The 107,396-nt window shown below is 46.0% G+C and overlaps 1 protein-coding gene across 7 annotated transcripts; it reads left to right on the plus strand.

Annotated features, from left to right (window-relative positions):
- The first annotated feature begins 31,362 nt into the window (after positions 1 to 31,362).
- On the plus strand, positions 31,363 to 96,233 carry LOC125162181 (xanthine dehydrogenase/oxidase-like). Of its 7 annotated transcripts, none has more exons than XM_047852873.1 (36): positions 31,363 to 31,497; positions 37,858 to 37,915; positions 39,736 to 39,832; positions 41,251 to 41,359; positions 44,583 to 44,709; positions 45,650 to 45,711; positions 48,786 to 48,854; positions 49,200 to 49,289; positions 50,420 to 50,561; positions 52,858 to 52,950; positions 53,555 to 53,706; positions 54,757 to 54,850; positions 56,204 to 56,313; positions 58,635 to 58,819; positions 60,640 to 60,814; positions 62,548 to 62,631; positions 64,084 to 64,253; positions 73,125 to 73,248; positions 76,242 to 76,361; positions 76,829 to 76,925; positions 77,909 to 78,033; positions 78,818 to 78,951; positions 79,370 to 79,457; positions 80,573 to 80,659; positions 84,024 to 84,215; positions 84,384 to 84,529; positions 85,324 to 85,405; positions 85,958 to 86,053; positions 87,337 to 87,465; positions 88,132 to 88,206; positions 89,708 to 89,760; positions 91,460 to 91,574; positions 92,592 to 92,657; positions 92,921 to 93,109; positions 94,402 to 94,578; positions 96,168 to 96,233. In XM_047852873.1, the coding sequence occupies exons 1-36, from the start codon at positions 31,456 to 31,458 to the stop codon at positions 96,216 to 96,218; spliced, it is 4,005 nt and encodes a 1,334-aa protein (XP_047708829.1). In that variant the 5' UTR covers positions 31,363 to 31,455; the 3' UTR covers positions 96,219 to 96,233. The 7 variants fall into 7 exon arrangements, with proteins under 7 accessions (XP_047708829.1, XP_047708830.1, XP_047708827.1 ...); XM_047852874.1 differs by having other exon boundaries at positions 49,203 to 49,289; XM_047852871.1 differs by lacking the exon at positions 96,168 to 96,233 and adding an exon at positions 94,836 to 96,105.
- Positions 96,234 to 107,396: the final 11,163 nt, after the last annotated feature.

Below are 107,396 nucleotides of genomic sequence, written 5' to 3' on the forward strand. Positions count from 1 at the left end.
GAACATTTCCAGACTTTCGGCAAGATGGCGGCTTAGGAGGACGCTGGGCTCACCGCACGTCCTGCTGATCACTTGGATTCCATCTACACCTGCCTAAATAACCCAGAAAACAACAGAGGATTAGCAGAACGGAGTCGCCGGAGCCAAACGCAGACGAGAGGCCTGCGGAAGAGGGTAGGAAGGGCGGCGAGGCGGTGCGCGCTCCAAGGACTGGCGGGAGGGAGCCGGGGTGGAGGGGCGGCTCGCCGGCCAAGCAGAGCCCCCGAGTCTGGCTTGCAAAAGCGGAGGGGCCTGACGGACTGTGTTCCCACAACAAGCGCGACTTAGCGTCTGGGAGGTCATAAGTTAACAGCTCTGCTCGGAAAGCGGGAAGGCTGGAGGACAAAGGGAGGGAGAGCTGCTGAGCCCCCTGACAACAGAGCTCAGTTTGGTGGGGAACAAAGGCGCTCGCCAGCGCCATCTCCCCCGCCCATCCCCCAGCCAAAATCCCAAAGAGAACCAGTTCCTTCCAGGGAACTTGCTCGCTCAGCGCAAACACCCAACTCTGCGCTTCTGCGGAGCCAAACCGCCAAACCTCCGGCAGCGGATCTGACTCCCTCCCGCTGCCACAGGGCCCCTCCTGAAGTGGATCACCTAAGGAGAAGCGAGCTAAGCCTGCCCCTCCTGCCCCCGTGCACCTTGCCTACCCACCCCAGCTAATACGCCAGATCCCCAGCATCACAAGCCTGGCAGGGTGCAAGTAGCCCAGACGAGCCACACCACCCCACAGTGAATCCCGCCCCTAGGAGAGGGGAAGAGAAGGCACACACCAGTCTGACTGTGGCCCCAGCGGTGGGCTGGGGGCAGACATCAGGTCTGACTGCGGCCCCGCCCACCAACTCCAGTTATACACCACAGCACAGGGGAAGTGCCCTGCAGGTCCTCACCACGCCAGGGACTATCCAAAATGACCAAGCGGAAGAATTCCCCTCAGAAGAATATCCAGGAAATAACAACAGCTAATGAGCTGATCAAAAAGGACTTAAATAACATAACAGAAAGTGAATTTAGAATAATTGTCATAAAATTAATCGCTGGGCTTGAAAACAGTATACAGGACAGCAGAGAATCTCTTGCTACAGAGATCAAGGGACTAAGGAACAGTCACGAGGAGCTGAAAAACGCTTTAAACGAAATGCATAACAAAATGGAAACCACCACAGCTCGGCTTGGAGAGGCAGAGGAGAGAATAGGTGAACTAGAAGATAAAGTTATGGAAAAAGAGGAAACTGAGAAAAAGAGAGATAAAAAAATCCAGGAGTATGAGGGGAAAATTAGAGAACTAAGTGATGCACTAAAGAGAAATAATATACGCATAATTGGTATCCCAGAGGAGGAAGAGAGAGGGAAAGGTGCTGAAGGGGTACTTGAAGAAATAATAGCTGAGAACTTCCCTGAACTGGGGAAGGAAAAAGGCATTGAAATCCAAGAGGCACAGAGAACTCCCTTCAGACGTAACTTGAATCGATCTTCTGCACGACATATCATAGTGAAACTGGCAAAATACAAGGATAAAGAGAAAATTCTGAAAGCAGCAAGGGGTAAACGTGCCCTCACATATAAAGGGAGACCTATAAGACTCGTGACTGATCTCTCTTTTGAAACTTGGCAGGCCAGAAAGAATTGGCACGAGATTTTCAGGGTGCTAGACAGAAAAAATATGCAGCCAAGAATCCTTTATCCAGCAAGTCTGTCATTTAGAATAGAAGGAGAGATAAAGGTCTTCCCGAACAAACAAAAACTGAAGGAATTTGTCACCACTAAACCAGCCCTACAAGAGATCCTAAGGGGGACCCTGTGAGACAAAGTCCCAGAGACATCACTACAAGCATAAAACATACAGACATCACAATGACTCTAAACCCGTATCTTTCTATAATAACACTGAATGTAAATGGATTAAATGCGCCAACCAAAAGACATAGGGTATCAGAATGGATAAAAAAACAAGACCCATCTATTTGCTGTCTACAAGAGACTCATTTTAGACCTGAGGACACCTTTAGATTGAGAGTGAGGGGATGGAGAACTATTTATCATGCTACTGGAAGCCAAAAAAAAGCTGGAGTAGCCATACTTATATCAGACAAACTAGACTTTAAATTAAAGGCTGTAACAAGAGATGAAGAAGGGCATTATATAATAGTTACAGGGTCTATCCATCAGGAAGAGGTAACAATTATAAATGTCTATGTGCCAAACACCGGAGCCCCCAAATATATAAAACAATTACTCATAAACATAAGCAACCTTATTGATAAGAATGTGGTAATTGCAGGGGACTTTAACACCCCACTTACAGAAATGGATAGATCATCTAGACACACGGTCAATAAAGAAACAAGGGCCCTGAATGACACATTGGATCAGATGGACTTGACAGATATATTTAGAACTCTGCATCCCAAAGCAACAGAATATACTTTCTTCTCGAGTGCACATGGAACATTCTCCAAGATAGATCATATACTGGGTCACAAAACAGCCCTTCATAAGTTTACAAGAATTGAAATTATACCATGCTTACTTTCAGACCACAATGCTATGAAGCTTGAAATCAACCACAGAAAAAAGTCTGGAAAACCTCCAAAAGCATGGAGGTTAAAGAACACCCTACTAACGAATGAGTGGGTCAACCAGGCAATTAGAGAAGAAATTAAAAAATATATGGAAACAAACGAAAACGAAAATACAACAATCCAAACGCTTTGGGACGCAGCAAAGGCAGTCCTGAGAGGAAAATACATTGCCATCCAGTCCTATCTCAAGAAACAAGAAAAATCCCAAATACAAACTCTAACAGCACACCTAAAGGAACTAGAAGCAGAACAGCAAAGGCAGCCTAAACCTAGCAGAAGAAGAGAAATAATAAAGATCAGAGCAGAAATAAACAATATAGAATCTAAAAAAACTGTAGAGCAGATCAACGAAACCAAGAGTTGGTTTTTTGAAAAAATAAACAAAATTGACAAACCTCTAGCCAGGCTTCTCAAAAAGAAAAGGGAGATGACCCAAATAGATAAAATCATGAATGAAAATGGAACTATTACAACCAATCCCTCAGAGATACAAACAATTATCAGGGAATACTATGAAAACTTATATGCCAACAAATTGGACAACCTGGAAGAAATGGACGAATTCCTGAACACCCACACGCTTCCAAAACTCAATCAGGAGGAAATAGAAAGCTTGAACAGACCCATAACCAGCGAAGAAATTGAATCGGTTATCAAAAATCTCCCAACAAATAAGAGTCCAGGACCAGATGGCTTCCCAGGGGAGTTCTACCAGACGTTTAAAGCAGAGATAATACCTATCCTTCTCAAGCTATTCCAAGAAATAGAAAGGGAAGGAAAACTTCCAGACTCATTCTATGAAGCCAGTATTACTTTGATTCCTAAACCAGACAGAGACCCAGTAAAAAAAGAGAACTACAGGCCAATATCCCTGATGAATATGGATGCAAAAATTCTCAATAAGATACTAGCAAATCGAATTCAACGGCATATAAAAACAATTATTCACCATGATCAAGTGGGATTCATTCCTGGGATGCAGGGCTGGTTCAACATTCGCAAATCAATCAACGTGATACATCACATTAACAAAAAAAGAGAGAAGAACCATATGATCCTGTCAATCGATGCAGAAAAGGCCTTCGACAAAATCCAGCACCCTTTCTTAATAAAAACCCTTGAGAAAGTCGGGATAGAAGGAACATACTTAAAGATCATAAAAGCCATCTATGAAAAGCCCACAGCTAACATCATCCTCAACGGGGAAAAATTGAGAGCTTTTTCCCTGAGATCAGGAACACGACAAGGATGCCCACTCTCACCGCTGCTGTTTACCATAGTGCTGGAAGTTCTAGCATCAGCAATCAGACAACAAAAGGAAATCAAAGGCATCAAAATTGGCAAAGATGAAGTCAAGCTTTCGCTTTTTGCAGATGACATGATATTATACATGGAAAATCCGATAGACTCCACCAAAAGTCTGCTAGAACTGATACAGGAATTCAGCAAAGTTGCAGGATACAAAATCAATGTACAGAAATCAATTGCATTCTTATACACTAACAATGAAGCAACAGAAAGACAAATAAAGAAACTGATCCCATTCACAATTGCACCAAGAAGCATAAAATACCTAGGAATAAATCTAACCAAAGATGTAAAGGATCTGTATGCTGAAAATTATAGAAAGCTTATGAAGGAAATTGAAGAAGATTTAAAGAAATGGAAAGACATTCCCTGCTCATGGATTGGAAAAATAAGTATTGTCAAAATGTCAATACTAGCCAAAGCTATCTACACATTCAATGCAATCCCAATCAAAATTGCACGAGCATTCTTCTCGAAACTAGAACAAGCAATCCTAAAATTCATATGGAACCACAAAAGGCCCCGAATAGCCAAAGGAATTTTGAAGAAGAAGACCAAAGCAGGAGGCATCACAATCCCAGACTTTAGCCTCTACTACAAAGCTGTCATCATCAAGACAGCATGGTATTGGCACCAAAACAGACACATAGACCAATGGAATAGAATAGAAACCCCAGAACTAGACCCACAAACGTATGGCCAACTCATCTTTGACAAAGCAGGAAAGAACATCCAATGGAAAAAAGACAGCCTCTTTAACAAATGGTGCTGGGAGAACTGGACAGCAACATGCAGAAGGTTGAAACTAGACCACTTTCTCACACCATTCACAAAAATAAACTCAAAGTGGATAAAGGACCTAAATGTGAGACAGGACACCATCAAAACCTTAGAGGAGAAAGCAGGAAAAGACCTCTCTGACCTCAGCCGTAGCAATCTCTTACTCGACACATCCCCAAAGGCAAGGTAATTAAAAGCAAAAGTGAATTACTGGGACCTTATGAAGATAAAAAGCTTCTGCACAGCAAAGGAAACAACCAACAAAACTAAAAGGCAACCAACGGAATGGGAAAAGATATTCGCAAATGACATATCGGACAAAGGGCTAGTATCCAAAATCTATAAAGAGCTCACCAAACTCCACACCCAAAAAACAAATAACCCAGTGAAGAAATGGGCAGAAAACATGAATAGACACTTCTCTAAAGAAGACATCCGGATGGCCAACAGGCACATGAAAAGATGTTCAGCGTCGCTCCTTATCAGGGAAATACAAATCAAAACCACACTCAGGTATCACCTCACGCCAGTCAGAGTGGCCAAAATGAACAAATCAGGAGACTATAGATGCTGGAGAGGATGTGGAGAAACGGGAACCCTCTTGCACTGTTGGTGGGAATGCAAATTGGTGCAGCCGCTCTGGAAAGCAGTGTGGAGGTTCCTCAGAAAATTAAAAATAGACCTACCCTATGACCCAGCAATAGCACTGCTAGGAATTTATCCAAGGGATACAGGAGTACTGATGCATAGGGCCACTTGTACCCCAATGTTCATAGCAGCACTCTCAACAATAGCCAAATTATGGAAAGAGCCTAAATGTCCATCAACTGATGAATGGATAAAGAAACTGTGGTTTATATACACAATGGAATATTACGTGGCAATGAGAAAAAATGAAATATGGCCTTTTGTAGCAACGTGGATGGAACTGGAGAGTGTGATGCTAAGTGAAATAAGCCATACAGAGAAAGACAGATACCATATGGTTTCACTCTTATGTGGATCCTGAGAAACTTACCAGGAACCCATGGGGGAGGGGAAGGAAAAAAAAAAAAAAGAGGTTAGAGTGGGAGAGAGCCAAAGCATAAGAGACTGTTAAAAACCGAGAACTGAGGGTTGATGGAGGGTGGGAGGGAGGGGAGGGTGGGAGGGAGGGGAGGGTGGGTGATGGGTACTGAGGAGGGCACCTTTTGGGATGAGCACTGGGTGTTGTATGGAAACCAAGTTGTCAATAAATTTCATAAAAAAATAAAAAATAAAAAATAAAAAAGTGAGGAACATTTTGTTTTATTTTATTTTATTTTATTTTATTTTATATGTAATTTCTTGTCAAATTGGTTTCCATACAACAATCAGTGCTCATCCCAACAGGTACCCTCCTCAATGCCCATCACCCATTTTCCCCTCACCCCCCCCACCAACCCTCAGTTTGTTCTCAGTATTTAAGAGTCTCTTATAGTTTGCCTCCTTCCCTCTCTGTAACTCCCCCCCCCCATTCTCCTCCCCCTGGTCTTCTGTGGAGTTTCTCAGGATCCACATATGAGTGAAAACATATGGTATCTGTCTTTCTTTCCTGACTTATTTCACTCAGCATAACACTCTCCGGTTCCATCCACATTGCTACAAATGGCCAGATTTCATTCTTTAAAAGTGAGGAACAGTTTAAGTTGAACTACTAGTTCCATGGAGATCCATGCAGGTCCGTTTCATTGACTATCTGGAATGTTCTAGAACATTAGGACAGTAGCCCAAGATGGAGATGTGTCAGCTGTTATTAGCCAGGCTGTAAGCACTGGATAATGACTGTGAATTCTCTCCTGAGCTTAGCAACAGAGGCAAGGCAGGGTGGTTAAGAAAATCAAACAAGCGAGCGCTCTGTGCGCTGTACATCACTATTATGCCGAGGTGGTGTTCTCAGACACCTGGCCTTGCCCTGCTGTCCTAACCTGTAAACCTTCTGGAGTCTGTGAGGCAGGGTGCCTGGTGTTCCTGCCAACAGCGCCTGCAGTATCGCACCGCGACCTGCAGAGGGCGGAAGGCGACCGGACACGAGACCAAAGCCTCCAGGGGCACCACCTCTGGGATCAGTTACCAGGGAACTGACTGAGCATCTCGGAGTGGACCGAGTGTCTTCAAAGGCCCCTCCAGGAGTTGGACCTAAAGCCGACTTAGGGCTTCAGAATGGCAAAATCTCCGCCAAAGAGCCCGTGGCAGTGAGCTTTTGATGCGGGACTAGTATGGGGAAGGGAAAGAAAAGTCTTCTTTCCTGAGCATCTACAACTTGTCAGATGCCACATTTCGTGCTTTACCTGCAGGGTTTCCTTGAACCTTCCCAGGGGCCTTAAGAAAGTGTTCACTGAATCTCTGAAGGAGAAGCCCTACCCGCAACTCCACAGAGGACTTTCCAGTCGGGGGTGTTACTGCTGGGGAAACACCACAGGTGTGCCCTCGGCGAGCCTGCTGTAGACTGGGAGTCGTTGAGCCTGACAGCGCGGACTCGGGCTCAGCAGGCTGGCAGAGGCTGCCAGAGGCCCCTGGATGCTATCTCTTCCCCCGGAGGCGGTGTTGGGTTGTAACGCTGGCGTGGCCAAGCTGCTGAACTGTTGTCCAAAGGCAGCTGAGGAACGTGGCCCTACTCCAGAGCTGGGGTGGCTGGAGGGCCAGCATGGGGACGACGGGATGCATGGAGATCACAGGAGGAACCCCAGGCAAAGGCTGGGAACAGAAAGGGGCCTAGCCTATCGGTTTAGGACTGGGAACATCCCTGAGCCTTGGTTATTTTTATCTCTAGCCGAGGGGGAGCCTGGAAACCATTTGCTGCCTATTTTAGGTCCTGGGATAAGGCTATTTGGAACATGTAGCTTCCTGGACCTGCTGAAGCTTGACATCACCCTGCGGCCCCTGGGACCGGGGGCCTGCCCTTTCGTTTTGTCTCTATCCTGAATTGGAAGAGTATGCGTTCCCAAGGCAGGAGACAGATCTTGTGACAATCTTGTCACCTGCAACACAGCAGCCCATGGGTGGAAGGGGAAATATGAGGCTTTGCCCTTGAACTGGCCCAGCCCTGGTCTTGCACCATCCCCCAGACCAACTCAGTGCTCTAGAGTGTGTGTACCATCAAGGTCAAGCTCTTTGCTTCAGACCTGAGAAACCTAAGCCCAGAGAGGGTAATTGACTTGTTTGGGGTCCCACAGCCCTTCAGCGTGAGACACGGGCTTACGACAAGGGTGCCAGATTCCTGGTCCAGACTCTCTAAATCACACCTCTGCTCATCAAGTGGGCCTTCTCTTATGCAAATGGGTCAGATTTCTGGGGGGTCAGATAGAAATCCAGTTATGCTGGTTGGGAAGAAGATATGGAAGGCTTGGGGCCCAAGACAAACACTGTGGCAAGGGGGGCAGGATGCTAAAATGGGATTCTTTCTTAAGCCCCACGGATTGGAATAAAACAGTAAGTGGAAAACATCCCCCTCATTCCAGAGTGAGATGCTCAGTCACCTACCCAAGACTTGTAGAGGGGGTGGCTGGAAATGGAGTCATTTAGCTCATCCCCTACCTGCAGGAAACAAAGGGTTGAAATGGAATTTGAGAGATTGGAGAAAGAGGATTTCTCTGAAGATAGCAAGCTGTACATCCTCCCTGCCAAAGAGGAGAGAGAGGGGTGGGGTGGGAGGGGGAGAGAGACAGTGTGTGTGTATTATAGGGGGAAGGTCTCCCCAACCAGGCCATTGGAGGGGGAGTTTCCAGTGGACCACTCAAGGACCCAAACCGTGACCTTTGCTTGAGAAGCTGTGGTTGGATGAGCCAGAAGCAGCAGGAAGGGAGTGTGAGCGAGCCACGCATTCTCCAGTGTCTAGGCAAGGGTACCAGTGTGACCACAGGGGAAGTCGAAGGTTACTCTGCATCTTGTTTACACTTGGCTTTTCCATCTTTAAAAATTTTTTTTTACATTTAATTTTTGAGAGAGAGAGAGAACAAGAAAGAGTGAGAGAGAGGGAGAGAGAGAGCCCGAGTAGGGGGGGGCAGAGAAAGAGAGAGACACACAGAATCAGAAGCAGGTTCCAGCTCTGAGCTGTCAGCACAGAGCCTGATGCGGGGTTCAAACTCACGGACTGTGAGATCATGACCCGAGCTGAAGTGGGACGCTTACCTGACTGAGCCACCCAGGCACCCCAATAGTTTCTCAACTTTTATTTTTTATTTTTTTTATTTTTTAATAATTTGAAATCCTTTTTTATTATTTATTTTTTTCATAGGAAATTGATTGTCAAATTGGTTTCCATATAACAACCAGTGCTTATCCCAACAGGTGCCCTCCTCAATGCCCATCACCCACTTTCCCCTCCCTCCCACCCCCATCAACCCTCAGTTTAGTCTCAGTTTTTAAGAGTCTCTTATGGTTTGCCTCCCTCCCTCTCTGTAACTTTTCTTTTTCCTTTCCCTCCCCCATGGTCTTCTGTTAAGTTTCTCAGGATCCACATAAGAGTGGAAACCTATGGTATCTTTCTCTGTATGACTTATTTCACTTAGGATAACACTGTCCAATTCCATCCATGTTGCTACAAAAGGCCATATTTCATTCTTTCTCATTGCCACGTAGTATTCCATTGTGCATATAAACCACAATTTCTGTATCCATTCATCAGTTGATGGACATTTAGGCTCTTTCCACAATTTGGCTATTGTTGAGAGTGCTGCTATAAACATTAGGGTACAAGTGCTCCTATGCATCAGCACTCCTATATCCCTGGGGTAAATTCCTAGCAGAGCTACTGCTGGGTCATAGGGTAGATCTTTTTCTAATGTTTTGAGGAAGCTCCACACTGTTTTCCAGAGAGGCTGCAACAGTTTGCACTCCCAACAGTGCAAGAGGGTTCTCGTTTCTCCACATCCTTGCCAGCATCTATGGTCTCCTGATTTGTTCATTTTAGCCACTCTGACTGGCATGAGGTTATCTCAGTGTGGTTTTGATTTGTATTTCCCTGATGAGGAGTGATGTTGAGCATCTGTAATGTGCCTGTTGGCCACATGGATGTCTTCTTTAGAGAAGCGTCTATTCATGCCTTCTGCCCATTTCTTCATTGGATTATTTGTTTTCTTGGGTGTGGAGTTTGGTGAGTTCTTTATAGATTTTGGATACTAGCCCTTTGTCCGATACGTCGTTTGCAAATATCTTTTCCCATTCTGTCAGTTGCCTTTTTGTTTTGTTGATTGTTTCCTTTGCAGTGCAGAAGCTTTTTATCTTCATGAGGTCCCAATAGTTCATTTTTGCTTTTAATTCCCTTGCCTTTGGGGATGTGTCAAGTAAGAAATTGCTGCGGCTGAGGTCAGAGAGGTTTTTTCCTGCTTTCACTTCTAGGGTTTTGATGGTTTCCTGTCTCACATTCAGGTCCTTTATGCATTTTGAGTTTGTTTTTGTGAATGGTGTAAGAAAGTCGTCTAGTTTCATTCTTCTGCATGTTGCTGTCTAGTTCTCCCAGCACCATTTGTTAAAGAGACTGTCTTTTTTCCATTGGATATTCTTTCCTGCTTTGTCAAAGATTAGTTGGCCATACTTTTATGGGTCCAATTCTGGAGTCTCTCTTCTATTCCATTGGTCTATGTGTCTGTTTTTGTGCCAATACCATACTGTCTTGAGGATTAGAGCTTTGTGGTAGAGGCTAAAGTCTGGGATTATGGTGCCTCCCGCTTTGGTCTTCTTCAATATTACTTTGGCTATTTGGGGTCTTTTGTGGTTCCATAGAAATTTTAGGATCGCTTGTTCCAGCTTCGAGAAGAATGCAGGTGCAATTTTGATTGGGATTGCATTGAATGTGTAGATTGTGTTGGGTAGTATTGATAGTTTAACAATATTCTTCCAATCCGTGAGCATGGAATGTTTTTCCATTTCTTTATATCTTCTTTAATTTCTTCATAAGCTTTCTATAGTTTTCAGCATACAGATCTTTTATATCTTTGGTTAGGTTTATTCCTAGGTATTTTATGCTTCTTGGTGCAACTGTGAATGGGATCAGTTTCTTTATGTGTCTTTCTGTTGTTTCATCATTAGTGTAGAAGAATGCAACTGATTTCTGTACATTAATTTTGTATCCTGTGACTTTGCTGAATTCATGTATCAGTTCTAGCATTCTTTTGGTGGAGTCTTTTGGGTTTTCCAGTTTTTCATCTGTTAAATGTTAGCTCTTCTAGTGGTGGATGGATATGATTTTACAACACACTCATGCACAAGTACGGTACATTGCATCTGGATATACACATAGAAAATATACAAACATGAATGGGAAGGATGGACACCGACCTCAGGACACTGACTACCTCCAGGCTGAGAGGAAAGCCTGAGGGTAGAAGATACAACAGAAGGCTTTGCGATACTCACAACATTAATTTTTAAACACGGCAAAGAAACATTTTTAGAACTGGGTGGGAAGTGTATGTGTGTCTTTGATTTTTCTCCGTGATACTTAGGTTTGATTTATACTGTAATTAATCTTTTTCATTTAAGGAAAAAAGCTCTTAAAAGAAAAACGACACCCTTCATATGGAAGCAAACAAAGTCACAGTGTATCTGGTTATAAAATACACCACTTGAACCTTGGCTAATAGATCAGACATTCCCCTCCTGGGTATAACTGTGTGAATATATAGAAATGTTTTAAGAAACTGTAGTACAGAATAAATAATAGGACTGGAAGCAAATATTAAAGGTGGACATCTTCATAATACATGTATATATTGCAAAGAGGGTAATTCCTCATGCTTGGTGATACCTCTCGAGTGTCCATTTAGAAAAAGACTGGGAGATCATGACCTGAGCCGAAGTCGGGTGAGCGACCCAGCCGCTCAGGTAATTGTGACAGTTTTAACTTGCCCTCTGTCTTTAGCAAAGGAAACATTTATTTACTATTCATACGCTGTCAGCACACAGAGAAGAACCTTGAATGCATCCACTGGGATCTTTGTCTCCCACCACGCCGTCATCACTGAGTGCCGCCCTTTCCCCTGCTTGGAACAGTCATGGTGGTGTTATTCCTGAAGAGTCCAATATTTACCTGTACTCATGTTTAGCTTTGGTTTTTTCATCCCGGCTTTCATAACCCACTCCTTCCTTCTGCCTTCACTTTCCTTCTTTCAGAAACACATCCTTTAGCAGTTTTTTCAGACATTATAAATGGTCAACTCAGTCTTTTGTAAAAATGTCTTTATTTTTTCCTTCCTTCTCAAATAATGCTTTTGCTGGGCACTGCATTGCAGGTGGTAGTGATTTCTCCCAATCTATGGACCATGTTTTTCTGATGGCAGCCTAAGGGTCTTTCCTTGGCAGGTAAAATATCTTCTCTCTCACTAGCTGCTTTTCTTCTGTTAAGATATTTTATTTTAGGGTGTTCCATTATCTAGGTGTAGGGAGAAACTTTTTATTTATTTTTTAAAAAATGTTTATTTATTTTGGGGGCAGGACAGAGAGAGAGAGTGAGAGAGAGAATCCCAAGCAGGCTCCGATGTCAGCACAGAGCCCAATGCAGGGCTCAAACTCACAAGGCGTGAGATCATGACCTGACCAAAGTCAGATGCTTAACCCACTGAGCCACCCAGGTGTCCTGGTATGGAGAAACTTTTAATTTATTATACTAGGGATTTAGTTTCTTCATTCCCATGTCAACATCAAAGGATGTTGATGGGGGTCCACTTTACATAGTCACCCAGAGACCAAGGATAACACAGCCCCCCCCCCCCCATCTGGTAGTTGCACCAACTGGGTTAGGAATCTGTTTTTGGAGCTCTTGCTCTCGACATTCTGACTTTGAGTTCCCTCTTCCTTTACAGAACCTGGGGGTTTCCCTTTCTCTCTTTTGAGCTCAGCTGGGTGCTAAATGATTTTACATTTTCTACAACATTTATATCCATTTGAAGCAGCAGAACATTCATTTAATTAAAACTTCACATTGTCAGAAGTTGAATTTTTTTCCTGTTGTTTATAAACCATCCAATTTCTGGTATTCTTTTAATTTTTAAAAAATTTTTGCTTCCCTTCCCTTATGTTCATCTGTTCTGTGTCTTAACATCCTCATATGAGTGAAGTCATATGATTTTTGTCTTTCTCTGAGTGACTAATTTCACTTAGCATAATACTCTCTAGTTCCATCCACGTAGTTGAAAATGGCAAGATTTCATTCTTTTTGATTGCTGAGCAATACTCTATTGTGTATGTATATATATATATATATATACACACACATATGTATATGTATATATACACATATGTATGTATATATATATATATATATATATATATATATATACTACATCTTCTTTATCCATTCATCCACCGATGGACATTTGGGCTCTTTCCATACTTTGGCTATTGTTGATAGTGCTGCTATAAACATGGGGGTGCATGTGCTCCTTTGAAGCAGCATACCTGCATCCCTTGGATAAATACCTAGTAGTGCAATTGCTGGGTCATAGGGTAGTTCTATTTTTAATTTTTTGAGGAACCTCCATACCATTTTCCAGAGTGGCTGCACCAGTTTGCATTCCCACCAACAGTGCAAAAGAGATCTTCTTTCTCTGAATCCTCACGAACATCTGTTGTTGTCTGAGTTGTTAATGTTAGCCATTCTGACAGGCGTGAGGTGGCATCTCATTGTGGTTTTGATTTGTATTTCTCTGATGATGAGTGATGTTGAGCATTTTTCATGTGTCGGTTGGCCATCTGGATATGTTCTTTGGAGAAGTGTATATTCATGTCTTTTTCCCACTTCTTCACTGGATTATTTGTTTCTTGGGTGTTGAGTTTGAGAAGTTCTTTATAGATTTTGGATACTCACCCTTTATCTCATATGTCGTTTGCAAATATTTTCCCCATTCTGTCAGTTGCCTTTCAGTTTTGCTGATTGTTTCTTTCAATGTGCAGAAGCTTTTTATTTTGATGGGGTCCCAGTAGTTCATTTTTGCTTTTGTTTCCCTTGCCTCCCGAGACGTGTTGAGTAAGAAATTGCTGCAGGCAAGATCAAAGAGATTTTTGCTTGCTTTCTCCTCGAGGATTGTGATGGCTTTCTGTCTTACATTGAGGTCTTTCATCCATTTTGGGTTTATTTTTCTGTATGGTGTAAGAAAGTGGTCCAGGTTCATTCTTCTTCATTTCATGGACCGGTTTTCCCGGCACCACTTGCTGAAGAGACTGTCTTTATTCCATTTGATATTCTTTCCTACTTTGACAAAGATTAGTCGGTCATACGTTTGTGGGTCCATTTCTGCGTTCTCTATTCTGTTCCATTGATCTGAGGGTCTGTTCTTGTGCCAATACCAAACTGTCTTGATGATTATAGCTTTGTAGTATAGCTTGAAGTCTGGGATTGTGATGCCTCCTGCTTTGGTTTTCTTTTTCAAGATTGCTTTTTCTATTCGGGGTCTTTTCTGGTTCCATACAAATTTTAGGATTGTTTGTTCCAGCTCTGAGAAGAATGCTGATGTTCTTCACCAGGGATTGCATTGAATATGTAGATTGCTTTGGGTAGTATCAGCATTTTAACAATATTTGTTCTTCCTATCCAGGAGCATGGAATCTTTTTCCATTTTTTTGTGTCTTCTTCAATTTCTTTCATAAGCTTTCTACAGTTTTCATTGTATAGATTTTTCACCTCTTTGATTAGATTTATTCCTGCCCATTTTATGGATTTTGGTGCAACTGTAAATGGGATTGAATTCTTGATTTCTCTTTCTGTTGCTTCATTGTAGGTGTATAGGAATGCAACCGACTTCTGGGCATTGATTTTATAACCTGCAACTTTGCTGAATTCATGAATCAGTTCTAACAGATTTTTGGTGGAATCTTTTGGGTTTTCCATGTAGATATCATGTCATCTGCGAAGAGTGAAAGTTTGACCTCCTCCTAGCTGATTTGGATGCCTTTTATTTCTTTGTGTTGTCTGATTGCAGAGGCTAAGACTTCCAATACTGTGTTGAATAACAGTGGCGAGAGTGGACATCCCTGTCTTGCTCCTGACCTCAGGGGGAAAGCTCTCAGTTTTTCCCCATCAAGGATGTTATTAGCTTTGGGACATTCATATATGGCTTTTATGATCTTGAAGTATGATCCTTCTATGCCTACTTTCTTGAGGGTTTTTATCAAGAAAGGAGGCTGTATTTTGTCAAATGCTTTCTGTGCATCTAGTGAGAGGATCATATGGTTCTTGTCCTTTCTTTTATTGATGTGATGAGTCACATTGATTGTTTTGCGGATATTGAACCAGCCCTGCATCCCAGGTATAAATCCCGCTTGGTCGTGGTGAATAATTTTTTTAAAGTATTGTTAGATTTGGTTGGCTAATATCTTGTTGAGGATTTTTGCATCCATGTTCATCAGGGAAATTGGTCTATAGTTCTCCTCTTTAGTGGGGTCTGTGTCTGGTTTTAGAATCACGGTAATGCTGGCTTCATAGAAAGAGTTTGGAAATTTTCCTTCCGTTTCTATTTTTTGGAACAGTTTCAAGAGAATAGGTGTGAACTCTTCCTTCAATGTTTGGTAGAATTCCCCTGGAAAGCCATCTGGCCCTGGACTCTTGTGTTTTGCAGATTTTTGATGACTAATTCGATTTCCTTCCTGGTTATGGGTCTTTCAAATTTTCTATTTCTTCCTGTTTCAGTTTTGGTTGTGTATATATTTCTAGGAATTTGTCCATTTCTTCCAGATTGCCCATTTTATTGGCATATAATTGCTCATAATTTTCTCTTATTATTGCTTGTATTTCTGTTGTGTTGGTTGTGATCTCTCGTCTTTCATTCTTGATTTCATTTATTTGGGTCCTTTCCTTTTTCTTCATGATCAGGCTGGTTAGTGGTTTATCAGTTTTGTTAATTCTTTCCAAGAACCAGCTTCTGGTTTCATTGATCTGTTCTACTGGTTTTTTTTTTTTTTTTATTTGATAGCATTAATTTCTGCTCTCATCTTTATTAGTTCCTGTCTTCTGCTGGTTTTGGGTTTTATTTGCTGTTCTTTTTCCAGCTCCTTAAGGCATAAGGTTAGGTTGTATATCTGAGATCTTTCTTCCTTCTTTGGGAAAGCCTGGATTCCTATACACTTTCCTCTTATGACCACCTTTGCTGCCTCCCAGAGGTTTTGGGTTGTGGTTTTATCATTTTCATTGACTTCCATATACTTTTTAATTTCTCTTTTACTGCTTGGTTAGCCCATTCATTCCTTAGTAGGATGTTCTTTAGTCTCCAAGGATTTGTTACCTTTCCAAATTTTTCTTGTGGTTGATTTCGAGTTTCATAGTGTTGTGTTCTGAAAATATGCACAGTATGATCTCAATCTTTTTGTACTTACTTAGCGCTGATTTGTGTCCCACTGTATGGTGTATTCTGGAGAACATTCCATGTGCACTGGAGAAGAATGTATATTGTGCTGCTTTAGGATAAAATATCCTGAATATATCTGTTAAGTCCATCTGGTCCAGTGTGTCATTCAAAGCCATTGTTTCCTTGTTGATTTTTTGATTAGATGATCTGTCCATTTCGGTGAGTAGGGTGTTGAAGTCTCCTACTATTATGGTATTACTATCGATGAGTTTCTTGATGTTTGTGATTAATTGATTTATATATTGGTGTACTTCCACATTTGGTGCATAGATGTTTACAATTGCTAGGTCTTCTTGGTGGATAGACCCCTTGATTATGATATAATACCTTTCTGCATCTCTTGATACAGTCTTTATTTTAAAGTCTAGATTGTCTGATATGAGTATGGCTACTCCGGCTTTCTTTTGTTGACCATTAGCATGATAGATGGTTCTCCATCCCCTTACTTTCAATCTGAAGGTGTCTTTAGGTCTAAAGTGGGTCTCTTCTAAGTAGTATATAGATGGATCTTGTTTTCTTATCCATTCTGTTAACCTATGTCTTTTTTTTTTTAATTTTTTTTTTCAACATTTATTTATTTTTGGGACAGAGAGAGACAGAGCATGAACGGGGGAGGGGCAGAGAGAGAGGGAGACAGAGAATCGGAAACAGGCTCCAGGCTCTGAGCCATCAGCCCAGAGCCCGACGCGGGGCTCGAACTCACGGACCGCGAGATTGTGACCCTGCTGAAGTCGGATGCTTAACCGACTACGCCACCCAGGCGCACAACCTATGTCTTTTGATTGGAGCATTGAGTAAATTGACATTTAGAGTGAGTACTGAAAGATAAGAATTTATTGCCATTATGTCGCTTGTAGATTTGGAGTTTCTGGTGGCGTTCTCTGGTACTTTCTAATCTTTTCTTGCCTTTGGTATATATATATATATATATATATATATATATATAATATTCAATATATGAAATTTATTGTCAAATTGGTTTCCATACAGCACCCAGTGCTCATCCCAAAAGGTGCTCTCCTCAATACCCATCACCCACCTTCCCCTCCCTTCCACCCCCAATCAACCCTCAGTTTAGTCTCAGTTTTTAAGAGTCTCTTATGCTTTGGCTCTCTCCCACTCTAACCTCTTTTTTTTTTCCTTCCTCTCCCCCATGGGTTTCTGTTAACTTTCTAAGGATCCACATAAGAGTGAAAACATATGGTATCTGTCTTTCTCTGTATGGCTTATTTCACTTAGCATAACGCTCTCCAGTTCCAACCACATTGCTACAAAAGGCCATATTTCATTCTTTCTCATTGCCACGTAGTACTCCATTGTGTATATAAACCACGATTTCTTTATCCATTCGTCAGTCGATGGACATTTAGGCTCTTTCCATAATTGGGCTATTGTTGACAGTGCTGCTATAAACATTGGAGTACAAGTGCCCCTATGCATCCTTACTCCTGTATCCCTTGGGTAAATTCCTAGCAGTGCTATTGCTGGGTCATAGGGTAGGTCTTTTTTAATTTTTTGAGGAACCTCCACACTGTTTTCCAGAGTGGCTGCACCAATTTGCATTCCCACCAACAGTGCAAGAGGGTTTCCGTTTCTCCACATCCTCTCCAGCATCTATAGTCTCCTGATTTGTTCATTTTGGCCACTCTGACTGGCGTGAGGTGATATCTGAGTGTGGTTTTGATTTGTATTTCCCTGATGAGGGGCAACGTTGAGCATCTTTTCATGTGCCTGTTGGCCATCAGGATGTCTTCTTTTTTTTTTTTTTTCAACGTTTATTTATTTTTGGGATAGAGAGAGACAGAGCATGAACGGAGGAGGGGCAGAGAGAGAGGGAGACACAGAATTGGAAACAGGCTCCAGGCTCCGAGCCATCAGCCCAGAGCCTGACGCGGGGCTCGAACTCCCGGACTGCGAGATCGTGACCTGGCTGAAGTCGGACGCTTAACTGACTGCGCCACCCAGGCGCCCCAGATGTCTTCTTTAGAGAAGTGTCTATTCATGTTTTCTGCCCATTTCTTCACTGGGTTATTTGTTTTTCGGGTGTGGAGTTTGGTGAGCTCTTTATAGATTTTGGATACTAGCCTTTTGTCCAATGTGTCATTTGCAAATATCTTTTCCCATTCCGGTGGTTGCCTTTTAGTTTTGTTGGTTGTTTCCTTTGCTGTGCAGAAGCTTTTTATCTTCATGAGGTCCCAATAGTTCATTTTTGCTTTTAATTCCCTTGCCTTTGGGGATGTGTCAAGCAAGAAATTGCTACGACTGAGGTCAGAGAGGTCTTTTCCTGTGTTCTCCTCTAGGGTTTTGATGGTTTCCTGTCTCACATTCAGGTCCATTATCCATTTTCAGTTTATTTTTGTGAATGGTGTGAGAAAGTGGTCTAGTTTCAACCTTCTGCATGTTGCTGTCCAGTTCTCCCAGCACCATTTGTTAAAGAGACTGTCTCTTTTCCATAGGATGTTCTTTCCTGCTTTGTCAAAAATTAGTTGGCCATACGTTTGTGGGTCTAGTTCTGGGGTTTCTATTCTATTCCATTGGTTTATGTGTCTGTTTTTGTGCGAATACCATGCTGTCTTGATGATTACAGCTTTCTAGTAGAGGCTAAAGTCTGGGATTGTGATGCCTCCTGCTTTGGTCTTCTTCTTCAAAATTACTTTGGCTATTTGGGGCCTTTTGTGGTTCCCTATAAATTTTAGGATTGCTTGTTGTAGCTTCTAGAAGAATGCTGGTGCAATTTTGATTGGGATTGCATTGAATGTGTAGATTGCATTATGTAGTATTGACATTTTGACAATATTTGTTCTTCCAATCCGTGAGCACGGAATGTTTTTCCATTTCTTTATATCTTCTTCAATTTTCTTCATAAGCTTTCTATAGTTTTCAGCATACAGATATTTTACATCTTTGGTTAGATTTATGCCTAGGTATTTTATGCTTCTTGGTGCAATTGTGAGTGGGACAAGTTTCTTTATTTGTCTTTCTGTTGCTTCATTGTTAGTATATAAGAATGCAACTGATTTCTGTACATTGATTTTGCATGCTACAACTTTGCTGAATTCATGTATCAGTTCTAGCAGACTTTTGGTGGAGTCTATCAGATTTTCCATGTATAATATCATGTCATCTGCAAAAAGTGAAAGCTTTGCCCATTTTGATGCCTTTGAGTTCCTTTTGTTGTCTGATTGCTGATGCTAGAACTTCCAACACTAGGTTAAACAACAGCGGCGAGAGTGGACATCCCTGTCGTGTTCCTGATCTCAGGGATAAAGCTCTCAGTTTTTCCCCATTGAGGATGATGTTACCTGTGGGCTTTTCATAAATGACTTTTATGATCTTTAAGTATGTTCCTTCTATCCCGACTTTCTCCAGGGTTTTTATTAAGAAACGTTGCAGGGCGCCTGGGTGGCGTAGTCAGTTAAGCGTCCGACTTCAGCCTGGTCACGATCTCGCGGTCTGTGAGTTCAAGCCCCGCGTCAGGCTCTGGGCTGATGGCTCAGAGCCTGGAGCCTGTTTCCGTTTCTGTGTCTCCCTCTCTCTCTGCCCCTCGCCCGTTCATGCTCTGTCTCTGTCCCAAAAATAAATAAACGTTGAAAGAAACGTTGCTGGATTTTGTCAAATGCCTTTTCTGCATCGATTGACAGGATCATATGGTTATCTTTTTTTTTTATTAATGTGATGTATCACGTTGATTGATTTGTGAATGTTGAACCAGCCCTGCATCCCAGGAATGAATCCCACTTGACCATGGTGAATAACTCCTTTTATATGCTGTTGAATTCGATTTGCTAGTATCTTTTTGAGAATTTTTGCATCCATATTCATCAGGGATATTGGCCTGTAGTTCTCTTTTTTTACTGGGTCTCTGTCTGGTTTAGGAATCAAAGTCATACTGGCTTCATAGAGTGAGTCTGGAAGTTTTCCTTCCCTTTCTATTTTTTGGAATAGCTTGAGAAGGATAGGTATTATCTCTGCTTTAAACGTCTGGTAGAACTCCCCTGGGAAGCCATCTGGTCCTGGACTCTTATTTGTTGGGAGATTTTTGATGACTGATTCAATTTCTTCCCTGGTTATGGGTGTATTCAAGCTTTCTATTTCCTCCTGATTGAGTGTTGGAAGCGTGTGGGTGTTTAGGAATTTGTCCATTTCTTCCAGGTTGTCCAATTTGTTGGCATATAAGTTTTCATAGTATTCCCTGATAATTGCTTGTATCTCTGAGGGATTGGTTGTAATAATTCCATTTTCATTCATGATTTTATCTATTTGGTCATCTCCCTTTTCTTTTTCAGAAGCATGGCTAGAGGTTTATCAATTTTGTTTATTTTTTCAAAAAAACAACCCTTGGTTTCATTGATCTGCTCTAGAGTGTTTTTAGATTCTATATTGTTTATTTCTGCTCTGATCTTTATTATTTCTCTTCTTCTGCTGGATTTAGGCTGTCTTTGCTGTTCTGCTTCTATTTTGATTAGGTGTGCTGTTAGATTTTGTATTTGGGATTTTTCTTGTTTCTTGAGATAGGCCTGGATTGCAATGTATTTTCCTCTCAGGACTGCCTTCACTGCATCCCAAAGCGTTTGGATTGTTGTATTTTCATTTTTGTTTGTTTCCATATATTTTTAAATGTCTTCTCTAATTGCCTAGTTGACCCATTCATTCTTGAGTAGGGTGTTCTTTAACCTCCATGCTTTTGGATGTTTTCCAGACTTTTTCCTGTCATTGATTTCAAGCTTCATAGCATTGTGGTCTGAAAGTATGCATGGTATGATCTCAATTCTTGTATACTTATGAAGGGTTGTTTTGTGACCCAGTATGTGATCTATCTTGGAGAATGTTCCATGTGCACTCGAGAAGAAAGTATATTCTGTTGCTTTGGGATGCAGAGTTCTAAATATATCTGTCAAGTCCATCTGATCCAATGTATCATTCAGGGCCCTTGTTTCTTTATTGACTGTGTGTCTAGATGATCTATCCATTTCTGTAAGTGGGGTGTTAAAGTCCCCTGCAATTACCACATTCTTATCAAAAAGGTTGCTTATGTTTGTGAGTAATTGTGTTATATATTTGGGGGCTCCCGTATTCTGCGCATAGACATTTATAATTGTTAGTTCTTCTTGATGGATAGACCCTGTAATTATTATATAATGCCCTTCTTGATCTCTTGTTATAGCCTTTAATTTAAAGTCTAGTTTGTCTGATATAAGTATGGCTACTCCAGCTTTCTTTTGACTTCCAGTAGCATGATAAATAGTTCCCCATCCCCTCACTTTTAATCTGAAGGTGTCCTCAGGTCTAAAATGAATCTCTTGTAGACAGCAAATAGATGGGTCTTGTTTCTTTATCCATTCTGATACCCTATGTCTTTTGGTTGGCACATTTAGTCCATTTATGTTCAGTGTTATTATAGAAAGATATGGGTTTAGAGTCATTGTGATGTCCGTAGGTTTCATGCTTGTAGCGATGTCTCTGGTACTTTGTCTCACAGGATCCCCCTTAGGATCTCTTGTAGGGTTGGTTTAGTGGTGATGAATTCCTTCAGTTTTTGTTTGTTTGGGAAGACCTTTATCTCTCCTTCTATTCTAAATGGCAGACTTGCTGGGCAAAGGATTCTCGGCTGCAAATTTTTTTTGTTCATCACATTGAAGATTTCCTGCCATTCCTTTCTGGCCTGCTGAGTTTCAGTAGAGAGATCGGTCACGAGTCTTATAGGTCTCCCTTTATATGTTAGAGCATGTTTATCCCTGGCTGCTTTCAGAAGTTTCTCTTTATCCTTGTATTTTGCCAGTTTCACTATGATATGTCGTGCAGAAGATCGATTCAAGTTACGTCTGAAGGGAGTTTTCTGTGCCTCTTGGATTTCAATGCCTTTTTCCTTCCCTAGATCTGGGAAGTTCTCAGCTATTATTTCTTCAAGTACACCTTCAGCACCTTTCCCTCTCTCTTCCTCCTCTGGAATACCAATTATGCGTAAATTATTTCTCTTTAGTGCATCACTTAGTTCTCTAATTTTCCCCTCATACTCCTCGATTTTTTTTTATCTCTCTTTTTCTCAGCTTCCTCTTTTTCCATAATTTTATCTTCTAGTTCACCTATTCTCTCCTCTGCCTCTTTAATTCGAGCCGTGGTCATCTCCATTTTATTTTGCAGTTCATTTATAGCATTTTTCACTGTTCCTTAGTCCCTTGATCTCTGTAGCAATAGATTCTCTGCTGTTCTCTATACTCTTTTCAAGCCCAGCGATTAATTTTATGACTATTATTCTAAATTCACTTTCTGTTATATTGTTTAAATCGTTTTTGATCAGTTCGTTAGCTGTTGTTATTTCCTGGAGATTCTTTTGAGGGGAATTCTTCTGTTTCATCATTTTGGACAGAACTGCAGGACACTTCCCCTGTGCTGTCTTGAATAACTTGCATTGGTGTGCGGGGCTGCAGTCAGACCTGATGTCTGCCCCCAGCCCACCGCTGGGGTCACAGTCAGACTGGTGTGTACCTTCTCTTCCCCTCTCCTAGGGGCAGGTTTCACTGTGGGGTGCCGTGGCCCATCTGGGCTACTTGCACACTGCCAGGCTTGTGGTGCTGGGATCTGGTGTATTAGCTGGGGTGGATCAGCAAGGTGCACAGGAGTGGAAGGGGCAGGCTCAGCTCGCTTCTCCTTAGGTGATCCGCTTTGGGAGGGGCCCTGCAGCAGCTGGAGGGAGTCAGACCTGCCGCAGGAGGGATGGATCCGCAGAAGCACAGCGTTGGGTGTTTGTGTGGTGCAAGCGAGTTCCCTGACAGGAACTGGTTCCCTTTGGGATTTTGGCTGGGGGATAGGCGAGGGAGGTGGCGCTGGCGAGCGCCTTTGTTCCCTACCAAGCTGAGCTCTTTCGTCCGGGGCTCAGCAACTCTCCCTCCCATTGTCCTCCAGCCTTCCTGCTCTCTGAGCAGAGCTGTTACCTTATAACCTTCCAGATGTTAAGTCCTGCTTGCTGTCAGAACACACTCCATCTGGCCACTCTGCATTAGCAAGCCAGACTCAGGGGCTCTGCTTGGCCGGCGGGCTGCCCCTCCACCCTGGCTCCCTCCCGCCAGTCCGTGTAGTGCGCACCGCCTCTCCGCCCTTCCTACCCTCTTCCGTGGGCCTCTCATCTGCGCTTGTCTCCAGAGAATCTGTTCTCTCTCTCTCTCTCTATATATATATATATATTTTTTTTTTCATCTTTTCTCCCCTCAGAGAGTCCCCCTTAAAATTTCTTGCAGGGCTGGTTTGGTGGTCACATGGTCGTTTAAGTTTGGTTTCTCTGGGAAACTTTTTATCTCTCCTTCTATTTTGAATGACAGCCTTGCTGGATAAAGAATTCTTGGCTGCATGTATCTCTGATTCAGCACACTGAATATATCCTGCTACTCCTTTCTGGCCAGCCAAGTTTCTTTGGATAGGACTGCTGCAAACCTGATCTGTCTTCCCTTGTAGGTTAGGGGCTTTTTTTCCCTTGATGCTTTCATGATTCTCTCCTTGCCTGAGTATTTTGTGAATTTGACTATGATATGCCTTTTGGCTGGTCGGTTTTTGTTGAATCTTATGGGGGTCCTCTGTGCTTCCTGGATTTCGATGTCTCTGTCTATCCCCAGGTTAGGAAAGTGTTTTGCTATGATTTGCTCACATAACCCTTCTACCTCTATTTCTCTCTCTTCCTCTTCTGGGACCCCTATGATTCTAATGTTGTTCCTTTTTAATGAGTCACTGATTTCTCCAATTCTTAAATAGTGCTCTTTTGCCTTAATCTCCCTCTTTTTTTCTGCTTCGTTATTCTCTATAAGTTTGTCCTCTCTATCGCTGATTCTCTGTTCTGTCTCATCCATCTTTGCCGCTTGCAATCTGTGATTGCAAGTCAGTTGTAGCATTTTTAATTTCATTCTGGCTATTTTTTACTTCTTTTATCTCTGCAGAAGGGATTTGAATCTATTTTCAACTCCAGCTAGTATTCTTATTATCGTGATTCTAAATTCTGGTTCAGACATCTTGCTTGCATCTGTGTTGGTTAAATCCCTGGCTGTCTTTTCTTTGTGCTTTTTCTTTTGGGGTGAATTCCTTAATTTTGTCATTTTGAAGGGAGAAAAGGAATTAATGAGGTAGAAAAATTGAAATTAAAAATATGAAAATTAAAAAAATATTAATATTAAAAATTAAACACACACACACACACAAAAGGAAGAGATGATGCTAGATCCTAGGTGTGCTTTGGTCTGTGTGTTGAAAGTGGTTTGACAGATTAGAGAAAAAAAAGAAAAAAAATGAGGGGTGGGGGAAAAAAAGGAAATCATTTGAGAATTTGAAAAAATGAATACACTGAAGTAGACTAAAATGAGATGATGGGGGTAAAATAGAATTTGAAAAAATATACACAAAAGTAAAGTATATAGTAGAAAAAAATAAAGGAAAATATTTTTGATAAAAATTAAAAAGAAATATGAATTTTTTCATTGTCTGTTTTTAAGAAAAAAGAAAAGAAACAAAAAAGAAAAAAGATAAGAAAAAAAGAAAAACTCATTTGAAAATTTGAAAAAGTGAATACACTGGAGTAGACAAAATAAAATTAGTAAGATAGAATTTAAAAAATTACATAAAAGCAAAAAATATAGTAAGAAAAATTAAATAAAAATATTTTTAAAAAGGATTGAAAGTAAAAATGAAGTTTTTCTCTTCCTGCATTCAAGAAAAAGAAAAGAATTTAAAAGAGAGAATGGAAAAAGAAAAAACAATTGAATAGATGAACCTGCTAACAGATTGAAGTAGGACTGAAATTGCTTCATTTCCCCTAGAGGTGAGTCCATGTAGCTCTTTATATTCCATAAATTAGCCAGTGGTGAGGCTTGTGTTCTTGAAGAGCCAAAGTGGCCCAGTGGGCGGGGCTCGGTGTAACAGCTCTGCTCTCCACTAGATGGCGCTGCTAGCCTACCGGGTGATTTGTTGCGGAGCTCATAGGTGCGTATGTGCATGCGCGGGCACAGCGACAATGGCGCCCTCCAGCTAGTCTGTTCTCCCGGATCAGCAATCGCGCACCATCCTCTGTCTTCAGCTCTCGTCACTCCCCGCTTTTTCACTCTCTGTAACCAGGCCCCAGGCAGTACCTCTCATCCAAGTTTTGTCTCAGAGGCGGCTCTTTTCCCCAGCCCTTTACTTCCGAAGGACTGCGGCTTTGACCCGTTCCCCGCTCTGTGGGAGGGTCTCACTGAACAATGGCCGAATGAGAAATGGCCCAATGCCGGCTGCACCCAGGAACCCGCTGGACCCTGATGTTGCCGGTGTCCTGAGACTGCGGCCAGGGGCCACCCACCCCAGAAAAGTTTCGCGAGATAGTATAGCAGCAGCGTTTCAAGGATTATGGAAAATCACAACGCACATCTGGCACCAGGTTTCACCCTTAATGACCTTGTTCCAGCACCAGCGAATGTGGCCGTTCTCTGGGGTCTTGCTGGGCCCAGGTTGTCTCACAGCCGCTACCAAATGTCCTTCCAGCCATGGAACTGCTCTTCCTCTTGTGCCCCAAGAACCTCCCACACCCCACTCTGCTCCTGGGGATTTGCCCTTCCCACCAGAGCACCACCAGGTATCAAGCTGCAAAGTTGCACTGTGAGCTCCCCTTGTTTACAGTCTTAATGGAATTTAATCCCTCTCCTTTCTCCTTTCTCCTTTCTCCTTTCTCCCTTTTTAGTTCAGTCCCTGCGGCTGTTGCCGAGTTTCCGCTTTCTCTCCAGCTGCTTTCAGGGGTGGGGGGAGGTGCTTTTCTTCTATTCTCCCTCCCCTGTCTCTGTTCTCTCCCTGCACAGAAAAGCACCTCCTACCCTCAGAGGTTTCTCTCTCCCCCAGTTCACCCCTCTGCGCCATATACCTCCTGAATTCTGTGGTTCGGGGTGTGCAGATTGTTGTGTTAATCCTCAGATCAGTTTTCTAGGTGTGCAGGATGGTTTAGTGTTGGTCTGGCCGTATATCATGGACACGAGACACACAAAAAACTTCCATGCTGTTTCGCCATCTTGGCTCCTCCTAGATTGATTTTTGTAAAGCACTTGGGCTAACTGGAAGTTCTGCCATTTTCAGTGTGTGACGTCCAAGGTCACCCTGGGCATTGACATTATTGATCAGACAGTGGGAGAGAGAGAGAGAGTGGGAGCCAGGATACTGTGAACACCACATTCAGCCATATTATATTCATGAGAACCCAGTCATAGGGCTGCCTCGCATATAAGGGGATGGGAAATGGTGAGTGATCTCCCAGCAGAAACTCTTCATTAGAGAAGGAGGGCATGAATGTTTGGTGAAAAGGTAGACATGTCTGCCATACTTACATTCTCCTGGGTGCAGAGAGAATAGGGTGCAGACAATAAACACGTAAGTGGGTACATTGTATAGTATTTCAGATGATAATAAGGAAAACAAGTCAGGTGAGAGGAATAGGAGGTGCAAACAAATTGTGAAAATAATTTTCCTACATGGCTACTCACTGGGCCATATTGTCTACAGAGCAAATGTGAGTTGATCCTTTGCATGAGCTACAACTAAGGACTCTCCTTCCTGTGTTGTGCTGGAGTGCTCAGATTGGAAAGAGAGACCTTACATTCTGTCCAGACAAGCCCATATTGTCCTTGCCACAAATGCCCCCAGGGTTACAGAGTTTATTGAGTACAAAAGACGTTATCAAAAAACATAACAGATGCAGACAGATAAAGTGGGTTTAAATTGCTTCTGGGCTTTTTCTATTCCTTGAGCTTTTGTGTGCCTGCAGTAACTGACCTAGGGTGAAATTCAGATGCTTTTAGTTTTGACTCAGTTCCTTTTTCAATATACCAACTTCTTGATTCTAGAAGGATCTACTTCCCAGATGTGTGTAGAATATCAAGGGTTGATTTCCTCCAAAGTAATAAAGGATGACTTGTTGCTGACGAATACTAGCTGGTTACCTAATATCAACAATAGAAGGTTAGTTGGAAAGGAGCTAGGAAGGAACTGAATGTTGCTAATAACATGGAAGAAAGTTCTGTTATTCAATAAGAGTCAGGGGACCTAGTGGGCATTATGCTAAGTGAGAAAAGTCAGATTGAGAAAGCCAAATACCATATGACTTCAGTTATATGGGGAATCTAAAGAAACAAAAGAAGTGAACAAACACAAATCAGAATTGGGTCTGTCCATACAGAGACCTGCTGGTTGCCAGGGGGAGGGCGGTAGAGGGATGGGCCAACGGGTGAAGGGGTGTGGGAAGTGCGCGCTTCTAGTTATGGAACGAATAAGTGATGCGGATGACAAGTACAGCATAGGAATGTAGTCAGTGATATCGTAATAGTGTCCTATGGTGACAGAAGGGAGCTACGCCTGTGGTGAGCACAGCACAATATACAGAGGCATTTAATACCTACGTTATACGGTTGAAACCAATGTAATCTGTGCCAACTATACTAAAAAAAAAATCTAATGAATCAAGAAAAAAGTCAGGGCTTAGACATTTCTGAAAATACACCCTATTCTTGCATTGTGGGCTCATCCAATAAGCATTTATTGATCCTTCTTGCACACCTGGCAGTACACTAGGCCCCGGTGACACAGCAGTGACGCAGTTCTGCTCCCCACCCAGGGCTCACCACCCAGGCGTGGAAGACACTTCAGCCACCAGCAGGCTGGATTCCAGCTGCACTGAGAATGCCACGCTGACAGTCCTGCGTGTATGCTCCACGTTAGGGGAGAACCGTCCAAGAGATGATTTCTCTGCTGGGGAGTGGGTAACAGACAAGCGTGCTGTGGCATTATTGGCAAGTCAACCTCTTTGCCCCTCATCTTCTTTGTCTGGAAAGAGGAGATAATAATAACTTCCCTGCCCATCTTGCAGGGCTGCTATAAAGATCAAATGAAATCATAATACGCTATTCAGGTGTCAAGAATGTGATTAGGGCTGGATGACAATCTAGATGTCTGGGAGCACACGGGAAGGCAGGTCCTGCACAGCGATGTTCCGGGAACATAGCAAAATCTTGAATCCAGCATGAGCATATCTAACAGGGAGACCAGTCTTAGGAAAGAAACAAAAAACAAAAACAAACTTCATAAAAGAAACCCACCCCCCGCCAAAAAAAAAAACAAAAAACCGAGCAATGGAATATTTTGAAAAAAAAGTGATTCTTTTTTTTCTTATCATTTATTTGCTATTGAGAGACAGAGAGAGACAAAGCATGAGCATGGGAAGAGCAGAGAGAGGAGGAGACACAGAATCTGAAGCAGGCTCCAGGTTCTGTGCTGTTAGCATAGAGCCTGACATGGGGCTCGAACCCACCAACCACAAGATCATGACCTGAGATGAAGTTGGACGCTTAACCCACTGAGCCACCCAGGTACCCCTGTTTTTTTCTTTTCAAGTGAAGTTTGTCGAAAGTGAAAAAAAACAAAACAAAAAGAGAAAATGCCCTAAGGTACAGATCAAAATGCAAATTCAGGTGTGAAGCAAAGAAAGGAGCCCCCATGGAGTGAGGCAGCCCAGGCTGGTTCAGGACTGGCAGGAGGACTTCTGCAGGCATCTGGACCTGCCAGGACATGTGTGTGGCCTGCCTGCCCGAGAACCCCTCCAAAGTAATAGAGGCTTGACAGCTGTTGTCTGGCCCTGACCAGACCTCCAGAGAATATTCCAGAAGTTCTCCTGAATTGCTTTTCTTCCAGGGGGTGCTTGGACCCAAGGGAGCTCACTGTTCCAGAAATAAGGACTTCTCTCGGCAGTGTTTTCATTCTTCACTCTAGTGATTTCCCACAAGTGTTGTTCCAGAAGAGAAGATGCTTCTGTTCAGGGCCTCGGGACTCATTTGGTTTTTCTGTGGACTTTGAGACTTCACGTGCCCACACAGTATCTATTATAAACCAAGGCATTCCTTAGGGAAAACAGGGTAAGTTCACATAGTGTAAGCCATAGTGGCCCTATCTCAAGCCCTGAGATCCCATTCATTCAGCCCAAATTTGAGAATTCATCCCAACATGGAAAGCATATGCAGAAATTCTTCAGCTGGGGGGTAGGTGGGGGGCAGGGAGGAAATGGTTACTTTTGACTGTTTTCTTCTAATTTGTGACATGTTGAAAACTTACAGAGAAGGAAATGGTCCTTGTTTTCTGTTGGATAATGAGCAAGGGTACAAAGTCAAAGTTTTGCCAAATCTCAGTATTACCGAGATAAACCAGTTACTATAGTTAGTACAGAAATAAAATCTGAATGACAACAAAGGCCGTTATTAAACATTTATTTCTCTTTTGTTTTTTTAATGCTTACAGTAACCAAGGAATTTCACCTCTAGACTAGAGAAAGAGGCTGAAGGTCAGCTGCCTAACCTAGGTCTCATTTAATTCTTACTAGAGGGGATTCTTACAAAGTAGGCAGTCACCCCCATTTCACAGATGAGATTGAGACCAAGAGAGTGATTTTTGCCAAAGGTCACACAGCAGTTCTAGAGCCATTATTTAAACCTGATTACCCAACCCTCAACACTGAGCTCTTTCCTCTGCCCCCCACCTTCACATTGAGAGTCTCCTAGGACTTTGGCTGCAGTCTAGCCAGGAGGAAGTAAAGGGCTTGCAGAACTGGTTGGATCAGTGGATAGAGGAAAAGCCTGTCAACCACAGAGATGTGAGTGTGGTCAGGGAATATTGCCCTATTATGAAACACCGCCCAGACTCAGTCCTTCTACCTCTCCCCACCTCCTTCCTTCTTCTTCCTTTTGGAGCACTTCTCAATCTTGCCTCTATTGACATTTAAAGACCAGATAATTCTTTGCTCTGTGTGTGTGTGTGTGTGTGTGTATGTGGCGGGGGGGGGGGGGGGAGGGGGTGCTGTCCTCTGCATTGCAGGGTGTTTAGTAGCATCCCCAGTCCCCAGTTTCTTATCCACTAGATGCCAGTAGCACCTCTCAGTCATGGTAAGGACATGGGAATATCTCCTCCCGCCAACCCCCCAGTTAAGAACCATTGTTTTATGGTGACCGGTCATCCCACTTTGTCCTGGACTGAGAGGTTGGTCCCAGTATCAGTGTTTAAAGCAGGATAGTGGGGACCAAACAGGGATGCTTGGTCACCCTACAAGTGAGATTTCATCTCCTGCTTAAATAAAGTCTGCGGAGCAAGAGGGCATTGTGTTGACAATGTCCTGGCAGTCTTCGGTTTCAGTGAGCTGTTGCTACACCGACTACTTCTGCCTGATCCTCCTTTCTTCCTCCAAGTAACCTGCGAGGGGCTCAGGGGAAGTGACCTCCTTCAGAGAGGCTGGCTGAGTGGCCACGTGCGTTGTTAGAGGACTGAAGAAGATGGGCGGGAACACTCGTGTGTGTGCACGTGTGTGAGCTGGGAGGCACAGGTGGGTGCTGACCACAGAGAGCCTATGGCGCTGTCCAGGTGGACGACGTTCAGGTGTGTTCACACCAGAAATTGATACTGGATGGGAGAAGGCTTTCAGCTCTGTGTTAAGTTGGCCTGTGCCTCTATGGTGTGGCTGTTTTAACTTATTGATATTGATATTGGTTTATTGTTGATATTTTGAAATATTCTTAGGAGTTACTCTGGGAGCCAATGAGAGGCCTTTCCCTGAGAGAAATAAACAAAAGAAAAACTTCAAAAATGGTTTGTTATCAGGATGATTTTTGTTGTGCTGTTGAGAATACAGGTGCAATAGTTGGAAATATTTGGGTTCTTGGCAAACTTACCAAGTACTACTAAAACGTATCATTTGCCTCTCAGGCACTCAGCTCTTGGGGTCATGCATATACCCATTTACAGGATGAAACCAGCTGAGTTCTGAGGACAACAATGCTGAGGTCCAATGCTAGGTTTTGCTTCTGGATCACTGGGCTCCGTGGCTTGTGACCCCTGTGGTCCTCCAGGCTGTGGGAGAATGAGTCCTTTGTCTAAGTGCTGAGTCTGGGTTGCTGTAAACCTGAATGGTAAAATGACAAGTGTGGACGTGGAGGGTGTGGGTCATTTCTACTGCCGTGGCTCTGTGCATGGCCCTTCTTCCTTCTGTGGCTGCAGCAGGGGGGAGAAGAAGCAGGTTCCATGAGGGCAGTGCTAATGACAGCAGGTCATCTGGAGGCAAGGCCCTCCCCTTCCCGGTTTCTGGGTTTCTGCATGGGCCTCCCGCTGTGCTCTTTGACACAGGTGTGTGGAGGGCGATTTACCAGGTAGGAGTGTTTGCATTTTTCTTGATTATGTAAACCGATAGCTTTTGCCAAGAACACCCTGTGCCCTGAGGCTCTAGGCTGGTTTCTTCCCATTGGCTGGCCAGGTTTCATTTTATTGGGAGGTGTAGTTTCCAAGTTGTCAAGTGGCCATAACTGCTGGTGCCTCTTGGGAGCGAAGCACCTGGAGGCAGGGGGCCCACACCCCATCCCGTAACAATGACAGCGGATGAGTTGGTTTTCTTTGTGAATGGCAAAAAGGTAAGATCGAGCTGGCCTTTGGTCTGGCTTCTCCGCTCCCCCGAAAGGAAGTTTGTCCTTTGGAAGAGGCCTGTTCTCTCTTTCCTATTCTCTTTCTCTCTCTCTCTCCAAAGCCTTGCTGCATTTGGGGTAACACTGGGGAGAGAAAACCTTCTCAGAGCTAGAACACAGTCAAAACCCTCCAGGGGCAAAGGAGTGAGGGGGGAGGCAGGCGAGAAGAGCGGTCTGAGTTGCCAGCGACTCTGCAGCAGCAGAGACCCTGGCACAAAGCCGGAAAAGGGCACAGGGTCCTGGGTGGGACTGGAGGTCACCCACCACGCTTCCGTCTTTGTGTTTATTCCAACACATCCTGAGGCTTTTGTTCTTGTCTTTACTGACAGGAGCAGGAACTTGTTTTCTTGCTGATACCGGGATAGAAGATGTTCGTAGACTTTGATTCAGATACTTCACATATGTAAATGTGACAGCTAACTTGTGAGGACATTTACTGACATCTTGTGGCAAGCCACAGTTTTTTGGTTTTTTTTTTCCTCCCCGTAAGGGGCATGTTTCTCTCCCCCTCCCCCCCTCTCCAGTATTGCAATAAATGTTTCTAGTCTCTTACTTTGATAAAATTGCCCCTTGGATGACCTCCATTGGTGCATAGGGACGTGGGGAAGGTAGGGGTTGTGGAGCAGAGGGGGCTTTATGATGTGGGTACCAGTCTTCCAGGCACAGCAAGGCTATGAATCTTTGCCAATTTCACTGCAGGTGAGGGGTGGGGGGGGGTGTAAGCATGTGCCTAGTCCCATCCCCTTCCCCCCCCACCACTGCTGGGGTAGCCTGGCCTGCTCCGGAAACCCAGTAGGGAATGAGAGGGACAGTAAAAGGACAGCCATAGTTTTATCTTGTAAATGGCCATGTGGACGGTGTGAGTATGAATGTGTCCAAGGTGCCCAACCCCCTCCAAACAAGGGTAGTTTTATCTGTTTTGCTCTATTGGCACTTTTGAGTTGAGAGATTGGGTGACGTTTGAGGTAATTTTCAAGAACAAAATTGTACTTCACAGGGCGGGTAGTGGTTAAATTGTCAGGATGTGTTTGCGTGACTAGCAAGGGAATTGCATGAGCCATGGCAACATCCGTGCTCTGAAGACCGTCGGATTCAGTTTGAGTGGTGCCACCGGGAGGCACTGAGGATGAGGTCAGCCGTGTTCTTCTGGGTTCGGTGTGTCTCTCCCTGTAGATTTCTTTTCAGGACTGGCATCTGGCAGCTAGCCATGAGGCAGGGCAAACTTCCCTGTTGACGCTTGTGAGACTTTGGCATCTGACATTTCCAACAACTTTGTTGCACTCAGCGGTTGCGTTGGAGAGTGTCAAGAAACAGTAGAGTTGGCTTTCTGGAAGGGTTACCCACACAAAGCGTCTTCTGTGGAATTTTTCTAGTCAATGTTTGCGAGGGAGCACCTGGATTCAGTGACTTCCAAGGCCGTGTCTTACTCTAAGATTCTATTATTTGTTATGCCATCAGTTTGTGTGTGACAGGACAAGATTCTGCTCTTCTTTAGGGATGGTGTGCTGTGACCCACTGGATCTGAAAAGGACATTTCAGGGTCCAACTGGCTTGGCAAAGCTGTGTCCCGTGTATTTTCATTTCACTTTAGAAGAGCAATTTCAAATTTCTAGATGGTGTCATCACATCAAACCCTACTATCCCTGGAAGCTTTTCCTATTGTCAGTGTCTGTGATGCATACTCAGGTTTGTAAGTTATAAACCTGTGGCCTCTTGAGAATCTGCTAGAAAGGGGGAGAGGCAGTATAAGAAGTCATGAGGTGAAAGCAGTGCTTCGGAAACAAGACCAAGCAAGGATTCCCAGGCAGATCAAGGCAGCTGTGAATACGTTTGTTTCCATTTCTATTTCCAAGACCTTTCTATATCTAACTCTTTTGGTGTTGGATATTATGCAGAGAACTTACCAGAGAAGCTGCTGGAATTGGTGACTCACTCTTTTTTTCTTTTAAATTTTTAATGTTTATTCCTGAAATAAAGAGAGAGAGACAGACAGACAGACAGAGCATGAGCGGGGGGAGGGCAGAGAGAGAGACACACACACACAGAATCTGAAGCAGACTCCAGGCTCTGAGCTGTGAGCACAGAGCGCGATGCGGGGCTCAAACCCACCAACTGCAAGGTCATGACCTGAGGCAAATTCAGATGCTTAACCGACTGAGCCACTCAGGCACCCCAGAAATTAGTGACTCACTCTTAAATGTAAGCCTCTTATTCTCCCTGTGTGAGACCGTCCAGGACTCTGTCTCCACCAGCTCGGGTTCTGGACAGGGTATAAGATGCCACTGATCAAATACCTCAAGTGTTTTCTGTGGCAGTGATGGGCCTTGATGACCAGTGTCATATCCTCTGTTCTAGAGTCAGAGTTGGAGGGAAAGAAAGAACTGGTTAGGATTTTGGTGTTATCGTAGTGACAGTCATTTTGGTGGGCAGGATTCTAGAGGCAGTGACTCTGTTTAGTGGAGATTGAGGCACCTGGAGGAATCTGGCAACTTTGGCGCGTGGGGCGCAGCCAAAGGTGTCCACGAGTGATCCCCACAAGAAGCAGTTGGCAGCTACAGAGAGCCTCTCAGTGGCTTCCACTCACTCACTCACCCCCATTTACAAGCTCCTCCGTGGACTAAGCCTGTTGGGTATGTACACACCGGAGGAATATGATCTCTAAGACCAGGCATCAGCCATTCAGGAGCTTGTGAACCAGTTAAGGAGAAGGATTTTCATTTGGCAAAGTAATATATTGCAAAATGTGTTTCACAGAAAACTCTCCCCATGAGATCCTCTTTTCAGATATACCTTTTCTGTTTTAGAAGAGGGTGTATTTGTTTATTTTTTTTAATGCCTGCCCAGAATCTTATTTTATTATTATTTTTAATATAATTTATGGTCAAGTTAGCTAACATACAGTATATACAGTGTGCTCTTGGTTTTGGGGGTAGATTCCCATGATTCATCACTTACATACAACACCCAGTGCTCATCCCAACAAGTGCCCTCCTCAATTCCCATCACCCATTTCCCTCCCCTGCCCCGCCTTCTTAAACCACTTAGCACAGTGTTGGCACATAACAGGTGCCCAATTAATGAGGACAGAATGAGTGCATGAGTACTAAAAGCCCTTAGAAATCCTCTACTCAAGAAATTTAGTTTGTAAACTTTGCACTTTGAAATTATCTTAAATTTGCCTAAAACGTTATAAGAAGAATACAAAGAGATATTACAGACTACTCACATTCACCAACTTAACATTTTGTCACATTTTACTTTATCATTAAATTTGTCATTCTCTATCTCTGTATGTACACACACATACACACACGCACACACACACGTCGAGATGTTTATATGGTACACACACGTATTAGATTTTTATGTATCTATTTATATATATGCATGTAGATATATAGATGTATATAAGTACCTAATTAATTTTATATATTTATTTATGTATGTAATTAATAGAAATAAATACATAGAGTATACACTTTTCTTCTTGAACCATTTGAGGGTAAATTTCTGATATAATGCCATTTTACCTCTTAAACCAAGCGTAAGAATATTCTTATAGAGCCAGTGTCTCTAAAAATCAGGGAATGTGGTATTGACATAACACTATTATCTAATCTGCCACCCCTCTGCATCATATTCCAATGTCCCCAACAATGTCATTTTTAACTTCTTCTAGGGTCCCAGGGTCATACCACGGCACGGTCCCAAGCCTGGGACCCAGGGTCATACTCCGGCAGTCGGTTGCCGTGTCTGTTAGTTTCCCTCGAGCCGGAATGGCTCCTTAGCTTTCCTTGTCTTTTGTGACACTGATGTTTATGAGGAGACTAGAACATTATTTCTTAGAATGTCTCTCATTTTGAGTTTGTGTCATGCTTTCTTATGATTAGATTCAGAGTCTGCATTTTGGGCAGGAATTCCAGAGAAGTATAAGTGGTTCTCAATGCATTGCATCAGGAGGCACATGATGTCAGTCTCCTCTATTATTTGGGATGCAAACTTTGATCACTTGGTTATGGTGGCATCCACCAGTTTTATCCTCTTTGAGATTACTTTTTTACCTTTTAGAGTTAATCAATAATCCATGAGAAGATCCTCTGAGTCTGTGAAACTATCTTGATCATCAACCTTTCACCCACTAGTTTTAGCTCCCATTGATGTTTCTTGACTTGGTCAGTTATTGTGCTGATTGCAAGATTAGGTTAACTGTATTCATTAGTTGGAACTCTTCTGTCAGAAAGAACTTTCTTTCTCTCCAGTCTGTTTATTTATCAGTTACCACTTTGGACTCGTAAATTTTAGTTTTATTTACTGGTTTATAATCCATTAGGGCTATTATTTGTTTTGATGCTTAAATTTTATCAGAGCAATCTGCTGAACCCAGCATTTCCTAAGCTCATATCCCCATGAAGCGTTTGTCCTTCAGAATGCCCACTGGCCCTGTCGAGAGAGGATTCTGTGGAGTTTGCCGGAGCAACCCTGTAGCCGTGCTGTGAGGTGGCACAGCCATTCTCTGTAGGAATTCAAGGAAGTTTGGACCAAGTGTGCCTGGAGTGATATAAAAAGTCTTTGCCGAAGAGGTTTCACTGTAGTATAAAGACTATATTGTCAGGAAAGTAGAAGAAGAAAAGGCTGAAAATGAAGATTAGTAACATAATGGAAAAAGGCCTTGGAAGACAGTCTAAGGAACTTGGATGTTATCTTGAACATATGGGAAGGCACAGAAGGCACGGAACAGGGGGCAGATGTGAAGAAAGCCGAGTTGGACGATAAGCAGAAGCTACAATTTGGGGGGAAGTAGTAAGCTAAGAGGCTTCTTCCTGCAGGGAAGGAGGTAGGAATCTTTATTTGTGTGTTTATGACTTCTCTGAGAGAAAAGAAATAACTCCTTGTGTGCACTTTGTAACTAGGACTTTGAACAAACTGGATCTGTGGGGTGTGATAAAAGAAAGCTAATTTGTTTTTCTACTTTCCTTTAAACTTTCTTCAAGGGGCAAATTCTGTCAGTTTTATGACTTGTTGGGTTGCTCCTAATCAATAAAGCAGTGCTGTGGTCATTTCTAAGTTTCCATACACAGTCTCAATTCAGGATAGAGAGGTGAGGATAGCAAGAAAGTTCTCATCTAATCAGTGCTGGTTAAGATGGCTTCCCACCATGGGGAGCATTCAACTGCAAGTCTCACGACATCGGGCATGTGTTTTCCTCTGGCCTGCTGCTCTTCCTCAGTCTCCAGTTTAGGGAGGACTACTCCACACAGACTCTGTTGGAAGTCCCATCACCCTCTGCAGTCAGCGTTCTGGGGATGATTTAAACAACTCCACACCAACTCTCCCTCTTCTGCATGGACTACACTAGGTCCTCAGGCAACCCTCCACATCCTCTGCTTTCCCAAACTCTGAGCGTGCTCACCAATTCCAATGCTGCCATTTCTTCTTCAGTAAGCCTATCTCTAGCTTTTAGATACGCAGACCACTATATCCCCTGTTCTACAAGGGCAGTATGTTAGCTTCACATGTAGGGCTATGGAAGCCCCCTGACAAAGTTTGGGGTGTGAGATACCTCTCTCCTCAAGCTTAAGAAGATGTAAGTCTCACAGTACCATTCTCTGGAAAGAAATTCTTGTCACAAATTCTCTCTCTTTAATCATCCCAATCACCCAAACCCTATTACCCTTGAAAACATATGATGAATGTGAGTAGTGAAACAGGTTGTCATGGATTTCCTTAGACTATTTGCATTGAAAACTGGTACCTCACTTTGTAGACCACATTTTCATCTTGTTGAATACATCATTTGTGGGCCTTTGGGTTGAGATCTCCTCCACATCTCACATGTGTTAATGTTATTGACTGTGCTAGCCCAACACACACAATACTCCCTGTGAACACAGGCCAACAGACCGGCTGTCTACTGTCTGAGAATGTACATGCTGGGAGGCATAGCCAGAGACCTGCATGCTGCCATTCTTAGCTGTCCCTGACATTCACAGGTGTGACCTAACAGCTGGAAATGAGATGTTTGACTTTAAGGGGGCTCTGCCTGGCAAGCCCAACAGAGCAGGCGCAATACCTAAGCCCTCCATGGTAGGTCCAGAGCACAGCACTAAGGTAGAATTTTAGAATTGGAGAATATCCACATGTACACAGAACGGCTTGTAGTTTGTATGTTCATTCTTGTGGAATTATCAAGAAACAGACCTTGGTTTTCATGATATATTTAGCACATCCCTATTAACTCCACAGATTCTTGGGCAAGACAGTGGCTAAGTATACCTAGGATTTATTTCCTTTCTTTTTTTACTCTTGTAGGTGGTGGAGAAGAATGCGGACCCAGAAACAACCCTTTTGGCCTACCTGAGAAGAAAATGTATCCTGACTTTGGAGGGGGAGGGGGCGATGGGGACTCATTCTCTAGGCCTTATGTCACTTTCTAGTGACGGGTGGGAGGCTGTGATTGTGGAGGACAGAGCCCTAGAGTCTGGCTCTGGGCCCCTGCTTTGTAGCTCTGTCACTCAGTAGCTGTGTGACTTTGGGAAGTCATATGAACCTTCCAGGAGTAAAATTACCTGCTGTCCACTGAGAGGATTCTTCCTGATATTTCTTAAGATCTCTTCCAGGTAAGACTCAAGTGATGCCAGGGTTTAATCCAGGGCGTGTAAAATGAAGAGCTGTGACTGGCCCTCATTAGCCCTGGTTAAGCTTCGCCGCCATTCCCCTTGAGGAGGGGGCCTTCCTCAGGAGATCCCTGCTGACCCATAGAGGGCTTCCTGGCAATCTTCCCAGCTCTGTGAAGGCAGAGGGAAGGTCGGAGGAAGGGGTGTTCTTTGGGAAAGGATGCCTGAACTGGGGAACTGTATAGAGGTGCCATCCATTGTGGAGATGGTGAGCCCCAGGAGGCAAGGGACAGTGGAGTCCTGAGGGGCCCTTGGGATGCTCCTCTTCCCTCAGCGAAGGCAGGGTTCTGTAACATCTAATACCTTGTGGTCTTTCAAGGTAGGAAAGTACTCTGAGACCCTAGAACAGAAACAACAGAGAAAATATGATAGGAGCTGGCATTTAAAGAGCATTTACTATAAGTAGGTGGAGTTCAAGGTGATTTTCATACCTGATGTCACTGATGTCCATAGCCATTCCTTTGACAGAGGAGGAAGTGAGGCTGGCACATGAGAAGGTCCTGCTTCTTGCTCATGTTCTGGGCAAATGCTAACAGAGCCCAGGCTAAAGCCCAGAGCCAGGCTCTTAACCTCCCACCCGTACTGGAAACTATTCAGGGTTGGTTGCCAGGATGATGCTCATCCTGACCTCCTCTCACCCCAGGGGCAGGGATATCCAGAGGCTCATTCAGGTGATATGTCCTGGGACAACAAAGGATTTTTTCAGTTCCCACAGAAAAAAGTCTGAAGTCCATGGGCTTACCTCTAGTTCACTCACCTCTTATCAGATGGTGTCTGGCTCTCGTGTACTTTGTTCTGGATTTTCCATCTGGAGAGGGCAAGTCTGGCCTATTCCTTAGGCATGTTAGCAAACTCAAAGTTATCAATTTCTGCCAGTGTATGTAAGAGATGGCTCCAGTAGTGGTCCCCAACCTCAAAGAATCTTCCTTTTAATTTATGTTCACATAGCCTATGGGTGGATATTCAAAAGCCCCTCATTCAACCCTAATTTTGGTTCCTGGACTTCATCAACCCAAAAGGTCCAAGGTGAAGAGTTGGGACCCAGTAGGTCCCAGAAGAGATCAAAGTCTCTTTCAGGCGGGAGTGGTTTTATTGCATACCCAGCCGGGGTGATGTGAGGGCTGCCCCACATGCTCAGCCTTTGAGGTGCCAGATTCACCGGCCCAGTGAGACCACAGGGTTGGGAGCCTAGAAGAGCATGCCAGGAAGACCCTGCAGTCAAGAAAAATCTCCAGGATTGGAGAGCAGTGGGACCCCAGTCCCAGGAAATACGTGGGTGCTGTCTGATGGGACGCTGATACCTTTCTTCTGTGCAGTGGGGATGATCCCGTTCTCTGCCTTCTGGGGTGCAGCGTAGGCTTTTCTGGAGACAGAGGCTGTGTGGGTCTGCTACCTCCTTGGGTTGAGGGGCTTGAGCCTATGTGGGGCGATGGCTGGCTCTGCACATGCACTTCCCACTGGCCCAGCAAAGACACTTCTGTGAGTTCGTGTTCCTTAACCTTCGACCATCCAGTGGGGCTGAGCGGGACCAAGCTGGGCTGTGGAGAAGGGGGCTGTGGGGCTTGCACGGTGATGCTTTCCAAGTATGATCGTTTCCAGAACAAGATCGTGTATCCTTTGCCGGCTGACTGATTGTCCATGCAAGGACTCTGATGCAGGGGTCAGGTTGTGAGTGTGTGTGTGCATGTGTGTGTGTGCATGCACACGAGACCTTTCTTGATGTTTATTTATTTTTGAGAAAGAGAGAGAGAGCATGATGGGCGAGGGGCAGAGAGACAGGGAGACACAGAATCCGAAGCAGGCTCCAGACTTGAGCTGTCAGCACAGAGCCTGAGGCGGGGCTCGTACTAACAAACGGCAAGATCATAACCTGAGCCAAAGTCAGAGGCTTAACCGACTGAGCCACCCAGACTCTCCTGAGACCTTTCTAAGATCCAGATTAATTTCCCATCCCATGAAATGCTTTACTTGGTCTCAACTGCCTACAGGATAAAGTCCAATCACTGTGCTTAGCACTCATGGCCCATAGAGGAAGGTGTGCCCCACCTTTCCATCTCCAGCTTTCTCCTTTCGTGGGACCAGCATCCCATCTGTAGGACAACTATGGACTCCTAACACTCTCTTCCCGCTGTTTTCCTGGTCTTTGCATAAGTTGTTATCCAAGTCTTAGAGTGCCCTTTTTCTAGGCCTTCTCTACTTGGCTAACTCTTGCTAGCTCTTTCGGACTGGGTAAAATATTACCTCCTCTGGGAAGCCTTCCTTGACCTCCTAAGGTTGGGTTGGGTACCCCTTGTCTGTGCAGGTCCCACAGTGCCCTGTGCTCAGCCCTCCTGAAACGCTTACTATAAACTCTTTAGATTGCAACTTTATGCTGGCTTCTGTTTTCCTGAGTTGACCGCAGACTTCTAAAGAGCATCGTACACACCTCCATTTCCTCAGCCCTCAGCAGAATGCCTGGCATGTGACTGGCCCTCAGTAACTGATGTTGAGTAAATGGATGAGGGGTTCATAGAAAAATGGATATCAGGAAGCTCTGTGTAAGGGGCTGGTGTCTCATGTTTCCCGGGGACTGCCCCTCCCTGTTCCCCACAGAGGATGGGAGAAAAGGAGGTAGCTGAGAGCCGGGGAACAAAAGGCACTGGAGCTTCTGAAACTGGAGAGGCTTCGGAAGGGCCCTACAGAGAGAGGAGCATGAGCTGGGCCTGGAACCTGCGGCAACTTCCTCTTGACTCAGCCTCCAGGGTCGGGCTAAGAGGTGACTGCGGGTGACCCTGGCACCTGTGCTCCAGCTCGGAGGCCTAGGATGCACTGATGTATGCTCCATAGGACCCTGCAGGGGCTTGTGTCTCCCCCAGGCATGGGGGGGCGGGGCTTCCTTTGTTGCTAGCCCAGAGTCCTGGGTGGAGACTTGAGGACAGTGGTGGAAGAGGCCAGAGTGTAATGTAGAGTGAGGAGTAATGACACAAAGTGTCTCAAAGTCTGTGATGGACTGTGTGGACAATGAAATGACCTTAATCTGGGGCTCCAGCCACTTTTCTGCCAATGCCTGCCTGGCCCCCATCTGCTCTTTGCATCATGTTGCCGTGACGACTGTGGAAGGAATAGGAAGCACCAAGTCGAGGCTGCATCCTGTGCAGGTAACTGGAGGAAACAGAAGCTCAGGCCAGGGCTACAGACTTGCTTTGGAATGTGAGGCTGAGTGTCACTGCCTGGCCGGGAGGCGCTGTGGCCCGGTCACCTCCCCATCTCCTCTGGGGGTGGTGAGGTGGAAAGATGAGGCCCCAGGCCTAAAGCTCCCTCCTGGGACCATTGCATGACCCCGAGGGAACCACGAGGTCAACCAGATCTGGTGGCCAGGGCAGTCGGGTCATGCCAGACCTCGAGGGGGAAGGGGCGATGGATGTTCCCACCTAGCCTCCGAGTGTGCTTAGGGAACCCCTGTCATCTCATATTCAAGATTCCAAAAGCTCTGTGCTCTTGATTAAGAAGCCTGCCTATTCCCTGCTCCCTCCAATGGTAATCCCATGGCTCCTCTCATGTCCTGCCTGCAGAAAATACAGATGTGAGCTACAATGCCTCTATCCTCACTAACATGGAGGTTAGGACGGGCTTAAGAAGAGAATAGAGGCATCTGAATGTCTGACCGAGGCTTTTTTCCTGATGGTATCAGGCCACCTGGCAGTGGATGGAAATTAGGTACAAAGAGTGGACAGTAATCTGAGAGGTTTTGTGGAGAGAATCCAATGCTTTGGGGCAACGTGGAAAGAAATGACAGCAGAGCACTGTGGGAAGGGAAGGCCATTGTTTCCAGAGCTCTTTGTGTGGGGAAACTGATGCAGGGGTCTTCTGGACATTATAGTCACAGAAGGTACCAGAGGCAGGCCCACTGGCCATTTGAGGAGACATGTTGCTCAGATCGTGCCTTCCTTGGGCACTTAATGTGAATGTGGGGCCAGGGCCTCTGGCTGAGCAAGCTGGCTGCATTCTAGGGGAGGCATGAAATTTTCTTTTGAGCTTAAATTTCTTTGAAAGCAGATGAAAGAACAGTTTAAACACAGGGATCATGTCTGAATAATCAGCCAAAACCCTCATTTCCAATGGTACAGATTCTTATTCCCAATGCACTTATTTTGGCCCCAAGTTGTTATAGAGCCAGATTTCACTCCTGCTTTTCCATTGGCTTTTCTCTTGTGGCTCCTATGACACTACGCTTTGTTTGAATTCCTCCTACTTCCTAGTTGGTGCCCTGTGCTGGCTCCCTGCTGGTGGAGGTCCTGATTACTGCAATGTCCTCCTGGCTGGGGCCTGGGCCCTTCTCCTCTTGCCCTGCACACTCCCCCTAGGCAAGTTCATACCATCTACGTGTGCACAGCACTCACATTTATATCTTCAGCTTTGACCTCTCCTCAGAGGTTAGTTTCATATTTCCAACTGCATACTTGACACCACTATGTGAATGTCTAATCTCAAACTTGACAAATCCTATTTGGCCCCTGACTTCTTTCTTACCCAGTCTTCCTCCCTCTGAATCAATGGCAAAAGCATCTGCCCACTTGCTCAAGACAAGACCTAGGAGTCACCTGTGATTCCTTCTCTCCTGTATCGCACCCAATCCATCCAGAAGTGGTGTCTACTTGACTCCCAAAGCCTATGATGGCTTCTTCATCTTCTGTCAGTTTCCCCAATTACTGCTTGGTCCGAGCCACATTCCCTCTTGCCTGGACCATTGTTGTGTCCTGGTTCCTGTTTCTACCCTTGTCCCCTGGAAACCATTACGTAGCCAGAGCTAGAATGATTCTTAACAAACGTAATTAGATCCTATATACTCTTCCCTGATCCAAATCAGGTCATTAAATTCAACTTCCAAGTCACCTCTTCAGAGTGGCTGTTTCTGACCCCTCCAAGTAAGCCACTGGTCACTCCGGGTCCTGTCAGCTTGTACTAATTCTCTACACAGAATTGGCCTCCACCTGGAATTTTCTTGTCTCTTTTGTCAGTTTCCCTACTAACTTCATGAGACTGGAGACCTCGTCTCTCTTCATTGCTCTGTCTCCAGTGCCTTACCATGTGTGGCACGTACTAAGCTCTCAGTAAATATTTATAAAATGGATGAACATATATGCCAGGCACTGGAAATACAACATTTTAGCAATTTTATTTAACATAAATCCCAGGAGAGACTCTGAAAAGACAATAATAATGATGATGATAATAATAATAAAGTAATATGGAGAATCTCCTCGAACGAAAAATCTTGCATAAAAGTCTTCTATATGACACATTTCCAAATTCGTATGTCCCCACTGGACTTCAAGGGTTTCCTTCACTTAAGAATGTAGTGATATTCCAGTTGGAAAAAAAATGTGTTCATCTGTTATTTTATTATTATTATTTTTTTAATGTTTACTTATTTTTGAAAGAGAGACAGAGACATAGTGTGAGCGGGGCGGGGCAGAGAGAGAGACACACAATCTGAGGCAGGCTCCAGGCTCCGAGCTGTCAGCACAGAGTCTGATGGGGTCCTCAAACTCACAAATCGTGAGATCATGACCTGAGGCGAAGTCAGAGGCTTAACTGACTGAGTCCCCCCAGTGCCCTATGTTCATCTCATTCTTAATAAATGCTGATTGAGGGGCACCAGGGTGGCTCAGTTGGTTAAGCCTCTGACTTCGGCTCAGGTCATGATCTCACAGTTCTTGGGTTCGAGCCCTGTGTCGGGCTCTGTGCAGACAGCTCAGAGCCTGGAGCCTGCTTCAGATTCTGTGTGTCCCTCTCTCTCTGACCCTCTCCTGCTCACACTCTGTCTCTGCCTGTCTCTGAAAAGTGAATAAACATAAAAAATGTTTTTAAACTGCTGATTGATTTGGATTGCAGGCTAGTGTATTAAAAGAATATGACACAGCTCTTCCATTCACCATGTGCGATTTTGGCTAAATCTTTTAAAACTCTGGGCCTGCTTCGTCCTGTGTCCAATGCAGAGAATGGAGGGTGAGAAGCACGTCCGGTTCTACTGGTCAATTTTCTTTGAGGAGGCTTTGCTGTGAATAACTAGTATTGGTCGACTACCTGTTATGTGCCAAGTATGATAATGTCAAGGGTGTCATGTGAATTATGTCATTAAATCCTCACCACAGCCCCAGAGATAAGTACTAGGGTGGTCGTCATGATACAGATGAGGGGCCTATGGCTCCCAAGAGGGTTGGTAACCTGGCCAAGGCCACAGTCGGCACTAAGACTGACTTTGTGCAGTGACTGCTACCCCAAGCCACCTGTCGACGTGGACTGGCTTCAGCTGGGTCATCTAGAGAGCCTGAGAGCGTTTGCGCCAATGCATATGTCTACGTGGTCTGTCCCTTTTAGGAGAGAATTGCCAAAAGCCATGGCTCCCAGTGCGGGTTCTGCACCCCTGGCATCGTCATGAGCATGTACACGCTGCTCCGGAACCAGCCCGAACCCACCATTGAGGAGATCGAGGATGCCTTCCAAGGTAAGGGCCTGGAGGCACAGCCTAAGGGGTCGAATAGCAGCTGGGGCTTTGTGGAGGTTAGGGAAGGGCCACAGTGTCAGCCAGGAATGGGTTGGGAGATGGGGCACTGCCTTTTGGAGGAAAGGCTCAGGTACCCCAGCGTGGTGGCTACAGTCTGCTGGGAGCATAGCCCTCTCTGAGTTTGAAGAACAGTCACATGGTCTGGAGACCTCCTGGGTCTCCTGCCTTAGTGTTCATCTTCCCGAGGTGTCCTTCAGCGCTCGGATGGGGTGGCACTGCCTGGTTGGCACAGGAGGAGATCATGTGGAAAATTCCACAGAGGCTAGTGGCTTCCATTCTTCTCAGCTTTTATTAGACAGGATTCTGCAAAGGCCACTTAATGAGGAAGGTGGCTGTGATTCCGAGCCTTGGGCAGGAACTGGCTTCCCACTTGGCCTTTTGTGAATGGGCCCAGGACCCTGGGCATGGTGTCTGTGCCTCTGAATTGAACAGAGAAGACTTGCATCCTTTCACCATTTCAATTCATCATCGACTCAATCAGTTGTATTGAGTTCTATCATATGTCAGGCACTATACAAGGTACAAGGGACACAGGGATGTCCCAGGGGATGAAAGATGGTCTCTACGCTCACAGAGTTTGCAGTCTGAATGGGAAGAGAGATTATAATGTAGTTTGATAAACTCATTGAGAAGGCCATGACCAGACACCAGGGGAGCACTCAGAAGACACCTGATTCGGTCTGGGCAGTGTAGGAAGGCTTCCTGGAAGAAGTGATAGATGTTTTGAAGTCAGAAATACGAGGAGGAGGACAGGGTGTTCCAGGCAGAGAAAACAGAATATGTAAAGTGAGTATTCAACTGAGCCAGGACTAAAGTCACAAGCCCCTCACCTGCCCCCGGTGCCTGTGCTGACAATGCAGCTTTGTGCCTTGGCCCACAGGAAACCTGTGTCGCTGCACGGGCTACAGACCCATCCTCCAGGGCTTCCGGACCTTCGCCAGGGTAAGTGGGGGCTCTGGGACAGCTCCTCAAGCAGCAACACTCCAAAATCCCAGTTGGCAGGGTCCAAGGGCCCCTGGAGGAAGAGGAAAAGGGGGGATGGCCAGCTGGTGGATCTACCTGCGTTGGACTCTGTTGTCTTTGTTCCATCCACGTCAGTAGCACGAGGACTTCCCTTCCAGGGAAGGCTTGTTCCTGGAAGAGGCACCGATGCCCGAGGCTAATTTCTTCCAGGGCATTTGGGTCTGACAGTGCTCTTGTGGCCAGGTGCTGAGCCCTGGTGTTAAGTAACAACCCAGCCCACCCCGCAGCTGCGCCTCTCCTCCTTCCTCTCCGAGCTGCTTTCCATGGTTGGCACTCTGCTAATGAGATCTCCAGACAGTGTGAATCCCTGCAGTGTTCGTACACCTCCGAGGGAGAAGTCTGGGGCTGGCTGTGCGGGCCCTGATTACATAAACACCACACACACCTGCCATCTGCCAGGGGAGGGGGACAGAGGGCTGGCCTCTCCCTTCTTGGCTTCTCTCCCAGCTTCTACCTGACCCCCCAACAGGGTCGAGTTGACTCTGATCCCAATCAAACCGTCTCATCTCAATTTAATTTTGGGTTGGGGGCAGAGTCAGATGCCTTTCACTGACCTTTCGGGGTGCTACATTAGGAAAAGGATATTGTATCCAGATGACCACAAAGAGTGGAGACACAGACAGAGCCTATGGGAGGGAGGGCAGCCCACTCTGCTGAAGGCGTTTGATGACAAAGAACAAGGAGGTGCGGACTTAAATGAAAAAGATCCAAAGACTCCTCCAGTCTTGGAGTCTGCAGACCTGGGTTCAAATCCTAGTCTTTCACTTACCCGATGTATGACCCTGGGCAATTTCCTTGTTTCTCAAATGGGGATTATAATGGCACATACAATATTATAACGTTATAATAATACATATATAATTATAATAATATTACAAAATTATAATAATGCCTATAATGATTCTTATAGTGTTTGTGGAAAGCACTTCTTATAAAGCCCTTAAACAGTGCCTGGCACATCTTAAATATTAAGTATTTCTTCTATCACGCAATATTTGAGCTACATCAATTGCTCAAGCTTCCCTGAGAGCCAAGGATTGTTAATCTTGCCCACGTAATTGTTTCTTAAGAGGCTTCTCAAAGAGCTACAATCTTATCAGCCCTCCTACTTTCTGAAAAAGTGAAGGGCTTTTGAGTGTAGTAGATGGTTATGTCCCTTGTCAGGGCTGGAGTTTTGTCATCGTTGAAATGGTCCTCGACCAGCTGCCAGGCGGTGTAGAGCTGAGTGGCCTGAGCTCCCCAAATGACTCGCACACAGGGTGTGCTCAGAAGCTCATGCACACCGGTCGTTGGAGACCCCTGTCCCCAAGGTCTTATTCAGAGCCATTGAACTCTGACTGTACCCACAGTTCTAACAAACCTGCCTACCTCATTTTCATGCCCATAGCACACATTAGGTAAGTGAGGAGGATTTGCCGGAAGGAGGCACACTGTTCACAGCAAGAAATGGCACTGTCCATCTAGCAGCAGGGAAGGAAATGGAGGAACAGTAAAACGAGCACAAGCCTAGTGGTCTAGTACGCTGAGAAAAGGAGAAATCTCTCCAGGGGAGAAAAACCCAGCCTTATCCAACCTCATTGACATTAGACATTGAGGGAGTGACACATTATTGTACATCTCAGTAATTTATGTCATGGCCATGGCAATGGATTATCAAGAAGAACAATGTCAGGAAGAATGAGCTGACACTTCATCCGGAAAGGGTACTTTGGTGAAATATGTCCTTCCCCCACCAAGCACCGGGTGAGCGAGGCCGATGGCTTGCTGTATGCAGGTTCCCTCGCTTTGGTTAGGGCCTGGTGATTCTCCTGCATCACCCCTCTCCAGGAAGACAGCTGAGAAGAGACACTACAGGGACATTTATTTCTTCCAGAGGAAAAGGCAAGGCCATGGTGGGAGGGTCCAGAGGAGACAGCACTGTGACGTCCAAGGCAAGGCTGTGCAGAAGGCGGCTGTGCACGGGGCAGCACGTGCAGGGGCTGAGGCCAGGGCAGGGTTCTCTGTTGGTGACAGGTCCAACAGCACTTTCTTAAAGGGCATCCTTTCAGCCTCCGTGGCGCTGTGGGGACTTTCCTGGGCCCACTAGTGGGGTGTGACTCATCCCTTGGGAACTGGCAGCACGGAATGGTGTTTCCCATGATTCAAGTGCAGAAGGGCCACCCCAGACCTGCTGCTGTAGGAACTGGCTGCCTTGGAGGCGTGCCCGGGGCAATGTCTGGGAGTTTCTCCCACCTTTGCCTCTGAGCATGATTCCATGATTCCAGAGTGTTTCCCAGGTCCTGAGCTGAGACTCCTGTCTTCTCAGGACGGATCACTCAGGTGGACCCACCCCTTCCCCACCCTCATTTCCTTCGTTCTGGGAGCTCTACCCTGTGCTCTGCCCCTGGAACCCTGAAAGATCTTGAGCTAGTCTTTCCCCAGGGTGATGGGTCATCAGACCTGTACCCATCCTCAAGCATAGGATCACAGTGAGGAAGGAAGTATGTCTAGCTTTCGTGAGGTCATCTGGCACACTGGCTGGACACCTCTTTGAACCCAACATTGGGCCCAGACATGCTTTGAAGGAGCTCCACCAGACCCCAGCCTGGAAAGAGGCCATCCGGGCCCCCTCAGAGCTTGACTGATGTAGAAGTAGAGGCTCCTGGGGGCCCAGAGAATAAAGGGGGAAAATGGACCTAAAGATATGTTTTGGTAGAGTAGGACTTAGCTTTAATAGAGACATTTTCTCAAAATTTCCTGGTGCTTCCAGGAGAGATCTTACTTGTCTAGTCATGAGTGACTTAGTCTCCATCAACCAAGAAAGGGAGAGTGGTTAGAGCAGAGGTCTTCCGTCTGCGCAGAGGTCAGTGGAATGGGAGCGGCTGGCGGCTGTTTCTACTGATGCTGGCACAGCAGCAGGCCTCAATTTCGTTGACTATTCACGATCCAGGGTCTTTAGCTTCTGTGAAAACTCTTTGCAAATATTTCTGTGTGAATATCTGTCATCTTTCTAGGATGGTGGGTACTGCGGAGGAAGTGGGAACGACCTGAACTGTTGCATGAACCAGAAGACAGACCACAAGGTGAGTGGGACCTCCTTTTCCTGGAAGCCTGGGGGCCAATCTCAGATCCAAGGAGCAGCGGACTCTCTTCACAACCTCAGCAGTGCGGCCAGAAGAGGAAACGTTGATGCCCACACTGAGCGGCTGGGTGGGGGGGGGGGGGGGGGGGGCGGTGAATATGCACATTAGCCCCTCTGGCGAGACCTCACTGTTCCTGCTTCCCAGGAACGGCACGGCCCCCCCGCCAAGCCTGCTGGGGTGGGGGTGGGGAGGTGCAAACAAGCTCGCTTCGACAAAGGATTGGGTAGATCATACAGGCGTTTTAGAGGAGGAGATGAGGTATCACTCATCTGTTCCCTTTCCCAGCAGATCACTCTCTCGCCATCTCTATTCAACCCGGAGGAGTTCACGCCCCTGGATCCCACCCAGGAGCCCATCTTCCCCCAAGAGTTGCTGGTAGGTGATGCCCCGTGGAGAGGCCCCGCTAAGTCTGTGTGCCATGAGCCCCTGGAGACCCACTTTATTCATACCAATGGGGACCTTTGTGTCCTTGTCCTTTGGGTTTTCCTTTCCCCTTCTGACACTGGAGGTCAAGTCCCTCTGTCACATACTCCCAAAGGGACCCACACTTGTCGCACACATGTCACTCTGAGCACAGAGAGTGGATCCCTCCAGGACCCTGTGTAGAGTAACAGGTGCTCCAGAAGCATCTGCTGACCTGGCTACATCGAATGTAAAAGTAAGTCCCTTAGCACCCATTCTCCTTGCAAGCAGTCCATTATTTTACAAACCAACAACAAAGAAGCAAAGCTGTACTCAGAGGGCACAATGCATGGCTTGCTGCTCTGGTTTAAGGACACTCTCACACCCACCCTCCCACCATGACGATTCTGCTTCTTCGCTCCCACATTCATGGCAAGGAAAGAATCGTGCCTCTCTCTAAATTCCTGAGTGCAGATTCCCTGGGGGGTGTTGAGCACATGAAGACAGCCTGTTGAGTCCAATGGGACAGCAGGAAGGGCTTTGGGGCAGGCCACCGGCACACCTTTCTCTGGATCGTGTAACCTTGAGCAAACTGTCAGTTTGATTTGGGGTTTGTCTCTCCCAGCCCCACGTCACCCCTCACACACTAGAACCAGCCTCTGCTGTGTTCCCTCCTGACACCCCTTCCTTTGCTACCTCGTCCCCCCCACACCTTGTCCACTGCACCTGCTGGGGACAGCGGGGGTGGGGCTGGGGGCACTGCACTGAACCTGGGCTTTTGGTCAGAACAGTCCAGGTCACCTGGTGGCAGGTGAAGGTCCCATAACCTCCTGGGTCCTCAGGTTCGTCCTGCACCTGTGAAAGGTGGGGCTAATGATGCTTCCTCCCCGGAGGTCTCCTAAAGCCTAAGTGAGATCATGTGTGTGCCACATCCTCCCTGCCTCAGTACGTGCAAGTTCCCCTCCCTTCTCCCCGGACCTGGATCCTCGTTCTGAATTCAGTATTGAACGAATCAGTAGAAGACTAGACCCCTTTGGGGACCTAAATTCATCAGGGAATGGCCGTAGGAAGGAGACTGTGTGGCAAGAAACTACCTTTTCCAGAGGCTGAAAGATACTCCTCAGAAGCAGCTGCGTTTTGAAGGCGAGCGAGTGACCTGGATCCAGGCCTCAACCCTGCAGGAGCTGCTGGACCTCAAAGCCCAGGACCCCGAGGCCAAGCTGGTGGTGGGGAACACGGAGATCGGTGAGCAGCCTGCAAGGGGCCAGTCTGCCTGGGCAACCCCACGCTGGCTGTGTGTCCTCAGAAAACTTGCTTTTCCTCCCCTGGCCCTGGTTCCCATTGTATATAGGGGGGAATAACACCTCCTCAAAGGGCTGTTCTGAGTATTGGATGAGATCCTTACTGACCGCTCTCCGGAAACACGTCGGGTGCCAGCTATGTGCTGGGAACTGTGGGAGGAGCTGGGCTACCCAGATCAGGTTCTTTGTTCGTTCTCTGGAGTACCTCCCAGTGGAAGTGAGGGGGGAGCAGTGGAATTCAAGGTTCTAGGCCAGTGACAGATGCTAGGGGTTCCAGAAATGACATTCTCTTGTCCCCCACTTTCTGGCAAAGGAGAGCTGTGCCAATGTGACTGTGTCTGTGTTGCCCATGACTGTGGCTACCGGCCCTGTTCCTGCCACCACCTGGGACGTGAAGCTCACAATACGTGAATGGGCCAGGGTGGCTGAGGGATGTGTAGCTCTCTTCCCCAGTGCTCGAAGGGATGGAAGCAGAGGTGCCCAGGTCGCTGCTAATGTCCATCCGTTCCTGAAGCTGGCTTGGCCCTTTTCTCCTTTGCTGGCTCCCAAGCCCAGGGAGGCTCCAAGGAGAGGATCGTGGCATAGCCAAGGTCTTAGAGGACCTCTGGTTTCGGGGCAATCGACATACTTTTAAGCCGCCACAACCATCCTGTGGGAGACTCCTGGCTATTGTTCTGGAAAGAGTCCCCTGGGTCCTGGGTTTTTGTTGGATCTGAGGACACAGAGAGGAGGGCCTGGCTTGGCTCTAAGCTAGCAGAGTACAGATCCGGCCCCGGCCCCGTGAGCACAGGTGTGGTACAGAGACCCCAGCTGCAGTAACGTAGACACGCGAGATGTGCCTCAGGTGATGTGGTCCTGAGGGTCTGCATAGATGTGGCCCTGGGGTCCAGGGCAGCACGAGTTAAAGTGGAGGACGACTGTGTGGAAGAGTCTTTCATTTCCTTTGACATGTGACATGTTCCTTGTCATGGGTCACCTAACATCCTGGACCCAGTTAGATTCTAATAGAAGGGAATCCATAAAAATTTCATGAGCTCCAAGTGAGAGGGAATTTCTTACGACCACTCCCTCTGCCTCACCCCTTCTCCCTTATACATACATGCAGCAGTGTAACCACTGACAGCCAGGGTAGGGTGCTGGAGAAGCTGGGCATAGAGAGAACCTTGTCAAGACAGGCCATGGATGGCCTCTGTCTGCAGTCTTTATCCTGGGAACCGGTATTCATACAGGCCAGACTCCGCAAAGCCTGGGCCACCCATCAGACACTCTGAATAGCCCCCGAGAGGGTGGGGAGGATGGGCAGACATTTCTTTTTGAACCTTCCCATCTGTAGGTCTGTGGGAGGGGCTGGGAGGTGCAGAGCTAACCAGGTCTCAGGAACAGAACAAAGGGGCGTCTGCTCACAGACCTTTCTAACTTGACAGAAGGCCGGTAGAGACGTGTGGTCCTGCAAAGTCCTGCTCAGGCAGGTGTCGGGGACCAGGAGGCAGATTTGATGTTTTCTCTCTCAGACGATTTTCCTTTTTGTCTGAATGCTAGACTTTTGGGTTATTAGGACTATTATACCCCAACTCTAAGAATTGTCTGTTCTTAGCTGTGTAATGTGGGCAAGAGCCTCACCTTCCTGTGCCTCAGTTTCTCTTCCTATAAACTGAAAATCACAGTATCTCCCAAGGCTATTGTGAGGATTTAATGAGTTAAAACATGTAAAGTGCTTACATGGGTTCCTGACATATTTTAGCATGCTGCGGCTTCATCTACTATCCCCCACCCCTGCCCCACACACAGACACATAGTCACACACACAGGTTAATTCACATCTCATCTCATTGAACACTAAAAGACACATCAGCAGGGCCTATGGTGGTTCCATGTGTGCGAAGTGTGTATGACAGGATCAAGCAGGCTCTCCTTACTGAAGAGCAGAAAATCTGAAGGTGTTGAAGGTCCAAGCACAGAGTCAGAAAGCTAAATTTAAAAAAAAGGAAGCTTTTTTGGGTGATAAAAGAAATCAAAAGGCAAAAAAGAATTTCATCTCATCTGAATTCCACTAGGATTTTTGGGGGGAGGGAGAGAAAGACACAGTTTGCCGGCTGATAGCGTGGAAACCGCAGTCCTAAGACACCCACAGAGCATGATGCGATCGTGACTATGTCATAGGTCCTGTGTGCGTGGTGGGAACAATGCCGAGGCCCGCCTGGTAGTAGCCTGTTAACTTCGGGTTTCTTGTTTTTCTCGAGGCATTGAGATGAAATTTAAGAATAAGCTGTTTCCTAAGATGGTCTGCCCAGCCTGGATCCCTGAGCTGAATTCAGTGGAGCATGGACCTGAAGGTCAGGAGGGGTTTGCCCTGAGCCCACGGAAGGCTGGGATGCAGGGGATGGGTCCCTTGGGAGGGGTGGTCGGTGCCAGGAGAGCCTCTCCTTTGGCTGCGCTGCCACCTGCTTCTCCTGGAGCTGCCTTGCGTGGGGAGCAGGGACGCCCTTCATTGCCTTCCTCCACTGAGCATCTGTGGCAGACTGCCAGGGGGCAAGGGGGGCTGTGAGATTCTCCACAGTCATTCTCAATCCTGGTTCCACATTAGAATCGCTCATAGGATGAAGAGGTCAGTGCTGGGAGGTCTTGGGTACTTTAATAAAGAAACAGGACTTCTCCTTCAGAGATCTGATTTTATTGACATGAGAACCATGGTCTAGAGAAGAGAGCATGCTGGTTGTAGGATCAAGAGGGCTGTGGTTGAGTCCTGGCTAGTGTATTAGCTGGGTGGCATGGGGCAAGTCACTTCACCTCTCTGGGCGTTAATTTCCTCATCCCTATAAGGATGTGAGAGCTGGTTCATCGTCACTCAGGTACCAGTAAAGCATGGTAGGGGCTGTGTGTCCAAGTGTTTTCTGAACTGTGAAGGGAATCGCTGTCTTTCTGCACATGTGTTCCCAGGTATCTCCTTCGGAGCCTCGTGTCCCTTGAGCTTTGTGGAAAAGACGCTGCTCGATGCAGTCGCCAACCTTCCTGCCTACCAAACAGAGGTGTTCAAAGGTGTTTTGGAGCAGCTGCGCTGGTTTGCTGGGAAGCAGGTCAAGTCTGTGGCGGTGAGTCCCTGTTCAGGAGCCCTCAAGGCTGAGGTCATGGGGCCTTTTGTCACAAGGCAGATAGGCTAGTCTGTCCTCTGCTGAAGATCTGGTGCGCCCCAAACTCTAGTGCTTAGAGCTATGTGGGGTGTTTGTTAAAAATGCAGTTTCCTGGGCACTGCTCTCAGAGATTCCTACTCAGTAGGGCTGGGATGGAGCCCCAAAGGTGCTTCTGGGGAAGGGGGCCTGCGGGTCACTCTTGGAAACACATGCTGTGTGCCTCAGTCTGTACCCCTGAGGTTGGCAAGATGGAGCCTCCTGCCCACCTTGTTCCTGAACTTGGCCAAAGCTATCAGCAAGTGGATGAGAGATTGAGCCAAATGTAGTCTTGGACTACCTTTCATCATTGGGGGGAGAGGCAGAGGTAGACACCCCCAGAGAGGAAGGAGGGGTCCAGCTGTTGACTGTTCACAACTAACTCCAGACTAGCCCCCGGGTTCCCCATTTGCTAGCGGCATTCACACACCCAGGACCATTGGCGGCTCACAACAGCTGACAGTGTAGGGTTGGCGGGGGGGGGGGGGGGGGGGAAGGAAAGCCACCCCGTCCATTCTATTTTGTTGTTTTCAATTAGAACAAAACTCAAAGGAAACAGCCCCCGCCCCGTTTCCTCACCCTACCCCAAGAACCTGACACCTCTGATTGTGGCTGAGTAGACAGAAGCTCAGAAAGCTCCACTAAATTCTCCAGCTGGGTGGGAATCTACTTCCAGGAAGTATTTGCTTGCATCATGTGATAAACCACCTCAACCCTTTCAGAAAACGTTTGGATGAAATTGAGCAGATTTCAAGGAGCTGACCCACATTACCGACGAGTAAATTTTAGAGCTGAGATCCAATCCCAAGTGTTCAGAACTCAGGTTTTGCACGTTGTTCTGGATGCTCAGTTACGCCGGTCTTGTGCCTTCAGCGAGCAGGTGTCCCCCACCTGTCCTGAGTTCTGCAGCCTGCTGTGAGAGCAAGGTTTTCCTGGGTGGGCTGGGCTCTCACGCACACTCTCTGCTTGTTCTAGTCCATCGGAGGGAACATCATCACCGCCAGCCCCATCTCTGACCTCAACCCTGTGTTCATGGCCAGTGGGGCCAAGCTGACCATCGTGTCCACAGGTGAGAGCTACGTCATACGGAAGTCAGGAAAGAGGGCCCCACAGGGGAGAAGGCTCACAAGATAGGTGACTTTTTGGAGAGACAGGGCCCACAAGTCAATGACCCAGCCGTCCTAAGGTTTGGATCCCTGGGAACTGCAAGGGAGATATACCCAGATTGGGGGCCAGGAGAGCCAGACCATTTCCTTATTAAGAATTCCCAACAGGATCTGTCACCTAGAAGCCTTACCTAGTAGTGTGCTAGAGCCAGAATGCACTGGCTCGCCACAGCCCACAGCTGGATTTTCAGGGAGTCTGTGTGTGTTTGATAGACATGGCCATTATTAAAAATTGAATTGTAGAAACTTACAATAAAATAAATTACATTAAATTAAAGGTAATAAGTGCTCAAAATTCATCACATCCTAATATTTGAGTTTATTTTACTATTGCCCATGCCCTTAGAGTTATTCCCGTCTGTTATATCTGTAGAGTGGAAATGCTAAGTAATGATATGCTGCTATGCACCGTCCTTGTTGGAGGGTCCGCGAGACCATCCCTAGTTTTGATGACTCCTAGGAAGTCAGGGAGGACTCCCAGGACTCAGCCTATCGTCATACTCATGGCCATGACTTATTAAGTGGGAGGACACAAAGTAAACTTGGCAAAGTTAAGAGGGACTTGGGGCACAGTCTGGAGGAATCCAGGCACAAGCTTCCAGAGACTTCTCCCGGTGGCGTCACACAGGACACACATCATTCCCTCAGTCACAAGCTGCATTGTGATAACGCATGTGAAGTGTTGTCTGCCGGGGAAGCTCGTCAGAGACTGAACAGCTAGGGCTTTTTGGGGGGTTGGTTGCGTAGCCCTTCTTGGCAGGTACCAAAAGCCCAGGCACCCGGACAGAAAGCAGATGTTCAGCATAAACCGTGTTGTTTGTATGAACAGTTGTGTAGACACAGTCAGTCATCTTATCGGGGAATCTGCTGAAATCCAAGTTCCCAGAAGACAGCCATGGCCAACCTTTGTAGGCAGTCCTTTCAGAGGACAGCAGGCGTGTCGTGTCAACTCTTTGCTACCCTCTTTCCAACTTCATGTTCACTGATGTCACTCCGGGAGCCTGAAATTGGCTATGGTGGGAGTATTGATACCGTAGAAATTAGCAAGTACTGCAAATCTGGACTCCCTCCACCCACACATAGTCAATTGTTAAACATTCACCAGCACATCCCTGCGTAAGGATTTTAGATAGAGGACCTTGGCCCTAATTGTGCCAGCACTGCCCTCTGACTATGGGTACCAGAGACCAGAATGGGGAATTTACCGGTGCTTCGTTCTCTGCTTTCTCACATCTCTGCATCCGGCCTGTGTACAGGCACCAGGAGAACGGTTCGGATGGATCACACCTTCTTCCCCGCGTACAGAAAGACCCTGCTAGCTCCGGAGGAGATACTGCTTTCCATCGAGATCCCCTACAGCAGGGAGGTGAGCTGCTCAGGAGCGTCCCATATCACTCTTACCGCAGCGAGGCTCCAGACAAGAGACCAGAGTCTGCCTCGGGGACCAAGCTCAGCATCTCTCAACCTTAACCAAGTCTCTGAACACTGCCTTTCACCAGCCATAGTGTTCTCTGGGCAATGAAGAGCTTCAGGGCAGGGAAGAGGGCATTCCATGGACTCATGGCACATGATCCTGGGCAAATCGTTTCAGATTTCTGAGCCTCTGCTTGCTCGTCTGTAAAACGGACACAATGTTTCCTACCCGGGAGGTTATCGTGAGGATTGAAATCAGGTATGCCTAAGGTTCCAGGCGGATGTCCAGAAACCAGTGGGGATCTCCATCTGGTAGCTAGCAACATGATTTCAAGAGCACATCTAGCCACTGAGCACTTCTGTCCCAGGTCAGAGGAGACTGGGGCTTGCACGCTGAGTGGAGGGGCTGCCCGTGGGTCAGGCCCACACATGTTGATGAGGTGTTTATTTGCTGACCTTGCTCTGAGTTGGCGTGGTTGCATTTCTGCTCATGGGAGGTTTTTCTGTCCTGTTGAGGCAAGTCTGGGCACTTCTGGCTGCCTCGCTGTTGTTCCTGGGGGCCTGTGGTGTCGTCACCTGGTGGCTCTCTCTCCTCCCTCACCAGCTACACATTCCATAATGGGCCGTGTAGAAAAGTGATCTGTGTGAGGCTGGGAAAGCAGCTGTGATGGAGAGTATTAGGAGTTTTACCCAGGTAGCGCTTGAGCGCGTGTTACAAGGCATGTTCGCCCTTGCTAATTTTGGCCCCCTTAATGAGAATGCTAATTAAATTAGAGCCATGATGTCCCTGAGGTGGTTTCTTACTGATTTTCTAGCTTGTCCTTATAGACCATTTTGAGCAGTGATTCCCAGAGTTTTTGTATTTCACAGATCAGTAAATTTTCCTCTTTTTAATTATGAGTTGGAGAAGGGAGGAGGGAACAGGCATACAAGAGTCCAGTTTTTATTTTGCCAGATAGGGACATTAGCCAAAAACATTTCATAGGGGCGCCCGGGTGGCTCAGTCAGCTAAGCTTCCGACTTCAGCTCAGGTCACGATCTCACGGTTCATGAGTGCAAGCCCCACATCGGGCTCTCTGCTGTCGGCACAGAGCCTGCTTCAGATCCTCTGTCCCTCTCTCTCTGTCTCTGTCCCTCCTCTGCTCCTTCTGTCTCTCTCTCAAAAATAAATAAATACACTGAAGAAAATCTTTAAAAACAAAAAACATGTCATGACAGAAAGGAGATTTTAATACCCAGAAGTAGGGAGCTTTCTCAAGAGGGGACAGCTGCCAATCAGACACTGACATGGTGTGGGACCCCAGTGGACACATCACCGTGGACTGGCACAGTCCTGTTCCAGAACCAAGCGCAGACTCCAGGCTCACGGTCCTGGGGCCATGTTTGACATTGGGAATCTGTACTAGTGTCATGGTCAGGAGGAAGCCCGATGACTTCTTCGAACAAAAGCTTGTGGCCAGTGTGGGCGTCCACAGTGAGCTTCGTTGGGCTTTCTCAACATCACTTCCCTTAAGTCTCTGCCTTTGACGTTAATCAGAATTTGCGGTGCCAGGTGGGTTCAGACCTCCAGCAAAACCTGGCCAGAAAGGGCTTGATAGGAGATCGTTCTTACCTGGAAAGTGACTCATGCGGGCCTCCTATCCTGACAGACAGGGCCTGCCTGGAGCCCAGCGGGGAATGTGTGCTCAAAGCACAAAGGCAGCTAGTGTTTCATAGTGTGGTTCATTCTTTCAGGAAGCAAGGTTTCTAACCGTGAACAATAGACCAGTGGGAGAGACAAGCTAGCGAGAGCACGTGCACAGGCGTGGGTGAGGGTGCGTTTCACACTCCCGGTGGCATCTCGTTGTATCTGCTTGAGAGGCAGTTAAGCCAACAGAGGTTTGGGCACAGCTGAGAGGCTGGGTGGGCTCTGAAGCTGGGCACCAGGATGGGAGGACTGGGGGCTGGGGGACCGTGAGCAGCCTTTGTGAACATGTCTTTCCTCTTCTCAGCTGTTGGTTGAGAGAACCCTGCTCTCCTTTTCCTTGACTTTAGGTGTTCCTGACCGACAGGGGAAATCTCGCCCCTTTGCCGGCTGCTGGGAGTGTTATCCGGGCCTCGTGCTGAGTACGGGACAGTCGGCGCGCCCACATCTTTGAGTCCCACCGGCAGCCCCTTGCGGGGTTGCGATGGCCCTGTCCCTTCACCTGCCCTTTCACCCCCGTGCTTCAGCCTCACCATCTGCAGTTGTAGCAAATGCAGGGGAGAAGCAGGAACCTTTCTCTTGTTTTGCAGGGTGAGTATTTCTCAGCCTTCAAGCAGGCCTCTCGGAGAGAAGATGACATCGCCAAGGTGACCAGCGGCATGAGGGTCCTGTTCAACCCGGGAACCGCGCAGGTGAAGGAGCTGGCCCTTTGCTACGGCGGAATGCACGACAGAACCGTCTCAGCCCTCAAGACCACGCGGAAGCAGATATCAAAGTGAGAGCTGCCGGCAGAGTGAAACGGCCAGTGCCGCTCCGACTCCCACAGTGCTGCTAGCTGCCGGGACTGCCGGCGCCGTTACTCTTGCCGCCGCTGCAGCCATGACTTCCGCCCTTACCGGGGTTACCGCTGCTGCTACCCTGACTGCCGCTACCCGTAGCTCGATTCCTGGTAGCATGGCTGTGGCTGCGCCGGTTCCACCCTGCCTGCTACGGCTCCGCTGCTCTTGGTACCGCTGGGCCCGCCGTTGCGAGCGGCCACCGTTGCCATTGCTCTCACGGCTGGGCCTCTACCCCAGTTACTGCGGCTGGCACTACTCACACTGGTACTGCTACTTCTGTTGCTCCTCTTCCCGCTGCTGCCACTGCTGCTGTTTCTGCCACCGTCACTCCTCGGACTAGTGTTGCCGCTGTGGCTTCCACTGCTGTTCCCAGCGATGCCACCACTGCGGTCTCTCTACCGCTGATGCTCGTATTGCGGCTCTACTCTTCCTGCGGCTCCTCCCGAGAGTACTGCCCACAGCGTTCCTGCTGCCACTGTGTTAATGCTGTTGCTGCCACTGTTGTGTGTGTCCCCAGCGTGACTCTCGCCACGACTCACGGTCGCGCCTCTGCTGCTCCTCCCGCTACTAGTCACAGTGTCGCCAGCGCTGCTGCTACTGCTCTCACCACTGTTCCTCTTTCCACGACTTCTACGCCTTCTGCTTTCGCTTCTCCCACGGCTGTTACTTCTGCTGCTACTGTTCGGCCACTGCTAGTATCCCTCCTACGGTATTGCTGCTGCCACTCCCGCTGCACTCTGACCGTGGCTACTCCTACTACTATGGCTAGTGTGTGGCAGCAGTTATCCCCAGCCCTTCCCCAGCGCTGGCCTCTGTAACGCTGCCAATAAGCAGATGGATAAATAAGGCTTACGTTTGGCGTTTGGCTCTTTGGTTCCGATGCCTGGCTCCAACACTTTCCAGACGGCTCAGAGAAGTCAAGTTACCGAATCTTCCCGTGCCTCAGTTTCCTCATCGGTAAAGGAGTATACAAATTTTCCATGCTACACTTTTACATGGAAATGAAAAGTGATCCTTCGTAAAAAGCACGGAGGACATTGCTCAGGGCGTTATAAGGACTGAATAGATTTAATTAGTATAATTTTGTGGTCGTTTTAAAATTGTGTCTATTTTTATTTGTATTATTTCTGTATTTCTGTATTTATTTATATTTATTTTTATATTTTAGAGAGAGAGAGAGAGAGAGAGAGAGAGAGCAAGAGCAGGGGAGAGGGACAGAGGGACAGACAGAGAGAGACAGAGAGAGAATCTTAAGGAGTGGGGCTGACCTGAGCGGAAATGAAGAGTTGGGTGCTCAACCGACTGAGCCATCAAGGCACCCAAATTGTGTCTAGTTTTAAATTTTAGGAAACCGAGGGGTGCCTGGGTGCCTCACTTGGTTAAGTGTCTGACTTTGGCTTGATCTCAGGGTCATGATCTCAGGGCTCATGAGTTTGAGTCCCGCGTCGGGCTCTGTGCTGACAGCGCGGAGCCTGGAGCCTGCTTCAGATTCCTAGTGTCCCTCCCTCTCTGCCCCTCCCCTGCTTGACTTCCATCTCTCTCTCTCAAAAATAAAGAAACATTGAAAAAAGTGTTTTTAAAAAAGATGAGGAAACTAAGGCTCAAGCAAGTAACTTACCAAAAGTTACACAAGTATAAGTATCCAAGCCAAATTTTGAACCAAGTTTCATATGACTATGGCCCTGTGCCTACCACCCCACACAAGTGATTCTGATGGCTGAGTAGGAGCACTCTCCCACCTTCTGCTCTCTGGCAGTTTCTGGAACGAGGAGCTGCTGCAGAACGTGTGTGCGGGCCTGGCGGAGGAGTTGTCCCTGGCCCCCGATGCCCCTGGCGGCATGGTGGAGTTTCGGCGTACCCTCACCCTCAGCTTCTTCTTCAAGTTCTACCTGACAGTGCTTCAGAAACTGGGCATACAGAACTCGAAAGATGTGAGTGTGGGGTGTGGGCAAGATACAGACTCTCTGCAGGACTTTTGTTTGGGAATTTAAGAAGCCAGTCTGAGGGAGGGGTACGGTGGACCAGGTGGTAAATTGGCTTCTCTCTTCTGACATCTAAGGACAGAGGAGCCTTTGCTCCAAGGACACACGGCCCAGGGAGCCACATGGAGATGGGAACCAACGGGATGGTTGAGAGGCAGAACACTGAACTGGGCGTCAACGACTAGGGTTCTGGTCCCGACTGAATCGTTACCTCACTTGAAACTTGAATAGGTCACAACTGTCTTTAAGTCTCAGTTGGGAAATCTGCTGATCTGGGTGGTAGACCAGATGATCCTTTTGACAGGCTAGCTGTTTCAACTGTGGTTTTGTAGTTAGAATGGAATGTGGAGTGAGATGAGAAGGTAGAGGGTGGAATGAGAATGTAACAGGTGCTGCTACAGTCAGGAGACGGTGGTCACTGAGAGGGTGTGCGTTCTGGAACGGGTGTGGCTGAGCGGAAGCCCAGCTCCCCATATTGGTTCAGTAAGCATTTACTTTGCACCGTCTATGCATAACATTGCACTTGGCACCGGGGGCAGCCTCGTGTGGGAGAGAACGTGATCACTAAAGGCCAGCCTAGAGTGACAACTGAGCAGATGGCGTGGGGAGTGCAAAGGAGAGAAGCTTCCACAGATGTGGGGACCGCAGACAGAAATCCCTCTTTAAAAAGCATCCCTAATAGCTTTCTTCTTTTTCTTTTTAAAAAGCATTTATTTATTTATTTTGAGAGACAGAGAGAGAGAGTCCATGTGTGCATGTGAGCGGGCAGGGGCAGAGAGAGAATCCCAAGTAGGCTCTGCCCTGACAGGACAGAGCCCACTGTGGGGCTCGACCTCAGAACTGTGAGATCATGACCTGAGCTGAAAGCAAGGGTCAGATGCTTAATTGACTGAGCCACCCAGGCACCTTGAGTTTTTTTCTGATTATAAGAGTAATACATTTCCTGTGGCAAACTTAAAAACACAGAAATATATTAAAAATTAAAATAGAAAATTAAAAAACATTTCAACTTTTTAAATAAGAAATTAAATACTTTTTTATTACTTTTCTTTTTAATTAAATATGCTTTTCTCTCAGATTCTAGAGGAAACCACTGCTACTAGTCTTGCTTTTTCCTCTGATCTTTTTCCTACATTCATTTGTCCATCTTCTGTCATTCTCTCTTTTCTCTTTCTCTTTCTAGCTCTCCATCCATCCCTCTCTCTATATACTTGTCATCTTCCTATCTTTTGATCTGGACACATCATTTTCTAAACAGATTTAGGGTCATGCTGCATATAGAGTTTTCCATTTCCCCTGATTCTGTTGAGATTATATTGTGCGCGTTTTCCATATCATTAAATATTTCCCATAGAAACGAGGAGGAAGGAGGTTTCCGGCAAGGCAAGGACAGAGAGAGCGCATTGTGAATAAACGCAGGAGGGAGGGAAACCATTTGGTGTGTTGGAGGAAGCACAAACCATTCACATGCAGGCTGCAAGGGTGGGAAGGGGCCCGAGGCTGTTATAAAATGCTGGGCTCTCAGAGCCCACGTTCTGACGTTGAGATAGATCCAGCCGGCACGAGGAGTGTACAATGAGGAGGTGAGGGGAACAGTTGTTACTGTTGCCACTTGGGGACAACCAAGGGTGGGATCAATGATAGAATTAGTCATGATCACTACTGTTAACTTACCTCCACAGAAGTGTGGCAAGCTGGACCCCACCCATGCCAGTGCCACCTTACTCTTTCAGAAAGACCCTCCAGCCAACGTCCAGCTCTTCCAAGTGAGTATACCTGATGTATGGCTGATCTCACAGGCCCTTGCAGGGCACATCAGATGATGCTGACCTTTGGTGAATGACTGGCTTTCGTCGTGTGTAGGTGCTCAAAGCTCCTACTGCTTTGCATAAATATCTGGTGAAGAAAATGGGAATCGTATTAATGTCAATGAAGCTCTTTTCCTCGTTCCTTACCTAAATTTTGTCTCTCTTGGGATTACTCTCATCTTCACCTGCTCCTTAAAGAATAAAAAAAAAAATGTCCCGATTTTGTCTTTTCTGGTGCCTCTGTGGGGCTGATGTGCAAAGCCAGGAGTTCTCCTGGCCATAACAACAAAACAACAACTTTCTGTCAATGGCAAGTTTTTGAGAAGCACTAGGTAAAGGGTCAACTTTTTCTGTAGACACTTTGGATTTTGTGGGCCCTATAGTTTCAGTTGATACTCCTCAACTTTGTCATTATAGCATAAAAGCAACCAGAGGTAATACATAAATGAATGTGTGTGGTATGTACCAATAAAACTTTATTTATAGAAGCAGGCAGTGGGCCAGATTTGGCCTACAGGCCACAATTTGTGGAACCATGCAGTAGAGGCTAGTGGTCCAGAGTGTGAACTCTGGGCTCCACTGCCACGACTTGAATTCAAACTCTGCCAGTTTGTAACTGTGTAACCTTCGACAAGTCACTTCCTCTGTGTGGCTTTTGGGCAAGTTAATTATGCCCACCTGCAAGTGTCCCTAATGATGGCACCTGTTTCCTAGGATGGTTCTGAGGATTAAATGTGTTAGTAAAAGTAAATAGCTTAGATTAGCTCCTGGGATATATTAAATACTCAGTGACATGTTAGCCATTATTATTATGTCTTTGAAAAACCACATACAACAGAATTTTGTTACAAATCCATTTTGGAACACTTTGGCAAGTACAGAAAGATATAGAAAAGAAAACAAAAATGACCCAAGATCCCACCTCCAAGAGAAAATCATTATATTTTTGTTGACTTCTTTCCATTTTTCCTACGCATATATGGACATTGACATGCTATGTTTATAACATACATATTTTCCCTACAGAATTCAAATCATCATATGCACACACAATGTTTTATGTCCTGTGTTTACATGTAATGTGAACATTCTTGCCTTCTAATTTAAAGTCTTCAAAGGTATGTCTTAATAGTTGCATACCGTTTGATTGGATGCACGTAGCACCAGCTTTTTACTCCACCCCCCATGAGTGCACATTGAGGTTCTTCTTTAGTTATTTATTTTTCCCCCCGTATGGAGACACTATGACCACCTGTGCTCTGCCTTTCTGTTCCTTTGCCCTGTGTCCCTCCTGCCTCCTCCGTCTTCACTCAGGTTTTCTTTGGCCTGAAGCTCCCTGCAGTTTCCCCAGGCCTGTAGGGAAACAGTGTCTTATGCAGCTCAGCTTGACTGATGACCATGTTGTTCCAGGAGGTGCCCAAGGGTCAGTGCGAGGAGGACATGGTGGGTCGGCCCCTGCCCCACCTGGCCGCGGCCATGCAAGCGTCTGGGGAGGCCGTGTACTGTGACGACATCCCTCGCTACGAGAATGAGCTGTCCCTCCGGTTGGTCACCAGCACCCGGGCCCATGCCAAGATCAAGTGAGTGGAGTAAATATCCTGAGGGAGGAGGGTGCTGGGAGGCTCCTCCAGGGCTTTCCAGTCTAGAGAGGGACTGGGAACTCACCTGAAAACCAGCCTGGAGAGGAGTGGGAGAGGTTAGGGGCTCAGTGGTGTCTGGCAGGGTGAAGGGATGATGTTGGAGGCATAGGCAGGGGCCAGAACAGGAGAGCCTCGGAATGCTGAACCGGGACATTGCACTTGAGCCAAAAAGCAGTGAGGAGCTTTTAACAGGAGCAGGTCAACTCTGCACTTTGATATTGGGCTAAACTTCAATGCAGTATTTCAGGAGAACTGGAGTCAGCACTAAGGGGAAGAGCGTGGCCTTAGAGTCAGACCGACCCGGGATTGAGTCTCTGTTCCAGTGTTTACCAGCTGTGACCTTGGCCTGGGATGCCTAAGCTCGCAGTTTCTCTATTCATAGCCGGGTGTTTTCATGATGATCAGTGACAGAGTCTGCAAAGGACCTAGCAGAGAAGAGCCACCCGTGCCTGTCTGTTGAATTTGGGAAGCCCAAATGACAAGCATCGCCACCTCTATAATAATACTAATACCCAACACTCATGTGGCACTTAATATTTGCTGCGGCCTTTAAAGCATTTTACATACATTGGCACCTTTACTCCTCACACCAACCCTACAGGCAGGTCCTATTATGATCCCCTCAGCTTCCAGATGAGGAAGCTGAGGCCCAAGGGCGGTGAGTTACGTGCCCGAGGGCACAGAGTTGGTAAGCAGCCAAGCGGGAGTTTGAAGCCAGGCAGCATTAGCAGCTGAGCTGTGCTGCCTCTTGATGTTCAGGCCAGAGACTGCATTGATCTCCTGGTGGGCATCAGACACATATCCTGTTGAACAGAGCAGCTAGGAGAAACCCTCCCTTGGGCCCTGCCACTGCTTGGATTAGAGATCCCGTCTCCCCATCACTGGTTTTTCCCTCTGCCACTCCTAGCTGCCTGGAGACAGGCTCCACGAATGGTAACCTAGACACCGAGAAAACTTAACAGGTAAGTAAAGTCTTCCAGTTCTTTTTTTTTTCAATATATGAAGTTTATTGTCAAATTTGTTTCCATACAACACCCAGTGCTCATCCCAAAAGGTGCCCTCCTCAATACCCATCACCCACCCTCTCCTCCCTCCCTCCCCCCATCAACCCTCAATTTGTTCTGCGTTTTTAAGAGTCTCTTATGCTTTAGCTCTCTCCCACTCTAACCTCTTTTTTTTTTTCCTTCCCCTCCCCCATGGGTTTCTGTTAAGTTTCTCAGGATCCACATAAGAACGAAACCATATGGTAGCTGTCTTTCTCTGTATGGCTTAGTTCACTTAGCATCACACTCTCCAGTTCCATCCATGTTGCTACAAAGGGCCATGTTTCATTCTTTCTCATTGCCACGTAGTACTCCATTGTGGATAAAAACCACAATTTCTTTATCCATTCATCAGTTGATCACATTTAGGTTCTTTCCATAATTTGGCTATTGTTGAGAGTGCTGCTATAAACATTGGGGTACAAGTGCCCCTATGCATCAGTACTCCGGTATCCCTTGGGTAAATTCCTAGCAGTGCTATTGCTGGGTCATAAGGTAGGTGTATTTTTAATTTTTTGAGGAACCTCCACAGTGTTTTCCAGAGTGGCTACAACAATTTGCATTCCCACCAACAGTGCAAGAGGGTTCCCGTTTCTCCACATCCTCTCCAGCATCTATAGTCTCCTGATTTGTTCATTTTGGCCACTCTGACTGGCATGAGGTGATATCTGAGTGTGGTTTTGATTTGTATTTTTCCCTGATGAGGAACGATGTTGAGCATCTTTTCATATGCCTGTTGGCCGTCCGGATGTCTTCTTTAGACAAGTGTCTATTCATGCCTTCTGCCCATTTCTTCACTGGGTTATTTGTTTTTTGGGTGTGGAGTTTGGTGAGCTCTTTATAGATTTTGGATACTAGACCTTTGTCCGATATGTCCTTTGCAAATATCTTTTCCCATTCCATTGGTTGCCTTTTAGTTTTGTTGGTTGTTTCTTTTGCTGTGCAGAAGCTTTTTATCTTAATAAGGTCCCAGTAGTTCATTTTTGCTTTTAATTCCCTTGCCTTTTGGGATGTGTCAAGTAAGAAATTGCTGTGGCCGAGGTCAGAGAGGTCTTTTTCTGTGTTCTCCTCTAGGGTTTTGATGGTTTCCTGTCTCACATTCAGGTCCTTTATCCATTTTGAGTTCATTTTTGTGAATGGTGTGAGAAAGTGGTCTAGTTTCGACCTTCTGCATGTTGCTGTCCAGCTCTCCCAGCACCATTTGTTAAAGAGACTGTCTTTTTTCCATTAGATGTTCTTTCCTGCTTTGTCAAAGATGAGTTGGCCATCCATTTGTGGGTCTAGTTCTGGGGTCTATTCTATTCCATTGGCCTATGTGTCTGTTTTTGTGCAAATACCATGCTGTCTTGATGATTACAGCTTTGTAGTAGAGGCTAAAGTCTGGGATTGTGATGCCTCCTGCTTTGGTCTTCTTCTTCAAAATTACGTTGGCTATTCGGGGCATTTTGTGGTTCCATATGAATTTTAGGATTGCTTGTTGTGGCTTCTAGAAGAATGCTGGTGCAATTTTGATTGGTATTGCATTGAATGTGTAGATAGCTTTGGGTAGTATTGACATTTTGACAATATTTGTTCTTCCAATCCGTGGGCACGGAATATTTTTCCATTTCTATTTTTTTTTCTCTGTTGCACCATATTGTCTTTTTATTTTTTCTTTTCTTTTCTTTTCTTTTCTTTTTTTTTTAATATATGAAATTTATTGTCAGATTGGTTTCCATACAACACCCAGTGCTCATCCCAAAAGGTGCCCTCCTCAATACCCATCACCCACACTCCCCTCCCACCACCCCCCATCAACCCTCAGTGTGTTCTCAGTTTTTAACAGTCTCTTATGCTTTGGCTCTCTCCCACTCTAACCTCTTTTTTTTTTTTTCCTTCCCCTCCCCCATGGGTTTCTGTTAAGTTTCTCAGGATCCACATAAGAGTGAAACCATATGGTATCTGTCTTTCTCTGTATGGCTTATTTCACTTAGCATCACACTCTCCAGTCCATTTCTTTATATCTTCTTCAATTTCTTTCATAAGCTTTCTATAGTTTTCAGCATACAGATCTTTTACATCTTTGGTTAGATTTATTCCTAGGTATTATGCTTCTTGGTGCAATTGTGAATGTGATCAGTTTTTCTGTCTTTCTGTTGCTTCATTATTAGTGTATAAGAATGCAACTGGTTTCTGTATGTTGATTTTGTATCCTGCAACTTTGCCAAATTCATATATCAGTTCTAGCAGACTTCTGGTGGAGTCTATCACATTTTCCATGTATAATATCATGTCATCTGCAAAAAGTGAAACCTTAACTTCATCTTTGCCAATTTTGATGCCTTTGATTTCCTTTTTTTTGTCTGATTGCTGATGCTAGAACTTCCAACACTATGTTAAACAACAGCGGTGAGAGTGGACATCCCTGTCGTGTTCCTGATCTCAGGGATAAACCTCTCAGTTTTTCCCCCTTGAGGATGATGTTACCTGTGGGCTTTTCATAAATGGCTTTTATGATCTTTAAGTATGTTCCTTCTATCCCAACTGTCTCGAGGGTTTTTATTAAGAAACGTTGCCGAATTTTGTCAAATGCCTTTTCTGCATCGATTGACAGGATCATATGGTTCTTATCTTTTCTTTTATTAATGTGATGTATCAAGTTGATTGATTTGCGAATGTTGAACCAGCCCTGCATCCCAGGGATGAATCCCACTTGACCATGGTGAATAATTCTTTTTATATGCTGTTGAATTCGATTTGCTAGTATCTTATTGAGAATTTTTGCATCCATATTCATCAGGGATATTGGCCTGTAGTTCTCTTTTTTTACTGGGTCTCTGTCTGGTTTAGGAATCAAAGTAATACTGGCTTCATAGAGTGAGTCTGGAAGTTTTCCTTCCCTTTCTATTTCTTGGAATAGCTTGAGAAGGATAGGTATTATCTCTGCTTTAAACGTCTGGTAGAACTCCCCTGGGAAGCCATCTGGTCCTGGACTCTTATTTGTTGGGAGATTTTTGATGACTGATTCAATTTCTTCCCTGGTTATGGGTGTATTCAAGCTTTCTATTTCCTCCTGATTGAGTTTTGGAAGTGTGTGGGTGTTTAGGAATTTGTCCATTTCTTCCAGGTTGTCCCATTTGTTGGCATATAAGTTTTCATAGTATTCCCTGATAATTGCTTGTATCACTGAGGGATTGGTTGTAATAATTCCATTTTCATTCATGATTTTATCTATTTGGGTCATCTCCCTTTTCTTTTTGAGAAGCATGGCTAGAGGTTTATCAATTTTTTTTTAATTTTTTCAAAAAACCAACACTTGGTTTCATTGATCTGCTCTACAGTTTTTTTAGATTCTACATTGTTTATTTCTGCTCTGATCTTTATTATTTCTCTTCTTCTGCTGGGTTTAGGCTGTCTTTGCTGTTCTGCTTCTATTTCGATTAGGTGTGCTGTTAGATTTTGTATTTGGGATTTTTCTTGTTTCTTGAGATAGGCCTGGATTTCAATGTATTTTCCTCTCAGGACTGCCTTCACTGCATCCCAAAGTGTTTGGATTGTTGTATTTTCCTTTTCATTTGTTTCCATATTTTTTTTTAATTTTTTTTCAATGTTTATTTATTTTTGGGACAGAGAGAGACAGAGCATGAACGGGGGAAGGGCAGAGAGAGAGGGAGACACAGAATCGGAAACAGGCTCCAGGCTCTGAGGCATCAGCCCAGAGCCCGACGCGGGGCTCGAACTCACGGACCGCGAGATCGTGACCTGGCTGAAGTCAGACGCTTAACCGACTGCGCCACCCAGGCGCCCCTGTTTCCATATATTTTTTATAATGTCTTCTCTAATTGCCTGGTTGACCCATTCATTCTTGAGTAGGGTGTTCTTTAACCTCCATGCTTTTGGAGGTTTTCCAGACTTTTTCCTGTCGTTGATTTCAAGCTTCATAGCATTGTGGTCTGAGAGTATACATGGTATGATTTCAATTCTTGTATACTTATGAAGGGCTGTTTTGTGACCCAGTATGTGATCTATCTTGGAGAATGTTCCATGTGCACTCGAGAAGAAAGTATATTCTGTTGCTTTGGGATTCAGCGTTCTAAATATATCTGTGAAGTCCATCTGATCCAATGTATCATTCAGGGCCCTTGTTTCTTTGTTGATTCTGTCTAGATGATCTATCCATTGTTGTAAGTGGAGTATTAAAATCCCCTGCAATTACCACATTCTTATGAATAAGGTTGCTTATGTTTGTGAGTAATTGTTTTATGTATTTGGGGGCCCCTGTATTCGGTGCATAAACATTTATAATTGTTAGCTCTTCCTGACGGATAGACCCTGTGATTTTTATATAATACCCTTCTTCATCTCTTGTTACAGCCTTTAATTTAAAGTCTGGTTTGTCTGATATAAGTATGGCTACTCCAGCTTTCTTTTGACTTCCAGTAGCATGATAAATAGTTCTCCATCCCCTCACTCTCAGTCGGAAGGTGTCCTCAGGTCTAGAATGAGTCTCTTGTAGACAGCAAATAGATGGGTCTTGTTTCTTTATCCATTCTGATACCCTATGTCTTTTGGTTGGTGCATTTAGTCCATTTACATTCAATGTTATTATAGAAAGATATGGGTTTAGAGTCATTGTGATGTCTGTAGGTTTCATGCTTGTAGCGATGTCTCTGGTACTTTGTCTCACAGGATCCCCCTTAGGATCTCTTGTAGGGCTGGTTTAGTGGTGACGAATTCCTTCAGTTTTTGTTTGTTTGGGAAGACCTTTATCTCTCCTTCTATTCTAAATGGCAGACTTGCTGGAAAAAGGATTCTCGGCTTTATATTTTTTCTGTTTATCACATTGAAGATCTCCTGCCATTCCTTTCTGGCCTGCCAAATATCAGTAGAGAGATCGGTCATGAGTCTTTTTTTTTTTTTCAACTTTTTATTTATTTTTGGGACAGAGAGAGACAGAGCATGAATGGGGGAGGGGCAGAGAGAGAGGGAGACACAGAATCGGAAACAGGCTCCAGACTCTGAGCCATCAGCCCAGAGCCTGACGCGGGGCTCAAACTCATGGACTGCAAGATCGTGACCTGACTGAAGTCGGACGCTTAACCGACTGCGCCACCCAGGCGCCCCGATCGGTCACGAGTCTTATAGGTCTCCCTTTATATGTTAGAGCACGTTTATCTCTAGCTGCTTTCAGAATTTCTCTTTATCCTTGTATTTTGCCAGTTTCACTATGATAACTATGATATGTCGTGCAGAAGATCGATTCAAGTTACGTCTGAAGGGAGTTCTCTGTGCCTCTTGGATTTCACTGCCTTTTTCCTTCCCCAGATCTGGGAAGTTCTCAGCTATTATTTCTTCAAGTACCCCTTCAGCACCTTTCCCTCTCTCTTCCTCCTCTGGAATACCAATTATGCATATATTATTTCTCTTTAGTTTATCACTTAGTTCTCTAGTTTCCCCCTCATACTCCTGGATTTTTTTATCTCTCTTTTTCTCAGCTTCTTCTTTTTCCATAATTTTATCTTCTAGTTCACCTATTCTCTCCTCTGCCTCTTCAATCCATAGTTGTCTCCATTTTATTTTGCAGCTCATTGATAGCATTTTTTAGCTCCTCCTGGCTGTTCTTCAGTCCCTTGATCTCTGTAGCAAGAGATTCTCTGCTGTCCTTTATACTGTTTTCAAGCCCAGAGATTAATTTTATGACTATTATTCTAAATTCAGTTTCTGTTATATTGTTTAAATCGTTTTTGATCAATTCGTTAGCTGTTGTTATTTCCTGGATGTTTTTCTGAGGGGAATTCTTCTGTTTAGTCATTTTGGAGGTCCCTGCAGTGGTGCGGGTTGCGGGGCACTTCCCCAGTGCTGTCTTGAATAACTTGTGTTGGTGGGCGGGGCCGAAGACCTGATGTCTGCCCCCAGCCCACCGCTGGGGCCACAGTCAGACTGGTGTGTGCCTTCTCCTCCCCTCTCCTACGGGCGGGATTCACTTGGGGTGGCGTGGCCCATCTGGGCTACTTGCACACTGCCAGGCTTGTTGTGCTGGGGATCTGGCGTATTAGCTGGGGTGGATCAGCAAGGTGCACAGGGGCGGGAGGGGCAGGCTCAGGTTCACTTTTCCTTGGAGTTCCACTTCAGGAGGGGCCCTGCGGTACCGGGAGGGAGTCAGACCCACCGGAGGGATGGATCTGCAGAAGCACAGAGTTGGGTGTTTGTGCGGTGCAAGCAAGTTCCCTGGCAGGAACTGGTTCCCTTTGGGATTTTGGCTGGGGGATGGGAGAGGGAGATGGCACTGGCGAACGCCTTTGTTCCCTGCCAAGCTGAGCTCTGTCATCCGTGGCTCAACAACTCTCCCTCCCGTTGTCCTCCAGCCCTCCTGTTCTCTGAGCAGAGCTGTTAGCTTATAATCTTACAGATGTCAAGTCCTGCTTGCTGTCTGAACACACTCCATCCGGCCCCTCTACTTTTGCAAGCCAGACTTGGGGGCTCTGCTTGGCTGGCGGGCCACCCCTCTGACCCAGCTCCCTCCCGCCAGTCCGTGGAGTGTGCACCACCTCTCCGCCCTTCCTACCCTCTTCCGTGGGCCTCTTGTCTGCACTTGGCTCTGGAGACTCCGTTCTGCTAGTCTTCTGGAGGTTCTGCGTTATTGAGGCAGGTGTAGGTGGAATCTAAGTGATCAGCAGGACGTGTGGTGATCCCAGCGTCCGTCCTCTTACGCCACCATCTTCCCAAAGTCTTTGAGTTCTCTGAAAAAAACTGTTTCAGATGATGTGGTTGCCATATCTAGGGTAAATTCATTTGCTTTATCCTTGTCTTGAGCCCACACTGACCACACTGGCCATGATCCACATTGTCTATGTTCTTTGCTCCATCTGAGCGATGTGTGAATGGATGGAGGAGGGTGGGGGGCTCTGTAGTAATGGCAATGACCTGGGCTTTCCCGGCTGCGTGCACTTGGAAAGAAGCGAGGACCTGGCTTTGGCTCTTCATAACCTAACCTCAGTCCTAATCCCACCTACGTTGCTCTCTGGCTGGGTGACTTGGAAAAGCTGCTCAATTTCCCTGAGCCTGAGTTGTCCCAAATGTAGAAGGAGGATAATGATGATGACGTTCTGGGCTCTGGTGAGGTTTGCCTGTTGGAAGTTGCTTGGCTCTTCAGAGTGGTTTCCATACCTTTCTGTGAGGTGCCTCTGCTCTATCTCCTCTTGGGCGCCTGGGCCAGAGTGAGCAGAACATAGTTGAGACTGTTATTAGTGAAAGAGTCTCCAGGTGTTCTCCCTCTCGAGGCTGATGATGGCCGGGCTGCCCTGCTCTTCTGGGATAGCTTCATGAAGGTGGGGAGGCAAATTTGGCTGTGTGACGATGTTCAGGGACATTCGGTCCTGGTGCAGCAAGGGCCCAAAAGTGCTGATTCTGTGTGGGTGTTAGCTGTGATGTGGGTGTGAGCTGGAGCTCTCAAGAGTAAATGCTACTCACTGTGATGTGGTTCCGTAGTAGAAGGTCCATGGGGGTGGGCCTGTCCTGTTCATTTTCTGTTCTCCGCAGCACTCAGCATGGTGGCCTTCACAGGGTACGTATTTCATGAGCGTTTGCAGAATAGGATAGGGTAGGATAGCCTATGGAATGTAGGATAGGATAGAATAGAGAATCTGGAAAGGATAGCATAGACTAGTGGATGGAGAAGGAAGGAATTTGAGTGGAGGAAAAATCAACATGAGGACAGTGGTATCCAGTTGGTGGTGGGTCTTCTGCTTCAGTTTCCCACCTGGGCCCCTCACTGTGCTCATTCTTGCAGGTCCATAGATACTTCAGAAGCTCAGAAGGTGCCAGGGTTTGTCTGCTTTATCTCTGCTGATGATGTTCCCGGGAATAATATAACTGGAATTGGTAATGATGAAATGGTGTTTGCAAAGGATAAGGTATGTGTTGGATTTTGTTTTTAGATATGAAGTTAGTGGAATGGGCACGTGAGTTTTAGTTTGTGCTCATTCCTCCAAATCCCTAATCTTAAAAAGGTTACACATTGGTACATACTGTGGCCTTCATCGTGCAGGGCGATCAGTACAGGGATGGAATCGGTCTGGTGGCACTTTTTTTTTTTTATATGAAATTTATTGACAAATTGATTTCCATACAACACCCAGTGCTCATCCCAAAAGGTGCCCTCCTCAATACCCATCACCCACCCTCTCCTCCCTCCCACCCCCCATCAACCCTCAGTTTGTTCTCAGTTTTTAACAGTCTCTTATGCTTTGGCTCTCTCCCACTCTAACCTCTTTTTTTTTTTCCCTTCCCCTCCCCCATGGGTTCCTGTTAAGTTTCTCAGGATCCACATAAGAGTGAAACCGTATGGTATCTGTCTTTCTCTGTATGGCTTATTTCACTTAGCATCACACTCTCCAGTTCCATCCACGTTGCTACAAAAGGCCATATTTCATTTTTTCTCTTTGCCACGTAGAATTCCATTGTGTATATAAACCACAATTTCTTTATCCATTCATCAGTTGATGGACATTTAGGCTTTTTCCATAATTTGGCTATTGTTGAGAGTGCTGCTATGAACATTGGGGTACAAGTGGCACTATGCATCAGTGCTCCTGTATCCCTTGGATAAATTCCTAGTAGTGCTATTGCTGGGTCATAGGGTAGGTCTATTTTTAATTTTCTGAGGAACCTCCACACTGCTTTCCAGAGCAGTTGCACCAATTTGCATTCCCACCAACAGTGCAAGAGAGTTCCCGTTTCTCCACATCCTCTCCAGCATCTATAGTCTCCTGATTTGTTCATTTTGGCCACTCTGACTGGCGTGAGGTGATATCTGAGTGTGGTTTTGATTTCTATTTCCCTGATAAGGAGCGACGCTGAACATCTTTTCACGTGCCTGTTGGCCATCCGGATGTCTTCTTTAGAGAAGTGTCTATTCATGCCTTCTGCCCATTTCTTCACTGGGTTATTTGTTTTTCGGGTGTGGAGTTTGGTGAGCTCTTTATAGATTTTGGACACTAGCCCTTTGTCCGATATGTCATTTGCGAATATCTTTTCCCATTCCGTTGGTTGCCTTTTAGTTTTGTTGGTTGTTTCCTTTGCTGTGCAGAAGCTTTTTATCTTCATAAGGTCCCAGTAATTCACTTTTGCTTTTAATTCCCTTGCCTTTGGGGATGTGTCGAGTAAGAGATTGCTACGGCTGAGGTCAGAGAGGTCTTTTCCTGCTTTCTCCTCTAAGGTTTTGATGGTTTCCTGTCTCACATTTAGGTCCTTTATCCATTTTGAGTTTATTTTTGTGAATGGTGTGAGAAAGTGGTCTAGTTTCAACCTTCTGCATGTTGCTGTCCAGTTCTCCCAGCACCATTTGTTAAAGAGGCTGTCTTTTTTCCATTGGATGTTCTTTCCTGCTTTGTCAAAGATGAGTTGGCCATACGTTTGTGGGTCTAGTTCTGGAGTTTCTATTCTATTCCATTGGTCTATGTGTCTGTTTTTGTGCCACTGGTGGCACTTTTAACTTTCACTTAGTGTTTACTTGTTTATTTCATTGTTGGCGGCTTGTTTCACATGTTAGGATGACTCCAGGACAAACTGGTATTAAAACAAGACTGGTGATTATTTTTTAAACTGCCAGTTAGGTTCGTCAGGGGATAAATAGCTCCTTTGTGAAAAGAAAATAAAAATCACAATGCTGTCACTGTGTGTATTGAAAATTCCCTTATACGAAAATTCATCTATTGCTGTCAAGCATATATGGAGTTTTGACACACACAGGCACACACACATGTTTTGAAACTTTCAGGGTGGAAGCACATGACAATTTTAATACAGTTCAAATGCAAATTGGAGATGAGTTGGCGTTGCCTAGGGCATATTCACTTTACTATTAATGTACAAGAGAAAGAGAGAATCAAAACCTACAACTATGAGACACAAGGACTCCATTTGACAAAAGAACAAATTGCTTTTGCAAATTTCGAGAAACACTAAGACCACTGCTAACATAATGGTTAGGGAGAACTAGCTGGGATAAACCACCAGAGCACAAATCAATTAAGTTAACAACTCAACTGGGTCCTTAAGAGATAACTATCAGAGACAGTATGGCTTTCTACTGTCAGAAACCTCATATTGCAAAGTGATGAGTTGGACAATTTTTTTTTGGTTCATGTTTGGGGACTTTTGGAAGAAAAATGCCTCTGAAGGAATGGAATCATTAAGTGGTGAGAAAATGACAATCATTGTTCTGAAAATCTAACAAAAAACTGGTTTATTTATCAAGTCTGAGAACCAGAATTTGGGAAGTACTGCTTCTGGGCATCTAGATGAAGTGTAAGACATGATTGCTGCCTTTGAGAAACTTTTGGTGTAAATCTGGAAACAGAAATTCAAAGGGAGAAGGGTGCTAGAAAGAATATGGAACCGGAAGCCAGGGGCTGAGATTTACTCATGGTCTATTAATGAGCCAAGGCAAGACCATGATCTTGCCTTCTGGGTCTGCGTCTCTTCACCTGAAGAACAAGGGTGTTGGAGTGCATGTGAGTTAGCAAATAGACATCAAGTTTCCATACCTCCCATTCTGCTGCTCACGGCGTCATGACTAATCAATCACCACTGTCTATCCTGGGCAACTTCTCAACAAGCTGCCAGCGGTCAATCATGAAATTGGTCCCTGAGATAAAGCAAGTTTGCCATCTTGATACTCATGATCTCCAAGTCCTAGTCCAGTTCCACTACTTCTAAACCCTCAATGAAGAAGCACATAATCCCAAACAGTAGGACAAAGACATGCCAAGACCCCAGAGGCATTCCTGAATGTCCCTTAAGGAAACTGTGGGGGCAAGGACTTCCTTCGCCTTTTGGGCAATCCAAAATCGTTTGCTTCATGAGGACTGCATTATATGCTTTAACAGTTTGGCTGGGTTCCCAGGTGACTTGCATTGGGCACATCATTGGTGCTGTGGTCACTGACACCCGAGAACATGCCCAGAGAGCCGCTCAAGCAGTGAGAATCACCTATGAAGATCTTCCAGCCATTATCACAATAGAGGTAACTGAGAAAGGACTGCATGGGGAGGGGTGAGCCCCCTGTCCCTGGAGGCACCTTTACTGGGATACTTTAGAGGGGGTTCCAGCAGCAGATGGGATTCGATTAGACAGGAAGAGGTAAACCCTTCAGCCCCAGGATTGTGTGGTCTTCAGAAAACTTCCCCATCATGATCTCAGACTCAGTCTGCCAGAGGCCAGACTAGGTCCCTTCTTCCAATGCCAGCTCCCGTTGGTTCCTTGAGGGACTCTACTTTTCCTCAAGATCCAAGCGTGTCCAACTATCTCTGAGGAAATGGAGGCACATGGCCCCAGGCTACATGCAAGCTTACTTGAAGTCTGTGTAGGACCCTTGTACAGATGCCTGTGTGAGAAGAGGGAGGGTGGTTGCAACCACCTCTCTTCCCCCTGGTGGGAATGACCTTCCTTCTCCTGAAAGTCTGGTCACTGAATCGTCTTTGTGGTCCTCAGGATGCTATAGCAAAAGACTCCTTTTATGAGCCTGAGCTGAAGATAGAGAAAGGAAACCTCACGAAGGGGTTTTCGGAAGCAGACAACATTGTTTCAGGTACGGCCGTGCCATACAGTCCTGGGGTATGGGCTGGCCCTGGTTTATGAATTAAATTCAAGAGCTGGACCTTGAGTTCTGGAGCAGAGGAGTGAATTTTTAACAGAAGAGTCCTCCTGATGTTTGTAGCAAAATAGTGGACAGTTGGCAGGGAAAGACCCTCTCATTTTTTTAAAATTTAAATGTTTATTTATTTTTGAGAGAGAGAGAGAGAGAGAGAGAGAGAGAGAGAGAGAGAGAGAATAGGCTGGGGAGGGGGAGAGAGAGAGGGAGACACAGATTCGGAAGCGGGCTCCAGGCTCTGAGCTGTCTGCACAGAGCCCTACGAGGGGCTCTAACTCACCAACCAGGATATCATGACTTGAGCTGAAGTAATTCTTCATTGACTGAGCCACCCAGGTGCCCCTAGACCCTCTGCCATCTTAATGTCCACCTCCTGTCTCCAGGTTACATATGTGTATGTGGTTCTGGGTAGCTGGGAGTGTGTCAAATTTAGAAGGCTGTCCGGGGAATTAGTGGCTACAGGTCCTGGCCCTCCCTGTGGGCCTGCGGGGCACCCGTCTGCTGGTGACATCCCTTTGGGTATTGTTTCCTACATTGTCCATAGTGTATTCCTAAGCCACTGGTGAGTCATCTCTCCAACTGGCCAGATACCTTCCGTTCCAGAAGATGCTCTCATATTTAGCTTTTCAGTCACATCTGTTAATTCCTTCTTTACCATTCTGCAAATTTTACCAAAGAGTTTGAAGGTCTGCAGTGAAAGAAAGCTTCATGCCTGATGCATTTTGGTATCATTCTGGTTTCTTTGTTGGGGTGGGAGATTTGGCTCCCCCAGGTGGCTAAGGCTTTGAGACCCTTTTCACCCCTGCTGGGAACCTAGAGGTACCAGTGTGTGAGCAGCTGGTTGCTGCCCAGGGCCCTGGGGAAGTGCACTCTCCTTCAGCAAACTCTGGATCACCATGGGGGTCACATTGCCTCCCCAGGCGAGTTGTACATTGGTGGCCAAGAGCACTTCTACCTGGAGACTCACTGCACCATCGCTGTCCCCAAAGGCGAGGCAGGGGAGATGGAGCTCTTTGTGTCTACACAGAACACTACGAAGACCCAGGTACCGTCCTGTGGGTCAGCTCCAGGGCCTGGGCATGGCACTGGGGAGCTTCTGGCCAACTAGGAGTTGGTGATGTAAGACATGGGAAAAGGGAGATCTGGGCTGGTCCAGAAGGGGATCTGAGGGTAGTGGTCCTGGAGCCAGACCCTATCAACCAACAAGCTGGTGTCACTGAGTTGTGACATAACCTTTCTTCGTTTCCTCTTCCATATAATGGGCCTGGTAGGGTGTTGTAATGACTAGTTGTTTACTACTTGGATGGCATCTAATAAGAGTTGGTTTTTATTTTTCCAGTGAGATATGGCCTTGGTCAAATCATATCCGATCTCAGGCTCCTCATCTGTAAAACGTGGGTGATGGGTTTAGTGATCGCCACAGAGACCACTAAATTATCTGTGGCAGCTCAAATATGGCGGCTCCCCATTTCTCTATTGCTGGTAAGGCGACAGTACTGGCCAGCATTTTGGGCAGCTGGTCCTACCCCCACAACTCACCAGTTCTTGGCTGGATGAAATGAACTTTGGCTCTGAAAGTCTGCTGTGGCCAGCCGCTGACCCCCCTTGCTAGAAACAAGTGTCTGAATTCAGTCTGCAGTGACTAATGAGTGTTAGACTCCAGCACCTCGAGATCAAGGGCTGCCTGGGGAGGTGAGGGGGATTCAGGAATCAAGGACTTTCAGAATTGACGGCACTAATTAGGCTTGTGGAGGGCGGGTGACTCTAGGTCAGGGTGAGGTAAGTCCAGATGATGTGTTCAGTGCAAGTAATTTTTCTTTTGTCCACAGAGCTTTGTTGCAAACATGTTGGGGGTTCCGGCAAACCGGATTTTGGTCCGGGTGAAGAGAATGGGAGGAGGCTTTGGAGGGAAAGAGACCCGGAGCACTGTGGTATCCACGGCAGTGGCTCTGGCTGCATACAAGTGAGTCCCCCTAGCCAGCTCAGAGAAGGAGAATAAGCATGCCTCTGCCAAGAAGGCTTTCTAGATTTTTCCCTTTTAGAAGTAGATTTCCCTTGCTTTGAATTTTCATAGCCTTCTGCTTTTAGAACTCTTGGGCATTGGGGTGAGGGTAACACCATCTGTTTCTTTGTGTTCAATGCATGGATCCATGTTTAGCCTCCCCTGCCTGGCTGTGAGGGCCCTCAAGGCAAGGGCACACATCATATGCTTACATTCCCCATGTGTCCAGCAGCTTTATTTCTAGACAGTGAAGCAACCCAGCCCCAGTCTGCTTGTGCGCCAGGTGGAAGAAGAAGTCTCCCTTGCTTCCTCCCTGAGACCCAAAGACTGGGCTGTTGCAGAAGCTCCCAGGCTTCTAACCTTCTGATGCCTCCCTTAGGACGGGCCGCCCAGTGCGCTGCATGCTGGATCGTGACGAGGACATGCTGATAACTGGTGGCAGACATCCCTTCTTGGCCAGATACAAGGTTCTAGTTGTCGGGAGCTATGTCGGGGCGGAAGGGGAATGCCATTTCCCTGGGAAACCTGTAGGTGAAGATCCAGGGATCCTGGGATGTACTCTTATGTTTTTCACAAATACTTGTAGAAGTTCAAAGAAGAAATAGCAATGAGAAAAATTTAAATCTGCCAACAGCAAATAGAAAGGTGAGGCTGGCCAGCCACCTCCCTAGTGAGGTCACAGCGTGGTGTTTACACCTTTTGTGAATTTTCTCTGCCCCATACCTAGTCTTTCTCCTCTCGGGGTCGGAAGCATGAGTTTTCCGCAGCTCTGAGATAAATCCCTCCTGCACAATGACCTAATGTGTTCATAGCCAGATGCAAAGATCAGAATGACTACTTTGTAATTTACAGTGAGAAATAAAGCTTCCAGGTTGTTAGGGTGGGCACCTGCTCCACCAGACCAGGGGTGGCGGTCCCTTTGCTGAGTCTCTGTGGATGACCAGCATCCTGTCCCTCTAAACACTAGTACAACCTGACAGATCCCAGTCTGGGAGCCCTTTCTCTCCATTAGGTGGCTTTGAACATCCCCCTGTGACCTCTTCTCGTTTTGTTTCATGATTGAACTCCCCCGAAGGGATTATATTTCCCTTCTTCCCAAATTCTTGCAGACCTGAAGAAAGTCCCAGGTCCTTACTTATGAAACGGCCTATAAAATTTGTTCTGATGGCTACCTAAGGTCAGGGATGTGAAAGCATATTCCTGCTTGTTGTGCACATTCCTGGTTGCTGTGGCTTGCTGGCCAAAATGTGTGAGGCATATCTCCAGTATCTCTCTGTTTCTCTTCTCGGCTCTCCCCTTTCTGCTTCCTCACTCCCTCTCGTAGAACCAGAGCCAGTGGTACTAGGTTCTAGGTAGAAGAAAGGGGGAGCATGGGGAGAGGGTGTGTCCAGGGTTGAGGACCCATGGAGCGTCACTGGAGAGATGTCAGGTCCTCTCTGCTTCACCTGTTAGCTCCGGTGACTTTGTTTTCACGGTATGATGTCTTGTTCTTTCTGCTTCCTCCAGGTAGCATAAGTGGGAGAAGATGACTCAGGTTAGGTGGAGGAAGGGGCTATCGAGAACTCACTCCTGTTTTCATCAGGTTGGTTTCATGAAGACTGGGAGGGTTGTGGCTCTGAAGGTGGAGCATTACAGCAATGCGGGGAACACCCTGGATCTCTCCCAGTATGTAAGTAGGGTGCGCACCTGCATCTGGGGGAGTGACTGGGAGGTCATGGGTGGGCCCCACAGCCCCATAGGTACAGGCCTCCTCACTTCCTGCCTCCCCATTGGTCTCCACCTTCAGGCTCTCCACCCCTGGTTAAATTCTAAAGCACAGAGATAATCCTATTACTTTTCTGATTGGAAATTCTTCCTTTGGGGTGTTGGGTGGCACAGTCAGTTAAGCATCATCGGATTTCACCTCAGGTCATGATCTCACGGTCTGAGATCGAGTCTTGCATCAAAAAAAAAAAAAAATCATAGTAATAATAAAAAGAAAAGGAAATCCTTCCTTATTTTTCAGATATTTTGCCAAGCAAGCCAAATGACTTACAAAACTTTATGCAGATTATGGTGACATTGTGTATATGTGTCTGTAAAATGAAAATATACCTCTGTTATATATACACATATATATGTATTATATATATATATATATATATATATATATATATATATATAATGATGTGCATGGAAAATTCCAAAAGAACATATGCTAAACAGTGATTAGATGGGATGAAGGTGGGGGGATCACTCACTATCATTTTCTGTGTAACACATTTTCGTGGTGTTTGAATTTTAAGTAATGAATTTCTTTCTTCTTTTATTTGGTAACAGTTTCAGTGAAATATACAATTTAAGGGTTTTTAGTAAATATTAAGAATTATGTAACCATCATCATACTGTAGTTTTCGAACACTTCCATTACCTGAACGTGATCTGCTTCCATCACTCCTGTTCTCACCCGCTACCCAGCCCAGACATCCACCAATCTACTTTCTGTCTTTATAGATTGTCCTCTTGTAGTCTATTCATATAAACAGACTCATACACTGTGTAATCTTTTGTGTTTGACTTTTTTTCTCAGGTTCAATTATTTATTTATAGTTTTATTTATTTAAGTGATCTCTACACCCAACGTGGGGCTCAAACTCACAACCCGGAGATCAAGAGTCGCACGTTCCTCTGACTGAGCCAGCCAGGCGCCCCTCAGGATAATATTTTAAGTTTCCTTAGTCCTTCATTCTTTTGTCTTGATAATATTTCATTATATGGATAGGCCATTTTTTGTTTTCTACTCACCACTGAGGAGACTTTTGAGTTGTTTCTAGTTTTCAGCTTTTATGGATAAGGCTACATTGAACATTCTCATACTAGTCTTGTATAGACATGAAATTGTGTTAATTTGTGTTAACTTTGTGTTAATTTTGTTAATTTTGAAATTAGCAGTTACTTTTGTGGTATTACTTTTTATAATTTTTTTAAATACGAATTTTATAACCATACTAGGTACAAACGTGTAGAATTGTCTTATAAAGTCAGTCAGACATTTCAGGGCAAACAGAAGTTCCTGTTAGCCCCCACTCCCCATGCCACTCCTCCTTGCTAGGGGCTAACTGGTTCCATTATAAAACTTCACACTTCAGATGCAGTGTAAAAACTGCTCAAAAAAAGCAACACATTTAGTCTTCTCACCATTTGCAAACTGGGCCTCTTGGTGTTTTGGAAAAATCAGGTTGAAAAAGATACAGTGCTTGTCCCCAAAGATCTTAGAAGCTTTTAAATCCAATCCAGCGAACATTTATTGAGCGCCTAGGGTGGCAACATAAAGAAGAATAGATGGCATTGTTTCTGCCCTGGGAGGTTCATGGTATGGTGGGGAGACAGATAATAAAAGACAAAATGAAATAGAAGTACGAGTTAGAGTGCTAAGGGAAAGCAAAAACTGAATTAATTGAGACATACTCAAAACATCTAGGATGACTAAGACTAAAATAATCAAGGGCACAAAAAACAGCCTGTCTGAGAGAGAGAATAAACATGGGGAAGTAAACCAAACCCAAAATGAAACGAACAAATAAAAGCTGCCATTGACCTCATCAGGAAGATGAGTTATTACACCTTCAAGAAAGAATAGGAGGCCATAAACATGAAGCATTTGGAGAATAAAAACTAACTCTGGTGAGATAAAACTCTGAAAGCAAAAGGGTTGAAAGACACTTCAACAAATCTCTCCAAACAAAAGAAAAAAAATACAGAAAAATTGGAAAGAAAATACAACGAAATTCGAGGACTAGTCCAGGAGACCCAAACGATAGAAGTTTCAGGGAGAAAGAATGGAAACAAGAGAGAGGAGGAAACTATCAAGAAGTTACTCAAGACATCTCCCCAAACTAATGGGCATACATTTTAAGATTAAAAGAGCCATCCAGTAACAAGCACAATGAGGGAAAATAGAACTATGCTAAGTTATATCACTGTGAACTTGGAGAAACCTGGAGATAAAGATTTTACAACTTGCAGGGAGGAGAAAAACACAACTATTTCCAAGAACTGGAAAGACATCGATTGGATTTGTCAATACTGGAGAGCTCGAATGCACTACCAAAATGCCTTCAGAATGTTGAGGGAAACTGGAAAACCTAATTCCAACCAAGAATCCTATATATAACCAAATCATCAGTTAAGGGTAAGAGTAGAAGAAAGACATTTCAGACATGCAAGTTTCAAAAATGTACTCCATGAAGTATTAGACTCTTTATACTACTTGCCATACAACTTCAATGGCAAAAGAAACTGCTTTAAAAAGAATTCAAGGGTGCCTGGGTGGCTCAGTCAGTTAAGCGTCCGACTTTGGCTCAGGACATGATCTCGTGGTCTGTGAGTTTGAGCCCTGCATTGGCTCTGTGCTGACAGCTGAGCCTGGAGCCTGCTTCAGATTCTGTCTCCCTCTCTCTTCCCCTCCCCCACTTGTGCTCTGTCTCTCTATCACTCAAGAAAATAAATAAACATTAAAAAATTAAAAATAATTCATAAAATCACCGCTTTTTTAATTTCTTTTTTTATAGAGGCAACTGACCAGTCCTAACTGGGGAGTCTGGGAAGGGCTTCCCCAGGGAGGAACTGAATGAGGATGTTAGTAGATGGGAAAGGTGCAGGGGAGGGCGGGCATGTCAGGTGAGAGTAACATGTAGTCAGAAGAGAGGAAAAAATATATTGGGGAAAAGTCATAAAGAGTCTTGAGTTCCATGCTGAAAGATGTATGAACTTTACTCCGAAGAGATTAAGTGCCATTTTTAAGCAAGAGGTTGACACGAAATGACCTTATGTTGTAGTTTGAGGCAGAGATTAGAGGAGGGAGAGACACAGAGGCCAGGAGCCCAGTAAGGAGTCTGTTGCAGTACCAGAGAAGAAATAATTTGGGCCTGAGGAGGAGCAGTGACCAGTGGGGCTGGAAAGGCAAGGATGGGTGCAGCCCTCAACATCCCTTTCTTGAGGAGCCAATGAAATCGGTGCACTGCTGTCTCCCATTTTGGTTTCCTCTGCTGCAGATAATGGAACGAGCTCTCTTCCACATGGACAACAGTTATAACGTCCCCAACATCCAGGGCACTGGGCGAATATGCAAGACCAACCTGCCCTCCAACACGGCCTTCAGGGGCTTTGGGGGGCCCCAGGCAATGCTCATTGCCGAGTATTGGATGAGTGAAGTCGCAGTGACCTGTGGGCTGCCGGCAGAGGAGGTAAGCTGGGAATTTGGTGGCACAGGTTAACCTACGTTGAGGGGACAGTGATTTGTGTCTTGGGCATTTCCCATGGGGGCAGAGGAGAGGGGTTGGATCCTTAACTTTAGGTTGTATCCGTTCATCTCTTACCACCAACAAGGCCTCAGTGTCTCTCTCCTTGCAAAGGTGCGAAGGAAAAACATGTATAAGGAAGGGGACCTGACCCACTTCAACCAGAAGCTTGAGGGGTTCACCTTGTTCAGGTGCTGGGATGAATGCCTAGCAAGCTCTCAGTATCATGCCCGGAAGAGGGAGGTTGACAAGTTCAACGAGTAAGCACCGGGAGGGGAGGAGTCTGATATTCTGGCATTCTTACGGGTTTCATATTCCACAGCCCATTTGCCATACTCAGAATACCAAGCTAGTAAGGTGCTTGAGGGTATTGAGTTTGCTGACCCACTCCCAGCCATTTCTTAAAGATACTCAAATGATTTGTTCAGCCTGGGGGCAGATGGGCATATACAGCCTGCACTCAGTATAGCCCATCAATATGGTTCACTTTTACACTCATCTGCTGTTGGGGCACACCAGCAGAGGACTAAGAATACCACAGTTATACAGTGGCCTCTAACATGAATCTATCACTGTGACCTTAAAGTTACTCCATCCCCTTGGGCCCCAGTTTCAGCATCTGCAAAGTGGGGGTATTTACACCGGCCCTGTTTCCTCACTGAGGTACCCAGAAAACCAAACAGAAAGCATAGAGGAAGTGTTACCACTATCATCAGTGAGTGTCATAAGTGACTGTCTTCCATGGTACAGTCACAGTCCAAGGTCACCAGGGCACCCTGACTCTGCCTGAGCTCCATTCTGGGAGGAAGTGATGATACTTTCAAGTGCAGATGCTCAGGGTTGGGTCCCCCTTCAGTGCAGCTGAAGAACACAAATTGCACCCCTTTTTCATTTGGTTTACCCAACTGGGGCACAACTCAGTTATGATAAGTATCATGTGGGCTGCTCCAAGGATGCCTTGTTCCAACTTTACAAAGATGTTGACTGAAACTACATCTGAGCTGACACAACCATGATAGAAAATGTTCTATGAGAATCTTCCTTTTTTCTCCAGGGAGAATTGTTGGAAGAAGAGAGGGTTGTCCATAATTCCTACCAAGTATGGAGTAAGCTTCGCTATTCCTTTTTTAAATCAGGTAATTGCCTTATATAATTTTGTGCCTCTCCCCTGGGCTGGGGCCCCATTTCCCCCTCTGTCTGCACTATCACATGGGAACGGCCATTGTGGCTGGTACCAATGCAGAGTGGAGGGGCTCTCTGCTGTTTAAATGGACTTGAACTTGCATATCCCTATTTGTCCAGGATGTCACAGGTCAGTGAGGGCAGCACGGGAGTCAGAGATCTGGGGTCAACTCTCAGGTCTCCTTCTTCCTGACTGAAGGGCTACAGACAGCTACTCTGCCTTTCTGATCCTATGGCTTCATCTAAGAATGAGCACAAAGACATTTGACCTCCTTCCTTCTGTGGAAGACACACAGAAAGAGAGAGAGTGGAAATTTTTCGGGAACTATTGAAGGGCTACATGATTAAATCACAAGATTCATGGTGCTTTAATTCGAGTCTGAGGCTTTAATCCAAAATGCTGCTTCCAGTTTTCTTTTTCCTGGGCTCCAGAAATATTGGCCCCAAGCATCTGGCTGAGTTAGGATTGACCCAATTTTGTGTTTGGAATCCTTCTCTTCCTGTAGGCAGGAGCCCTGGTTCACGTGTATACAGATGGCTCTGTGCTGCTGATCCATGGAGGCACTGAGATGGGCCAAGGTCTTCACACCAAGATGGTCCAGGTGAGCAGCCTGCACATGGGGGGGTGGGGTGTCCTCTCCGACATCATGGCATCCATGTGAGGAGGACGCTATGAGCAAGTGAGTGGCGGCACACCTTAGAAGCGGAAGCCGGCCTCAGCTGTGGTCGGTCCCAGCTCTGCTGCCCATTTTCGTGTGACCTCGGGCAAGTCTTCTCCCCTCTCAGACTCTGTGTCTTCCTCTGTGCAAAGTGGTTGGCCAGGTGACCACTTCCGTTACCCACATTCTAGGGCCGTGGGGTTGTGTTGGTTTACAAGTTGCTCGGGAGCTTCTTGGGAGTAATCTGAAACTGGCCCCTGTACTCAGAGGGCAGAGGCAGACAGAAAAAAGAGGCCCAGGTTGGCAGGTCACAGTTTTAAGATGCAAAGGGAACTTACCTGAGAGGCTTGCCTTGGGTGGCAGCAAGACAAATGGATCCCTACCCCCGCCCACCATATCTTAAAAGTTTGTAGGGAGAGAGGCCTCAACTGGGTTTAGCCAAGGTACTGTGCAGGTGTTCTCAATCCCACGTCATCATCTCGAGGCTGTGTCATAGAAGCAGCCCCTGGGAGCCAGAAAGGCAAGCAGAACCCACATTCCAAGGACAGGGGAAGTGGTGAGGAGCCTCTGATCCTTTGAGTCAGGCTCATGGGTCAACTGGTGGTCACATTTAAAACAAATAAAAGGTTATTTATTTATTTCGAGAGAGATAGAGCATGAGCAGGGGAGGGACTAAGAGAGAGGGAGAGAGAGTTCTGCACTGTCAGTGTGCAGAGCCTGACTTGGGGCTTGAACTCATGAACTGTGAGATCATGACCTGTGCTGAAACCAGGAGTCAGACGCTTAACCAACTGAGCCCCGGGGAGCCCCCTGGTTGGTCACATATTTTTGGTGACCTTCCCTAACACTGTGTAAGAGGCTGTGTTGTGTGTATAAAGGCTTCCCCTACACAGAGGAGCTAGGACATTGGAACTGGAGTAGAGTTGGAACACCTGCTTAGCTCATGGACTGGCCAGAGTAGATTTTTCAAAAAGCCAAGGTTAGCTTTAGAAAGCACTGCTAGTCACCATTAGGTTTATGATTTTTTTTTTTTTTGCAGCAAAATCACTCCATAAAGTTTTGCTTCCAATTGAGACAGATATAAGAACATCCCAGTCTCAATAGGCTTATAGCTTATAAAATTATTTTATTGCTGGTAATGGTGAACCTGAAACTGTCTTGGGGAGAAGGCAACCAAGCCCCATGCCAAGCCTTCCCTGAGAAAGTGATGTTGTCTCTTTTCTCAGGTGGCCAGCAGAGCACTGAAAATCCCCACCTCTAAGATTTACATCAGCGAGACAAGCACGAACACCGTGCCTAACACCTCTCCCACAGCTGCCTCCATCAGCACTGACCTCAACGGACAGGCCGTCTATGTAAGGAGCCTGGGGAGCCAGCAGAGCTGAGGGCCAGTCAAGTGCTTTGGGCCCACAGAGCTACCTGGGGTGGAAGCTGGAATGGTCCTTATAGGCTCTTTGGCTGTGGCCATGCCTTTGGCTGTCTTATCCAAGAGAATGCTGTTCCTCCCAATACCAAGTTGAAAGAGAGGCCTAAAAGCCACAATCACTTCTGTCAAAGTCAAGAAGGATGAGTATATGATGGGGAGGAGACTTGGAGAGTCCCAGGGGGCGTTCTGGAAAGACATACTCCCCAGTATTAGAACTGGCCACAAGACCATGGACTGAAATTGGAATTTGATTTTGCAGCTGGCCGGGTCCCACCAACTTACTTCTCTTTCCACATAGGGGTTGTAATTAACAGAGGAGTTTGATGGGAGAAGTCAGTTCCTTTGGGTTCCCTCAAATATTTCATCTTCTGTAGCCTAAGAACTGGTGTTCTCCCAGCAAGGGCCAATGCCAGTTCCTGTGGCAGGGTCCTGGAGTGGAAGCCACCCAGTCATTCTTAAGAGGGTGCAAGACTCTTTGAGTGGCACCTTGGGCACAGCATTACTTGGAGGTAGCCTTGCTGAGGCCCTTGGGATTTTGCCTGGGCCAGGAAATACGGAAGACTGATATGTCTGGTGTGTGGGCATGTGTTCTTAGGAAGCTTGTCAGACCATTCTGAAAAGGCTGGAACCCTTCAAGAAAAAGAATCCCAGTGGCTCCTGGGAAGACTGGGTAAGTCTGAGCTGATCCAACGTGCTTTTGAAGAGGAGAGAAATTAAAGGCAGGTTCTCTGTCCCTGCCGCAGCAGGAATAGGTCACGATCTAGGCCCAGAGGCAGAGAAGCTGAGTGGTCCGTAGGGTTTCACAGCACAAGTAAATGCTCCACCTTGCTGGGCCCCTTTCTCCATGGTTTTCATAGTGGAGGGAAGGCACTGGAGGAAAACTTCTGAGCCAGGATCTTGACAACCCCATGGCGACTGGGGGTTTGGCTGCCCTGAGTCTGAGAAGGTAGGGCGACCGCTGAAGGTGCCTGACTCAGGCCTGGTTCCATACCCCGCTTGTCCTGAGGCTTGAGGAGTCTGGTTTTCCTCAAACCTGCTCTCTGAGGGCTGGTTCACAGCACTTCCCCTTCCTCAGCTCTGGAGTCTGGGTCCACTGAGGCTCCATCTGTGAAGGAGTGGGGAAAAAGACATTTCCCAAGAGTTTATATCCTTCCTGTGGTTTTACAAGTGGCAGGCAAGCCACTCTTCTCATCACAAGAATGAGCCCAGTTCTCTGGTTTCTGGTTTGGTGCCTGTGTGTCGGGAACCCTCAGAGGGAAGCGTTAAGGAAGTCTGTCTCTGGGGGCAGGCGGGGGGCTTCATCTCTTCCAACAAGCAGACATCTCAGTGGCAGCCCTGCTTTACCATCTCCCAGAGTAGAGTTGGGGTGGGAAAGTGAGCACAGTGGGAACATAGAAACTGAGCCCACACCTGACCCACCTCAGATTGTACTAGTCTCCCTCCATAGACTCAAAGAAAATAAGCTATTTTTCTCAGACCCACTCACCTTACTGTGCCGCACGTGACCTCTACTTCCCTTCCTACACTCACAGATACCGCACACATAAATACCCCATGAATGTAGGTTGACTTTGGTAGTTTGGATTTTTAGCATGGAGACCCAGAGAGGCAAACTTGAGCTGGCCGTTGAGGGGAGAAAATTATTGGGACAAGTACAATGCAGGAACCACACGAATGGAGGTGCAGAGGTGTGGGGACAAGGAAGGACTAAAATACATCAGTATGGCTGGCATGGCGATGACGCGTGGGCAACATAAAGCCAGAGAGAGGATTGGGGTCCTTAATGTGAATCATTTGCTCTATGGACAGTGGGGAGTCAGCCAAAGTTGTAGAGTAGGGGAGTGATGTAGGCAGTATGGTATGTTAAGATGCTCACTGTGATTGGGTTGGGCTACCTGGCAGCGTGGGGAGGCTACGTGATGGGGGAAGACCAGTTAAGAGGCTACTGTAGCCCCCCAGGCTTCCAATGGCGGGGACCTAGTGCAGGTGAGAGCACAGTGTGGTCACCCAGTGCAGTGAGAATGTGAGGCAGGGTGTGGAAGCGAGGACCACCGGTACAAATAGTTGGTCAGCTTCCGGAGGAGGAGGGGAAGCTCATGAAATCTTAGTGCTGGGTCAGGGATTCTGGCACCCATGCTAAGCCCTTCCTGTTGTCTCTTTCCTCTCCTCAGGTCACAGCTGCCTACCTGGACGCAGTGAGCTTGTCTGCTACCGGGTTTTATAAGTAAGGACAATGCTGCTGTCACCCACCTCACAAACTGTGGTCATCCTAGCCTCTGAAGTCCCTTCCCGCACCAAATGCTGTCAGCCTTTGGTCAGGAGAGAGCAGTCCCACCGAGACGCTTCAGTGGACTTGTGTCAATTTCAATTGAAAGATGCTCTGAAATACCTGGCATTGCCAACCTATGTGCCAACGAGGCAAAAGCATGAGCTGCCATTAAGAGAAGACCTGTGTTCTAGTTCTGGTCTTAAAGTGTACCATTCCATTTGGAGAAATGAGGGATTCTCTCTGAGCCCTTTTCCTCATTTACGACGTGGTGGGACCATCCTCCCTCGGCATTCCCCTAGACCCAGGGCTGTCTGCTGTGTGGCGTTACCCTTGTGTGTTAGTTACTCTGCTGTGTGCGTTGGCTTTCTTTACGGAGGCTTTCCTGGGACAGAAAGAGAGGAAGATTTAGAACACGTGGTCTCGTTCCAAAGCGCAGAGTTCAGGGGAACTTGACGTGGGACTTGGAAAAGAGCACACGCCTTCTGCTACTTTGAACTCCAGTAGCAGTACGAAGAGCTAGAGACCCCGCCCAGTTGATGTAAAGGCTGGAAGAAGATGCGATCCAATTTGCTATCTCCCATAATGTTCTAGTTTTCTCTGGAGAATTTAATTAGGACCTTTTCTTTCACAGATCAGTGGGTTTGGAAAAATAGTTCAGTATGCATTTTAGGCAAGGTCACGTTTTGCCAGTGCTCCCTGGGTTATGTGACATTTGACCTGCACAGGCAGAGATTAGAGCAGATGTTCTTGACGTTCTCATTCCGTTGTCAGAGTTGGTAAGACTGGGTAGGATACAGGAACACCCAGGTGAAGATGATGACCTCAGAGGTCAAAGGAGGTGGTGGGTTCTCCTGGGAGAAGCCTTTTCCCTCAGCTCCGAGTTGGTTTTGTTTTCATGCAGATTCCAATCCCCTCAGCTCACGTTATTTCTGTGTCATGCGTAGAAAAACAGAGGGGCAGAGTACTGTGAACTCCAGGTGGGAGAATATGCACGCACACACGTGTGGCTCGTGTGAACTTGGAATTGTATAAGATACTCAGGATCAAAGAAGAATAACGTAGAAGAGAGCATCTGCTTTTATGAATAGCACTTTCCCCGAATCATTTGTTGACAGCGAGAAGGGGCCAGTAGCCGAGGAGAAATGCAGGCAAGGGGTTAAAGGTACACCCAGGCTGACATGAGATGCTGACCTTAACTCTCCCCTGGAGAAAGGTGAGCAGCCCAGGAGGTGGCACGGGCAGGGGCTTTGGTTCTGAGAGCTTGAACTCTAATCCAACAGTTCCTTTGGGTGTGGTTTTCGTGTCCTTCGTGAGCTTGGGCAAATGTGCCACCTGCTTCTACCACATAGAGGAGGGCACACGGATACTATACACCCCTGGGCTGTACAGAAGGCGTCACATAAGGGCCATTGGCAGATCCTAGCAGACATGAGGCAAGAAACTCTGGAATACCTGGGTTTCATTAACAGGTCCAAAATATTAAAAACACGTGGACTCTTTTGAAGGGCAGCTGAATGAAAAAATAAAACCTGTGGAGTCTTAGGATTTTGTGGGACAAACTGTGTGTGTGTGTGTGTGTGTGTGTGTGTGTGTGTAGGTGGGGGGGGCATGTTAATCTTAATACATATGCAGTGTTTTCTGTTGTCTCCTCCAGAACACCCAGCCTTGGCTACAGCTTTGAGACGAACTCTGGGAATCCCTTCCACTACTTCAGCTATGGGGTGGCTTGCTCTGAAGTGGAAATCGACTGCTTAACAGGGGATCATAAAGTAAGAAGTTTGCAAAATCTTAGTACTAAGTTAGGGGAAAGAGAAGAGAAACAAGTGAGTTGCAAACATCAAGAACCAATAGAGACACACTTTCTGGCTGGGAGAATAATGTGTGATGTCACAGCCTGGCAAACTTCCGACGAAGGACCAGAGAGTAAATATTTGAGGCTTTCTGGGCCACAAAGACTCTGCCTCAACTACTCAATTCCATCACTGTAGCACAAGATCAGCCATAGATGTATGCAAACAAATGGGCATGGCTGTGTTCCAGTATGATGTGATTTGTGCACACTGAATGTGAATTTCTCCTAGTTTTCACATGTCGCGACATATTCTTATTTTTGTCAGTCATCTAAAACCGTAAACACCATTGGGGCACCTGGGTGGCTCAGTCGGTTAATGTCCGGCTTGGGCTCAGGTCATGATGTCACGGTTGATGGATTTGGACCCCACATTTGGCTCTGTGCTAATAGCTCAGAGCCTGGAGCCTGCTTCAGACTCTGTGTCTCCCACTCTCTCTATCCCTGCCCTGCTCGTACTCTGTCTCTCTCTCTCTCACAAATAAAACATTCCAAAAATTGTAAGAAAACGTAAACACCATAATTAGCTCACAGGGCCTACAAAAACAGGGCACAGACTGGAATCAGCCTGTGGAATGCAGTTTGTTGTCCCCTTCCTTACACTATCTGTCCAGACTCAGGTTCCAAGTCCCAGGAGCCTGGGAACCAGCCTTCCTGCTCATGGGTGTGTGTGTGTGTGTCCACAGTTCCTTCTGATCTCCTGAAGAGTGTGGCCACTCCCTTCCCCTGCCTAGTGGTCACAGACTCAAACCTTGGCATTCACGATACCAGTGCAGACTGACAGGGATAGGAGCACTCTGCCTGAGCATGCCCGGGGCACGCTGCTTCTGAAAGTCCTATCTGGGTTGACACAATAATTTAAGGGTCACTGAGCCCCATCTATCATTCCGCACATTCCTTTCTTCTCACACGGATTGTATTTTGCCATCCACTTTAGAACCTCCGCACAGATATTGTCATGGATGTCGGCTCCAGTCTGAACCCTGCCATTGATATTGGACAGGTAAGGCACATGGGTGACCAGGGTGGTCATGGACTTGGCCAACCTTCAGTGCTAATGCCTTCGCTCTGCCTACACCACTGCCTGGCGAAGGCCCAGATAGCTGATCCCAGGTCGGGCAGGAGCCAGCTGGGCTGTCTGCAGAGGGCTGTTTTCAGCTTCTTTCCACACCCACTCCCCGTGGGGCTTGGCGCCTATTGTGGGAAGCGGTATCCGTCCTTGGGGAGGGGTAGGCAGAGTGGCCACGGTCTCTGTCTGGCCTGCAGGTAGAAGGGGCGTTTGTCCAGGGCCTTGGCCTGTTCACCCTGGAGGAGCTGCACTACTCCCCGGAGGGGAGCCTGCACACCCGTGGCCCCAGCACCTACAAGATCCCTGCGTTTGGCAGTATCCCCAGTGAGTTCAGGGTGTCGCTGCTTCGTGACTGTCCCAACAAGAAGGCCATCTATGCGTCCAAGGTACTGTTGCCCTGGGTCTGCACTGTAGGAGGACATGGGGTAAGACCCACCTACCGCGTGGGTCTGCAGGGGGCTTGTCTGGAAGAGACCAGGGTGCTTGACACGAGTTTTGGCAAGGATGGTGGAGCGATGGTCAGTCCCTGCCTGGGAAAAAGAAAACTGGGATGACACCAGCTCTGTGTGGTCAAAGCCAGCTCCTTTGGGCGCACTCGGAGAAATGCCTTTAATCCAGTCCTGTAGGTCAAGTCCTGACTGACATCTATGTCTCAGGTGTGCATCTTGAGCTTGGTCCTAAAGAGGACCCCACAGGTACACACCCCTCCCTGTTATCCCTTAAAAATAGCACATTCACTGCAGATGGGGCAATACTTCTGTGCAAACTCTTGTGCCTCCTTCAGTGGCTGGCACCTGACTTGAAACTCGATCTGCATGCCTCAAGGATTAGAATCATCCCTTATTTCCTCCCGGTCCCCAGTAATTATGAAAAATGGTTGAAAATCCCATAAGCTGATTGATACAGTCCTAATCAAAGAAGGAAAACATGTAATCACTTGTAACCAGTGAAACATACCCATTTGTTCCTTTCATGTTTTACTTCACCGTGGTTGGGTCTGGGACACTTTGTGATCTTGCCATCGACTCTCACGCTTTAGCATGCCTTGGGATCACTGCAGGCTCATGAAAAAAATACATTTTGGTGAGACCTGTCCCTAGAAATTTGATTCAGGAGGGCTGGAGTAGGACCCTGCAACATGCATTTTTAATAAGCATCTCTAGTGCTTTTGATACATGGAATTTCTGGTCAGTGCTTTGGGGGAACAAAACCAACTCTGCTAGAAAATGTTCAATTCCTATTGGTCGTGATGCCTAGATTCCAGACGACGCTGTAAGTATAATTAGGGTGCCTACAAGTATAATTAAGGTGCCTGTAAATGTGGGTGTCAGAGTTGCAGGTAGAGGATTCCCCCAGCCTTATAACTGCGAGGAAAGGGTCCAAATTCATGTCAGACACTTTGTCCATAAAATATAATTATTTAAAACAGCTTTGAATGGTACATTTTTTTGCATGGTGTCATCAGAGAAAAGTGACACAGTAAGAGTTGAGAATGCCATCGAGGTTGAGTCATTTACCAGATTGATTGTTCTCAGCCCTGAAGAATTATGAGCAGCCTTCCTGTCTTGCTGGCCGTGGCCCGCTGGGGCTGGCTGGGGTTCCTGGCATCTCCAGCCCTCCTGGCGCAGAGGCTGGGGTCCTGTTGCCTGACTCCCTGTCCTGCGCTCTGTCCGCCCAGGCTGTCGGAGAACCGCCCCTCTTCCTGGCAGCCTCCATCTTCTTTGCCATCAAGGATGCCATCCATGCAGCTCGAGCTGGGAACCCGGATTGTAAGACGAAGAAGCTTTTCCAGCTAAACAGCCCCGCCACCCCGGAGAAGATCCGCAACGCCTGCGTGGACCAGTTCACCAGGCTGGTATGAGGCCCCTCGAGCACCCACTCCGTTGGGGGGAGGCCGGGCAGAGGCAGCCCATGCAGAGAGGAGAGCGGGATGCCAGGCTCTCTGTCCACTGGGCAGCCTTGGGTCCTCGCTGCCTTCCTTGTGCTGTTGAGGCACCCCCTCGAACTTGCTGGAAAAGAGCAAGAAATGAAGTTTGTAGCTGGGTTTCCTTAGAGGAAAGAGGGCTCTTTGGTGCACAGCTGTCAACCACAGATTTAATTTTTCCCTTGAAGATGAGGGTGATGGGTAACCGTCCAGAAGAGCCTAGTCTTTATCGTCCATCACTAGCACCTTGGGGACCCTTCTTTGCGAAAGCCACCGTGTGAGTGCTGTGGAGACGGAGACGAAAAGCGGAGTTAAGGAATTGATTAGATGCACCACGTTCGTTCTGCGATGACTACATGCCATACCGATGCTGGCACACACGGATGCCCACAGAGACTTTGTGGTCTTTTAGGAAACCAGCTAATTGTATTTTGCGGTAGCTGGTTACAACCTTAGTGTACGTAGCAGCATGTAGGAGGAATTCTATGGTCTTTGGACCATGGGAAGCGCTTCCATGATACTTGTAGTGCACAATGCCTGGCCACAGAGGACCATGCAGGGACAGGTTCTTCCCCTGTTGCCTCTGAGTTGTGCTGAAGTGGGCTCTGCCCACACAGGACCCTCCAACTGCCTTTGCAACAGCAGCCTCTGTTGAGTTAGCAGAGCCAGATTCTTCCTGATAACCCAAGTTGGATTTCCTCCTGGGTATTTGTGGAAGATTTGTTGGGCCTTTTTGGTTTAGAGGTGAAATGGGTACTCGTGGACCAAAAGGGTTCCAGGCATGGGAGGTTGCGGGAGAGTCTTGAAAGCAGGCCAATCTGCCTTTTCAGGCTCAGCACCAAGGGTGAGGGAGACCGAGGGGTCCCCAGGTAGGCCACTGTCATCTGCCAATAGCTTTAGCTGTGGGGTAAGACCAGCAGACCATGTGTCGAGTTTCCAGGCAGTGAGGATGCCCACAACTCTGCAGCAACCTTCCCACAGCCCAGAACCTTCTCACCATGGCCACATGCTGACAGTTTCCCAAACCCCTTCCCCGGGAGATGAGGTGCTGCCTGGCTCCCGATAAGCTTACCCAGGTGGCCAAGTTAGCTCCTTGAAAAGAACTCATTGATTTAATGAAGCCCTCCAGGTCCTCAGACCTAAAGCTCTGTTATAACACACCAGTGAGTTAAATCCCTGCAGCAGGTTTGCATGAGCAACTGATTCTATGACCCAATCATGATTTCAGGGACTGTGTGTAGCACATGTGAAGGGACTACTTCCATATTTGGTCATTCCTGTGGCTTCGGGGCCTACTAGAGTGCCTCCCACATGGGAAGTGCTTGGCGCAACTAAAGGAATGACTAGGCAGTTAGGGGGCCCTGCCCTGTGGGCACTCCCAACAGCTGAGACTGCAGAGGGATGGCTGGCCTTGGAATGGTGGCCGGCAGTGGTGGGAGGTGGCATCGGCACCGGAGTGGGCAATGTGTCCTGTGGTATGGGAAGACCCTGGCGATGAGTTTTGTATCATTCTTTCCTAGTGTGTCACTGGCACTTCAGAAACCTGTAAGCCCTGGTCTGTGAGGGTCTGACGACAAAGCCCCCAGCAGAGGCTGTTTATGCTGTGCGAGAGTTTCCATGGAGCATGTGACATGCCTGCAGAACATGATCTATACATGTCATGGGGTGGCGGTGCTGTGAGTCATCAGGATGATGTTTGGAAGCACACGGAATGCATTAGAAGATTTTGTTTTGTTTTCGCTGAAGATTTTGATCAAAAATATGGTTTGCAAACATAATGATAAGCAAATTCAGAACTCTGAGGCTACGTGGCTAATATGCAATGGGAATCTTTGTATGTCTGCTTTAATCATGTATGTCTAATAGGTGTACGTGCTGTGTCCCAGCTCACAGGCCAGGCTGTATAGCCTCAGGTGCTGACAGTGTCTGTCCTTCAAAGAAGGTGCCCCCCCCCCCAGCCTCCGGAAGCTTCCATCCTAAACCAGAAAGTCTTCCCTTCAAACCAATGAACATCACATTATAACCGCTGACCCATAGTCAACTTTGCAATGGGACAGTGGGGTGAGATTCAAATCCCTAGCCACCTTTGATCATTGAAGAGAATAGACACTGAAACGAATTCAAGGTTAATCTAACCTTGTTCAGCGGCAGCAAGGAAATTATTCTATACCATCCAAAGCCGACCAACACATTTACTGAGCACCTACAATGTGCTAGGTTTCTTTCTCTTCCCCTTTGTACAGTAAAAGAAATCAGGTTTAAAATGTTTCACTTGAGGGGCTCCTGGGTGGCTCAGTTGGTTAAACGTCTGATTCTTGATTTCGGCTCAGGTCATGATGTCACGGTTCGTCAGATCGAACCCCGCGCCGGGCTCTGTGCTGACAGTGCACAGAGCCTGATTGGGATATTCTCCCTCTCTCTCTCCCTCTGTCTCTGCCTCTCCCATGTGCGTGTTCTCTCTGTCTCTCGAAACCAATAAACTTTATAAAAAATTAAAAATCTTCATTCGTTGCCAGAGTAATTTCCATTTAGAAATCATGCTACCAAAATCAAGATCAACCCGAAGAATCACAGTCAAGAAGCCTGGGTTCTCATCCCAGCGGCGTCTCTATCTGTGTGACCTCAGTCTGTCACTTCTCTTTTCTGTGCTTTTCCTTACTCTAGAAGGAAAGAACTGGACTGGACTAATCTCTAAGGCCTTCCCTGGCTCTGAAAGTCTATAAATATACGACCCGAAAACTCCAGTTACATAAGGGATCTGCAGCTATCAGAGACATGGCTCCCTTACTGTGATGTGACATCTGGGCTTATTGAACTCTGCTTCGATTCTCCCAAGTTCTAGAACTTGGTAAAGAGCACAGGAGAGGAGCAAGCATCCCTCTAGCTGTTCCCACAGGTGATTTCGTCGCTGTATGGTGCTGGGTGAACGATGTGACATCATCCTGCGCCTTCACTGCTCCAAACACCCAACCTTGTCCCAGATGGGGCCATGGCTCTGGCCATGGAGGGAGAAGAGGGGAAACCATACAGTTGAGCCCAGCGCTTGATGCCACTAAGAAATGAAACGGTCGACTGGTTGGCATGTGAGAAATGCTTATTAACCATCATGATCTCACCAAATGCGAATATCTGCCATATCTTAGCGAGTCTTCATTTCTAGAGAATGCAGGCACACAAAACACTCACACACGTGCCCACACTCTACACACACACACTTTCTTACAAAATTCCTTTCCTCAGAATAGTCTAGATATGCCAGCCATGTTATAGCACAGTTAAAAGTGAGGAACATTTTATTTTGTTTTATTTTATTTTATTTTATTTTATTTTATTTTATTTTATTTTATTTTATATGTAATTTCTTGTCAAATTGGTCCATACAACAATCAGTACTCATCCCAACAGGTACCCTCCTCAATGCCCATCACCCATTTTCCCCTCACCCCACCCCCCCCCCATCAACCCTCAGTTTGTTCTCAGTATTTAAGAGTCCCTTATAGTTTGCCTCCTTCCCATTCTGTTACTCCCCCCCCCCATTCTCCTCCCCCCGGTCTTCTGTGGAGTTTCTCAGGATCCACATATGAGTGAAAACATATGGTATCTGTCTTTCTTTCCTGACTTATTTCACTCAGCATAACACTCTCCGGTTCCATCCACATTGCTACGAATGGCCAGATTTCATTCCTTAAAAGTGAAGAACAGGGGCGCCTGGGTGGCGCAGTCGGTTAAGTGTCCGACTTCAGCCAGGTCACGATCTCGCGGTCCGTGAGTTCGAGCCCCGCGTCGGGCTCTGGGCTAATGGCTCGGAGCCTGGAGCCTGTTTCCAATTCTGTGTCTCCCTCTCTCTCTGCCCCTCCCCCGTTCATGCTCTGTCTCTCTCTGTCCAGAAATAAATAAACGTTGAAAAAAAATTTTTTTTTCTAAAAAAAAAAGTGAGGAACAGTTTAAGTTGAACTACTAGTTCCATGGAGATCCATGCAGGTCCGTTTCATTGACTATCTGGAATGTTCTAGAACATTTGGACAGTAGCCCAAGATGGAGATGTGTCAGCTGTTAATAGCCAGGCCGTAAGCACTGGATAATGACTGTGAATTCTCTCCTGAGCTTAGCAACAGAGGCAAGGCAGGGTGGTTAAGAAAATCAAGCGAGCGCTCTGTGCGCTGTACATCACTGTTATGCCGAGGTGGTGTTCTCAGACACCTGGCCTTGCCCTGCTGTCCTAACCTGTAAACCTGGAGTCTGTGAGGCAGGGTGCCTAGTGTTCCTGCCAACAGCGCCTGCAGTATCGCACCGCGACCTGCAGAGGGCGGAAGACGACCGGACACGAGACCAAAGCCTCCAGGGGCACCACCTCTGGGATCAGTTACCAGGGAACTGACTGAGCATCTCGGAGTGGACCGAGTGTCTTCAAAGGCCCCTCCAGGAGTTGGACCTAAAGCCGACTTAGGGCTTCAGAATGGCAAAATCTCCGCCCAGGATCCCGTGGCAGTGAGCTTTTGATGCGGGGCTAGTATGGGGAAGGGAAAGGCAAGTCTTCTTTCCTGAGCATCTGCAACTTGCCAGATGCCACATTTCGTGCTTTACCTGCAGGGTTTCCTTGAACCTTCCCAGGGGCCTTAAGAAAGTGTTCACTGAATCTCTGAAGGAGAAGCCCTACCCGCAACTCCACAGAGGACTTTCCAGTCGGGGGTGTTTACTGCTGGGGAAACACCACAGGCGGTGCCCTCGGCGAGCCTGCTGTAGACCGGGAGTCGTTGAGCCTGACTTCGCGGACTTGGGCTCAGCAGGCTGGCAGAGGCTGCCAGAGGCCCCTGGATGCTATCTCTTCCCCCGGAGGCGGTGTTGGTTGTAACGCTGGCGTGGCCAAGCTGCTGAACTGTTGCCCAAAGGCAGCTGAGGAACGTGGCCCTACTCCAGAGCTGGGGTGGCTGGAGGGCCAGCATGGGGACGACGGGATGCATGGAGATCACAGGAGGAACCCCAGGCAAAGGCTGGGAACAGAAAGGGGCCTAGCCTATCGGTTTAGGACTGGGAACATCCCTGAGCCTTGGTTATTTTTATCTCTAGCCGAGGGGGAGCCTGGAAACCATTTGCTGCCTATTTTAGGTCCTGGGATAAGGCTATTTGGAACATGTAGCTTCCTGGACCTGCTGAAGCTTGACATCACCCTGCGGCCCCTGGGACCGGGGGCCTGCCCTTTCGTTTTGTCTCTATCCTGAATTGGAAGAGTATGCGTTCCCAAGGCAGGAGACAGATCTTGTGACAATCTTGTCACCTGCAACACAGCAGCCCATGGGTGGAAGGGGAAATATGAGGCTTTGCCCTTGAACTGGCCCAGCCCTGGTCTTGCACCATTCCCCCAGACCAACTCAGCGCTCTAGAGTGTGTGTACCATCAAGGTCAAGCTCTTTGCTTCAGACCTGAGAAACCTAAGCCCAGAGAGGGTAATTGACTTGTTTGGGGTCCCACAGCCCTTCAGCGTGAGACACGGGCTTACGACAACGGTGCCAGATTCCTGGTCCAGACTCTCTAAATCACACCTCTGCTCATCAAGTGGGCCTTCTCTTATGCAAATGGGTCAGATTTCTGGGGGGTCAGATAGAAATCCAGTTATGCTGGTTGGGAAGAAGATATGGAAGGCTTGGGGCCCAAGACAAACACTGTGGCAAGGGGGGCAGGAGGCTAAAATGGGATTCTTTCTTAAGCCCCACGGATTGGAATAAAACAGTAAGTGGAAAACATCCCCCTCATTCCAGAGTGAGATGCTCAGTCACCTACCCAAGACTTGTAGAGGGGGTGGCTGGAAATGGAGTCATTTAGCTCATCCCCTACCTGCAGGAAACAAAGGGTTGAAATGGAATTTGAGAGATTGGAGAAAGAGGATTTCTCTGAAGATAGCAAGCTGTACATCCTCCCTGCCAAAGAGGAGAGAGAGGGGTGGGGTGGGAGGGGGAGAGAGAGAGAGTGTGTGTATTATAGGGGGAAGGTCTCCCCAACCAGGCCATTGGAGGGGGAGTTTCCAGTGGACCACTCAAGGACCCAAACCGTGACCTTTGCTTGAGAAGCTGTGGTTGGATGAGCCAGAAGCAGCAGGAAGGGAGTGTGAGCGAGCCACGCGTTCTCCAGTGTCCAGGCAAGGGTACCAGTGTGACCACAGGGGAAGTCGAAGGTTACTCTGCATCTTGTTTACACTTGGCTTTTCCATCCCTAAAAATTTTTTTTTACATTTAATTTTTTTTTAAATTTTTTTTTTCAACGTTTATTTATTTTTTGGGACAGAGAGAGAAACAGAGCATGAACGGGGGAGGGGCAGAGAGAGAGGGAGACACAGAATTGGAAACAGGCTCCAGGCAATGAGCCATCAGCCCAGAGCCTGACGCGGGGCTCGAACTCACGGACCACGAGATCATGACCCTGCTGAAGTCGGCCGCTTAACCGACTGAGCCACCCAGGCGCCCCTACATTTAATTTTTGAGAGAGAGAGAGAACAAGAAAAAGTGAGAGAGAGGGAGAGAGAGAGCCCGAGTAGGGTTGGGGCAGAGAAAGAGAGAGACACACAGAATCGGAAGCAGGTTCCAGGCTCTGAGCTGTCAGCACAGAGACTGGTGCGGGGTTCAAACTCACGGACTATGAGATCATGATCCGAGCTGACGTGGGACGCTTAACGGACTGAGCCACCCAATAGTTTCTCAACTTTTATTTTTTATTTTTTTTATTTTTTAATAATTTGAAATCCTTTTTTATTATTTATTTTTTAATAAGAAATTGATTGTCAAATTGGTTTCCATACAACAATCAGTGCTCATCCCAACAGGTGCCCTCCTCAATGCCCATCACCCACTTTCCTCTCCCTCCCACCCCCCATCAACCCTCAGTTTAGCCTCAGTTTTTAAGAGTCTTATGGTTTGCCTCCCTCCCTCTCTGTAACTTTTCTTTTTCCTTTCCCTCCCCCATGGTCTTCTGTTAAGTTTCTCAGGATCCACATAAGAGTGGAAACCTATGGTATCTTTCTCTGTATGACTTATTTCACTTAGCATAACACTGTCCAGTTCCATCCATGTTGCTACAAAAGGCCATATTTCATTCTTTCTCATTGCCAGGTAGTACTCCATTGTGTATATAAACCACAATTTCTGTATCCATTCATCAGTTGATGGACATTTAGGCTCTTTCCACAATTTGGCTATTGTTGAGAGTGCTGCTATAAACATTAGGGTACAAGTGCTCCTATGCATCAGCACTCCTGTATCCCTGGGGTAAATTCCTAGCAGTGCTATTGCTGGGTCATAGGGTAGGTCTATTTTTAATTTTGGGGGGAAGCTCCACACTGTTTTCCAGAGAGGCTGCAGCAGTTTGCGTTCCCAACAGTGCAAGAGGGGTCTCGTTTCTCCACATCCTCGCCAGCATCTATGGTCTCCTGATTTGTTCATTTTAGCCACTCTGACTGGCATGAGGTTATCTCAGTGTGGTTTTGATTTGTATTTCCCTGATGAGGAGTGATGTTGAGCATCTGTAATGTGCCTGTTGGCCACATGGATGTCTTCTTTAGAGAAGCGTCTATTCATGCCTTCTGCCCATTTCTTCATTGGATTATTTGTTTTCTTGGGTGTGGAGTTTGGTGAGTTCTTTATAGATTTTGGATACTAGCCCTTTGTCCGATACGTCGTTTGCAAATATCTTTTCCCATTCTGTCAGTTGCCTTTTTGTTTTGTTGATTGTTTCCTTTGCAGTGCAGAAGATTTTTATCTTCATGAGGTCCCAATAGTTCATTTTTGCTTTTACTTCCCTTGCCTTTGGAGATGTGTCAAGTAAGAAATTGCTGCAGCTGAGGTCAGAGAGGTTTTTTCTTGCTTTCAATTCTAGTGTTTTGATGGTTTCCTGTCTCACATTCAGGTCCTTTATGCATTTTGAGTTTGTTTTTGTGAATGGTGTAAGAAAGTCATCTAATTTCATTCTTCTGCATGTTGGTGTCTAGTTCTCCCAGCACCATTTGTTAAAGAGAGTGTCTTTTTTTCCATTAGATATTCTTTCCTGCTTTGTCAAAGATTAGTTGGCCATACTTTCATGGGTCCAATTCTGGAGTCTCTCTTCTATTCCATTGGTCTATGTGTCTGTTTTTGTGCCAATACCATACTGTCTTGAGGATTAGAGCTTTGTGGTAGAGGCTAAAGTCTGGGATTGTGATGCCTTCTGCTTTGGTCTTCTTCAATATTACTTTGGCTATTTGGGGTCTTTTGTGGTTCCATAGAAATTTTAGGATCGCTTGTTCCAGCTTCGAGAAGAATGCAGGTGCAATTTTGATTGGGATTGCATTGAATGTGTAGATTGTGTTGGGTAGTATTGACAGTTTAACAATATTCTTCCAATACATGAGCACGGAATGTTTTTCCATTTCTTTATATCTTCTTTAATTTCTTCACAAGCTTTCTATAGTTTTCAGCATACAGATCTTTTATATCTTTGGTTAGGTTTATTCCTAGGTATTTTATGCTTCTTGGTGCAACTGTGAATGGGATCAGTTTCTTTATGTGTCTTTCTGTTGTTTCATCATTAGTGTAGAAGAATGCAACTGATTTCTGTACATTAATTTTGTATCCTGTGACTTTGCTGAATTCATGTATCAGTTCTAGCAGTCTTTTGGTGGAGTCTTTTGGGTTTTCCAGTTTTTCATCTGTTAAATGTTAGCTATTCTAGTGGTGGATGGATATGATTTTACAACACACTCATGCACATGTACTGTACATTGCATCTGGATATACACATAGAAAATATACAAATATGAATGGGGAGGATGGACACCGACCTCAGGACACTGACTACCTCCAGGCTGAGAGGAAAGCCTGAGGGTAGAAGATACAACAGAAGGCTTTGCGATACTCACAACATTAATTTTTAAACACGGCAAAGAAACATTTTTAGAACTGGGTGGGAAGTGTATGTGTGTCTTTGATTTTTCTCCGTGATACTTAGGTTTGATTTATACTATAATTAATTTTTTTCATTTAAGGAAAAAAGCTCTTAAAAGAAAAACGACACCCTTCATACGGAAGCAAACAAAGTCACAGTGTATCTGGTTATAAAATACACCACTTGAAACTTGGCTAATAGATCAGACATTCCCCTCCTGGGTATAACTGTGTGAATATATAGTAATTTTTTAAGAAACTGTAGTACAGAATAAATAATAGGACTGGAAGCAAATATTAAAGGTGGACATCTTCATAATACATGTATATATTGCAAGGAGGGTAATTCCTCATGCTTGGTGATACCTCTCGAGTGTCCATTTAGAAAAAGACTGGGAGATCATGACCTGAGCCGAAGTCGGGTGAGCGACCCAGCCGCTCAGGTAATTGTGACAGTTTTAACTTGCCCTCTGTCTTTAGCAAAGGAAACATTTATTTACTATTCATACGCTGTCAGCACACAGAGAAGAACCTTGAATGCATCCACTGGGATCTTTGTCTCCCACCACGCCGTCATCACTGAGTGCCGCCCTTTCCCCTGCTTGGAACAGTCATGGTGGTGTTATTCCTGAAGAGTCCGATATTTACTTGTACTCATGTTTAGCTTTGGTTTTCTCATCCCGGCTTTCATAACCCACTCCTTCCTTCTGTGTTCACTTTCCTTCTTTCAGAAACACATCCTATAGCAGTTTTTTCAGACATTATAAATGGTCAACTCAGTCTTTTGTAAAAATGTCTTTATTTTTTCCTTCCTTCTCAAATAATGCTTTCGCTGGGCACTGCATTGCAGGTGGCAGTGGTGTCTCCCAATCCTTGGACCATGTTTTTTTGATGTCAACCTAAGGGTCATTCCTTGGCAGGTAAAATACCTCTGTCACTAACTGCTTTTATTCTTCTTTTATTTTTATTAGCTTTTTTGAATAATTCCTTTTTAAATTTTTTTTTATTTTTTAAAATTTACATCTAAATTAGGTATCATATCGTGCAACAATGATTTCAGGAGTAGATTCCTTAGTGCCCCTTACCCATTTAGCCCACCCCCCTCCCACAACCCCTCCAGCAACCCTCAGTTTGTTCTCCATATGTATGAGTCTATTCTGTTTTGTCCCCCTCCCTGTTTTATATTATTTTTGTTTCCCTTCCCTTATGTTTATCTGTTTTGTGTCTTAAAGTCCTCATATGAGTGAAGTCATATGATTTTTGTCTTTCTCTAATTTCACTTAGCATAATACCCTCCAGTTCCATTCATGTACTTGCAAATGGCAAGATTTCCTTCTTTTTGATTGCCAAGTAATACTCCATTGTACATATATACCACATTTTCTTTATCCATTCATCCATCTAGGGACATTTGGGCTCTTTCCATACTTTGGCTATTGTTAATAGTACTGCTATAAACATGGGGGTGCATGTGTCCCTTTGAAACAGCACACCTGTATCCCTTAGATAAATCCCTAGTAGTGCAAGTGATGGGTTCTAGGGTAGTTCTATTTTTAGTTCTTTGAGGAGCCTCCATACTGTTTTCCAGAGTGGCTGCACCAGTTTGCATTCCCACCAACAGTGCAAAAGAGATCCTCTTTCTCTGAATCCTCGCCAACATCTGTTGTTGCCTGAGTTGTTAATGTTAGCCATTCTGACAGGTGTGAGGTGGTATCTCATTGTGATTTTGATTTGTGTTTCCTGATGATTAGTGATGTGGAGTATGTTTTCATGTGTCGGTTGGCCATCTGGATGTCTTCTTTGGAGTAGTGTCTATTCATGTCTTTTGCCCATTTCTTCACTGGATTATTTGTTTTTTGGGTGTTGAGTTTGATAAATTCTTTATAGATTATGGATACTAACCCTTTATCTGATATGTCATTTGCAAGTATCTTCTCTCATTCTGTCAGTTGCCTTTTAGTTTTGCTGATTGTTTCCTTTGTTGTGCAGAAGGTATTTATTTTGATGAGGTCCCAGTAGCTCATTTTTGCTTTTGTTTCCCTTGCCTCCGGAGATGTGTTGAGTAAGAAGTTGCTGCGGCCCGGATCAAAGAGGTTTTTGCCTGCTTTCTCCTCGAGGATTGTGATGGCTTCCTGTCTTACTGAGGTCTTTCATCCATTTTGAGTTTGTCTTTGTGTATGGTGTATGGTCCAGGTTCATTCTTCTGCATGTCGCTGTCCAGTTTTCCCAGCACCACTTGCTGAAGAGACTGTCTTGATTCCTTTGGATATTCTTTCCTGCTTTGTCAAAGATTAGTTGGCCATACATTTGTGGGTCTGTGTCTGGGTCTCTATTCTGTTCCATTGATCTGAGTGTCTGTTCTTGTGCCAGTACCATATTGTCTTCATGATTACAGCTTTGTAGTATAGCTTGAAGTCCGGGATTGTGATGCCTCCTGCTTTGGTTTTCTTTTTCAAGATTGCTTTGGCTATTCGGGGTCTTTTCTGGTTCCATACAAATTTTAGGATTGCTTGTTCTAGATCTGTGAAAAATGCTGGTGTTATTTTAATAGTGATTGCATTGAATATGTAGATTGCTTTGAGTAGTATTGACATTTTAACTCTATTTGTTCTTCCTATCCAAGAGCATGGAATCTTTTTCCATTTTTTGTGTCTTCTTCAATTTCTTTCATAAGCTTTGTATAGTTTTCAGTGTATAGATTTTTCACCTCTTTGGTTAGATTTATTCCTAGGTATTTTATGCTTTTTGGTGCAATTGTAAATGGGATCGACTCCTTGATTTCTATTTCTGTTGCTTCATTGTTGGTGTATATGAATGCAACTGATTTCTGTGCATTGATTTTATATCCTGCAACTTTGCTGAATTCATGAATCAGTTCTAACAGTTTTTTTGGTGGAATCTTTTGGGTTTTCCATGTAGAGTATCATGTCATCTGCGAAGAGTGGAAGTTTGATCTCCTCCTGGCCGATATGGATGCATTTTATTTCTTTGTGTTGTCTGATTGCAGAAGCTAAGACTTCCAATACTGTGCTGAATAAAAATGGCGAGAGTGGACATCGCTGTCTTGTTCCTGACCTCAGGGCGAAAGCTCTCACTTTTCCCCATCAAGGATGATATTAGCGTTGGGTTGTTCATATATGGCTTTTTGATCTCGAGATATGCTCCTTCTATCCCTAGTTTCTTGAGGGTTTTTATTAAGAAAGGATGCTGTATTTTGTCAAATGCTTTCTCTGCATCTATTGAGAGGATCATCTAGTTCTTGTCTTTTCTTTTATTGATGTGATGAATCACATTGATTGTTTTGTGGATATTGAACTAGCCCTGCATCCCAGGTATGAATCCCGCTTGGTCATGGTGAATAATTTTTTTTAAGTATTGTTGGATCCGGTTGGCTAATACCTTGTTGAGGATTTTTGCATCCATGTTCACCAGGGAAATTGGTCTATAGTTCTCCTTTTCAGTGGGGTCTCTATCTGGTTTGGGAATCAAGGTAATGCTGACTTCATAGAAAGAGTTTGGAAGTTTTCCTTCCATTTCTATTTTTTGGAACAGTTTCAAGAGAATAGGTATTAACTCTTCTTAAATGTTTCGTAGCATTTCCCTGGAAAGCCATCAGGCCCTGCACTCTTATTTTTTGGTAGATTTTTGATTACTAATTCTATTTCCTTACTGGTTATGGATCTGTTCAAATATTCTATTTCTTCCTGTTTCAGTTTTGGTAGTGTATATGTTTCTAGGAATTTGTCCATTTCTTCCAGATTGCCCATTTTATTGGCATAAAATTTCTCATAATATTCTCTTATTGTTTTTATTTCTGTTGTGTTGGTTGTGATCTCTCCTCTT

Source organism: Prionailurus viverrinus, chromosome A3 (assembly GCF_022837055.1).
Source record: "Prionailurus viverrinus isolate Anna chromosome A3, UM_Priviv_1.0, whole genome shotgun sequence".
Taxonomy (NCBI): Eukaryota; Metazoa; Chordata; class Mammalia; order Carnivora; family Felidae; genus Prionailurus; species Prionailurus viverrinus.

Excerpts from the sequence above, each read along its gene's own strand:
- LOC125162181 (XM_047852871.1), top strand. The coding sequence starts at position 31,456 with ATGACAGCGGATGAGTTGGTTTTCTTTGTGAATGGCAAAAAG. Across the intron at positions 37,916-39,735 it reads GGCCTACCTGAGAAGAAAAT|TGGGGCTGAGCGGGACCAAG; the intron begins GTATCCTGACTT and ends TCGACCATCCAG. Across the intron at positions 76,362-76,828 it reads CAGCCATTATCACAATAGAG|GATGCTATAGCAAAAGACTC; the intron begins GTAACTGAGAAA and ends TGTGGTCCTCAG.